This window comes from Pteropus medius, unplaced genomic scaffold (assembly GCF_902729225.1).
Source record: "Pteropus medius unplaced genomic scaffold, Ma_sr-lr_union100, whole genome shotgun sequence".
Taxonomy (NCBI): Eukaryota; Metazoa; Chordata; class Mammalia; order Chiroptera; family Pteropodidae; genus Pteropus; species Pteropus medius.
The window spans coordinates 18,049,194-18,176,891 of NW_024349801.1; the positions used below are offsets into that span (position 1 = coordinate 18,049,194).

Below are 127,698 nucleotides of genomic sequence, written 5' to 3' on the forward strand. Positions count from 1 at the left end.
TAGACTGTGGTGATGTTGCACAACTCTGTAAACTTACTAAAATTCACTGAATAGTACACTTAAAATTAGTAAATTTGACAGTATGTAAATTAAAATCAATAAAGCTGTTTTTTAAAAAAAGAACCCAGTTTAATTTCATTTAGCATTCAAAGAATTAAGACTCCTTATCCCCCAGATTCTCTCTCCCTTTCTCATACACACCCACAGTTAACATATCCCAACTTTCCCTTAACCAAACTGGCAATTTCTACAACATTAACAATTTGTAGTATTTCTTTTTTTCCTCTATGGACAGTTTATATAGTATTTCATTTGGATCATACTTTATTTTTATCCTTTTTTTCACTTCTTACATAATGAGTACCTTCCCAAGTCATTAAATATTTTTCAAAAACAGGATTTTGAATAGCTGAATAATATTCCATCATATAAAATAACCCATAGCCTCTGCGGTGGGAATCTGAGGCCCAGGGATGGAGGCAGACTTTTCTATCCCTGAAGAACTTTTTGTATATGTTTTTTACTAGGTGCATATATTCCCTCACTCCCCTCTTCAAAAAAAATAATAATAAATACACACACATTATCCTACACGGGATAGTACACATAAATGAGACTTACCACTAACTTTTTCTCTTTTTCATTTTCTTTATCTACAAAAAGAAAAAAAATCAATTTTTAAACTTTTAAATGATTCACTGTTATACTAATTTGCTAAACCACCACAAAGACAGTAATTTTTATGTTTGTTCCCTAACCAAAAAATGTTTTCCAATGATACCTGGAACCTTCGATGCGTAGAGGCAGACCCACTACAGCTGTCTACCTTTGTGGGACACTATACCACTGCTGCCTGGGTCCGTTTGGCACACCGGGGCCCCAAGTGTGCTCAGTTTTTTTTAACTTATTATCCTTTCCATTTTCCACACATTTTATATTTATGAGCCTCACAGATGGGTGTCGGGCAAGTTAAAACGCCTCCACTCACAACACCGGGGTAAGCAATGGGTTCCGCCCAGGACTGACATCTCAGCCCACCCACAGCACAGGTGATTCTGAGGTGCAACTTTACAGCCCAAGGCCAAAGAACGCCAGAACTTGGCTATAACAGCGGTTCCCATGTCTGAAGGGGAGGATCTCCACTCCCTGTGGGAAAGAGAGGGCACCGAGCCTCAAACACCCGCCACTCGCTGGGGGCTGGTTACTTGCAGCTCCCAGCCTGTCTCCCCCAAGGCCAAATGAATCAAACCAGGAGTGGAACAGGGTACTGAAGCAGCCCCCGCGCATGGGAAGTGGGGTTCTTTCAGCGTATCAGATTTCCGAGCTCCGAACAGACCTGGAGCCCCAGGGACCCACCCACTTGCTGCTGGCTCACTTCTGGGGTACCAGCCAATGGCCGTCCCCGCCCCTCCCCTCAGCCACTGGGAGGAAATCCTGGTGCCTTGGAGGAGTTTCAGGTGTAGGCGGGTCGCCGGAGCCGAGGGAGGGAAGTTGGATGGACTCCGCTGAGCGCTAAGACCCGGGCCTCATCCTGCAGCCAGTGAAGTGAGATGGAGAGATGCGTTACCCGGAGGCCAGGTCCGGCGCTGCGCCCCCCGCGGCCCTGGGCCTAAGGCAGGGATCCCGGGCCCCTGGCGGCGCAGCGTTCGGAGAGCCCAGCTCCGCAGCGGCCGCAGAAACATGGTCCAGCGGACGGATCCGGCGCGTGCAGACTTCCTTCCTGTGCGAGTCAAAATGAGTCGGCGCGAGAGCGGCGCGAGCGCAGCCCGGCGGCCCGGTAGCGTCAGCACGCCGCCTCCTTCACGGCGCCGGCCTAGCCCTGGCGCCTGCTGGGGCCGTGCTTTAAAGAGACCCCGTCACATTTCACGCTCCCATAGGGAAAACAAAGGCGAAGGGTTCGCGTTTGCGGCCAGGAAATCTTCCTGCTAACGGGATACAGGCAGAAGGAACCCATGATTTGGCAAGACTAGGGGGTGGATGGATGGCCAATAATACCAGCAACAGATTGGTATTATTGTAGATGACTTCATTGAGCACCTGTTCTATCTAGGCAGCTGATGTCATTTATATTCCCCACCAACCCTGTCAGTGGATATTGTCACTCCCAATCTCAGAGCTGAGCTGATCCTCAGAAATTTAGGTAACTTGTTTAAATAATCAGAAGCATTCATTACGGAACGGAGCTGGAATTCAAGCCCAGCTCTCTTACTTCACAGCCTGTGCTCTCTGTCCTCTGAACTTGGACATATCCAGAGTCTGGACTACTGAAATACTGGATCCCTTAAGAAAGTGTTTAAAAAAAAAAAAAAAGACAACAACAAAGAATCCTAAAATTTGTGTGGAACTATAAAAGACTGAATTAGCCAAAGCAATCCTGAGAAAGAAAAAATTTCCCTGATTGATTTCAAACTAATAATACAAAGCTATAGTAATCAAGACTGTATGGTACTGGCATGAAAACAGACACATAGATCAATGGAAAAGAACAGAGAACCCAGAAATAAACCCATGTATATATGGTGAATTAATTTATGACAAAGGTGGCAAGAATATGAAATGAGAAAAAGACAATAAATGAGTTAGGAAAACTGAACAGCTCCATGGACAAAAATGAAACTGGACCACTATTTTATACCATATAGAAAAATAAATTCGAAATGGATTAAAAACTTGAATGTTAGACCTGAAACCACAAAACTCCAAGAAGAAAACATAGGCAATAACCTCTTGGACATCTGTCTTGGTAGAATTTTCTTGGACCAGTCTCTTCAGGCAAAGACAACAAAAGCAAAAAAAAAACTTTAATGTGATTACATCAGACAATGTATTTGCACAGTGACGGAAACCATCAACAAAATGACAAGGCAACCTACTAAATGGAAAAATATATTTGCAAATAATACATCCAATAAGGAGTTATTATCCAAGAAATATAAAGAACTTAAACAACTTAACAACAAAAAACAAACAACCTAATTTAAAAATGGGCAGAGGACCTGAATACACATTTCCCAAAGAAGAGATACAGATGGCCAACAGGCACGTGAAAAGATGCTCAACATCACTGATCATCGGGGAAATGTAAATCAAAACCACAATGAAATATCACCTTGCACCTGTCAGAATGGCTATTATCAAAAAGACAAAAAAGTAACAAGTGTTGGTGAGGATGTAGTGAAAAGGAAACCCATGTACATTGCTGGTGGGAATGTAAAATGCTGCAGCCACTATGAAAAATAGTATGGAGACTTTCTCAAAAAATTAAAAATAGAACTAACATATGATCTAGCAATTCCACTTCTAAGTATTTATATGAAAAAGGAAACCAAAAACATTAATTTGAAAAGATATATGCACCCCTATGTTCATTGCAGCATCATTTACAATCACCAAAGTGTGGAAGCAACCTAAGTGTCCATTGATAGATGAATAGATAAAGAAGATATGGCATGTGTGTATATACATACATGTATACATATTAGAATATTACTAAGCCATGAAAAAGAATGAAATATTGCCATTTGCGACAACATGAAAGGACCTACAGGATATTATGATAAGTGAAGTAAACTGGACACAGAAAGACAAATACTATTTAATTTCACTTACATATGGAATCTAAAAAGCAAAACAAATGAACAAACAAAAGAAAATCGAAACAGGCTCAAGATACAGAAAACAAACTGGTAGTTACCAGAGGGTGGATAAAATAGGTGAAGAGTATTAAGAGGTAGAAACTTCCAGTTACAAAATAAATAAGTCATGAGGATGTAACGTACAGCATAGGGAATGTAGTCAATAATATTGTAATAATTTTAATGGTGACAGTTGGTTCTTAGACTTAGTATGGGGATCATTTCATAATGTATATAAATATTGAATCACTATGATGTATACCTGAAATTAATAGGATATTATATGTTGATTATATGTCAATAAAACAAAAACAAGACAACAGACACAAAACAGAGTTGCTTATGCTACTAAGTTCCACATCACCAACCACAACTTAGGTTATAGTTTTGGCTCTCTCAGAAATGGTTTCTTAAACTAGTCAATCAGGAATCGCATGATCAGCAAGGTAATCTGCCTGATAGATCCCTCCCAACCCCTAAAGGAAAGTAACCCTCGCAATAACCAGCCAACTTCTGCCTAGTATAACTTCCTTGTTCCTGCTCTCTTTTGCATATAAAAGTCTTTCATTTTGTACAGCTCCTCAGAGCTCTTTCTATCTGCTAGGCTGGATACTGCCAAATTCAAATCAATTTTTGCTCAAATAAACTCTTAAACTTTTTAATATGCCTAGTTTATTTTTTAACAAAGGCACAACCAATATTGTGCAGACAACTAGTGGGTAGGGAGTAAGCCTGTAAAACCCACCCATAGTCAGGTAGCAAAAGTTCAGCCCAGGTGTGAGGTAGATAGGGCCCAGGCCCTGCAACCTAAGCTGTCTCGGTAAGGAACAGTGACTGACTGTGTGTATGTGCCCGCTCCAGTGCTTGGATGGAGGGGTTTCCCCACTCTCCCAGGAGTGCAAGGTGCTAGAAGTCACTTCATGGACAGAGAAAAATAAGTCATCTGTGAGAGAGTTTACTCAGCCTCTAGATTTGTTACCAGCAAGTAGAAAGCCCACCTCGTGCTTCCTATAATATGTCAGACACCTAGCACAGGGCAAGTGTGTGCCCTCCATAAACACATTTCAAGATTAAGTTCAACATTTTTTGTGAGTGATTGGGAACGAGGCTGATGGAGGTACCTGCTGATCAGATTTGCCTGACATGGACTGAAGCTGAGTTGATCAGGATCCAAAGAGGACTGAATGGACTGGAGTTGTGGCCAAATTATCCAAGACAGAATTTAAAACCCCCAAAATGAGCCACACATACTTCACATCCCTAAAAAGAAAGGCTCCAAGATAGTGGAGCTGTGGTTTCATAAGAGCATTTGTGAAAAACACAGAACTGAATTTTCTGAAGGGCCATGGGCTGTTCTATGTTAGAACAAGCACTCATGGGAGGCCAAAATAAAAATATGCACAACAGGCTCACAAATCCAGACTGTGGTTCCCCTTTCCCCTGGGGAGTGGGAAGCGGGGAAGGGAGAGGAACACAGTATGAGGCCCAGACCATGAGTTCAGACTACACATATTCTACATCTGCTATGTGCCAGACTCCGAGGACCCTGCAGGGAAAGCAGAGTGGCAGGTCCCTGCTTTTGTGTAATTCAGAGTCTTAGATATGTACATATCAGCTAATGATAAATTCTATGAGAGTGACTGTGGCTGTTTCAGACAGAGTAACCAAGGAGGCGGCAGCCACCGCCCTTCCTTACCTCCTCCTCCCACCCTCAAAGAGCACTTCCTGACAGCAAAGCTCCTGTGGAGAGCAGGACAGCAGTTATCACTGGTGCCTGGCAAGGCGGGGAGGCGCTAACGGGGAGCTGGCGTGTGTAGCTCTCCTCAAGATCCGGGGAAACGCAGCTGGCGACCTCAAGCGGCCGGCTGAGGGCGAGCAGCCTGGGGCGAGCAGCCTGGGGCGCATGCGCGGGCCGCGGGGGTAGGCGCGTGCACGCGCGAGAATGGGAATCCTAGCAGGGCGGTGCGAGACAGCTGCAGCAGTTGCAGCAGGCGCGCGGGGCCGGGTGGAGCAGTGAGCTGAGAAGGTGGGGTCTGAAGGGCAAGTACTGTAACTAGGTCTGCGGCCGCGATGCCGACCCTGAAGCTGAAGCCGAAGCATCGCCCCTTCTGCTTCAGCGTGAAAGGCCACGTGAAGATGCTTCGACTGGTGAGGGTTGGCTGTGGGGTAGAGGGCAGTATGCAGCCATGGTCACAGGCAGTGAAATGGCTGTAAAGTAGTAAGTAGAATGTCTTCTCTTCTAACCTTGTTTTTAATCAAGGCTGCCCTAGAGGCAAGGCATTTTTCTCTAAGCAGCCGGTCAGGAGGAGAAAAATAAGGCACTGTCTTCCCCTTCAGGAGCTTTACACACACATTTATAAAGCAAAATCAGCATATCTACCTGAATGGCCTACACTTGAACCCAAAGCCAGGTACCCAGGTTACCAGGTGAGGCAGCTGCTATTGTACCACTCAGAAGCCAATAAGATAAGACTAAAGGGTTTCCGTGCATGCCATGTCTACTTACTATAAGTCAGAAGAAGTCTGATGTGACCAAACTTAAAGCTGATACAGCCCAGAGCCAGGACAATGGAACTGCCTGTTTCTGGGCATTGGACCTACCAGGAGTATTGCAGTCAGTTCTGAACAGAAGTTTGGAGAGAATGAATCATCATTTGGAGTAAGGTGACCTGGCTGGCTAGCTAGAGAAGTAGAAATTATCATAGGAGAATATGTTGAAAGAATTCAAGAAAAAGGGAGAAAGAAAAAATAATTTAAAAATATTAAAGAAGTGACATAAGAGAGGAGATGGAAATAAAAGTTAAAGGGAAACAGTTCTGCTTAATATGAGGAATAATGTTATTTTCAGAAAACTCCCAAAATTAAATGTCCAGTTAGTGAGGACATTGTAAATAGCTAAATAAACATGGCAGAAAACCATTTATTTAGCTATTTTAGAAATGATCATTTTTACAGCTTAAACTTGTATTCAGTAATCATTGAATAAATTATATTTGTTTGTTCTTTTCTTATAGGCACTAACTGTGACATCTATGACCTTTTTCATCATCTCACAAGCCCCCGAACCATACATTGTTATCGCTGGATTTGAAGTCACCGTTATTTTCTTTTTCATAATTTTATATATGTTCAGACTTGATCGAATAATTAACTGTATATTATGGCCTTTGCTTGTAAGTGTTCAGTTTCATCGTTAAAATTAACTACTTTTTCCTGCCATAGTGAGACATTTTAATAAACTCTATTCTTTAGTTTTCTTAAGCTTGTAAAGAATGTCTGATAGGCTTAGGAAGGAGGCACTCTACCCACTGCTAATGTGCTCTGTACTGTCCCTGGGGGATTCTCGGGGAACCAGGGAAGTCACAGAACATAAATTCTCTGAGCTCCGTCTAAAGCTGACCCTTCTGTTAGGAGAATTCACTTTAATGTAGATCTTCTAAAGAAGTTTAAATTTAAGATCATGATAGAACATTTTTAATCTTTACCTCCCTTTCAAATGGGTGTTGATATGGCCTCAAAATTGGGTAATAGAAATGGAGGCAGATAATATAAGTATCTATATCTTATACATCCCTGATCACTAAATGGAAAATCAAAATAATTAGGGAGGCTCAATAAAGCACAAAATTACCTTACTTAAAAATGTCTGCAATCATTAATGCTAAGTAATTTTAAACTCATCTTGTAGAGCCTCATTTAGTAGCATACGGATTTCACCTACCATACTCATAGCATTAGGAATAACTGCCCAGCAGAGTGTCTAAATGATTCTGTAAATCATCAGACAAGTTGACGATATTAGTTAAGCTGTTTGTGGTCCTTCAGCCTGGAATATTAGCTGGTTCTAGGAAAAACCAAGTGACTTCGCCTCCCTCTCCTCCTTCAAGTCTTATCCCCAGCATCCTATCTCCACAGGTCTCCCTCCTGTGACCCTCTGCTGCACTTTTGTCATCCTTTCAAAGTGCTGATATCTAAGCTGATAACCCCTACTAAAGAAAGAGGACTTCAGAGCTATTCTCAAACCATAAGCATGCCTTAAAGTGGTACCTTCTGGAACCACCTTTGAAGGGCAATGATGAGCATTTCAGGCTAATCACAAGATGAGAAAGTCTCAAAAGGGGAAAGCTGCCAATTAGATAGGATCTTCATAGCACCTTTGCAAGCCCCTACTTGATCTACACTTTAGAGCTGGACCTGATTGGAAGGAGGTCTAGGAAAAGAGATTACAATCCTTCCTCAGTTGGCTCTCAGAGTACATAACATCATTTAGTGGCAGAAAGGGCTAAGCTAAATTATTCCAAGGATTTCTTCAAATAAATGATGAACGTGTTTTGCATCTTCAAATTAACTGTAAATTAATTTTGTACTAACAATTCATAGTTGGTTAGTTGCTCTTCATGATCTGCTTTTCCAGGGTTAATAAAACTAACACATTTTATCATTTACTTTTCTCCAAACTAAGAATTCTCTGAAGTTTCTTCTTACATGTCCCAGTAATAAACTTGGAGCCCTAAATTTAGCAGAATACATTGAGAGAGAGAGTGGCCTATGTGTAGCATACTGAGTGTCTCTAAATCTCTCAGGATAAAACTTTGCCAATATTGAAATCTTTGAGAAATGGTGCTATATGGTCAACTAAGTTATTACTCTATTAAGAAACCCAAGTTCCTCTCTACTCTTGATCTAACTAAATCATTTATTCAACAATGTTAATAAGTATCTGCTAATCCCAGATTCTGTAATGAGTTCTCTGATAAGACAAAACACAAATCTCTACTGAGAAACTTTCAAGGTAGCCAGGAAGACAGATGAGTAATTCAGTGTAATAGGTGCTGTGACAGATGTATACCAGGATGGTGTGGAGGCACCCAGCCAGGGAAGGGGACCAAATCGTAACAGGCTTTCCTGAAGAAAAGTGCCTAAGCTGAGAGCTGAAAGATGAAAAATAGTTAGCTGACTGATATGGGGATGAAAGGGCTTTTCCCGTAGAGGGAGCAATGTATGTGAGGGTGTAGGAGGAGAAAGAGCATGCCCCTCAAAGACCTGCCGGTAGTTCTGAATGGCTGATATTGAGCTATAAAGAGAGGACCAAGAGCAGAGGCTTAAGAGGCAGAAGGAGGTCAGAGCATTCAAGGCTTTGTATGCCCTAAGTTTTAACACAAAAGCCACTGGAAATTTTTGGAAGTTTTTAAGTAGGAGAGTGACATGATCAGCTTACATTTTAGGAGATGGCACTGGTGGCAGTGTTACTAATGGCTTAAAGAGGAACAAAACTAGAGACAGGTCTCAGAAACCACTTAAAAGTCTGTTACCATAATCCAAGCATGAAAATGATAAAGGCCTGAACTAAGGTTATAACAGTAGCTGGAGAGAAAGAGGATGTTAATGAGGTGAATGGATAGGACTGGGTAACTAAGGAGAATCAAGGATACCTGCCATTTAAATAACTATCTTGAGAGAGAAATGAGGTAGGAAGTATAGGAGGAAGAATAGGTTTAAGGAAGGACCAGGGAGTCTGGTACATAATGAGTTCAGTTTGAGAAATACTAGGTTTTAGTTGCATGTGGGGTATTCAGACAGAAATGCTCAGAACAGGTCTGAAGCTTAGGAGAGAGGAGTTAGAGCTTCAGCTTTGGGAGTCATCACCTTGTGATGGAAATGAGCTCTGGGACTGGCCTAAATGGCTCAGAAAGAATATACAGCAAGCTAAAAAGTAAAATTGAGAGATATCAACGTACGGGGTAAAAAGGGGGGGTGGCCAGAGAAAGGCAGGAGAGGACCCAAGGGAGACCCATGTCACAGAAGCCAAGAGATGATAGCATTTCAAGAAGAAAGGAGTGAATAATATTACATGTAAAGGGAGAAAGTCCAGAAAAAAGATATATTCACTGACTATTAATAGAAGCCCCTGGAGACCAGTACCAGAGTGGTTTGTCTAGAATGGACAGGTGACAGTAAAGCTGTGGGAATAGTCAGACTGAACAGAGAAGGAGAGACGACTGTAACTAGAGGGACCCCCACACTGAGTTGAGGCAATCTGGTCAGGGACAAAGAAGGGTAATGAACAGAATGAGGTCCCTGCAGAGTGGCCATGGGAATGGGAGCCAGCGCACAGTTGGAGAAGTTGCCTGGGGTTCTTTTACTGTAACAAAAGTGAAGGACACAAAGATGGCTGAAGATCTCTATTAATCTGGTGGGGGTGGGGAGTGGATGGCGGAAAGGTAATTTGTAAGTACTTCTGCCTGATAGCCACTGTCTTCACTGATTAGGAAAGGAATTGGTCATGTAAAGCTGACCTTTCTATTCTATGTTTTCAGGATATTATCAACTCAGTGGTAACAGCAATATTCATGATGACTATATCTGTGTTGGCACTGATCCCAGAAACTACAACATTTATGATCCTTGGAGGGGTAAGTGGAGGCCTTTCCTATTTCTTCCTTTAGGTTTGATCAGAATTCAGATTTACTTGAAAAATAGATGTAAGAACAGAAAACTATACTATATTCATCCTTAGGGCTCCTAGGCCAGTATACAGTACCCAGTGGCTTAGTATTTTTTTGTATGAATACATGCCTTAATAATTAACATGAAGGAATGTGATTTCACACTAAAACTGAAGTTAACCAAATAAAGAGGTTCCTACATATCTCTCAAAGGTATGTGGTGCTAGACTAGACAGAGAAAACCTAGACTAAGAAAGGTTACTGGAATCAGTTACAGTACTTAGCTCTGAGAAACCCGATGTCAAGCAAAAATTAATAAGTTTCATAGCTCTTCCTTAAAAAAGAAAAAAAAAAACATACATACCACTCGTGAAGATGAGGGATTGTTTTGAGCTCAGTTATTTCTTGTCCACATCCTTCTTTAGGTGGACTATAATAGATGTCTCATAATAAGGCAATAGTGGTAGGAAGCCTTATAACTAAAGAATTATTTTGAACACTGCTTGAAGAGATACAAATCAGTTCAATTAGACTTTATGCTGGAAGGCAAGCCAAAATAAAAGTGTCGAGTAATACAGTTGAAATAGTAGCATCTAATATTCTTCTGAGATTTCTTATAAGAGGTTCAAAATCATTTGGCTTTTCTAGGTTCTGATCCAGAGAAGCGAATTAGAAAATTCTTCTTAAATAAATTCCCCTCTTCCTTCCTTGTCTTTTTAAAGTATGGGCCATTTAGGAGACCTGACTCGGATAGCCATGTATATCAGAATCCATGGTTTTTATCTCCCATTTAGGAGAACCAACTATTCTCAGATAGCCATGTATGTCAGAATCTATGGTTTTTCATCTTCCTTATTAGGTTTTTCATCTCCTTAGAGCCTAATGCTTAGGCCCTAATAGACTTCATGAGGTAAGGTAATTATTATAGAAATGAAATAATGCTGTAAGAGCAATTTCCCCCAGTTGTCTTTAAAGATAATCTTATCCTTCTACAATGGAGAAAGAGAGGCCAGGCAAAGGTCTTTCTTTGGAATTTACTTTCATCTACTTATTTACTCATTCATTCATTCTTTAAGTGCACTTTGATAGGTGCTGACAAAGTATAGAGCTGTGCTGTCCAGTGCGGTAGCCACTGGTCACATGTGGCTATTGAGCACTGGAAATGTGGCTGGTCTGTATTGAGATGAGCTGTATGTATAAAATACACACTGGATTTCAAAGACACCCCCCCCCAACAAAATATAGAGTATTTCATTAATAACTTTGTTATATTGATGACATGTCAAAATGATAATATTTTGGACATATAGGGCTAAATAAAATATCTTCCTAAGTGCAAGAAGTAAGTCAAATAGTTGAACATTGGATATATAAATGTTGACTGATGACTAAATATCAGTAGGGCTTTAAACAATATATCCAGGAGCATGTCAAGAGATCCAGAGAAGTATTTATTTCAGAGCCCATACCACTTCAATATTATTTCTGCTCACTTAAATTATCTTTTCCCTTTCTCTAGGCCATAACTGGGAAAACCTAGGAATGAGAATAAAATGATCTCAGAGGTCTCCTCTCATTTTAGTATTAGGTAGCAGTGTAGGGAGCAATCCCAGGGCCCTAGCAAGGAAAGGAAGCCAGTGGGCACACCACTTAAAACCTGTGAATGACACAAGTCCAGATCACAGCTCCAGCAGTGACGCAATGTCTTTGTTTCCAGGCGTTTGGACTCCTGGTAGTGGTGTGCAGCATTGCTGACGCGGCTCTTATTTACCGGAAGCTTCTATTTAATCCGAGTGGTCCTTATCGGAAAAGTGCTATTCATGACAAAATATAAGTTTTATGATTTTAAATATATATATATATAATATATATATATATTTTAAGGCAGTGCTAAGTATTAAACATATGTCTTTATTCTTGCACACAATTTCTGCAGTTGTTCTCATTTTAATCTCAATATGGGAGCTAGAACAACTTTAGGAACTCTGCACCCAGCATTCACCCTTACTATAACTTCCAAGAAAGTGCTGGAAACGCTTGGATGGGATTGGATGGGGTTTTCCCGCTCCTGGGCCTGGGTGGCAAAGAAGGCGCTGGAACCACCCTAAATAGTCTCCGGAGCCCTCTTCCTGGCTGGCTGGCAGCACGGAGGTGGTGAGGTTGAGACACTGAGCTCCCAGGCTAGGCAGGCGCGTTGTATCCAGGGTGGCGACGAGAGTGGCTAGAGGGCTTGGTTTGTCCTCGGGCAGTGAGAGCTGGGTGCGCGCGAGGAATAAGCAGCCGGCAGCCGTTGGGGCGCGACGCTGGTGACCAGGGAGAGCTGGCCACCGCCGCCGTGCAGGATCAGGGACGCAGAGCCAGCCTGACATAGCCAGGATCCCGGGTCCACCATGGATTCTGAAAACGCCAAGGAACCTCTGAGTGGCTTGCAATCCCAGGAAAAACCCCAGAAGGATACGATACACTCGGAGCATTCTGCTCCCAGGAGTCCTGAGCACTCAGCAAATGAAGCACCCTCGGCGCCGCCACCTACACGCTCACTGCAATCCACACAGCCTGGGCAGCCAGACCCCAGTAAGCGCACCAAACCCTCAAAGACGTCCGCGACACCCTCAAAAAGACAAAGCGCGACCGCGACACCTCAAAGACGTCTGCTTAACACCCCACAAGACGTCTCGACGCCCTCAAAGACTTCACGACACCTCAAGGCGTCCGGCACCCGCCTGAACACCAAGGGCCCGCTGAACACCATGGGCCCACTGAACACCAAATGCATTTGAGCAAATCAGAGACGGAAGCCATCCAAAAGCGTGCCGCGGGCCGAGCCCGAGTCCCGCCCCAGTTCAGGGACAGCTTCAAGCGTTTTTTCTTCTCACCCACGGGAGCGTCGAAGGTCGTGAGGCTGGTGAGTAGAGAGCGCTGGTGCCCGGGCTGAACAAATGCAGGGCGGATGCAGGCCTCAGCCCCGGGAAACCTTCCCTGGGCCTCTTTGCCAGTCCCCCCTGTTCTGCCTCACCTTTCCCCCGCAACCTCTCCTCTTGCTCCTCCACACACTCGAACCTTACTACTAAATTTGACTTCTTTTTTCCTGTCTCTGATATTTCTCAGGCTTCCTCTCACAAAGGGATTAATTAGGGAAGCAATGAAGATAATAGCAGAAACATGTAAATCAGCAAACACAAATAATAGAACTGACCAATAAAATTGATAAACCACTGGCCATGTAACAGGAAAAAAAGGGGGGAGGAGAGGACATACAGTCAAAGGTAGAAACCAGAAAGGGAAAATAATCACGAACACCAAAGAAACTGAAGGGATCCATGAGAGTACTTTGCAAAACAAAGAAATCTGAATAATTGGATGAAATAGTTGATTTTCATGGAAAATATAAATTACCAAAACTGATCCCAGAATAGAAAAACACCTAAACACACCAATATAAACACAGAAGAAAATAAGAAAGTATCAAATGAGTATCTTTCAAAAATGTGTCAGACTCAGGCTTTTTCACTGGTTAATGCTTTCAGACCTTCATGGAATAGAATTCTGATACTATTTAAAGTTTTTCAAAGCATGGAGAAAGAAACACTTCTGAACTATTTTTACAAAGTCAGTATAACACTGATATCAAAACCAGACCAAGGTCAGAAAAAGAAAACTAAATAGAAATCTCACTTGTATCAAAGCAATATGTTTTTTCTCATTTATTCCTTAGAAAAATAGGAGTGTATTGGACAATGACACTTTCAGTTTTTATGTATGCCACTCATAAATAAAAACAACTATCTATACTTCTCTATATCTATTTAGAGAAGTAGAGGCTATAATTTCAGCTCACATTACATAATATAAAAATATAAAAATAGGATGTCCCCAACTTTTTCAGAAACTTTTATGAATACAATATTATGTTTGTCCTTATCCTCTTTTATTTCTCCTTTTTAAGACTTATATATGATTTTACTATTTGGAATTTCTGATAAATCAGAATTTAAGATGATATTCACAGATTTTGTGACAAAACTACAATATTTACACATTCACATATAGTACAATGTAGTGGTCAAGTATTAGTAATGGTAATAAACTATTAAAGTAATAAGAAAATCATCATTTTAACAATTTAAATGTAAAGTAATAAGTATTAATATATTAGCAGAAAATATTCATCGATATTTTTAAAAATATACCATGAAGAACAGCATGATTCAATGTTAAAACTATTAAACTAATCCAACATATTATAAATAAAAGGAGAAAAAATTAGATTATATCAAGTAAGGTACAAAACACATTTGACAAAATTCAACATTCATATCTGATTGCAAAAGAGAGAGGAGACCAGTAAAATAGGAATACATAGATATTTCACCGACATTGTCAAAATAAACCCAAAAGTCAGCATCATGTATAATCAAACATCAGATGTATTCCCATTAAAATAAGGGACTAAGATGATGCCTGCTATCAACACTGTTACTCAATATTTTTCTGGAACCACTAGTAGTCACAGTTAGGAAAAAGAAATAAGAACATTTGAAAAGAAGAGGCAAAATATTTCTTTCAGCTGATGTGATCATATATCTAAAAAACTCAAAGTCAACTGGGAAACAATTTAGAACAAAATAATTTCTACTAATTCATTAGTAAAAATTAGCAAACAATCACTTAAAATAGGAAATTTTTCCTTTACAACAACGATCAAAATATATGATTAAATGAAATAAATTTGAATGGCCTATGTGTAGAAAATATTAAAACTCTACAAGATATTTAAAAGCCACTAAAATAATTGGAAAGTCATACTTCATTCTTGAATAGTAAGACTAAATTTTGTAATAAGTTTCCAGATTGTAAATTAAATGAAATCTAATTTAAGTACCAACAGGCTAAGTTTGGGGAACTTGACCAAGACAAGCATGGTAGGCATAAACAATTTGAGAATGATTACTGAAAGATGAACCAGCTCAGGGGTAATCTGATACAAAATGGATTTCCTATAATTTCAAAAGTACTAGAATAGAAATTGACTAATCAATGTAAGAGAACAGTCTCAAAAAAGACAGGAAAACATCTGATAAAGATTGGATCAGTAGGGAAAATACTGGCATTTCCTAATAAATATTGTTGGGATAATCAGAAGCTATTTGGAAAGCAAGGAAGCTGGAGCTCTCCCTCACTCTACCAAAATCAATATATATTTACTCTGTGTTACCGCGTATACATACTTCTTTCTGGTATAAAATACACACTGTTAACAGTAGTTACTTTTAAGGAGATTGATTAGGGTTAGGTTGAGCAAGGAGAAACTTGTTGTTGTTGTTGTTTTAGGCGAGGCAACACTTGGTTGACCTCACAGATTGCAAGGACCTTGTCAGCTTACAATTCCTTATTTTTTTTATTTTTTACACCTACAGCACCTGGTCTTCCTAGGTGGTCTCCCATCCAAGTACTAACCAGGCCCAACCCTGCTTAGCTTCCTGCTTAGCTTCTGAGATCAGACAGGATCGGGCTTGCTCAGGTAGCATGGCCATAGACTGATTTTTTTTTTTTTTACCTTTCTATACTATGTGCATTTTTATTTGCATGTATTATTTAATCTCTTAAAAATATTTTTAAAAATTAATAAAAGGTATGTGCAAAACAACACAGAAAATTTCAATGTAATCAGATTTGCATTCTGATTTGAATTCTGACAATTTATAGTTTTGTTTTGTTTTGTTTTGTTTTGTTTTTAAATAGCCTATGTACGTTAAAACAAATCCTGTTTCTTTTATTGCAGGGTCTTCTCATAGGAGCATTAACTTGTTTCATCGTCTCCGAAGCCCATGAGTCATACATAGCAATAACACTTGCGGAAGCCTTCATTGTTCTTTTTTTTATTGTAACATACATGCTAACCCTTCACCGCTTGATGACTTATTTACATTGGCCTTTACTTGTAAGTGTTCATTTTCATAATTCAAATATAAGCTTTGCCCCAGCCCCAGAGTAGAGGGAGGCTCTCCTCATGTGAAACCACCAGAGCTAGCTCTCTAGGCAAGGACATAGCCGAGCTGTGAAAGTTCAGGGGAGAAACTAGCCTAATACTCAGATTCTTTGGGCCCCTCTGTCTGCAGGACAACCAGCACACTCATCTGCTTCCATCTCCTTATGGTCCTGAACACATAGTATTTTTCAGCTTGTCCTAAAGAAAATTTTAATTTGTATATTCAGCAGGTAAATACATTTCTTACCTATTGCTTGTAAAACAGCACATGCTTCTACTTTTCAAACAGCACCCTCTCTAACAGATTATACACATCCCCGCCCCCCCTCAAAAGCAAAGATAGACATGGCAAAGCTGTAAAAAATTGTCACTTGTCCTCAAAGATTGCAAGAGTCAACCTTTTCACGTGTGTCAAGGGTCCCGAAGGGTGCCAGATGGTGAAGTATTCAGGAAAAGACATTGCAGAGCCTTCTTCAATAGCTTTTTTCCCCAGAATTTCACATTCTTTATCAACTGAAAAATTCCTCAAGCTAGTCCCACAGGTGTCAGATAAGTCCTATTTACTGTGGAGCCTGAGGCTCTGCATCCTCACAAATGAGAGAGGGACTACAGTTTTGTCCAGATACAGATATGGGCCCAGTTCCTGGCCCTGCACCTTACTAGCTGTGTGAATTTTAGCCTATTTCCCCATCTAGGAAATTCAAGGAAGGAAAAATGTGATAATAACTTCCCCATAGGGTTCCTGTAACATGTAAAAGTCTTTAAAGAAAATAACACAATAGTACAAAGTAAACATTCGCTATGAAGTGTCCGGCACACCCCATTAAGATCGTTGGTGGCTTTGACCATTTTACCTTGCACTGTGAACAATCCTAACTGTGAGCCCAGGCCTCTTCCACACCTCCTACTTCCTTATAGTACATTTTTTCTATCCTAAAGGTAGGATTGCTTGCTATTAAACTAAAACTCGAAATATTTTCTTCAAGTGTCTGAGAGATTTTCTAAAAAGGCTGCTGAGCTCTCTCTGTCCCACAGAGTGCCGAGCAACAGGAAGCAGACAAAGCAAAATCTGAGCAACTTTAATTGGACATATGGAAGACCCTCTTAGTTATGGAGAGCTATAACCATGGAGAGGTTTCATGGAGAGGGGAAACTAAAATCTCTGTCCATGGAAATTTTCAAGAAGGGAAGGTAAAGTAACTCTTTTTGAGCCCATACTATGTGCCAGATACTTTTTTCATATGTATTACCTTATTTAATCCTCACAACAACCGGTGAGGCTGTAGTCATCCCCCATCCCACATTTGACAGGTGAAGAAATTGGATTTAAAGAGATTAAGTTGCCTATGGTCATAGTAGGCACATGGAAACTCAGACATAGCCCAGGTCCGTCTGACTCTAAAGCCCCGACTTTATGCCCCATTGCTTTGTGATAGTTTCTCTAGCTTCACCAGCCCCCTACATCTTTGCTCTTCTTAGCTTCTATAAATTTTATGTTCTCTGTATCTTCTCCTATTTCCTCATGGTTTCCTTAAAAACTGGAGCCAAGGGTAAATTGATTATTTTGGGGGAGGGGGTTATAGGCTCTCGGGAGTAGGTGACCCACAGCACCAAAGTCAGCAGTTGTGGGCAGGGAGACCAGAGCCCTCTGAAGAAAGGTCCACTGCCATAAAGATGGAGAGCTGGAGAGAGCTTCAAGGCACCCGCTTTGCTGTCAGGTCCAGGGGCAGTGTCCAGGAAGTATCTGAGACAGAGGCAAGAGCTGGGGTCTCCTAAGCATGTACCATGAGGGTCCTGTGAGAGGAGCTGTCCTCACAGTGCTCACAGGCAGCTCAGGCCAGCTTGTGTAAAGTTGCAGGTTTTGGTCAATTCTAATAAAGCCAGGTTCCCTTTTACCACCTCTGTCCTTTGGTGAGAGCATTCTCTTTTCTCTGGGTGACCTTGGAATCCCAGAGTGTGCTTCAGAACGCCTGCCTTTTCCTTGCTACTGTCCTCCATGGTGTGGGCCAGGGCCTGGGACAGCACACAGATATACCTGATGAACTCCCAGGAGCTTCACAGTTGGGAAACTTTCATATCACAAAGATTACCCAGTTATTCTAATGCTCAACTAACTAGCAGTACACATACTAAGCAACCACATACTAACCAGCATAGTTGGTCAGGTGGCGAGTGATCTAATGGACTTGGAAAGTTTTTAAAAAGACCCATCAAAACAGGATGCAAAACTGAGTTCTCTCCTCCTATCCAGTCCCTTCCTTTCTAATCTGCCCTTTCAGATCCCATAAGATGAAGGTTGTATACATATAAGATTGCTCAGAAGGGTAAATTGCTACCACTGGATGGTAACAGGGAAGCCCTGGCATGGTAAGCAATGTGCTGGTTTGATGACAGTATTGGTGCCTACGAGGTAACTGAAACTTCAGAGAGTAGGTACACTTGGAGATGTGTTGACATCAAGCTGCAGGAGTCACTTGGGACTTTATCAAAAGGTTGGTGCAGCAAGCCAGAGAACATGACCTATTTCATACTGTAACTGTTTTCGGGCTCTGCACAGGATCAAAGTCCTGCCCACACACTAGATGTGTCCACCATCCAGAGCTGTCACTTCCTTTTAGCCCTTCTCTCCAGGCAAGATGGTTTGGCGCTCAGGAGGTATAGGATTAAAGGAGTACTGATTTTAAGAAGGCAATTTCCTTAAAGGCTCACATGAAGATAACTTTCTTTATTCCTCTATTCTCATTCTTGAGAAAGGGTTCAGTGCGAAAGTCGCTAGCCAGGAGGTAGAAAGTCTGATAAGTCAGGGCTTCAGACCCTCAGCAAGGCAGCATCAAGGAGTACTGGCCTCACAGAAGATGACCTCTTGAGAGGTCTTTAGACTCTGGGACAATATTTTGGCAGTCTCCTTCTCTGGAGAGATGATAGAGCCTGGGCTTGGGGACCCACTCCCCAGTCTCAATTGCGGCTTCTCGCTTCTGTCAAGGCTATGCCAAGGACCCTGACACCATGCGGAGGGTGCAGATCCAACTCTCAGGCAGCCCCTGACTTGTCAGCATGGCTCTGCATCAGAGCTAGTGAGAATACAGCTGTCCTCACCCCACCAGAGTAGAGTCACTTTCTTCATTTTTAGACTTCATCATCAATTTTACCCACCCTAGTCTAGTGTCATATATCAATGTACCCAAGAAAAGTATAAATTATAATTTATTGTCTTCTGAATAGCCCACATTTTTAACACTTCTACATTGTAAAAAATATTTTCAGTATCGTCAGAGAAACTGAGTCCTGGTCAAGCAGATGCTTTTGCCAATAGAAAGCAATTTTTTGAAAAGGACATAATATATATTTTAAACTAAAACTCTATAGATGTGATGATTCAAAAATTATTAGCAATATATTTACATGTATAAGTAAGAAGTATCAGCTTTAGAATGTCTTCTGCAAATAAGATTAATGAAAAACAACAGTTTTGGTGATTTCTGATCAGGCTCTGCCATGTGTTTGTAGAACCCAAGGCACAAATGGAACCAATGAAAGTTGCAGTTAGCTGACTACCAGCTAATATTTATTATATATAAATTCTTCTTACAAAGACTGCATTCTGTGAAGCCAATTTAAATGTTTAACTTCTTTTCTAATATTTGGTGTTTTTTTTTTTTAAAGCATTCATCATTAAAGCATCTTCTTCTTTCCCAGTTATAATTCTACACCATTTTGTTTATCTCAGAGAACAGTTTGAAAGCTTTATGGAAAAATAGCAGTCAAATAACAAACCCATCTCTCATTTTAGTCAGAGGAGGTTACTTGAGTCCATAGGGAAGTTAGTCAAGGGCAGGGAAAAAGATGATGAGTGAGGAAAGCATTTATAGGGTAACCAGAAGTCCCACTGCATGTGACAAGGCTCAGCTGCAATGTGACTCCATCAAGGAGAACACATATCTCTCTGTCAAAGATGAGGCCTACAAGAGAGTCTGTGTTTAAGGCAAAAGGAAGTGGGGTCAGTCAAGAGAAGGCCCTTGGGCACTCAAGTCAGACTGCTAAAGATCACGGCCACTTACTGGCTGAGCAACCCTGGGTAAGTTGCTTCCCCATCTGTAAATTGGGGATAATGAGAGTTTGTTGTGAGAATCAAATGAGATCACGTATTAACACCTTGGCACTGTATGTGACACACAGTAAGTGCTCAAGAAATGTGAGCTACAATAGAAATGTTAGGTTGAAGGTAAATATTAGCTCTGAAGGACAGTTCAGGAGAGCACTTTCTTTTGAGTATGGACCAAATTATAATATCCAGTAGTTCAAAGAGGAGATGGAATTACGACAGGGAGTCAATGATTGGCTAGGGAGGCTAAGTCTGCATCTGGTTTATTACTATTATCATTATTAATGTACTTTCATCCAAATTCTCTATGACCACAGCTGGTTAATTTTCATCTACACTTCGTTTCTTAGTTCTAAGAGTCCTGGTTCACATCTTTGAATATCTTGATTTACACAATCCTCAGGTGCTAAGCTTCCTACAAAGTTGTAGACCGAAGTACCTGCCCCGTGTGTGGCCATAACTCTCACTCAGCCTACAGAACCTAGCTGGAACTTATTTCCAACCCTTATCAACCCTGCTCTATGACCCTCTTCCAATGTTACCCACCAAGTGCCCAGATAATAGATATTGGTGCTTTTCCAAGATGTAAGTCACATTCTATGATAGGGCTCCTTGCTCACCAATCTCAATAGGAAGAATACCTGCAAGTTTACTATCTGTGCACATTTTGAGTACAGATATCATGAATCTACATTTTGATACGCTCTCACTACCTACTAGATGCCAGGCACCTAACCTGATGCTTTCAGACTCATTATGCCATGTAATCGTCAGATCAACCCAATCATTATCTCCATATTAAAAATTAGCATGTTAGGACAGAGGGTGATAAAACATGCCCGAGGTCACACATCTAGGATTGGCAGGCCAAATGAGTTCATCAACAAAAAACACTCTCACCTTATTTGTCCCATACCGTATTGGCCCTCCACAGAAAATGCCAAAGATGGGTGCTGCACCATCTTAGGAAGACAGTTTATTTCCTCCTTATTGGTTGTCCCCGATGGGAGGCAATAGGGAGTTGAGTTCTGACTCAGCTCCTTGGCAGATAATTAATGTTAGGCAATTTAATCAACCTTTCTAAGCCTCTTATAATGGAGATCATAACAATATTGACTTTGCAGGGTGTTTATGAGGGTTAAATGAGATAATGACTGGGAAACGCTTGCCACTGAAGAGTTCCATTAGAGCTGAAGTAATTTCATACACCCAATGGCAGAGCTCCCTGCTATGTTTGGGCAAGTGCACTAGACAGGCTGACACCACCAACTCAAGCCACCAAGACTTTAAGACCAAAAATGTTCACATTAGCTATTTGGACCATATTGTAATTATATCACACTGGGCTTTTGCTTCTCCCCGCAGACTGGTGCCGCTGACACATTGAGTACCCTCTCTTTCGTTATTGCTACACTACCAAACCCCAGCCTCCGCTTATTATACTCAGGAGCGCGCCCCTCCCACCCACCCACTTACCCTCACCTTTTATTTGGCACACAAAGCAGCAGATTGGGCTATCAGTTAAAGAGCCCAGTAATGAAATCCACAAGGAAGGACACAAATAGCCTATAGATGTCAGGGCAGACTCAATTCTGGCCATGTCTTAGGAAAAAACAAGCCAACAGCACAGGCATTCACTCCAGAATACCAGGCCTATTCCTAAGGTGGCTTCCTACCTTCTTGGGATGGGCAAACCTACAGAATAAATATGACCCCACTTCCAAAGGATCTATTCTACCTGAAGATTTAGGAGTGGAATTAAATCAGTAAGGTGCTAACCTAAAATTTTATTTTCATATTAAAGCGTATTGTGGAGTAAAATGAAGCATTTATATTAATTTAAAATTCAAGAACTCAAAAAATCCAATTACCGAAGACCAATTTGACTGCTCCAACCTCTAGATTTTTTCATGTTCACTTTCCTATGCCTTTTAAGAAAAGTCTAATGGAAAAGTTGTCAGCTTTTTTTTTTTTAATGGTGTTCTTTAATGAAATTAAACCCATTTCTGCTGACAAAGTCCTATCCAGGACCTTAAAAATCACAGAAACTCACGTCTCTGGAAGATATAAGAATTAGGCTGCTGGTAAAGTTTCAAAAAGGCATCCATCCTTAGATGAGTAATTGAACAATTTAAATATTTTATGAAGCTACGTTTTCATGTAAAGTTGACAATTTTCAATTCTGCATTACAGGATCTTATCAACAGTTTCATTACAGCTGTGTTCCTTTTAGTAGTTGCTATCTTGACAATGCAGGAAAAGGACAGAAGACATTTATTCTATGTTGGAGGGGTAAGTAGAGGCCATCGTGACTCCACTTAAGATCAGTATTTCAAGACTCTGAAAAGGGAACTGGCAGACCATCATTATTCCATACACACTATTTTTTGAACTATTGCAACAAGATGCTCTTGTCTGTAAATAGGATTTTGACCTTTCTGGACTAGAGAATGATATTTTTAAAGCACATGAAAAGAATGATTATAGCGGGGAGAAAAAAAAAATCACATTGTCAAACGTGAGTGACCCAGCCTATTCAGGAAGGAAGGAAGTTCCCAGCATGTGCTTCACACAAGGCTAGGCAGGTTCCGACTTAATCTTTACAACTTTCATTTTTATAGATATGGGAACTGAGGTTAAATACCTTGGCCTGAGTCATAAGACTAGGACTCAAATCCTCATCATATGAAGAGCACAAGATATTGCAGATTAAATGCTTGGGAAATAGTGAGTAGGAAGTGGGGAGGTGAGACTAGTTCAAGAAGTCAAGCAAAGGGAACAGAAGTTAATCCAGAAAAAAAATTTTAATTATTTGAATTCGTTCCATAATCAGTAAATATTCTGTCAATCTCATTGGAATGTGTCAGGCCTAAACTCAGTGTTGGGAATAGAGTCCCTTCCACCTGGGGGAGCTCACAGATTAGCTGGAGCAAGACCTACCTAGGAAAAGTTCATTTAAGCAACCAGGATTTAAGTGACCATAAAGAGAAACTTCCGAGGCAGACAGGAGCTGGGGAACACCAGGAATCTCAGGTGCTGTGGGCCAGCTGGTTCCTGTCTGCTACCTCAGCCACCAGGCCTTCCCCTACCTGCCAGGGCCTCCTACCCCCTGGTCTCCATCAACTCTTACCTGGATGGCAGGATCCCCTACCATCCCCCCACGCCCCCACTGGGCTCCCTGCCTCCAGCCTGGTTCACTCTCCATTCACCTCATGGCTACTGCAAGTGGGCTTTATGAGTCTGGCACTTGACCTCTTCTCTTGATAAAGTCCCAAATCCTGCATCTCCCCAACCTCAAGTGGGTCCCCTCCCTCACCAGTTCCAAAGGTCTCAGCCACACCAGTTTCCTTAGAGACCTCAGTCTAGTACCTGAAATCTAGTCCCCTTGGGAATTCCTTCTTGCCCTTTCAAACTTGGCCTGAGTCCATTCCAGTGAGGGACTATCTCAGGACCCCAACCCCACCTGGATCCTCCGAGGGTCAGTGCTCTTCTCTAGTCCTTTCCTGGTGCCTCCGGCATCAGGCAAGGTAATTACTGGCAGCAAAACCCACCATTTCCAAAATCTCTTTCTCTGGGAACGGCAGAAAGGGCCACAACAGATAGTGGAGGGTCAAAGCGGGACGAGAGGCCGCCCACATCCCGGGATGCGGATGGGGAAGGCAGGTTGCTGCTGAGCTGTAAAATAACCGGGCCTTTCCTTCCCACATATGGTCTAACAGACCCTGTGTCTCACGGCGGCAATCCTGTGTCTCGTCGATGCAACTCTGGTCACCAAGACGATGAGGAATAACATGAAAAGAGCCCTGGGAATGGAAAAGGAACCCGATTACTCCCTCGCCTCGGCGGAACCCCCGAAACCCGCCCAGTAATAATCTGTGAAGGCACAGGCAAAGGCACCCACCTCTGCACCCTCGCAGGCACCCTCTCGGACGTCCGCAGTGGCATCCTCGCAAACATCCTTGCGGGCAAAAGCAGCTGTGTCTCATACCTCCCGCTCCTCCCACCACTGAGCTCACATGCTGTCACCCATTTCCGCCCACGTGTGATCATAAAATCAGGGCTGCTAAGTTGGGAACACTTCTGCTTCCACGTGTTGCCTTGTGTAAAAGCGAGTTACATTTTCCTGCACAAGCCAGTGCACCCGTGGGGCGCTGGGCATGGCTGTCCCAGGAAGCCGCAGTGAGGACCTTGACCCCGCCCTGGTTCCAGCAGACCAGGCCTGAAGGCGGGAACCAGGACTAGAGACCTAGGGCCACCCTGTGAGGCCACACTAGACCATGAGGGGAGCTCCATGCAGAGGTGGGGCCAGGTGGTAGGCCTGGAGGTGGGGCAGGGCTCCTGCGTTGAGGGGTGGGGCTGACATAGGGGCTGCAGGGTCTTCACTGGGAGCGGGGCCGGCCCTGTGTGGAGGTGACATGCGCGGTAACAAAGGGCGCGTGGAGAGGGCACCAGGCGTTGGCTTTGCTGGTCTTGGCCGTTGGGTGAGTGCGGCCTCTGAGCAAGTCAGTTAGCACCAGGCTGGCTCAGAGGCCAGGCCTGTCCGAGGACAGCAGAAGAGATTGGGCAGGCCGCGAGAAGCTGAGAATATCCACGTAAAGATGGCAGACAAAGGCAAAAAGGACAAAGGAGGGGCGGCCGCACCGGCAGCGCCCCCTCCAGCCGCCAAACCCACAGAGGACGATGCTGAGGAAGAGAAAGAGAAGAAGCCATCAAAGTCCCAGCAGCCCAAGGATGAAGTGGGCACGAGGAAGGGGTGTCGCCGCTACCTGTGGGAATTCAAGGACAGCAATAGACAGTTCTGGGTTATGGGGCACGCCGTGGTCAAGCTCTTCAGCGTGGTAAGTTGGCCCGGTATCCCTGCGCAGGGCCCGAAGGACAAGGAGAGGGAGGAGTGACCTCAGAGGGGCTCCGGAGTCAGTGAGAGCCCTTTGCCATGGCTCAGGTGCATGTCTCCCTGCAGGGCTGCCTCATAGCTGCGATGATCATGTTCACGGGGACCGCCATACACCCCCTCCTGACACTCATCGTCACCATGGAGATATCCATCTTCTCCTTCTTCTTCACTGTCTACACCCTCGCCATTCAGAGATACATGCCTTTCATCCTGTGGCCCGTATCTGTAAGTGAGGGGCAGTGAGGAGTGCGGGAGGCCTGTGTGTGTTCAAGTCTGTAAACAGAGAGACACAACTCACCACTCATATTTGCACTATTGCATGGGCTCAGCACTTTCTGTGGGACTGGAGCAGGTAGAAAAGGCTCCAGAAAAGCCCAGCTGGGGGGCAGGGGCCTCTTACCCACCAGGTGGTCAAACTAAGTGGTCATTGCTTTCCTGAGGGTTTACTCTCCTTGTGGGGAGGGGAGATGTAGCAACGAGCTGTTTCTCCCAACCCCTGTGCCAGCTCATACCTGACTGGGGAGATCACCCCAGAAGGTACTCCACCCCCAGAATTTGAAGAATAAAAACAATCTTCCCATAAATCAGTAAGATAAAATGAGAATTATAAAAAAAAAAAAATCACTTCTAAAGCAGCCTTAGATCTCCAGTGACTATCCTAGTCAAGGATGTTCCTCCCAGAAAGATGTTCAGCCCAAAGCAGTTGTCTGTTGCGATGGGGCTGGGCAAATTATCCAATCACTCCTATCCTCTGTTTCTTTATCCCTAACGGGAGAACAGCAATATTCTCTCTTGGGATTGTTCCTGAGGAGTGAATATGTAAAGTGCTTGATGATGTCCTGAGGATACATGGACTTGAACCCCTGACCACTGCCTGTGTAATCACATAGCACACCAACCTAACTCCCATGCAACCCAAGGCCCCTTGTTCACTGCACATTCACAGCATGCCTCCAGTCTTATGCTCACTGGTTCACTCACTTTACACAAGAAATAGGCTCTAAATGGCCAAGTAACTTGCCCCCAGGTAACTCAGCTAATAAGTGTCAGAAAAAGGATTCAAACCCAGCTTTGTCAGTAGAGTCTGAGTCCTAAACTGAATTCTGTCTTGCCTCCTTGTTAAAAGCTATTAGCGTTCAGGGATCCACAGGTCTTGGTGGGGTATGTGAGGATCCCCAGTATAGGGAGAAAGAAGAGGGCCAAATAAGACTCTTGGGAAAGGGATAAGCAGAAAAAAAAGTAAAGAGACAGGCAGAGGACAAGTTCCCAGCCAAGGAGCTTGAGAGAAAATACTTTTAGTTCCAGCAAAATGAAAAATCAATGAATCCCGAAAATCCTCCTGCTGCACATACCTAAACTACCAGAGGAATTGTAAATACTATTGCTTTAACTAAATGGTTGAGCTGGCACAAAAGAGGGAAAAACACACATGTGCCAGAAATGGAAAACAGGAGCCGTGATCAAATAAACCTCTGAAGTGTGGGTAGGAATGGCCCATGAGGTGATGAGGCCTTGGTCCCAAGCAAAGTGGGGATTTAGAACTGAGAACCCTGCATAAAGCCAGCACCCTGCATAGTCTACATCCTTAGGAAAAAGAACAGAGGAGATACCTTTTCCCCACACAGAGGAACAAGAAAGCATGTTCACCTCCACCTGAGCTCTGAGTGGAAAAAGCAAAGACTGCCTTGAGAAAGAGGAAACTGGAGCTTGGACTTTAATGCAGATTTGGTTTGAATGTTTACTATCTTCAGCCTAGAAATCTTCATGCAGCCTAGAAAGTGTAATGCCTTGAAATTAGCATAAAAAATGGATTCCAATTTGATGATATTCTGATGATATCCATGAGATTCCTGACAGAAACAAATGCAAAATCACAATCAACGCATAAAATATTCTCACAGGGAGGATATGGTGCAGGGAGCCTTATCAAGATGAACTCACAGTTCAAAACTACAAAACACCTGCTTTTAAAATCCTTGTGACTAAGAATCAGCAGACATAACAAATGGGAGGATTAGAACCCTGAAAATATAAGATAATAGAAGAGCTGTCTGAAAATAGTAAGAAATATACTTAAAATTATTAAAGACAAAAATAAGAGCCCTGAGAAGAGAATAACGCATTATGAGGACAGAATAGATAGATCTTTCTTAAAGTACAAAATGTCTAAAATTAAACATATAGTTATTGAAATAAAAGTGTCAATAAATGGGTTAAAAAGCATGTCAGACAAAGGTGGGAAAATTACCCAGAACACAGCATTGAGAAATAAAGAGAGAAAATATGAAAGAAGTTGAGACAGAGACTATGGTATGAGAAAGTCCATCATAAACCGAATAGGAGTTCCAGAAGAAGAGACTCAAGAGAATGGAGGGGAGAAAATATCTGAAGTGATAATGACTGAGAATCCTCCAGATTTAATGAGTGACATCACTAAAAATGGCAGAGTAAGGAACTCCAAAACTCTGTCCCTCCATTAAAAGCAATGATTAGGTGTCAAAACTATCAGAATCAACTTTTTCAGAACTCTGGAATCTAATAAAAAAGAAACTTACAGTAACCAGGGGAATGCTTAATGAAGAAATAAGCTGTTGAATTTTGGTAAGAGAACATTGTGGCACTTTAACTTATGTGGCTGTCAACTCTCACTCCCCAGCTTCTCAGTGGCCATGAAGATGACAGCCCCCATTCTTTGCTGGTAGCAGAGGGAACAATACAGACCTTGTTCTCAAAGAATTGTGTGTATTGGCCGATCTGGTGGCCCCCTGAGGAGCTGGCCCATGGACTTGCCTTTGTTTCACCTGCTTCAGAGCTTTCTCAGGACTAAAGCAGCCTCATGGACAACGTTTGTCAAAAGCATTTAAAGGTAAATATACTAACCACAGCCTCCTGGGCCAAGAGAAAACGGATGAGGCAAGCAGTAGAAAGACCAGAAATTTAGGAAGGAAGAGGTTGGGGAAGGAAATACATGGGAGAATAAGAGTTCTGAAAAGGTTCCAGATATACCAGGGACTCTAGAGGGTCAAACACATGCCCAGGGCTGGACGAATGCTCAGAAAAGACCCTAAGCTTTCACGTCTGGCTGACCTTTAGGCTCCGCACAAGTAGCATGTGAAAACTAAGAGTTGCAAACAGCCTGGACATGTACTGAAGAAGTGCCCCAACACAGAGCCAATCTGCAAAGACCGGCGAAGTATTTCTGTTTGTTTGTTTGTTTGTTTCCATATATTTCAGGAAATCTCTGTCAAATCACTACCTGACCATTAAGCTAATGAAACAGAGACTTCAATGACCACAGGAGAGGAAGAATATAGTCTTTCAAAAAATAGTTTAGAAAGTCACTGAACAGTCTACGGCCATGCTACCCTGAACAAGCCCGATTCCATCTGATCTCGGAAGCTAAGCAGGATTGGGCCTGGTTAGTACTTGGATGGGAGACCACCTAGAAAGAGCAGGTGCTATAGGCATAAAAAATTTTTAAAAAAAGGGATTGTAAGCTGACAAGTTCCTTGCAATCTCTGAAGTCAACCAAGGGTTGCCTTGCCTGAAAAATAAAAAAATTAAAAAATTTAAAAAAGTTTAAAAAAAGAAAGTCACTAAACATACAAATGACTACAACTCACAACAAGCAGCAACAACAGACCTGGGGAGGAGGGAGAATCTGATTTTCAGAGTAACTACATTACTCAACATGCGGAGCCCCGAAAGGAGAAGAGAGAGAAAGGAGCAGAAAGAATATTTGAAGAAATAATAGCCAAATATTTTCCAAATTTGATAAAAGATATGACTCTACACATCCAAAAAGTACCAAAGCAATCCACAGAGACACATTATAATCAAACTGTCTAAAGACAAAGGGAAAGTCTCAAGAGAGAAGTAACTCTTCTTGTACAAGGGACCCTTAATAAGATTAACAGTCAATTTCTCATCAGAAACCACGGAAGCCTGAGGCAGTGCAATGATGTAAAGTCCTGAAAAAAAAAAACAAAAAACTTTTGACCAAGAATTCTATCCTTCAAATGTGCTGTTATGAATTGAATTGTGTTCCCCTAAGCTGTGTTGAGATCCTAGCTCCCAGTACCTGTGAATGTGATCTTATTTGGAAATAAGGTCGTTACAGATGATCAAGTTAAGATGAGGTGATTAGAGTGGGCCCTAATCTAATATGACTATGTCTGGACACAGACAGACATATACAAGAAGATGATGTAAAGAGATACAGGGAGAAGATAGGAAGGTGAGACAAGCCAAGGAATGCCCGAAGCTAGAAGAGAGGCCTGGAACATCTTTCACTACCAACTTCAGAGGGAGAATGGCCCTGCCAGCACCTTGATTTTGGACCTCTGGCCTCCAGAACTGTGAGACAATAAATTTACGTTGTTCTAAGCCACCCAGTTAGTGGTACTTTGTTATAGGAACTGCAGGAAATGGATATAATATCTTTCAAAATTGAAATTATCCTTCAAAAATTAAGGAGAAATGAAGACATTCTTGGATAAACAAAAGTTGAGAGAGTTTGTAGCTAGTAGACATGCTCTATGAGAAATGCTAAAGGGAGACCTCGTCAAAATGAGAGGCCTCTAGACAGTAACCTGAAGTCAAAAAAATAAAGACCACCAGTAAAGGTAACAACATAGGTAAATATAAAAACCAGTATTACTGCATTTTTGGTTTGTAACTCCTGTTTTCTAGCATGATTTAAAAGACAAAGGAATAAAACAATAATTACAAATCTATGTTAATGGGTCATAATGTATAAAAATATAATTTGTGACAATAACAGGAAGAGATATTGTATACTATTGGAGCTAACTTGGTATCAATTCAAACTAGATTGTTACACATTAGTAATTGCAACCCCAAGGTAACCATAAGAAATTAACATATATGTGGAAAACAGAACACAGTAAAATTGGTACAATACAAAAATTTAAACACAAAAGAAGGCAATAATGGAGGAACTGAGGAATGAAAAGATATGACACATAGAAAATAGCAAAATTACGGAAATAAGTCCTTAGCAGTAATTATTTTTAATGTGCACGGATTAAACTCTCCAATCAAAAGGCAAAGATTGTTACAATAGATTTTTTTTTAAAAAACTATGATCTTACTATATGAGGATCACAAGAGACTCACTTTAGATTCAAAGCTACAAATAGGTTGAAAGTGAAAATGTAGAAAGATACTCGATGCAAAAAGTTACCAAAAAAGAGCTGAGGAGGCAATATCAATACCAGATTTAATGAAAGATGAATTCTCAGAGGTACCAAGAAGAATATATAAAAACAAAAGTACAACTAGATATGTCATCGAGGCACTGCTGATCACCAAAGGAAAACTTAAAATCAAACCAAGAGATAAGACAATTGAAAAAATATATATTAGACTGAAAATCATAGTTTTCAACAGCAATGACAGTGGCCAAAAAGTAAAAGAACAACCTCTTTAAAGGGCTGAAGTGGAAAGAATAAAATAAAGACACTTTTAGAAATTAATCAGTAAACTTTAACTAAATCCCCGTGTGGAGGGCAGGGGGTAAATTTAATGTTTTCCTAAACATATGGGGATTTAGTCATATGCAATATTTGCAAATACTACCTGTAGAATGCAGCTAAAAAATTCAGATTCAAATCTAGGTAATTAGAAAAGACTGAAAATTAACAGTTTGAGTGTCTTATCTCAAAACAAAACAATGGGATTAAGAAGGCAATGCCAAAGACAAGAGCTAAATAAAATAGGAAACAAAGATCCAAAGTAAGGACTAATAAAACCTAATAAAACCAAATATCTAATTTTTTGAAAGGACTAATAGACAGACTTCAAGTGTTTTTCAAGTTCTTTTTGTTTTAAAGAAAGAAGAAACAGAATATTAGTATAAAGATCAAGAACTTTTAAAAATCACAGGGAAAATATAAACTTGTATACTAATAAACTGGGACGTTTAGATAGTTAATAACCTCGAAAAAAATAAATTACAAAAATTAACTCAAAAAGAAATAGAAAAACAGGTTATCGAATAACTCATCTACGTTTTCATCTGGCATTTGTTTAATTTTTATTCATTTGGCGTCATTTTGGTATACAGTGTGAACCATGGCTCCAGCTTTATTCTGATGGCCATCTCGTTATTTCACCTTATCACTTGATTTATTCATTTATTGAATAGTGTATCTTTTCCCCACTGATTTTAAATGGCATTTTTGTTAAACGCTAAATCTCATATGCAAGGTTCATTTCTGGACTTTATATTCAATTTCATTGGTCTGTCCCTTTTTTCCCCTTTTTTTTTTTTAAGGCTTTATAATATGTTGTACTATCTGGTGGGGCTTTGATCTTAAAACCGGACATTATAAGGAAAATAAACTATAGGCCTATTTCATTTGAATGTAGCCATAAAAATCCTCAATAAAATATTAGCAAACTGAATCCAGCACTATATAAGCAAGCAATACATCATGATCAAGCGGGGTATGTGCCAAGAATGTAAAGATGGTTTAGTTTTCAAAATTCAATTAATATACTTCACCATCTTCTATTTAAAGGAGAAAAGCATTTCATAAGCTGCTGAAAAACTATTTAGTATTCAATACTTTTTAGAAAACTCTTAGCAAACTAGGAAAAAGAGATCTTCCTTATCTTAATGATAGATATCTACCCAAATGTACAATAAATATTTCATTTCATGCTAAAACTTTAAAATCATTTCCTTACAGATGCTTACTATCCCCATTTGTATTCAACATTCTTCTGGAGATCTTAGCCCATACAATGTGACAAGAAAAATAAAAGGTATACATAGATTGGGAAGAGAAGAAAATTTAGCATTACTCACAGATAATATGATTCGCTACACAGAAAAGTCAAGAGAATCTACAGTAAAATTATTGGAACTGATTAGAGTTCCAAAAGGCTACTAGAGACCAAAACAATAGTTTTCCTGAATATCAGCAACAAATAAGAAAATGTGGCTTTTCAAAAACAAACATTTAAAACAATATCAAACTACAAGGTATCTGAGACAAAACCTGCTCAAAGATATGTATGACTTTATATAGAGGTTATATCATTTTATTAATGGATATAAAAGAAAAACCTAAACAAATGGAGAAATATACCACATTCACAGACGTAAAGAGTTACTGTCATAAAGATGGCACTTTAATTCCAAAGTAATCTATAAATTAAATGAAATTTCAACCTAACAGGTTGTTCATAGAACTTTTACTAAAATTCTTATGGAAGAATAAAAAGAATTACAAGAATGGATTCGCCTAACGATATATCAGAATTACTGCAAAGCTTTGGTACTAGCTCAGGGTTTGACGAAAAGACTAATGGAATTGTTATAGATTGAAAATGTACCCCCAAAATTTGTATGCTGAAAATCCTAACCCCCAGTATGGCTGTATTTGCAGATGTAGAGTAGTGATTAAGATAAAATGAGGTCATAAGGGTGGGGTCCTGATCCAACAGGATTAGTGTCCCTATAAGAAAAGACAACAGAGAGCTCTCTCTCCCTCTCTTCCTCTCTCTCCTTCCTCCCCTCATCTTGTACAGCATGGAAAGGCCATGTGAGGACATAGAGAGAAGGCAGCCATCCGCAAACCAGGAAGAGAGCCCTTATCAGAAATTGAATTCGATGGCACCTTGTTCATGGACTTCTAGCCTCCAGAACCGTGAGAAAATAAATGTCTGTTGTTTAAGCCACCCAATCTGTGGTATTTTGTTATGGCAGTCTGGGCAGACTAAGGAATAAAAAAAAGAACTCAGAAAAACATGCCTAAAACATGTTTTAAAAAATGCTTCATTAGTAAATTTTCAATGACCTGAAAATTTAAAACAACAGTGAGGTACCATTTTGACTCTTCAGATTGGCAAAAATAAATAAACCTGGTAATCCTGAGTGTTGGCAAGGACATGGGAATGGAAGCCCCTAAACACTGCTGGTGTGAGCAGAAAATGGCTCAGGCACTTTAGAGAGAAACTGGGCAATACCTAGCCAAGGAGAAGATGTACACAGGAAGCACAGACAAGAGTGTTCGCTGTAGCAGAGTCTGCAGTAATTTCCTAAAAAGTAGGCACAACCTAATGTCTCTAGTTTGGTTTATTCATACAGTGGAACACATCAGTTAAAATTAATGAATTCAATCTATGGCTTCTCAAAATGGATAAATCTCAAAAAACTTTATTGTTTAAAATGCAAGTGCTAGAAGATAGGATAGCTTTTCTTTAAAATGTTTGAAACACAAAATAGTATGTATTGTTTACGACTATATAATAATATGGAGGAAAAGACTCACACACGCTTGGGAAAACTGCCCGTCAACTTCCTATGTTATGGTCGTCTCGGGGAGAGGGACAGGAAGAGGGGTGGAATGGTGAGACTGTACCCACTCCACGGTTTTACTTCTGGGTTTTCGTTGTTGTTGTTGTTTTTTAAAAAAGACCACAAGCAAATATTACAAGACATTAACATCTGTTTAATCTCAGAGGTTCACGGCTGGTGGAGGTGGTCACGGGGATGGGATATTTTATTATTTCTGTATGTTTGAAATGTAATAAAATTCAAAACATTGAAAAGGCCTGAGACAAAGTGTTCCAGGAAGGACAATCTGCAGAAAATGGCAGGCTAGAAACCTAGGGGAAGGGTGGGCATCAACCAGGGCTGCAAGGTTGGCTACTGCCCACAGGATTAAGGGGTGCACAAGCTGGGGAAGCAGCTTGCTGTGGCCATGGTTTGGCCAACTCTGTGAAATTTGGCTGTGCCAGGGAGTGGTGGTGGGTGGTACCTGAGGAGAGGGCAGCACAGAAGGCAGCCCTTTTGTCCAGTCTAGGAATATGCGGACCTTGTCAGTAGGCTAATGGGAAACAAATATGGGGGAAGGGCGAGACTGAGCCACAGGGATGGGAAAGAGGTTAGATGATGGAGGAGATGGTGCTTCCTTGCAAAGAGGGGAGGAGGTTTAGGGGTTAAGGTAGGGGTTGGGGGACGGCAGGGGATGAAGGTGCAGCTTCCAGGCTCCCAGTGAGAGGGCCAGAGTCCAACAGAGCCTCCTGCCAGCTACAGCCTGCCTGGGACCCAGAGAGGAAGCTGGTCCTGAGAGGAGAAAGCTGATTGGGGTGGCACTCAGGAGGGGCGTCATTAAGTTGGATAGTTGTACATTTATTTCAATGAATATTGGAGGGGTAAAAAACCAACCAGCCATTAAATCACCTCTTTTGGAGAATCACAGACACGATGGTAGCGGAGAGAGCCAGAAAAGGCAGTTAAGTATCCTGGGCTTTGAGTCTCGACTCAAAAAGGCTCAGCTGAGGAGATAAAGGTATGTCCGCCTAACTCTGGTGTATATTTACCTTCAGGCAAAAGTTTGAAAGCCAGTCCCTCTGGAGGAAGCGATGCCAGGCCGGGTGTTGATTGTGGGGGGACGGGGCTCGGCGCCTTTTTAGGCTGACTCGTCTCTCCCATGCTTTCAGGATCTTCTCAATGACCTGTTCGCCACTGTTTTCCTGGTGGGGGCTGTGGTCTTTGCCGTGAAAAGTCGACAGACCATGCCAATGAACTACTTTATTGCTGTGGTGAGCCTTTCACGTTGGGCTGTTTATTTGCTCAGAAATCACCTCTTTTGGAGAATGGGTGTTTTCCCCAGGTTTGAAGGGCAGGACTTCTTTTCTTTTTCACAGAATCTTGGGATCCAAGCAACGTTTAAAAGTAAAGCTGATAAACGTTTCCAGTGGAGAAGCCATTTTAAAAAAGATGATGTCCAGAGAGCCAGCCAAGCTAATGGCTTCCTCCTCATAGCTACTGACCCTGAAGCAAAGCACCCACCCAGGCTAGGTTTAAAGAAAGAGGCAGTGGGATGACAGGATGGTGGGGGTGGGGAAGTTCAGAGCCTCTCAAGTCTAGCAGTTTGAGGGGGAAAGGGGCTATGTTTAACAGCATCCATTGACAAATTAGAAACCAGGGAGGAAATGTGCCAACTTCGGCATGAAAAGTTAAAGTAAGGAGGCTCCTTCTGTTTTCCAGATCCTTATTGGTGTGGCTGGATTTTTTGCTTTCATCGATATATTCCTTCAAAGAAAACACTTCAAAGGCAAGAGGATCAAAAAGAATGTGCTGGTTCCTCCTGTGAGAAAGGAACAAGTAAAGGAAAAGGAGGTTGAAAAGCCAAAAGAAGAGGGAAAACCACCAGCAGGAGAAAAGACAAAGGAAGGAGAAAAGACAAAAGAAGCAGAAAAGCCTAAGGACGCAGAAAAGCCTAAGGACGCAGAAAAACCTAAGGGGAAGAAGGGAGGCAAGAAATGAGGTGACGGAGATGTCTGTTGTCAGAAATGGCAGTGTATTTTACAACGAAACAGTTCCACTGTCTTCTTTGTCAATGGTTTTCTTTTCCATTTTAATAACAACCTTTGCTTGAAAAAGAAATGCCTCTTTAAATGGATTTTAAAGCTTAACGTTGACAGTTTGGGGGTAGAGAGCAAAGTCAGAGCTGGGCCTCTCCAGGCACTCACAGGCTCCAGCGCGCAGGCGGTTTGAGGCACCAGAAGTCTGAGTGACACTGGCTGTCAACACTGACCAGGCAAACGGGGCAGAGGAAAAGGAGAGTCCAGAAAACAAAAGGATTTTCCTCATGCTGATATTTTTATTTTAATGTGTATTTTAAGCATCCAAGTAATTGCTACAAGAAAAATCAGGTTGCTGGTCTTCCTTACTCTCAGTTTGCCGCTTCGCATTGGCCCTCATTTGAGGCACCCTCGGGAGGAGGGCAACAGGGGTGGCATCACCTCCTCAGCTGGAGTCAGGCTGGTGAGTGGGCCGAGCAGGATAGGCACAGAAGGGACCGAGAGGATGGTTGCTGCTGAGATGGCCACCCAGCTCCACGGATCCTGCCGTATCTCCATCCAGTGAAGACCTGAGCATAAGCCTTGAGCCAGTCTCAGCTGAGCCCTAGAGCCCCAGTTCCCACATGCAGGCCTCAGTCAGGGTCTCACTTTCACTCTGGACAGTCCAGCCACCCTGCCAGGAGAAGTCATCCCCGTGGATGGAAGGCGAGGTCCCAAACTGATGCCTGAGGAGCTGGAAGGGGTGTGTGGGGCAGGGGCGGGGTGTAGTGAGCCCAGCCAGGGACAACCTGAGAGACAGGCTGGGAGGGTCAGCTGGGCCTTGGCAGTCATGGTAAAGACTTGGGCCTCTGTCCTAAGTGCTAAGGGGGTCCCTGAAGGCGAGCAAGTGGCAGGGTCTGCTTCCACTGGGAGGAGAGCACATACTTGGCTGCTGCTGAGAAGGGAGGCAGTTGGAAGAAGGGTGGTTGCCGCAGTGTCCGCTGGAGCCCTGCCACCGGCCCCAGCGCCAGCCCCTCTACCCTTCAAGTCCACCTCTGTAGCCCCCACACCACCCCCTGCAGGCCATGCAGGGTAAGGCAACCCTACTAAAAACGGGAACAGAGAGACTTACATTCTACAGAAAAAATTTTAAATGCATACTATCCTGACATATGACCCAGAAAGTCCCATCTAGGGATTTAACCAAGAGGAATGATGTACTAGTATGTTCATAATAGCCAAAAAACTAGGACGGGCCCCCAAATTTTAAGGAGACAAACTGTGTTCCATTTGCACAATAAAATACTACTCAGCAATAAAAAGCTACTGATACAACATGATGAATAGTGATGAAGGTAAAAGATTTATAATGATGAATTTCATATAGTATTGAGGGAAAGAAGCCAGACACAAAAGGACATACCACATGATTCCATTTCTATAAAGTTCAAGAACAGGGGAAAATATAGTGAAAGAAATGGAAACAGCGGTTGCTTCAGGAGGTGGAGGATGGAGATTATGATTCAGGACGGGGCAAACTCCCCCAAATGGGGGTTGGGGGGGGCTCACGTCCTGCACTGAGAGAAGAGGGCTCTTGACGGAGCATTAGAAAGAATTCAAACACATGACAAAGTTAGAGTCAAAAGGAAAGTTTATTAGAGAAGTAACACTCCACAGAGTGTAGTCTCCTCTCAGAGGCAGAGACTGAGAGAGCCTAAGAGAGACTTTGAGGGAACAGAGACGGGGACAATGAGATAGTAAAGACACTGAGAGGGGCCATGAGTATTCAGGGAATTCAGTTTATATATCGTTCTTTAGTTCCTGTGAGTTACAGTTTAAAGACTTTGTTTACCCATTTTCCTTTGATATGGACATACAGTGAGGAACATAAGAGCATGTAGCCTGAAAAAGTAAGAATATGCAGTGTGGAGGGCCTGCTGGCAATTCCCAGCCTTTAATTCATAGGTTCCCCATGGTTTGAGCCACAGGGAATGAATGATCTTATTTTGTGTAGGGCTCTACTTAAAGGCTCTGTTTTTCCTGCTTTCCTTTCAGGGTATGGAGAAATGGGTTGTCAGCAATCCCAGCAAAAACCTTCCTTGGTTCTGCAGGTTTCCTCTGGTCTAACTGCAGGGCTGATCAGCATATTGCAGTCTCTGAATATAGCTTGATTTCACCTTTTAGTTCCCTTGCCTTCTCCCTACATTAATTACAAAAGAGCATGAGGGAATTTGGGGGTGAGGGAGCATGAGAGAGTTTTATGTCTTTATGGGGGGAACTAGCTACACATTTGTGTATACATTTCTCAGTGAACTGTATACGTAAGCTCTGTGTATTTCATTGCATGTAAATTTTATCTTAAAATGTAAGCTAAATATGACTGTGCTCAGAAACCAAGGGAAAAGGGTTGACCTTGCTGAACTCCTTTGTGTGGCCACTCCTCTCACCCCTGAGGGCGGCTCTCTAAAGCAGTTTTTCCACACCCAGACCCAGAAGGCATGAAGTGGGTCTGGGCTGTTGCTGAGCAGGGCCTGAGGCAGCCACCTGTCATGCTGAGAAGGCCACCAGGGACAGGGACAAGGTCACCAGACTGCAGGAAGATGCCCCTTCAGAACAAAACTATGTCAGCTGCCAGTAGAAGGGAATGCCCCCCGCCCCCGCTTGGGCCTATCACCTATGGATCTGGTTGAAATGCAGAATCCGAAAAATCCTAACTTCTACATCCTTAACAGAGAGTGTAAAATAAAGCAATAAGCTAACAATAGTTCTTGGAGGTGTGGGAGAACGACTATGTCAAGGATTTTTAAATTTAACAGAAAGGTTGAATAATAGAATGGACAAACAGTGACCTGGAAAATAAAGTCCAGGAAATCTCCCAGAAAGTAAAGCCTTAAGACAAGGAGACACTGAACAGAAGAAATTAAGAGAGACAGGGAAGGCAGAACCGGGAGACCGAACAATCATCTCAAAGGGATCCCAGCAGGCAGGCGAGAACAGAAAAGAGGGAGGGAACAATCAGCTAAAAGAACGCTTACGTCCTTAGGGAAAGAGTGTTAGACCAAGGTTACTGGAAAAGGATCCACGCATCCCCATTTCCTGGTGAAATATGAACCTCTAAAGATAAAGAGAAAATCCTAAAAGCGATGAGAGTGAGAGAAAGAGCACAGAGCCATTACAGACAAGAGAACAAAACCAAACACCAAAGGCCAGCCTGGAGATTAGAAAACCATGAAGCAGCAGTTCCAGAGTTCTGAGGGAACTAACAGTTGAGCAGGAATTAAAAAGACAACTTTCTTTTACAGGTAATGACTCCAAAATCCCCAATGACAAACTAAGTAATGACTCCAAAATCCCCAATGACAAACACTTGCTAAAAATAAATAAATAAATAGATAGATAGATAGATAGATAGATAGATTAAAAAAAAACATAGTGTAGCAAAAAAAAAAAAGTTTAATTCTAAGGGGACTTCCTTCTGTCAAATCTTACATGTGGCTATTTAAAAAGCAAAGAGAAGAAAATGAAGAAATTATACCTCGGTCTTGGGTTAGGCACATCAACTTAAAAACAATTTATTATGGTAAAATACACATAAAATTTACCATTAGTGATATCTAGTACATTCACAAGGTTGTGCAACCATTACCACTACCTAATTCCAGAATACTTCATCACTCCGAAAGGAAGTCCTGAACCCACTAAGGAATCATTCCCCAGCCTCCTGTCTGTCTATGGATTTGACTATTCTGGGTATTTCATTTAAATGGACTCACAATGGGTGGCCTTTTGTTTCTGGGTTCTATCACTTAGCATGTTTTCAAGTTTTGTTCGTGTACAGCATACATATATCAGCACTTTCTTGCTTTTTAAAAAAAAGGGCTAATTAAAATTTTTACTGAGGTGATATTCACAAAATATAAAATTAACCATTTTCAAGTGAACAATTTAGTAGCATTTAGTACATTCTCAAGGTATGCATCAACCACTTCTATCTACTTTCAAAACATTTTCATCACCTCATTCCTTTTTTTAGCTGAATAATATTCTACTGTGTGGCTATACCACATTCGGTTTACCTATTCATCCGTTATTAGACATTTGGGTTGTTTCTTGTCAGCTTTGAGCTATTGTAAATAATGTTGCTATGAAGTTTTGTGTACAAGTTTTTGTTTGAATACCTGGTTTCAGTTCTTTTGGGTATATACCCAGAAGAGGAATTGCTGGGTCATATGATAATTCTATGCTGCGTTTTTTGAGGAGCTGCCAAATTGTTTCCCAGTGTGGCTGTACCATCTTACATTCCTACCAGCAATGTACAAAGGTTCCAATCTCTCCACAGCCTCTCCAAAACTTGTTATTTTCCTTTTCAAAAAAATTAAAGCCATCCTAGCAGGTGTGAAGTGGTATCTCATTGCAGTTTTGATTTGGCTTTCCCTTAGGGCTCAATTACATTGAACATCTTTTCATATGCTTGTTGGCCAGTTGTATGTCTTCTCTGGGGAAATGTCTGTGTCTTTGCCCATTTTTAATAGGGTTGTTTGGTTGTTTTGTTAAGTTGTAAGAGTTCTCTTTATATATTCTGGATACAAAACCCTTATCCGATATATGATTTGTAAGTATTTTCTCATTCTGTGGGTTGTCTATTCACTTTCTTGACAATATCCCTTGATATACGAAAGTTTTTAATTTTGATGAAGTCCAGTTTACCTACTTTTTCTGTTGCTAAGGAAAAGGGATTTTAGAGTTCAAGAAACAGTGGTGAGTAAATAACTCATTAAAATTTAACTCTAAATGATTCATAATGCAAAATTTTTTAAAAAAGCAATAGAGACCAAAAAAAAAAAAAATCAGATAAAGGAGGAAGAAGAAAGGTATTCAGGGAGAAGGGAAGTGACAATGCACTAAGGTTTTTATCTTGTTGGGTGGAAGATATACATATTTGTTAATTAAGTATGTGTAAATTTAATCATGAAAAGCACAGAGAAAGGAAATATAACTTAAATCAATAGAGGAAATTAAATAGATAAAATGGAATAATCTAATGGAAAAGAGGTATGGCAGTGGGGAAATATGTAAAATCAAACTCTAAACATAAAAGTAATCAGAATAAATGTGAATTTGATTTTTCTATTAAATAAGACTATTGGAATAAGGTTTTTAAAATCCAACTTTCTAAAAGATACACCTAGAAGAAAATGACACAAAAAAAGTTGAAAATAAAGTGATTTTATAAAGCCAGTTCTGGGGAAGATGAAATAGGCATATTCTACCTTCTCTCTCCCACTGAATGCAATGAAACACTCTGGACAGAGTGCATGGACTAGCAGTCTGGGGTTTCTGAGAAGTAGTTAGTAGCAAGCAGTTTGTAGAAGACGGAATTTAAAGTAACACTGAACCAATAGAGTATTTCCCATTTTATTTTCCTCTAGTATCTCCTGGCCTGGACTCACAAGAAATACAAATTTGAAAACTATGAATTAGGTGTGACAGAAAGAGTTCCAAGAGCATTCCTCTACTCCTAGTTGCAATGGACTGAATGTTTGTGTCCCCTTCCCCAAAATTCATATGCTGAAACCCTAACCCCCAGTGTGGCTGTATTTGGAGATGGGGCCTCTAAGGACATCATTAAGGTTGAGTGAGGTCATAAGGGTGGGGCCCTCATCCAATAGGATTAATGTCCCTATGAGAAAAGACAACATGCTATCTCCCTACAAATGCAGATAGGAAACTTAATGCGAGGACACAATAAGAAAGTGGCTGTCTACAAGCTAGGAAGAGAGCCCTCACTAGAAACTAAATTTACTGACACCTCTCCTGGACTTCTAGTCTTCAGAACCATGAGAAAATAAATTTGTTGTTTAAGTCACCCTGTCTGTGGTGACATTTTGTTATGGCAGTCCGAGATGACTAACACACTAGTCCAAGGAACAAGAAACAGAGCCCCCGTGGATCAGGAAAAGTGGGATGAGCCCCTGGGGTTTCTGTTTGTCTTTACCATACTCTCCTGTCCGAGCCCCCAGACAACATCACAGTATCAATGGTAGTGATGGCAGTAGCTGAACAAGCAGGAACTCAAAATTCCAAGATAGGAAAGCTTTCTCTCTAACCAGAAGAACTGTGATCCCAACAGCGTGGGGAAAATCTCTTGTTTTTTTTACTCTCTGTATCAGAAGCAGTGGCAGAAAGTGTGAAACAGAGTGGAGAAACTAAAGCCCCAGCTCACTAGACAGAGGACCCTAAAGGAATTTGAAAGTGTCAGGGAGACCATGGAGAGGAGACACCTCAAGAAAGAGATACCATAAAGCTGTATATGAACTCTTGGAATCACCCCCAAGCATGGACTTGACCCTAGACAGTATAACAACAGCCTGGAGAAGTAAACTACAGGGTATGCCACGACCCAGGTCCCAAACTAGTCACTCAGGCACACACAAGGACAGATCAGAATAGCACTGCAATAATAATGGATAGGACATCTAGATAGACTATGAATTACAGAAGACTTGAACAACACTATAAACCATATAATCCTAACAGATGTATATAAAATATGCTACCCAACAACAGCAGAATACATGTTCCTCTCAAGTGCACATGGAATAATCTCTAGAATGGACCACAAGTTATGGTGCAAAACAAGTCTCAACAAATTTAAAAACACTGAAATTATGCAAAGTATATTCTCTGATCACAATGGAATGAAGCTAGAAATGAATAACAAAAGAAAAACTAGAAAATTGACAAATATGTGGGAAATAAATCACCAATGGGTCAAAGAAGAAATCACGAGAGAAGTTTAAAAATGCTTACAGATGAATGAAACTAAAACATAACATATACTAAAACCTATGGGATATAGCAAAGGCAGTGCTCAGAGGGAAATTTATAGCTGTAAATGCTTACATTAAAAAAGAAGAAAGATCTTAAATTAATAACCTAACTTTACAATTAAGTAACTAGAAAAAGAAGAGCAAACTAAACCCAAAGCTAGAAGAGAGGAAATAATAGAAACTGGAGCAGAGATAAACGAAAGAGAGAATAGAAAAAAAAAACAACACCAATATTTTGTTGAATAGAATCAACAAAACCAAAAGTTGGTTCTTCAAAATTAGCAACAAAAGCAACAATCTTTAACTAATGACATAGGAAAAAAAGAGAGAGGAGGCACGAATAACTACAATAAAAAGTGAAAGTGAGGACATTCCTAATTACCATCCAGAAATAAAAAGGATTATGAGGTAATTCTATGAACAATTATATGCCAACAAATTAGATGAAATGGACAAATTACTAGTAACACACAAATTACCTAAACTCACTCAAGAAGAAATAGAAAATCTCAACAGACCTACAAATTAGTAACCAAAAACTTCCCAACAAATAAAAGTCCAGGACCAGATGGCTTTATGGTGAATTCCACCAAATGTTTGAAGAATTAATACTAATCCTTCTCAAACTCTTCTAAAAAACAGAGGACAAAGGAAAACTTCCTAACATTCTATGAGGCCAGCATTACCCTGATACTAAAGCTAGATACAGACATCACAAGAAAATTATACAACAATATCTGTTACAAATGTAGATGCAAAAATCCTTAACAAAATAGTAGAAAACCAAATCTAACAGCATATTAAAAGGATTATACACCATGACCAAGTGGAATCTAGCCCAGAATAGCACTGCGAAACTTTTGAAAACTGAACTGACATTGGAACCACAGTCCAATGGTGGGTAGGAATTGTGGCCTAAATATAACCAGGCTAATCGCCTGCTTTAACAATAACAACAAAAGCATAATATTCTCTGCAGGAGTTAAGCAAAACCAGAATTCATAAAATAATATTCAAAATGTCCAGGATACAATCAATAATTACTTGATATATGAAGAACTAGAAAAATCTCAACATCTTATGAAGGAAAAGACAATCAACAGACAACAACCCCAAGAATGATGCAAATGTTAGAATTAGACAAGGACTGGAAAAAATTATTGTAACCATGCTCTAAGAATAAAAGCAACGGATAGAAAGAAAGTCTTAATGGAGAAATAAAAGATTGGAAAACTTAGAACCGAATATAATAACCAAAATAAAAAACTCACTGGATGGGCTTAATAGCAGAATGAAGATGACAGAAGAAAAGTTAATGAACTTGAAGATAGATCAATAGAAATTATCCACCCTCAACAAAAGAGAATAAAAAAATTGAAAGAAATGAACAAAGCCTCAAAGACTTTAGAGACAATACCAAAAGGTCTAATTATTTGTATCACTGGATTCCCAGATGGAAGGAGAAAGACTGGTACAAAAAAACTCTTAAAAAATGATGGCTGACAACTTCCCCAAAATGGCAAAAAGACATAAATTTACAGATATAAGAAGTTCAGTAAATTCCAAACAGAATTAAAAAAAAAAAAAAGAAATCCATGCCCAGATACATCATAATCAAAGTCATAAAACTAAAGATATAGAAAAAAATCTTGAAAGCGGCCAGAGAAAAACAATGCATTACTTATAGGGAAACAACAATTAGAATGATTGGGAATTTCTGTGCTTCAGAGAACATGAAGCACAGAAGGGAGTGGCACTGTTTTCAGGTGTTGAAAGAAAATAACCATCAAACACAGAATTCTATATCTAGTGAAAATACCCTTCATCAATGAAAGCAAAATGAAGAAATTTTCAAAACAAAGAAAACTAAGAGAATGCATTGCCAGCAGATCTGCTCTGAAAGAACTGCCAAAGGAAGTTCTTTAGACAGAAAGGAAATGATATCAGAGGGAAACATGAAACTTCAAAAATGAAGGCTGAGCAACAGAAATAGTAAATATCTGAAAAAATTAAAAACAGAACTACTACATGATCCAGCATTTTTACTTCTGGTTGTATCTCCAGAGGAAACGAAAACACTATGCTGAAGAGCTATCTGCACCCCTATGTTCACTGCAGCATTATTTACAAAAGCCAAGGCATGGAAACAACCTAAGTATTCTGTGGACAGATAAACGGATAAAGAAAATGTGGCATATACACAATGGAATGTTATTCAGTCATAAAATGAAAGGAAACCCTGCCATTAGCAGCACTACAGATGGACCTTGAGGACATTATGCTAAGTGATGTTAAGTCAGACAGAGACAAATACTGTATGCTCTTACTCATGTGTAAAATCTGAAAAAAAATCTCATAGTAAGAGAGATCAGGTTTGTGGTTGACAGAGATGGGGATGGGGGATTGAGAATTGGATAAAGGTGGTCGAAAGGTACAAATTTCCAGTTAGAAGATAATTAAGTACTAGGGACAAAATGTACAATATGATGACTACAGTTAATACTTCTGTATGGTATATTTGAAAGATGCTAAGAGAATAAATCCTAAAAGTTCTCATTACAAATTAACCCCCCCCTTTTTGTATCTATATGAGACAATGGATGTTGACTAAACTTATTATGGTAATCATTTCACAATACATGTAAGTCAACTCATTATGCTGTCACCTTAAACTTATACAGCATTGCATGTCAACTATATCTCAATAAAACCGAAAAAAATAGACAATGTAATTAACAAAATATATGATGCATAGATAAATTTTGTGCCCAACTAAGAGAGAATATTCAGCGTTTTTAAACACACATGAAACATTTACAAAAATTGACTAATAGGACACAAAGAAAATCTCAGCAAATTCCAAAAAGCAGAATATACAGACCTATTCTCTCTACGAAATAAATAATAAAATTAGAAATTAACCACAAAAGTATCATCAAAGCTTAATTAAAAAATTTTAAATACCCCTTTCAATTATTCATGAATTAAAGAGGAAATTAAACCTGAAACTACAAGCTAATTAGAAATGGATAAAAACTAGAGCAACAGTTTTCAGATGTGTCCGAGTGGTCCTCAGAGCAAAATTTATAGCTTTAAGTGCCTTCATTAGGAAAAAAGAAAGACTTAAATAAAGGATCCAAAATAATAAAATGAAACAAAAGCTACAGGTCAATTCTACTTATGAAAATAAAGGTAAAAATCCCAAATAAAAATACCAGCAAAATGAATCTAGAGGTTTATCAAAAGACCAAAAGCCATAACCAAGAAAGGCACATCCCACAAACATAAGGATGGTAAACCTTAGGAAAACCACTACTGTCATTCATGACGTTTATAGATTAAAAGAGAAAAACAGAAAGTTCTAAAAAAAAAACTTGTATGGCAAAAAAGCAAAGTAAAAGACAAATGACAAACCAGGAAAAAATATTTACAACTCACATTTCAGAAAAAGGACTAACTTCCTGAACATATGCATTTTATGTATCAATTTTTAACAACAATTAACAGAAAAATATACAAAGGATGTGAAAAGTCAGTTCTCAGAAAAGGAAATGCAAAAAGGTTAAAAAAAGTGCTTGATCCACTCATAACTAGAGAAATGCAAACTAAGAGATTTTGCATTTCTAAATGCCATTCTCCAATAAAAAGCAGCAGAGCTTCTTGGAGAAAAGGCTGATTCTAGGGCTGGGATGAGGAGAACACAAAATGAACCTGAAACATTTCACAGTGTTAAAAAATAAAGAAATGAAAGAAAAAGAAAAAGAAAAAAAAAAAGATAGGCATGTTAGGTACAAAGGAGCCCACCTAATGGCCAAAGATGGAACAACAACGAATAAAATGAAGCACAATAGTATTTAATTACAACTCAAAGAAATGAGTGGACAAGAAATGGAAAATATTCCTCGTACAAGAAATGTGAAATGTCTGCTATGGAGTGAAGGTATATTCACTCCATAGCGGACATTGCCTGGTGTCATCCTGTGTGATAGATTCTGGGCTGGGGCTGGTCCCCAGGGAGCTCACAGCCTATGGTGAGATGGACAGTGGTCTTGGGTATCCAGTCACCTCAATAAGGGTACCCCCTCCCAGTTCTTCTTGCCCTCTCCCTAAGTCCTTTCAGCCACTCTAGTCTGTCACTGTGTTATTTTTCTCAGCACTCTTTCAGTAAATTGAAATATAAATTTCATGAACTAAAAAGCACCCATGTTAGTGCACAGTTTGATGTGTTTTGACAAATGCATGTCCCTGTGTAAACACCACCCCAGTCAAAATAAAGAACATTTCCAGCACCCCAGAAAGTTTCCTCCTGCCCTGACGCCAGGTAACCACTGGCCTGGTTTCTGTCACCAGTTTATTTTTACCTGTTCTAGAATTTCATAAAAATGAAATCATAGAGTATATACCTTTTGAGACTGGCTTCTTTCATTCGAAATAATATCTGTAGAATGCATCCATATTGTTGTATTTATCGATGATTTATTCCTTTTTATTGCTGAGAAGTATTCCTCTGGGTGGATGTTCCACAGTGAGTTTATCCCTTGCACTGTCCATGAACCACGGAGCGGTTTCCACTTTAAGCTATTAAAAACGGAGCCGCTGTGAACATTCATGTACAAGCCTTTGTATAGACATGTGCTTCCATTTCTCTTGGGTAAATACCTACAAGTAAAATGGCTAGGTCATACGGTAGGCCTCCGTTTAACTTTTTAAGAAAACGGCCAAAGTAGTCGTAACAACTTCCACCTGGATCGACAGTGTATGAGAGTTCCAGCAGCTACACATTCTCACCAGCACTTAACTAGTAGAGTTCCTTTTTATTAAGCCATTTTAATAAATATATAGTATCTCATTGCGGCTTTAATTTGCATTTCTAGATGTCTACCGATGTTGAGCATCTTTTCATGTGCTTATTGGAAGTTCACACATCTTCGTTCAATTGTCTGTTCAAATCTTTGACCAGTTTTTAAAATTGGGTAGTTTTCTTATTACTGAGTCGCAGTTTTGAGCCACATTTTAATTAACACAGATCAGAACCAGGTGGTCCTCTGTTCTAACCCTCACCTGGTCTCCACCCAGTGAATTTGGGATAAATTCCAAACACCAGGGTCTGGGTATCCACAATCTCTCCTCCCATTGACCCCTAGCTCAGTCCTTTCTTCCACACAGGCTGCCTGGCTGCCCTCTGAACTTGCTAGACATCTATTTCCAGGAGTCAATTTATTCAGGATTCTCTGGACACATTTACTGTTTACCCATGCCCTCAAATAAGCTAGCGCTTCTCTGCATCTTGGGCTTCTAGCTCTGCTGTTGAATGAATAAATGAGTGAATAAATGCCTCTTACCTATCTGGAGAGGTCAGGAAAGGCGTTATGATCACAGAAGACTAAAGAGGAGACGATCAGATAATGAAGTGGAGAAAAAGCACTTCAGGCAGAGAGGTCAGCATGTGCAAAAAACCCACGGCAGGAGGGCGCCTGCCGTGGGTTTGTTCAAGAAACTGTGAGAAGGCAGATCAGTGGGGGAGACAGGGAGGAGAGGACAACAATGGGTGATGTTTTTAGTCCCTATACCAAGCCCCTGAGCAAGATGGGACGCTCCCAGGGCTTTTGGGTGAGAGAATGTGGGTGTCCATGACTGAGGGTTTAAGCATTCCTCTGGCTGCCGAGAGAGGAAGCAGAGGCCTGCTTCCTCACTGCAGTGCAAGGAGGAGGCGGGAGTGGTCTGGGATATAGTGGAGGGGTGCTAAGTGGACCCATGTGAAAGAAAGCTTAGGAGGTGCAGATATGTGGCTTTGATGGGTTGAAGTGAGGGTGAGGGGGAACGAGGACAACGACTCCCCTCCCCGCCACTCCCTCTCCTCCACCCCCGGGTCTTGCAGTGTAAAGACTGATGGCAGTGCCCCTCACAGAGACCCAGGAGCAGCAAGAATGTCATGGGCTGGGTCTTGGTCACACGAAACTCCAGATAGATGGAAGTAGGTAGGTGTGTGCGCGCGCGCGCGCGCTGTGTAGGGACTGTGAGGTGTATCTGGGAGTCCTCCAGGGATGAATGGAGGGGAGGGGAGTGAGGGCAGAATCCAGGCCTGGGGCAGCCAACAGAGACACCCTGGAGGCTGGGCTGGCCAAGAGTGGGCTCGAGGAGGGGTGGCCATAAAGAGAGGGAGAGTGGGGTAGGATCTGACAGCCTGGTCAAAGCCCCAGTAGGACCAGGTAGAGTCTTCTTTGGACGCTTAGGGCCCTGGGTCCCGTACCTGCGCACAGGCACGAAGCTAGACGGAAGCCAGCGAGTGTAGACAACCCTTCCGGGCAAGGAGAGATGGGTGGGAGCTCCGACGGGGTGTTCAGTGGTGGCAAAAAGTGTCGAGCCGCCAGGACACGGGTGAGAGGAAAATAAGAGGTGGTCTGAGGAGACTCCGAGCCCAAGTAGCCCAGGCAGCCGGGGTCCGATGGGAGGAAAGGAGGAAGAGAGAGAGGGGAAGGAGGAAGGGAGGGAGGAAGAGGGAGGGGAAGAAGGGGAGGGGGGCAGAAGAGGTGGGGAGGCGGGGCGGTGACGGGGCGGGGCGGCGAGGGGATGCGCCCCTGAGCCGAACTCGCCTGGCCTTTCTCTCCTTCCGCACAGCCTGGGTTTCCGCTTCCCTCCTGGGTGCTGGAGGAGCGGGAGCGAGGCCGAGCCTTGTCCGTGCCGCCGCCGCCATGTGGCCCCCTGACCCAGACCCCGACGCGGACCCGGAGCCCGTCGGCCGCTCCCCGCCCGGCGCGCCGGCCCCGCGGCTCCGCGCCCTGCTGCCGGCGCGCGCCTTCCTCTGCTCCCTCAAAGGCCGCCTCCTGCTGGCGGAGTCGGTGAGTGCGGCGCGGCCCGCACCGGCCGGACCCCTCGGCTGGGCGGGTGCCGCTGTCCGAATGGGTTCGGCCGACCCCTCTCGGAGCCCCGCTAAATGGAGCACGCTTGCCCACATTTCGGACAGACTCGCTGAAGTTCAGCGCTCCGAGTCAGGGGCGAGGCGGGGCCCGAACCCGGGCCTTCCTGGGTCTTTAACCTGCCGTTGGGGAGTCTGGGGAGGGGTCCTGCGACGCGGCGCCCGGGCCGCTGAAAGCTCAGCCAGGCGCTGTGTGACTTCGGGCGCCTCCACCCCTCTCTGGTCCCCGGAAGGATTCAGCCCGCTCGGCCCTTCACGCACGACTCCTGGGTCGGGGCGCCCTTGCCCGCTTTCCTGGGCGCAGGAAGCGTCGGCCGGGCCTCGAGCTGCTGGGCGGAGGCTAGAGTGGAGTCCAGCCAGCTGGGAGAGGGACAAGAGAGAGTGGGAAGGGGACCCCGGGGATTGGGTGAGGCCCGAGTAGCCCTGTGGGGGGCGCGCAGGCAGAGGGGCGGGCTCGGGAGACCAGCGGCGTGACCTCATCCACCTCCCCTCCCTCGGCGGGATCCTGCCGCCCCGCCCCCACTGAGCTTCTTCCTCCTTCCCACCCCCTACCTCTGCCAGTCTCGTCCTTTGTCCTCGGGACACTCCGAAAACTCCTTCATTGTCCACGTGTGGGTGGGGTGGGTGTTGGTGCTGGCCCTCCATTGAGGGAAGGGGACGAAGAGGCCAGGCAAAACGTGGAAGGGATGCGGGGGGAAGGGGAATTTATTGCTTAGATCCCCAGCAACTTGACAGCCCGTCTGTTTATTCCCACTTTCCTGACAGGAAAGCCGAGGCCCCAGCATCAAGGGGATTTGACAGGTGGATCAGGTGAGGGCCAGGTGACAGCGAACACAGGAGGATAGAAAGGAGAAAGGAGGATTGTACCCTAACCTCTCCTTTGTGATGGGAGTCAGAGGAAGGGCAGGGGTCAGAGGAAGGAAGATTCTGCTCCAAACTCTCCTTTGTACTAATCAAGGCAGGTGACAGGAGGTGGTCCTATCACCTCTTCTTTGCTTAGGGTCAGCCCAGAGGTCACCAGCCCAGCACCTGCCCAACTCCCAAGTGAGGCACCAGGACCCAGGACCCACAGCCCTCACTCCAGGGTGTCACCTCCTGGTTGGCCACCCCAGAGATTGGTGGGAGCTACTTTTGGAGAAAAGCTTTGAAATCACTGTCCACTGAGGAGACTCCCAACCCCATCCCAGTCAGGCCTGCCTCATAGGTCAAGGTAGAGAGGAGGCCTGGGACATAGCTGGGTATCAGGAATCTCCATCTAGGAGGATGAGGAGTGGGGAGGAAGGAAGATGAGCAGTGGGCACTGAAGATACAAGGGGAACCACTCCAAGTCACTCTCGCCTCCCCCCGCCTCGCCGGTCACCTCCTGTCTGCCCCCAGGCCTAAGATAGTGTGGGAGCTGGCATGGACAGAAAGGGGGAGGATGTAGCTACTAGGAATCAGAGAATGCAGAAACAGGAATCAAGAGATCTCCAGAATCAGGCTTTGTGGAGTGAAGTTCAGAAAGCAGAGGGACACAAGGAAGTACAGCAAGAGCTATGGACAGGCCAGGTCAAGGCCCATGGCAGCCCCTCAGCTGCCTCTGTGCCTAAGTTTCTCATCTCTTCTAGTTGGGCTCAGCTACCCTCACTGCCATGTTCAGGGCAGATGTGGGTGTCCTGGGAACTCTCTCGGATCTCTGCAACTCATTTGTCTGAAGCAGCCACAGTGCTTCCTCTGGGGCATCTGGGTGTCCCTACAGGCCCCCTGGGCCCCACTCCAGACTACTCAGCCATGGACATATTCAAACCCAACCACAGTGACAGAAACCAGGGCAGATAAAAGCCAGCACCCACGGGTAGGGTTGCTTAAAAACTATATCTATGGGGTCAGCCAGCTCTGGGTTCAAATCTTGTTGGCTTATTAGCTGTATAACACTGAGCAATCACTTAACTTCGGTATTCTCATCTGTAAAGTGGGCTGTGAGCAGCACCTGGCATGTGAGTGTGTGGTTGTGAGGATCCCAGGAGATCCTACAAGCCTCAGTGGGCACTGGCCCAGTGAACAGCCCCATCTCTTTGGCCTGACCTGCACTGCACAGTCTGCGGAACTAACTGGGGCCCTCAGCATCCACCAGCATCAGTTTCCACCCACAGTGTGTTGACAGGGCTGCAGAAAACATTTTGATTCTTAACAGTTCCTCGGTGCAGCTTGCCCAAAGATCAGCAGGCCCTGAGGTGTCACTGTCAACACCTTTCTCTTGGATGTTTCTTATTATGAACATTTGCAAATATGTTAAAAAGCCTAAAGAGTTATACTGTTAACACCTATATTCCACCACCTAGATAGTAAACACATTGCTATATTTACCAGACATACTTCATCTGTCAATCCATTTTATTTTTTGATGTATTTAGAATATATTGCAGACATCAGTACATTTCATCTCTAAACACTTCAGCATGTATATCTTAACTAAAATTTAAGATTCATTTTTCAGGTAAAATTTACATTCAGTGAAAAGCAAAAATCTTGTGTTGGGAGTGATTTTTTAAATCTGTGGGCTGCCTAGTGGGCTGCCTTTGCGACTGCTCCGGTTTGATTAGCCCCTGTGGGGCACCATCTGAGTTGGGTGGGTTCTGCTAAGAGCCTGCTGGTGTGAGGGGGAGACGAGCAACCACAGAGGGTGGCCTCCTGGCGTGCTGGACACACATGGGAGGCTGAGGCTTCCTGACTGGGTCCTGGCAGGGAGCTGGCATGGGGTTAGGACCCAGGGCCATGCCCAGAAGCACTGGGAGCAGCAAGAGTGTGGGCCTAGGCCCCGTGACTGGGTTCTAATCCTGGCAGCTGCGGAAATGAGGGCAGGTTGCTTCTTATACTGGATCCTCCTCTATTCCTGACAGCAGGGCTGCCAAGAGGGGTACTGGGCAAGTGCAAAGGCTCTGACTTCTTCTCCCTATCCCCCAGGGTCTCTCATTTATCACCTTTGTCTGCTATGTGGCATCTTCAGCATCCGCCTTCCTCACAGCACCCCTGCTGGAGTTCCTGCTGGCCCTCTTCTTCCTCTTTGCTGATGCCATGCAGCTGAATGACAAGTGGCAGGGCTTGTGCTGGCCCATGATGGTGAGGGCTGGGGCCCCAGGAGGAAGGGGTTGGCTGGCCGTCACAGGGAGTTGTGCATTTCAGCCTTTGCCCTTTCTTCAGTGTGCTGGAGGGGCTGTTTGCCATTTGCTGGAGCCAGGCAGGTAGACTTGTCTTCAGATGATCCGGACCCCACCTCTCAGCAGCTAAGTCACCTAGATCAGGTTGCCCCACCTCCAGGGACTCCTGTGTCCCTCCGTGAAACAGGGAACTCCAGACAGCATCCTTGCTCCTTCCCACCAGGTGGCAGTGGTGCTCCCAGCTGAGCCTGCCGGAATGAGCTTCAGCCGCAGGAATTCAAGCCATTTCCACTTGGGCAGGGCAGGTTAATTGAGGACTTGGAGGGCTTACCCAGACCCCAGCCCTCTGGCAAGTCGTTTTATCATCTGGGAGGGCCCAGAACCCCACCTCAGACTTTTTGCTGTATGAAATGGGTTGGAGAGAAGGGACAGCAAAGGTTGCATTTGACCCTGGTCTCTTGACTTCATATCCAGCATTTTGCCTGATGGGCTATATCCTCTGTGTCCTCATTTTAGGGACAAGTGAGCAGAAACCATAATACATAAAGGGATCTGCCAAAAGTATGTGGCAAAGTGAGGCCCAGGGCCAGATCTCCCCATTGGAGAACCAGAAGGGAGCAGGTGACAAGGTTTCCAACTTCTCCCACCCGATGATGGGGCAGTCTCCCTCCTGATGATGGGGCAGCCTGCATCTGGGCCAAGCCACAGGGTGAGCTGCAGCCTGGTCCATACCCTGATGTCGTCCACTGGGCAGAGGGCAGCTGTACAGCCGGACCAGGGACAGGACAGTCTCAGCTGCTGGCAGCCTGCGGCAGGCACCTGAGCAGGGGCAGGAGTGGGGCAGGGAGAAGGGCACACCATGGACGCTGGACCCGGGGGCCAGTCCTGTGTCCAGGCTGCCAGGCACGTCCTCCTCTGGGAATAGTGGGATTCCAGCCCTGTTTCTGCCACCCCGTGCCCTTCTGTGCCCCACTCCAGGGAGTTCAAGTCAGTGTGGCCATATCCCTCTCTCCCCAGGATTTCCTACGCTGTGTCACAGCTGCCCTCATCTACTTTGCCATCTCCATCACAGCTGTCGCCAAATACTCAGACGGGGCTTCCAAAGCAGCTGGGGTGAGTAGCTGCCTTACCCCTGGGATGGGGGTGCCCAGCGATGCATCTCAGGACACCCACTTAGCCTCTGGGCTACGATCTGTCCCTGCTTAGGCCTCTTGGGCTTTCATGTGGATCTCAGTGATTCCAAAATCCCCTTATTGGAGATCTGCTCTGCCCCAAGCTTTGAAAGAGTATTTGCAGACCAAGTTCTCAGTTCATTTTCCTATTTGTCATTAGTGGGAGAGGCCTGTGCCTGCCAATCCAAGCTGTTTATCTGAGTAGATAAAAACAGGTGATGAGGCTAAGGTGGCCTCTTCTCAGGCTCCTGGGCCAGGGACCCCCAGCTCCTGATGATGCGTCGCATCCACCCTGTCCCCTGTATCCCACAGGTGTTTGGCTTCTTTGCCACCATTGTGTTTGCAATTGACTTCTACCTGATCTTTAACGATGTGGCCAAATTCCTCAAACAAGGGGACTCCACAGATGAGACCACAGCCAACAAGGCGGAAGGTGGGTGGTCATCCTGCGGGTTTCCACCCAGGAACCTGACTGATCACTTGGGATGATTGGGGCAGGGACCCTGCTCTCCCCTAGGGACACTTGGCCGGTTTGAGGCTAAAGTAGGAGCATTTCCTCTCCATGGACAAGAAGTGTTTTCACAACTTGGTTATCACATCCCTTCATGTGGCACTAATCATAAAGTCGGTCCCCTCAGAGAAGCACTGGGGTCCCCATAGCCACAGCTTTTCCAGGAAGGGCAAGCTAAGGGCGTGCCTGGTACCTCCTCCTCAGTGAAGCCATTCCCAGCAAGCTCCCAGTGCAGCCAGTCACTCTGCTTTCACTCCCGGGCACTGTCCACTGGGCTGCAGAGTGGCCACCTGCCCTGCGACAGCCCCCCTGCAGTCTCGCCTGCCTGTGGCTTAAGGGTCAGGAAACCAAGCTCTCATCCTTACCCGCAGCACACAGGCGAACCCAGGCAAGCTCAGGCTTGTTCTGCTTTTATATCCATGAGGCTGTAACATGTTCTGCCCACCCTGCCCCCTCAGCCATGCTTCAGCTCAGAATGGCTGTTGTGCTATTACCTGATTTTAAAAAAAAAAAAAAAAAAAGCTGCAAGTTGGATGGCTGGTTTTTCCATCTGTGACAACACAGCCATACCATATTTCTGATCACAAGATAAAATAAGGGTTGGGGCAGGGGGAATGGAAACTATAAAATGGCCAAAAAGAGGCTTCCTGATTTTCCAATATATTTGAGTTTCTTGGGCAAGAAAATACCTGTCCCCTCATTGTCCTAAATTGTGGGGTAGAGTTAAGAGTGCAGATGTATAGCCCTGAGGCTGCCAGGTGAGACCAACTCAGGGAGACTTGGGGGGACCTGGAACCCCAGAGGAAAGGGCATCTGGGCTCCCACCTTCATTTGACTGCACCCTGCAGGTAATAGCAGTTACCTGTGGAGGATCACAGGCCCTCGTGCCAAGCAGGCCCCACCCACCAATGGCACGGTCAGTTGCGGGAAGGGACTGGTGTCCAGGATCCAGCCAGTAGCCTGGCTGTGCCTCTCCAGAGACTGTTCCCAGGTACCACTGGCCAGGAAACTCCTGCTGAATCTCATCTTTGTTTTCCTTTCAGAAGAGAATTCTGACTCAGACTCCGATTGAAGGCCTGCCCTGCCCTGGCAACCTGAGCCACGCGGGCCTTCACTCCTATACTTCAGATCCGCTGGCCGGAGCGTGTGGCCGGGGGACTGGGTGTGTTGGGATGGAGGTTGTGACTTCTCAAGCAGCAGCAGGAGTTGCTGGTGGAGTGGGCCTCCTCATAGCCCCATGGTGACATTTCCAAGCCCAGCATACTAGACGGTGCCCCTTGGCTTAGCATATCTAACCACTCTGCATGGGAGGGCATCGTGAATATTTTGCTACTCCTTCTCCTTTCTGTCCCACAGACCTTAAAGCCCAGTAACCTCTCTGCCAAAAATAAGCACAAAAGGACAAAGCACATACAGCCTTGTGACCCCCACTGCAGGAAGCATTTCATGCTGGCGGTGGGGGGCAGTGGGACAGGACACAGGACAACAGACAAGTAAGACAGAAACCACCATGGGGCCAAGTGCCAAGCCGCCACGCCCCAGTGGCTTTTGTCTGCTTTGGTGCCCCTGCTTATGCCAGGCACTTTGTCGAGAATGATCCTTCCAAGATTCTTTGGTTCAAGGAGCACCAGTTCCCTTTTCATTCTTGAAGCAGAGAGAAAACTGACCTTTGCCCTATCATCTAGGAGAGAGTGGGTCTTGGTGCCCATATCTGACACCTCACATCCTTGGAGAGCATATCTTCTTCAGGTGACATGACTATTCAGGGTCTAAGACTTTCAAAGAGAAGTTCGTAGACTAGCTTACCACGTCCAACAGATTGAGGGTACCAAAAGATGCAATAGCAGTGCCCGCATCCTAGGTAGCTGGGCAGGCCCAGCCACACCCTGTGTCCCTGGGGGCCCACTGGCAGGCAGCAGGCTCCTGGGAGCTCAGGACAATGTGCTTCTAGACACCAGAGCAGGTCTCCTGACCACCTCGTTGAGAGGTGAAACGTGCCTTCTGTGTTCACCTGGGGACCTATGCTGTATATATCTGCAGTGGGATTTTTTAACTTTATATAAGTTTTTTTTTATATAAAAGCTGCTTCTTAAATAGCATTTCCTGTGACCCAAGAGGCCTTATGAATGAGCCAGAGATCTGGACCCCTTTTGGGGCATTTGTAACTTTTATTCTTTTGCATGTGAATCTCCTACCCTGAAAATAGCCATAATGGATTAAACCAGACTGACTACCTACTTGGAGTGTGTGTGTTTGAGTAAAACCTTACACCACCCAGAGCAATGCTGTTGGTTTCATGCTTCAGCGTAGACTGGTCACATATGTGGTATGAATCCTGACAGCTCCATGCTGCGGCAGCAGTGCACATGCACTTCCATGCCAGGCACCCCACTAAGCGTCTCGCACCTGTGCTTATTTACTCCTCACACAGCCCTGTTTTACAGTCCGGGGAACTGACAGAAGGTTCGGTAACTTGCCCAGGTCCCCACAGCCCCTTGTAGGAGGCCCAGAGCCCTCTGACATATCCGGATAACGTGCCACAGCACCTTTCAGGCAGCCAGACCCTGGACTGTGGATGCCAGAGCTATCATGGTTGGAAACTGGTTACCTCAGGGGCCTCAGAGGGAGAGCTTGGGTCAGTGTTTCAGCTCAGGCCAATGGGAAGAGACAAGGCCTGCCCCAACTTTGACACACGTTCTGAAAATACGTATGAAAGTTGGATGTGCAGGAGCTGAGGGGCATATGGTGGGTGCTCCACCTTACCAGCCAAGCCAGCAGAGCTGCCTGTCGACACCTACGCCATGGACGGTGGCTGCGCTAAACCTCAACCTAACAGGCCTGTCTCAGGAACTGGGTCCACAACTTTCAAAGGGGTAGGAGGTGAGTCAGAGCAGAGAAAGACAGTACCATTTTTACATATCCATTTATTAAACAACTCCTTCATGACAATTTAATACAATATTAGTGATTAGTGTTGAGAAAATTATTTCCCTCTACATACAAAAATACAGATTTGAACACTATGAAAACAATCAAGACAAGTACCATGAAAAATTGGTCCTTTAAAAGAAATAGGGGGAAAATTGAGGGCATTGTGAGGCTTTGTTTGCCAAATCACTCCAAATGGATCGTCAAACCTAAGCCAGTCAGAGCTGGTGATGCCCACACCAGGGCACCCATGTCAGTTTGAGAAGCCAGGGTAGGAGCTCTGACTGGCCGACACCATAAACCAAAGTTTACCAAATAGGTATGACCTCAGAATACCCCACAGCTGTGTCTAAACTGTCAAAATTTTACGAAGCAAAGTGTAATCGTTATGAAATTAACATTGCCCCCCAAAAGTACCACTGGACCAAGTACCAATCGGTAATCATATTAGAGTTAATAGCCACCTGACTTGACTTCCTTTGTTAGAAAATAATTACATATTCTGACCCTCAAAAAGGACAAAGAAAGCTACAATTTTATGTTTCAATAAATCCATTCCTTCATTTTGCAATGGCTCAGCTAGTTTCCTCAAGGTTTTTCTTGACTAGACAGAACTCGTATCCCACAGGGGTCAGAAAGCAAAAGGAGCAGATAAGAGTGTTATCTGTGTCTTAATTTCATCAAACTCCTCACAGCAGGAAATCTATTTTGTTCAGGCCTAAAACAAAAAAAAGGCCCCCCAGCCTACCCAGGGCGTCCATGACCCAATCTTGAGATCTGAGTGGAACCTGAGAACAAGCAGAAAGTGAGCCTGGGACTAGGGAAGCCGCCCCCTCCCCCGTCTTCCAGGACGCAGGCAGCAAAGCTCCTGGAAGACAGCAAGCCAGAGAACACCCTAGGGTTCAACAGCCCACGACAATGGGCCTTTTCACTGTTTTAGACCCAGAGAATAGAAGTCAGAGCACCAAGGATGTTCTGTTCTGTTCCTTTTTTATGGAACCACTTTCCTTTTACTGTCTGAGGTGAGCAGTGGCTCTCCAAACTGAACAAGTGGTTAAGAAATGCCAAATGCAGTTATACTGATTAAGAATTATTTCACAGAAATATACTCTTACTCTCAGACTGTTTAAATAAGCAGAAACAAGATGTGGGGGAGAAAGCAGCAGAGAGGGGATAGGAACAGCCAGGGGTGGTTTTGTTTTCTTTTTTAAACGACATATGAAATTTAAAGGGAAAATGGCCAACCTCAAAACTAGCATTGCTGAAAGCAATATTAAAAGGACACAATCTAAAATCATGCTACAAAAATAGTGTTATCTGGTTTAACTAAATGTACAACTTTTTTTCAGTTCCATGATTGACAAGAGTATTTATGTGACTGACACACAGAAGGCACCAAAGGTGAAGTGATTATTATCTGTCTTAAAATATACAGAAACAGAATTATCTACGCTGGGCGGGAAAAAATAGTCATACCTGTAATAAATAGTTAAGTGTTTTGCCACGGGTTCCTGAACCCCTACAAATTACAACATATACAAATAGTTTCAATCCCTAGCATTCTCTTAGAGGGAACCACATCAAAATCAAGTTATGAAAAACACTGGTTTTATCCACATATGTCATCTCAATATTAGGTAGGATTTGAAAACACATGTTTAAATGGGTTACAGAGTAAGAGCTGGAAGCAGGTGGCCCCTCTGTGGGCCTAGGCCAGCCTGGAGGGCTGTCCAGCCATCCGGCCCTCGCCTTCCCCCAGGAGCCAGCCTTCCCCCAGCCCTTGGACCAGCCAGTTCTCCCTTCAAGCCCCAAATATTTGCCTTCCTCACTTCTGCAGAGAGGGAAACAGAGTACTGAAACTTGCAAACTGATTCTGGAAAAGGCAGGAAAGCCTAACCGCCCATGGAGAGAAGCAGCCATCAATCGGACCTAGCCCTGCCTGGCATGGGTGGCACATCCCCACACCGTCCTCATTTCCTGACCTTCTCTTCAAGTGGCTTTCCTGATGAAAGGATATGCTTCCAGCAGGGTCCTCCAAAGAGGACTCAGATTTGACAATTTCAGATTATTACTGAATCCCATATAAGCCATTATCTGAAGCAACTGTGTCATCCCTTCTCTCCTCTGAGGCACAATTATGAAGAGAAACTTTGGATTGGACCTCACCCTCATCCCATCAACAAAGCTGATGAAGATCATAGGAGACAAGATTCTCCCCTTAATGAGAAGAATAAAAGTTCTGAAAGCTCACTAAAGTCCAGGCTATTAACCCCTTAATGAAGGCTCTCAGCCTTTCTGTGTAATGCATCCCCAACCACTCCAGGGTGTAGAGATAGCAAGTCACCTGAATTAAGGTCTTGGCATTAAAAATGTAGACAACAAACTAACCTGAAGAAAAAGATATACTAATCAAAGATCCATAATCTTAACTTAATTCTAGGCAAGTCATCATTGATTCAAACAGTGGGCTTGTGGGTAACATTTTCTTTACTGTTATGTTTATGGAATAAGAAAAACTAGAAAAAAAATCCCCAAGGTTGACATATTTTAACCAAATGAATGAGAACGTAATCTAGACCAAAGACGAGAAAATATACCAGGACCCACTCCTCTGTTTCAAACCTAAGAGTATATAAATGCCGTTTACTTGTATGAAGAAAAGTTAAACAGAACATTCACTTTCAGAAAATAATCATTCTAGTTCTAACAGTTGTTAAAGGTATTTTCTTTCTGAGACAGTTTCAAAATAAAAGAAATGTAAAGGGTCAAATATTTCAAATTACCTTCTCAGACAGCTTTTATGATTTCAACAATATCTGCTGAGAAAAGAAGAAACAAGGGTTTTGTAAAGAGCTGGGAAGTTTACAAAGGTCAAGGCAGGTGGCGCTAGGCCTGCATCCTCTCTCAGGTGGCACTCAAACCAGAACCTGAGTCACCTGTCCAGACCCGCAAGTTCTCAAACGCAACACCAAGAACCGCTCTGGAGTGCCAAGGCACACTGGTCCCAACATTCATGAGTTCTTGCTCCCAACCTGATTCCAGACCATAAGACCTCACTTTTCCCAAGATAAAAGGACAGGAAGGTAGTTAACCAAGCACATTTTTTCAAGACTGCCTGGGTCAGTAACCAGTCTGGTGTTATCGACGGTCCCACAGCAGATGGTGTCTGGGGCATGGGGCCTCCTCCTTCCTCCTCTCACCTCCAAGACCTGTCCTTGTTCCCGCTCAACAGCCTGTCATCTCCCTGGTCCTACAAGTGAGTGCTGATAAAGATGCAAGACCTGGGGAAGAGAGAACTCCTGGGTTCTACAGACTTCACTAGGAACTAAAAAGTGTCTGGAGACCTCATGAGCTAATGGCAGTCTCTGGAGCAGGAAGCAACTTTTTATTCTGCTTGAAAGACAGCAGCAGCAGCAGCAGCCGCGCCGTAGGAAGTGTTTTTACCTTTTGCTACCTATTTAACATCATTATTTTCCTATAAACAAGATATGGAAAAAATGACAACCAGACAGCGGCCCAATACGATGACCTCATGGTTGCTTTGCTTTGAACAGGGATGGCAAGGTGGGAACCACTTATATCATCCCTGCCTTCCAGAATCATGTTGTCTCTATACTCATCTGTTAGGACAAGATCTAAAAGCAACCCGCAGAAAATCTTGCACAGCCAGAGATCAGAACTTGGTCCGCTTCTTAAACACATGGAGTGGTGAGGGGTTTCCCAAACAGCATATGAGTGTCTACAAGAAAAGGTGAGGCTGGGCCACACATAGGACATGACACATGGAGGGGTCAATCAAGGCTCATTCCTTGCAAGTAAGAATTCAGACACGTGCAGACAAAGCATGTGTGCTTCCTCTCCTCAGAAACCACCTTAACCCAAGTTTGAATCATGAGGAAATCTTCGAAGAAAGGTAATTGAAGATACAAACTTTAAAAGAGTAGGAATGTTTTCAACTGAGTCACAAAGCTCTCGCCAGAAGCATCCAACCCAAGGTGGAGGTCAGATACTCCCTGCCTACCTATGGGCATGAGCCTTCCTGCCAGGGAGGTAATGGCGACAAAGGGCTGGAGGTGTCATCCATCTCCCAGAGCCAGGCCCGGTCCTCACTGGCTTCCTTGTGGCCAGGCTGAGCTCTGCTCATGCTGGCCCTTAAGTTTAAGCTGCCAAAGAAAAGAAAACATGGGTATTGGGACTGAGCAGGCGCCTACATTCTTGCCTTTTTGTAGGCAAAGGTAATCTCTCTTGGATGACTATGGCTGCACCAAGTAAAAATCTAAAATAAAATACTTTAAATCAAACTTATGAGATTTTAAACTGTAAATGCCTTGGTCTTTCCCTGGCTTTATATGGGGCCAACAAGTGTCTTTAGGCTTTCGTGATTGTAATCTCTCTGTATAAAAGGGAGAAGGTATTCCCTCCCCTGCCCCCATTCCTTCAAGCAATGTGAAGGGAGGATAAAGAAGAATCAAAGAAAAATTTACCACATCAACCAAATCAGTGCCAAGATAAACTTTCTCCTAAGACGTCAATGTTTGCATCCATATAAAACCACCAAATGCTTGAGGGTTTCAACTATACGGTCTCCAGGAACAAATTCAAATGCACACAGCAACTTCAGCTCTCTTCAAGTTTGGCACAAACTATGAAAGCCATTATGCCACCAGAAAATTGAGAAACACTAAGATTGACTCAGCCTGAAAATACCACAAACCAAACTGACATAGGTCCATATTGGAACTGTTAAAAATGCAAAAATATGCTTCTTTCAATTTGCAAAAAAAAAGTCCTTTTAAGCTTCCCAAATCTAGATTGTCTTGTTTGTACACAGAGGCAGCATAAGAAAAACGCAGGTGAATTTACATTCACCTAAATACTCATATACCCTTCATAACTTACCCACCACCACACTGCTGTAGGTGACGAAATATATGACTGTATCATACCAATCAGAGAGCCTACCTGGCCACTTCCGGTTATAGTGGGAGCTAATTAAATAGGAAGACACATATTTACAAAAGCCATGGGAGAGCCTCATGGCAAAGATATTAAATAGTTACAAGGACATAAATAATTTCAAAAGTTCTAACACTAAGATGCAAATGAACTCATAAGTTGCTCTGTGGCACAAGGTGTCATCACTTTTTATCATCTACCAGCATTTACGGTTTCCACGGGCTTCAGAACCCTTTCTTGCAGCTGACGATACGTCCTCAGGAGGCCAATAGGCTCTTTTCCACCAGATGATAAACTGGTTTTACTGAAGTGACTTGGGAAAACTTGGGCAGCAATCCTGCCCGAATGGTATTTCTTTTCTTCAATCTCACTTCAAAGGCGGCTTTTTATTGAGGCCAAGTAACATGATTCCCAGCAGATTTCCGATAAAGTTCAGGGTGGTCCTTCCAAGTGGGCCCCATTTAATGCAAGCCTGAGTCTTTGTGACTCTTTTTTAAAATGGAACTCACAGAGAGAGATAAGTCTAATTTTGACTATGTGTATACACTCAACAAATGCAAAATAAATATATAAAATGAACAGATAAAATCCAGATGTCAGAATCTCCTCAAAAATCACTACATGTAATAGGTTCGAAGTTTGTGAAGCACAATTTGTCCTGCCTCCCCATAGACGTGCGAAGAGGGCTCAATCAGACCTTCTGGGCGATGCGCCCGGCTGTGACCAGGCTTGGCTGCCCTCTAGGGGAGCAGAGGGAGGTGAGTTACCACCAGACCAGCTGGGTCCGCACCACAGCCATGGGCCCTGAAGCAGACAAGGGGCTTGGACATGTGACCTGGGCCACTGCCTCAGAAAGGAACTGCAGCAGAACTGAGTGTACTGGACGTTCAGTTCAGGGAGCTAACCCCGAACCCCAAGCCTTCAGAGACAGCAGAGTAGCATTTCCTATAGAGTCCCCAGCCTAGCAGTGTCACCTGACCTATTTCTCAGCACTGCTCTTTTACGAAGAAAGCAATGCCACCATGCATAGATGGATACTTTCTCACACGTGCTCTCCTCCTGCCACCTTCAAAGATATATTCATAATCACATTCTCTCTCTCTACACAGTACCCTGCTAAAACTGTGATCATTCACTAGCACAAGATCCTAGGGATTGTCCACGTTACTGCAAAATCTTCCCACCAGCAGTGTTTTTTCCTTGGTGAGGGCTAATCGCAAAATATTAGAGCTAGAATGAGGTTTGTAAACATTAAAAACAGTTCAAAGAGTGAAAACCTGACAAGTTAAAACAATTTTTCCATAAAAGAGACAATGTCTCTAACAGGAAAAAAACAAAAAAATTACAGCATCATAGGGGCTCGTTTAACTCATTCACCACAATAATCTTCACTTTATCAAGAATCAATCAAAACCTAACATAACTAGAATTTTCCCCAACAACTTCCAAGATTGATGTTCATAGTTTTGATCCTGAGGCACAAAAAGCTTCAATTCGTGCCTTCTGAAATATCAGTGAAAGGATGTGTCATGGTACAAATTCAAGTATTTTCAAATCCTAGACAAGTCTACTCAGAATCACTTTAGAACTCTTCTCAGGCATTTGAAAATTAGCACGCATTTCTAAAACAGAGGTGTACCCCTACCTGTGGTCCACAAGACAGCAAATTGGCAAGCGTTCTGGCTGGTGGAATGGACTGTATTTCTTTCCTGGCTTTTACCTGAGAAGGTAAAATTACAGAAAATCTGCAATTCAGCCTCAAAGTATTAAGGGTACATAGGAAAGTGGAAAGCAAGACGGTCTCCATATTCCTGGAGAATCTGGGATTCAGGGAGGTGATTCATTTGAGGAAGAATCAAGTGATTTCTCAGTAGGGTGGAAAACGAAAGGTGACCCCTCCTGCATGTCAGCAGTCCTGTGGAGCTGTCTCAAGAGGACACCAGCTTTTCCCATCCCCACAAAGTCCAGACCCAGCAAAGAGATCCACCAGCATCGCCAAGACCCTCAGTGCCACACGTGGCTTCCCAGGCCCGTGCTGGCTGTCTCGAGGCCCTGGACATGGAAGACGAGCAGCAGGGAAGGATCCCAGCAGCAAGACCAAGCGCTCACCTGGAGCACACGCTGAGGGCTGCCAGGGGTCACTGTGGGCTGACCGTTCCAAACCTGGACCTCCATTTCTTGATTTTTTTTTCCTTCTTCTAGCAGCCCTCATTTAATCCAAAGTCTTGACTTGTTACAAATACATATCACAGGGTGACTCTGAGTCAGATGGGAAGCCTGTACTCAAGGACAATGAAGACCTAAAGTGGACACGGCAGCCTGGGAGGCCAGCTGCTTCCATGGCCACCAAATGCTGGAGAATCCGTAGGCCTCTCCCACCCACCTCTGTCTGAATGGCTGGGTATGGGGGCTCCCTGCCTCCCATACCTGCCAACAAGGCCACTCTGAAAACCCTTTCCCAAAATGAACTTTTACCAAAGAGGACAAAATTCAGCTTAATCACATGAAAATCTGACGTGATGAGGGAAAGAAAACTTGATTGAAAGGATGGGCACGAGGACGAGAGGGAGAAGGACTCTGGCAGGTCCTCATGTGTCCAGACGCTGGATCTCTGGGCGACCGTCCACGTCTCTGGACTCCGTGCGGGCTCGGATGTAGTCATTGGCGCTCTGCTGGTGGATGCTGACTCTCCATTTCTGCACTGCCAGGAATGTGTTCACTGCATACACTGCAGTTGCCAGGAAGCCAAATATCTATAAGAAACAGGCACGGTCTTCAGGCACTTCGGCAGTCTATAGGGTGTCTAACAGCTGCCCTGTCAGTGCCATAGCCAAGTCTTTAGTCATATGACCCACACAAGTCCTGCCTGACCTGAAGACAGCCTGAGGTTTCCTTCAAAGTATTTTGGATCTATTTTTTTTTTTAACCACAAAAATGTCTCTTTTACAGCACCGGAATGGGCACCGGTCTCAAATGAGAAAATACATGTAGACAAATACCATGTAGACAGAAAACCAGGGTCCCATATGTGAGCCCAACTCAAGCCATAAGACCTGATGTTCCAAATCACAGCCCCCGAGCCCTACTTGCTGTCCAACTGCTCTTACCTGGACGGCTCCAAGTGGGCAGCTCCAGGATGAGAAGCAGCAGAGTTTGACTTATTTTTAATAACTGATAAATCTACTGAGTGACTCTGGGAGAGCAGCTACTTTAATATATTTTTCATAAACCTTTTAATCCCCCCAATTACAAAAGTGCTACACACTCTTTATAATCGCAGAACAACACAGAGATGCAGAGTGCAGAGAGAGAAGGTCTCACATCATCTGGTTCCCACCACACCCTCCACAGCATTCCACCTTAAAGAGCAAGAGTGTCATCTGACTGCTAAATGGTGCCAAGGCTGTGTTCATCTTCATTAAGACCCCCACACCTCACTGACAGACGGACATCCAGGGCTCTCTTGGAAACAGACTGAAACAGGGGTTCTCAAACCCAATCGTGCAACTTAATCAGCTGGAGGGCTTGTTAAAATACATTTCTGATTCGGTGGCTCTGGGGAGCCTGGGAATGGCATTTCTAACAGGTTCCTGAGTGATGCTGAGGGGGCTGTTCCAGGAACCATACTTTTGAGAACCATAGCACTGAAGGAACTGGGATTTCCATTGGTCCCAATATCATTGGCAAAGAAGTAGGACATATGCTCTGAACACAGCAACAGAGGAGAGCAAGTCACAAAAAGTATACAAATCAGCCCATGTTTTAACCATTTGCGTTCACTTACCACGGCAGCAATTTCTGCTCCAGATTTGTGGTTTAAAGCAGCCAGGACGATCGAAGCAATAAAGAAAAAGAAAGTGCTGAGTCCAGTGTTGACCAAATCCTGATGAAAAAAGATAAAATAAAATCACTTGAAAAGAATCATTTCATGCTTTGCCTTAAAAGCCATTGAAGAACTTTCGAAATGAGAAGCACAATACCCAGCCTCTCTGATGGCTCCATATTTTAGTCTCGATGGCCCCAGGGGTGTTGGTCATACAAAAGAAGGCAAAGATGGCAACAGTTTATGATGATACTTGATAAATTACCACAGCCAAATCTACATTTTAAGCAACCATGCTACCATTTCTTAATGACATTCTTTGAGAACCCCAAACTGCTAACACATCAAGGACATGCACACTAATTACTATTTAGAGGTTCTATTGTCATCTTTCAAAAACTCATTCAAATCATCCTGGCATGGACAAAGCTCTCCAAGAGCCCAGAATGTACTGAAACTGGTGAAATCCCCTCCAACATCCCCTCATTCGTGACATTTCCAGAGCAATTTTCAGACCTAGGGAACAAACTTCACCAGACCTCACACTCTTTTTTATGTAGTCTTTCAAGCCTCTGTCGTTAAAGCCTAAAGGATTTGCTCCTAAGCTTCTTGCAAAGCAAATCAGGTTACATATCCAATGCTTCAAAGATTTAACTCCTGTATTACTTGTCAAGAGGAACACAGCACAGTGATTAAAAGTCACAGCCAGACTTGGGTCCTGACCAACCATGACCTTGGACAAGGCACTTCGCTTCTCTACATCTTATGTGAAAATACACCCCCTTCTCCTAGAGTTTCTTAAGAATTAAGTGACAACACATGTAAAGAGCCGATCATTGTGCCTGGCCTGTAGTTAGCGTTTCCTGTACATTTATGGTTACTTCTGTTATTACTACTTTGGCATCAGGCCCCACCAGCCTGGGTTATACCTGAGTGCCTCTGTGATCTTCCAGGGGAAGAAAATGCAGGCAAAATCCTAAACTGCTTCAGTACCCTGTTGACTGGACCATCAACACCAGGTAGGACCCCCAGCTGGTCTGGCTTCGAGGTCCATTTCTGATTTTTAAAGATGCAAAAAAGGCAATGTTCGCATCATAACAGTACTGAGCCTGTGCAGCAGGAACCCCAACACACTAGCCAGTGCTCTGTACGGGCTCATGGGAGCAGCAAAGTCCTGACTTCGAAACTGTTCAGAGATGTCTGCCAGCAGGAATAGCTTTCAGCTATGACCAAGGTGTGAGGCCTGGGCAAATCTTTCACAAATGCAAACCAAGAAGTGTTTAGTTACACTCAGCTCTGGGTAAGGTGCTACAAGGATAAAGAAGAATATAAAATGTACTTTCCAAACCAGACTGTTCACAAATAGGGAAAATGTCTTATCATACAATGCTGAAGCCAAAAGTCAAACAAAATAGTATGTATATTAATGGTGATTATGTAAAAATATATATGTGGTAAAGTGCTGATAAGTAGCAGAAGTTTTGAAGAGGTTCATGTTATTTGTCTATAAATTCCACATCTGGAAATTTATCTTAATATATTATCCTAGTGCAAAAAGGTCTAAGTATAAGGATGTTCACCGTTATATTATTTTAAATAGCAAAAAACTGGAAGCAAACAAAAATGCTCAAGAATAGGGGCTCTGTTAAATAAAATGGCATTTCCATAAAAGAACACTATAAGGTCATTAAAAGTAATGATACAATTGTGTAACACAGAAGATAATCAAGGTAATTTAAATCAAAAAGCATGACTTTAATGGTTCCACTTTTTTCTACTCACACAACACACATTGCATATGTGAAAGACAGTCTAGAGAAAATGAGTTTTTACTTAAGTGTTACAAGTGGTGACCCTGGATGGGTTCAGTTACATATGAATTTTTAACAGCTTTATTGAGATGTAATTCATATACCATATAATACATCTAATTAAAGCATACAATTAAATTATCACAATCTAATTTTAGGACATTTTCAGCACCTCAAAAAGAAACCTCATACTCATTAGCAGTTAATTCTTCATCCATCCCCTACTCCCAGGCAACCACCAGTTTGCTTTCTGTCTCTATGGAAACCTATTGTGACTGGCTTCTCCCACTTGGTATAATAGTCCTAAGGTTCATTCATATTGTAGCATATAACAATCTTCGTTCCTTCTTAACACTGAATAATATTTCATGTACGGATACAACACATTTTTTTTATTCATCGGTTTATGGACATTTCAATTGTTTCTACTTTTTCATTTATAAATAATGCTACTATGACCTTACAAGCTTTTCTGTAGACATACATTTTCATCTCTTGAATCATCATATGATTTTTTCCTATTTCATTATCTATATCTTCCAGTTTTTCTATAATAAACACTTACTAGTTGCACAGTTTAAAAAGCTTAAAACTGAAAATGAATGAATGAATGAATGAATGAATGGCTTGAAGCTGGAGTGCTGTAAAAGTTAATCAGCATCGACTACTTGGGTTCCACGGCCATGAAATAAAATCAAGGCTAGAGATTCACCCTTCGTGTTAAGCGGCACACACAGGCATGCCCTCAGACGTGGATTTTGGGGTGGCGGTTAGTCAACATTGGTGCTTCATTGTTTTTTAATACTTTTAATAGACATGTACTCTATCACCACATGCTTTCCAGTTTGCCACGGTCGTCCCCACTTCCTGCAGTCTCACGCCCAGCCACCTTACGTTTCCTGTCTGGCCCCTAACGCACCCAAGGCTGCAGCCCTCCTTACACTGGGAGATGAAGAGGAAGGCTGCCCTCACATACACAATGCTTTCAGGTCTCTCCTTCAGTAACACACCAGCAAGTACAGGTGTGAGCCCAAGAGACTCTGACAACAGATCAAGGGGATCTGGCCTAGAGGGCAATAACTCGAGGCCTATGGGCCATATCTGGCCCACAGATATGTTTGACTTGTACAGTGTTCAAAACAAATTTGAATAAGCCAACATTTAAACACCAGAAGCCTGCACATAAAAACTAACTTCTAAGAAAAGTAAAACAAAACAAAACCCAACTTCCAGCTGCTCTTGAAAATGTGTTCTAGGGGGTCTCACGACACGATACCACAATTGGCTGGGGCCAAGTAGGAGGACCACCTTCTCCGCCTCCCCATCCCGGGTCCATCTTCTCACTCGCCCATTTACACCACGTGCCCAGACCCCAGCAGGCCCTGCGTCTGTAACCCTGCTCCAGGCCCAGAGAATGGCCACCGACGGCATGCCCCATGCTTCCGTTCTCTGTGCCCGGCAACCACCCGTTCATCCCTCAAGGCCAAACTGGAATCTGGCCTTTTCTCTGACCCACTCCAGGCCCCCTGCCTGAGGAATCCACTCCCTCCTCGCCTGTGTTCTCCCAGGCCTTACACTAAACTGGATCATAAGAGCACACATACCACAGTAGAGCAGCGTGCACCTACCAACCCTGTACTTTCAGTTCCCAAAACCTGGCACAAAGCAGGTGTTTGAGCAATGCTTGTGGAAACGATCACAGACGAGGCATTTATAAACAGGTCCAGTCCTGGGCTGTCACAGCAACTGCTCCCAAACCCCTGGGTACTGTGGCTGGCTCTAGTCTTAGCTCTACACACAGCTGAAAGGAAGTTTACAACACTGTGCACTGACTTGTGCCCAAATGGTCCCAGTATCAAAGGGACAATCATAATACTGATGACAGTGGTGGCTACCATCTATGGAGAGCCTACTGCGCCAACCATATAACTCCAGCAACTCAGTGAATCCTAATCAAATTTTTATCCAAAATACCTATAAGGCGGAACACATTATTTTCGTCCACTTTTAAAAATATGGAAACTGAATCCCAGAGAAGATGAGTGTTGTATAACGAAAAATATATAATTGGTCCCTGTCCCTGTTCCTTAGAACTTCTGGAGTGATAAGACTTCTTTTGTCATTCATATCAAGGCCCTTTCCACCCACCCAGAGTTTATGCTAATGAGGCGACTCTCTGGAGTCCCCAGATAGTTTCAGGATCCGGGCTGGTTACCAGAAAAACCAACCAGGTGATTAGAGGGTTGGAACTTTTAGCTCTACCACCTCCAACTTCTAGGGACTAGGGAGAGGGGCTGAGGATTGAGCTCAGTCTCCAAATGGCTAATGATTGAATCAATCATGCCTACATAGTGAAATCTCCATAAAAACCCTGAATTACGGGGTCTAGGGAGTTTCTGAGTTGGTGACTACATCCACGTGCTAGGAGGGTGTTTGCACCTCAACTACATGGGATAGTGGCTCCAGCACTTGAGACTTTGGGACCCTGCCCTGTGCATCTCCGCTTCCATTTGGCTGTTTCATGGTTGTATCCTTTATAACAAACCCATAATCGTAAGTAAAGCACTTTCCTGAGTTCTCTGAGTTGTTCTAGAGAATTATCGAACCTCAGGAGGCGGGGTGTGGGAACTCCACATCTGCAGCTGGCCAGACAGAAGTGCAGGTCACCTGGGAACCCCATCTGTGGCTGATGTCTGAACTGAACTGTTAGACACCCACTTGGTGTTAGAAAATTAGGAAATTTCTTGGTATGAAAAACTTATGCATATTCAGTGTCACAAAAAAAACCCCAGCACATTTGGTCTCAAAAGTGGTGTCAGAAAACACCACACAATGAATCATGGCCAAAGCCTCAGGGCTCTGCAAGTGACTGTTCTGGGTGACTTCAGACTGTTCTCAATGCGCCACAGCACCGGCCTGGGTTCTCAGATAGGAAGGGATCTGTGGGGGGAGTAAGGGCCACCGAGGCCACTGAAAAGAAATACCAAGGAAGAAAAAGAAAAACCAGGAGAATGTGGTGTCACAGGAGGCAAGAGCATAGAGGATGGCAGAAGGACTGAGCGTTCTGCAGCAGATTCCCCCTGAAATGTTTAGTGGGGGAGGAATGAAGAATAATCAGAGGATCCAGGAACATGGAGACCCCCAGTGTTCCTGACCAGAGGATTTTCAAAGATATAAAGTCATAGACTAGGGAGAAGGGCAGTAGCTGTGTTTGGGAAGGGGTATTGACACTATCCTATCTCTGGCCCCAGGTGGTAGCTACACAGTCTTTATCATTCTTCATTAAATTATACATTAACTTTTACAAAATTTTCTGAATATGCTGTATTTGACGATAAACAGTGAGAAAAGAGGGATTAGGAGGTAGGGAAATAGAGAAGGCATGTGTAGATCCCCCTTCCTCTTTACAGATGTTTGGATGAGCAGGCCTTGATGGGCTCTGAGTGCCAGCCAAGGAAGGCTTTCAGTGGTCTGAAGGGGATGGAAGAGAGGCATGAGGTGGGGGAGGAGGCAGGTGGTACTGATCAAGGTAAACACAGGTGGAACACATGGGTGTGTGAGCTCCTATTATACAGAGAAAAACAAATATTGCAGAATAAGTTCCATAGACTCATCAAAAAAAAAATTACATTACCATAATCTTTCTGAGTGCTTCAAATTATGCTTGTACAAAATATATACTTTGTATCAACCTCCTTATTTACCATTTTTCATGCATATTTGTGTCAACCTAAGCTCCTGAAATAACCCATTTTTTCTAAATCCATACCAATCACATCCTGTTTCACTCATCGGCAGGCTCTGTTGGGGACAAAAATACTCTAACCACCTTGTTAGAGAAACAATACATCGAAAGCCAACCCTCTGTAGTGACTTGATGAGCTGGGATCAACCCTGAAGAACTCACTTTTGCTGCTCTCCCAGAGAACAGATGATCTGAGCACTCTTCAATAAATACCATCTCTTCAAGTTCATGTAACTCACATACACTTTTGCTGGATAAGTGTACACCTTCATCTGCTCTAAAGGGTAGAAATTCTGGAAAGGATCCCAAGGGACAGGAAAGTATTCTCAAGTGACACAGTACCACCTAACCATTTGCCCTAGCCAACACCAGCCAGAAGACAAGGATGGACACTCATTGACCAGTAAAAAAGATGCACTTTGATATGACCAGGTGGTGTGGTAGCCAACAACCGAAAAGTCTTTCACGATTAAATAGAAAAATCAGAATTCCAGAAAGATCACTAAATAGGTATTTTGGAGGATAAAGGCCAGGATGGATTAGTAAGAAATATGAAGTATAAAGTCTTTTAACAGATTTATGGCTGTCAAATAAGCAGATAAGACAGAATTAAGGGAGTTGAATCAAACCTGGTAGAAGTCTACAAGAGAATGATACAGTTGGTAGACAACAGGGGCCTTTTACTTATGCTAAAATTACTACTTATCAGACTGGAACCAGTGCCCACTGGTGTGAGGTACCTTTATACATATTATCTCATTTCATTTTTAAAACTGCCCTATAAGAAAATATTATCATCTCCATTTTACCAGTGGTGGGTCTTTACCAACATGAGGCTCTAAGTGGCTTTCCCAAGGATCACCACACAGCCCCTAAGAGCCACCTTGGACTTGAAGCCAGACAGGTCTGTCCGACTCAAAGGCCCTGGTCTTAACCTTCCCAGAAGCTGCTTTTTTGTCAAATAAGTCTTCTGATAGGATTCACTCACAACCCAGCCCCACTCTTCCCTCAACAACTATTGATCGAGAAGGCCTTAGAAACAGGAATCTGGGATACCAGTGAACCTTGACCCTGTGGAGCCTACATATTGGTTGGGGGAGGTTGGTAAGGTTCTCTTATACGATCTACCACACTATCAATTTAGATCACAACTCTGTAAACATTTTCTTATACTTTATCTTAAAAATGGTTGAGATATTAAAGCCTTTCACAAAATCTTGACAAAATGCCTCCAATATCTTGAGGTTTTAAAGTTTAAATTTAAATTTAAATCACGTTTTTCTCAGTTTTCAATGCTGACATCAAACCAGCTGAGTTTTCAACAGACATCAATTTTTCTAGTTCAGTTCTCCTCTTGTTTTTCCTCCTAAAAGAGTTCAAATAACAGAGAGAGAGCATCCTGCCAGAAAGACCCTCTCTCCGTGGCACCCCACAGGGTCACCGTGAGAGTGGCCCTGCCAGGCAAGGCGACAAGCTCCGGCCTCCTCCCTGGCTCCCTCACATGGGCCACTGTTTCTGCAGCGCTGCACACACCCAGCACCTGCCAAAGAGAGAGGAGCTCCCCCGAAGGTAGGTGGTCTCAGCCCTGCCCCCTCCCCTCCTCCTATGGCCCTCTTAGCAGCTGTGGGGCCCACAGGGTTCTCCTCCCACTGGCACAGAAGGGTGAGGCAGCTGACTGCTTTCCTGTGTCTCTCTGATTCCCTTTGAGCTCTTGCACGTGCTTATTTGCAAAGAAATATCAAGAAAACCAAGCACTATTAAGTTTCCTCTCTTGTTTAGCACAGTAAGGACAAGTAACATAAGTCCAGGGAAAGGGGCCTGGGAGTAACCTGCCCTGAGTTTCCCCTGCCAATCAGAGGGCAAGGCTGTCAAATAGGGTTAAGAACCCAAACCACAGAGAGAAGAGGACACATGTCCACTTAAGACTCTGATCAAACTACTAAACCTCCTGGGTCTTCCCAGTTGCTTTGAATTTAATAATATTCCTAGACTTTGCAAGGTACTGGCATTTTTATCCATATTTTCTATTCTTCCTGAATCAACACTTTTTTTGTAAATGGCTTTTGGGTCCAGTGCGAAAAATATGCAAAAATGTATTAACTCTATTTTCTCTTTCACATATTCTGTAAATATCAACATTACCAATCATCTCAGAGGATCATGAAGTTGAAATGACATCTTTAAAGAGGTCAAAATAATTATTATGATGTTTCTACTATTAGTGAAGATTCCATTTATTTTATAGTTTTAGTCAACCCGGTAAAGAAATTTAAAATTTCACAGTTGAATTACAATGGACTAGTTAAGTAGCATAATAAACTGGAACCAAACACAAAATGGAGAGATTCCAACTTTCCCTTGGAGCCGAGTAGCACCCGATCCTTTCGCAGTCAGAGAGTGGCAACTTGTACTCACTGTCAGGTTCCAGTTGATCTGGGGGATCCTCATGTGAAGGTTGAGACTGAACAGAATCAGCAAAACTCCAGTCACCACAAATGCGCTACAGCTCACAAACTCAAAAAAGTAGAGGCCTTCACACGGGGAGCACTCCATGATGGTCTCTATGCAGATGAATGCAATCAGGGCCAAAATCTAGGAAGAAAATGGGACACACACATGTATGTGTATATTCAGTACACATCGGTGCACATATGTGCCTGCCACATTTAAAAAAAACTCAACCACCACCATCACATGCAGCCACAGAGTTTTCCTCTGAGGACAGCAGTATCATTATCGAGAATATGACCTGATCCAATTCTTCCGAAAGAACAGGTATGGGGCCTTCGGGAAAGGATCAAATTCCCTATGTACCTAACTAAGCCCCAGCACAGTGCGCTAAAGCCAGTCTGGTGCGGTGTGGCCCTTGAGAGGGAGCAGAAAGGAACATCTCTGCGATGTTTTTAGTTTTACCTCTGCCTACGCACGCTTCTGATTTAGTCTCTACCACAACTATGTCAAACATTGAGAAGGCGAGATCCTCGTGGTGTCCATTTTATGCCATCTGCAACTACCTTTGCAGTTCATGCTGAGGTCACACAGGCTGGCTTTAAGGATAGAATAATCTCTTCCCCCAATTAGAAGTCCCTAAAAACGAGGTCTATTTATCTAATTTATAAGCTATGCTTTTTAAAAGTTTATCATTGAGCTTGATCACAAAAAGGCAGACTGGCAGCTGATAAAAACATTTTTAAATCTACCAATTATAGAATCAATTTCTTCCTGAAGGACCAAAGGAACATTTTAACAATATATCCCAAGAGCTTGGAGATCATAAAGTAAAATAAGTGTTAACAGAAAATTACCAGGTGAGCTTTCAAAGGAAGATTTCAGGAGGAAGAAGAGGCCCAAAGGCTGATTTAACGGCCCTGTGATCACGGAAATATGAGGTGCTCTCACACCTAAAACTGGATCGGTCTTGGGCTCCCGGCCTCCACTTCACTTCTTTAACAGAGCACCTCACAATCGACCGCATGTCAAGCCTATGCCAGAGCTTCCAGGCCAGACCCCACCTCAAAGGTCAAGGAAGTACAGGCAGGCATCCCCACTGTCTCAGATTTGTCCTTAGAGCTAGTGACATCAGCATCACCAGGGAGCCTGTTAGAAATGCAGAATCTCTGTCTCCCCTCCTTGACCTACAGAGTCAGAATCTGCATTTTTGACATGGTCTCCAGATGATTAAAGTGTGGGAAGTATGCAAGGCATGGGCAGTTCTGGGCTCTTCTCTGCCTATCGTGCTTTTCAATGTTCCACTCAATGCCACCTCCGCCCCATGCCTTCCCTGACTGTGGCGCTCTCTGCCAGGCATTATCTGATTCCACCCTCTCTTAGGAAAGCCGCTTGTCTGTGACTGCGTTCTACCCTTTTTTATACTTACCATTATGCATTTCTCCACCTTCTGAGCTTTATGAAGGTCAGGGCCGGTCCATCGCTCTCTATGCCCAAGACACTAAGCACAGTAACTCGCATGCAGCCAGCAATCCAGGGCTCATGGAGCCACTGAAAACCCACACCAACAATTCCTGATGTACTTATTAGCATCTCCACAGGAAATGAAGGGTGGCTCTGCTTTTCCCACTGTCAATACTTCCACACAAAAACACGCGTTTCACGTTTCTATTATAAGTCATTAAAGACATGGGTCTTAAAGCACACACTCTGTGCTTCTCTCAATGGCTCTCCTAATTCCCTACAGAACCATAGACTTTAATTCTCCATCTGAATTACATGCCTGACTTGCAATCGATTCACAAAGAAATAGTTCATATAAGGGAAACTCCTAAACTTTTTTTTTTTTTACTCCTGTAATTGGATCTAGCAATCTTGGGCAAGAAATAACACACTGTACTGATGAGTTACAAATGTTTCTGGTATGCTAATTTCAACCATATTTGTGTAGGAAGGTAACACCTACATTCTTAAATATTAAAATAAGCATCGGTTCAAGAATATGCAAATCTAATAGGCCATTCAATACAGCAGTGAACAACACAAAAAAATTTCCTGCTCTCTAGCTCATATGCTAATGAAAAAGTTTTAGAAAAATGAAAAATACAGTATGTTAGGCAGTGATAAAAGACGAGAAATCAAAGCAGGGAAGGAGAATGAAATGTCACTAGGACAAGAGTGTTTGAGATTTTAGGCAGGGTGACCACGGAAGGCCTCGTTGAGAAGGTTCCAGATTTATGACACAGTTTATTAATGGTTTATCATAAAGGGTATGAAAGGATACGATTGAACAGCTCGATAAAGAGATACAAAGGGCAAGGTCCAGGAGGGTCTCAAACACAGGAGCTTCTGTCCCTGCGGAGTTTGGAATGTACCTGCCACCCTCCTGCACGGGAATGCATTCTGGTTCACCCACCTGGAAGGTTCACCGACATGGAAGCTCATCAACTCTCCTGTTCAAGAGTTTTTATAGAACTTCATCTGTAGTCCCCTGCCCTTCCCCTATGCCAGTGTCGGTGGGTGGGGTTGAAAATTCCAACCCTCTAATCACCAGGTTGGTTCCCCTGACAACCAGCCTCCATCCTTAGGTGCTTTCCAAAAGTCATCTCGTTAACAAAAACTCAGGTATAGTTGAAAGGGGTTTGTTGTGACTATCAAGAGACACCTTTTTCACTTAGGAAATTCTAAGGGTTTTAAGAGCTCTGTGCCAGAAACGGAATGAAGACAAAATATATATTTCTTATTACAAATCACAATAATTCATATATAGAGATGTAGAGATAAGATTCATAAATATATTCACAACTATACACATACAATAATTTAATTAATCTCCTATTGATGGGTATTTAGGTGGTTTCTAATACTTTTTCTAATAGGCAGTACACTTTTTTTTGCCTGCTTTTGGCCCAGCAAATGTCAAATTTTCTTCCAGCACAATCTACTGCTGAAGTAAAACCTACTCATCAACCAATGAGAAGAAAATAAGGACTCATTGTTATACTGGGAGTCAACGATTCAAGACAACCAGAGTAAAACGTCATTCCATACATAAGAACTTTGAAGTAGACAAATGTCACATGTAAAATTGCACAGAGACATTCAAGATGTAAATGAGGAACAGCTATTGTATTTGCTAAGCAGGAGATCCTGGGTGCCCTTGGAGAGAGGCCCTCCTACGTAGCACCTACCAATTGACCAGGAGTCAATATTTACATAGTTGATAAGTAAATTGATATTAAAAGGTTGTCAGGTTTCCACAACTGGAGCTAATTATGATTGCCGGCATCAAAAAGTAGAGAGAGAGAAAGGGCTGGCTGATTAAGTTACTCTAAAACTTTAAAACTTCCTGAGAGCCCATGTTACTATTGGTGGCAGTGTGAACTGCCCAGATCTTTCTGGAGGGCTGTGGCAATCAGAAGTACTGCTCACCAAGAGGCACATGGTGGGGTTGGAGATTTGTGCTTGAGACTTTCCCAGGGCAGATTTATTCTCAAAATGATGACGCTTCAGAACTCCACACTCACCTCTCCAACTTCCTATCTATCACAATTCTTTTTGCTAGGTGGTGATAAATAGCAATGGGCATTTTGGGGCTTTGGCAAATTGGACATTGAACGAGAGAGGCGTTAAAATGGGTTTAGCTGTCACTTCCATGTGCAATTATTGTAGCCTTCCCACAGTACGAATGGCTTCCAGATATGCTTTGATCTGACATCATGATGAAGAAACAGGCCCCACAATCCATAAGATCAATGGGTCCTACAATGCCATAGGAGTGTATGGGTGGTGAAGGAGAGATGGGGTTTAAAACATACAGAGCCAGAAGCTCATCTGTGGAGAATCCTTCAGATCATCAAATGCATAACACTGTGAGTGGACGATTCTGTTTTCATCAGTGCCTAAATGGAAGTTGTGCCCTATCAGGAATATATCCAATAATGCAGAATATGCAATTATAAACACACTCTACATTTCCTTCCTTTTTGGTGGGAATCACGTAAAATAGAATTTATCAGAATTCCAGGGTTCATAGGGCAGAAACCTGCAGTGGTACTATAAAGACCAAGTACATATGTGTGAGAGATTACAGCCCAAGCACCCCAATGTATGAGATCTGGCATATTTGACAAATCTTGAACTGACGAAGTCCAACACTCCTGAATAAAATGGCACACAAAACTGCCTCCAACGCATTGAAACAGCCTGAAGAAACAAATGTTCCTGTGACAGTCTCCTACACACATTCATTAGGAAGTCAATGTATGTAGTATAAAAGTGTACTGATTGTATAATGCAATGCAGTGCAGTGGCGATCTAAAATTTGAATTGTTCTGCTGTCCATCTACATTTCAGATTGGTTTTGTCTACTTTTTCAGAGTTAACTGATTATACTAAAATTCAAATGTGATCTATCTTAATAGAGGCAAAAACAGAAAGAAAACACTTTTTACATTTGTGATTGAATGTGTTTCTCATTCTAAATACTCACTATTGCATCTAATTTCATATTTTTAATTTTATATCATTTTCCTTACAGCGGGCCTCCAAAACCGTGTGAGCCTCAAGTCCCTCAAAACCTGGATCTACTTCTGAGTTTGGGCAAAGAAAGGTGAGTGGATGAGACACATCCGTAACTTCTGGCAGCAGCTTTTGGAGACCGTGAGCAATTTCATCATGCTCTCTCCCCTGCCACAGCAGCCAGCAATATTCCAGGTGGGGGTGGCCTCTGAGTAAAGGCTGATGCGCAGCCAGCTTCCAGATGACCTGAGATGAGTGTGTAACATAAGAGAGAAGGAGACCTCCCTTGTGTTAATCCAAAGAGATTTTAGGTTTGTTACTACAGCACAATCCAGCCCATGCTGACAAGAAAGGGCACTTTGACAAAATGCTAAATTAGCACATGTCCTGGATATCCAGTACAAAACTGCAAATTTAGGATGAATATGTTACCACCTTATTCACTCTAAAGTCACCAGATCCAAATGGTTTTACAGACAAACTCTTACCAGATTGTCAGATAAAGATACTGACTAAGTTATTTAGACTCTTTTATAATAAAGTATTCAGAATTTCAGGAATCTATCTATGTGGTTAGATGGTGGGCAGATTTTTTTATTTTATTTTAGGCTTCTTTTATTTTCCAAAATTTCTACAATGAGTATGTGTGTTTTTATTTTAATGACTCAAGATTCTATGTATAGACACTTTTTCAAACATCCAGATTTATTGTAAGTCAAATGTTGCAAAGAATCGATCCTTATTTGTTTTGAAACCATTCAAGAATATTTTGAAATGACATTAAAAATGTTAATGGAAAATGAAAGTCCCTCTCAAGTCCATGTGGTCCCATTTCTTTATTAGAAAGTTCATCATCTCTAAAGCCTCCTTGATAGCATGGAATCCTATTTCCTGGCCACTGCTACACCGTAAGTGTAGGAAGTGGGCACAGAGCAGCCTCATGGCCAGCACATAATGAAAAGTCAGCCTTTCACTAATGTGATGGCAAGGACCCCCCAGGAAGAAACGGTGTCCCTAATATCTATGAAGATCTCTTTGGAGGTTAGACAAAATCCAAATCTAACTTGGTCACCTCTTTATCAAAGGACCTAATAAAGCTCATTCTAAACTATACATACAAACAAAAATCACAGCATTTCAAAACAAATTTAAGGGGCCTTAAAAACCACCAGCTACAGAAATGACTATCCATTTGAAGATGTCTATGATAATGTGAACCTGTAGTGCCTCTTATGTAGCCAGACAACTTCAGTGACCCTGATTGCTCAGTGGTACCTGGAGGCTGCTGTGCTTTCAAGCCTCGATTCCAACCCAGCTAACACCCCCCATTATACACACAAAGAAATAACTAACCAGTGCCCAGAGAGGTATTGAAGTTTAGAAGACTTTAGAAGACTCCGGGATAGCCCTGGGCTCAGGTGGTCTCAGCAGAAAAGCAGGAGAGGAAAGTTGGTTTGAGGTAGTGTCTCACTTTGAAACTGAGTTCCTTGGATGGGGATAAGATGGAGGGTAGGGACAGAACCTAGTTCCTCACCAAAGTACTTCTGTTTTCATATTTCCATTAGCGATGGTCTCTAAACTTTTCTGACCAAAGAACAAAACACTTAATAGCCTCTTGAACTAATGCGTCGTTTGTAAATTATTAATCTGGTTTATACACTGGGAAAATATTTCTGTTGTGCTTTTACATTTTTTTCTTTTAAGTTTGAAAACTACTAATGCAGTCTGACCTTTTCAGTTACAGAAGAGAAGTCATGAATTCACAGTGTGCTTGGCTTTGGCCCCTGTGGCCCCACAGCTTTGGCCTGAGCTATTTCCATCATAACTATATCCCCAGTCTTGGGGTACTCAGAGCACATCAGCATATTAACAGTCCTGAAAAGCCTCACAATGAAAAACCTGTTTACCTTTATTTGATGCATGGATTATGTTACCCAAACACAGAAGTCCCTTCCCCTTTACCACACCTATTAACATTACATCACAGTGTTTGGAGGGAAACCAGTTTGAGAAACACAAGAAGTATGTGCTGGTCAGTACTCAACTCAGATCATGCACAGTGTAAATGCACAAAGTAAAACACAGAAGCTCATTTACCCGGCAGGATAGCAACTACTGAGGATCCTAATAACTTAGTGATGAACGCACACGTGTGTGTGCACTCACACACTCACACGCACACAGCAGGGTCCAAAGTACCTTCAGAATCAAACCAAGCTCTAATCAACCCTAGCACACTCATAATTAAAGTGTCCCTCTTCCCACAAATACTGAAAAAATATTTGAAAGAAGAGACATGGTTTGTATTGAGCCACAAAGACCCGACAGGCAAGTTGTTAAAACGCTGCTTCTGCTGGAAGACCTCATGATGTACAGAACAGAGAACCCGGAGAGAGCAGCAGAGGAACGAGGAAGTGACTGTGCTTCAGAAACCAACTCCATTCTCAGCTCACAGCTGATGCTAAAATGGGGTCCCAGAGCCAGAAACACAGAAGAGGCATGAGGCCTTTCCCCACCATCTTTCTGTGTCCTGAAGCCAGGGGTTTTAAGCTGCTCTTTAAATGTACGTGTTTGTTAAATGACAGATCACCTTAAAACATAAGCTCCCAGGCCAGAAGCCACGTTGTATGGTCTGCCAAAGGGGCTCAAACAGGCAAGTGCATTGCCAGGCATCACAAAATAACAATGGTTTGCATTTAGGGAGCATCACTAATATAAGGATGCTCTCAGGCCCTGCGCTGCGCAGTCCATCCGTTATCTCTGATACTCACGCACACTCAGGGAGCAGGTGGCATCTCTATCGTGTGGACCAGAAGGTTTGCCAAAGGCCCTAAAGCAAGTTCCTCCCCATACCTCATTTTCATATACCAGGTGCCTAACGTATGACTTATCCAGGGTCTTGTCTCTCCCAACCCACCTGACCATGGGAAAAAGTATCCTTGCATGATTTCTCTTCAAGGAACACAGTATGAGACCCAGGGAGCCAGAGCTATGAAGGTCTCTGACAAAGCACACAACTCGATTACTCATTCTCTAAGAGATCTAACTACAGTACCGCCTTACTTTTTCTGAAAAAATAATACCTGAGTTGCTCCTCTCTAGGGAGGCCATCCCATGAGGAGGGTAGATTTAAAATATTACCCTCCTCTCCCCTGAGATAACAGAGCAATGAACAAATATTTTTTGGTTCCGAAACAAAGGAGCTAAACGCAGGTGTAAATCATTTCACCTGTGACCAGTGTCTCTGAATACGATCTTTGGTTCCACTGGTTTTCTCTGGCTAAATAAAGTGTCCAAACTATGCATCTGAGAGATGCAGAGAATGAAAAGAAAACTGCTCTGGAAGGGCAGGGATGGCCCCAGGAGCTACAGCCACCCAGGCTGGCAGGGAGCACTAATTAGGCAGTAGGATTAATATTCTTAACAAAGGAGCCAGGAGGTGGAGGCAAGTAACTTCCTTATTGCTAAGAAGAAAAGGAGAGCTGAGGACAAAGGTGGAGGCTGCCAAGGGCTCAAGGCGGTCAGCAGGAAAGAGGGAGCAGAGAGCACCAGGGCGGTGGCGGCTCTGCCAGGTATGCCCACTGGGCAGCCCGGCCAGCCACACTCCAGGCTACACTCACTTCACATCCCTGAAAGCTTTGTTTTCAGCCGAGGACAGAAAAGTCTGGGCCGTTACCGCTCCAGGCAGCAGCCGGCTTGATCTGGTCTGAGCTTGGCCCTCATCACAAGGCCTGCTCAACCAATGCTCCCGACACATTTTCCAAACTGGGTTCTACTGTGTAAACAATTTTGCTATTTTGGACTCCTAAAGCCATACATAAGGACTAAACTCAAAAGACTGCATTTCATTTTCTTTTTTTGTCAGGACTCTCACTTTTAACATAAATTATTATACTTACAGCATAAATGCGCTCTAATGCACACATTAAGCCCACGGGTTACTTGTCGACAATGGCTGGCCACAACATATCTCAGACAAACTAAAATCAGTTTGACCGGCCAACTACCTACAGCATACAGACAGCATTACCCGATGAAGTACAAAATATTTTCTTGTCTTTAAGAAAGTCTAGAAAACCTCATTATGTGGTTTGATGATATAACTGCGCATGATTTCAGAAAACCATAGGATGGTCAGCATCTTTCTTGCCAAAAGAATGCCCACCACATTTTACTGCAGATGCCGCCCTGCCCCAAAAGCTACATATTCAGACCATTTAAATTACTAATGAAGTACATGTAGAGGACACAGGAAACGAGCTGCTTTCAAACCATAAACATCTGAAGATGTTTAACTGCGGCTGGCGCTCGCATCCTCTTTTCCCCCTTTTCTCACATCCAAGCCTCATGGATGAGGCTGAAATCCCAGGGAGCAGTGTCACATCCCCACATGATTCTAAAGCAAACCCACTCCCTTCCCTTCTTCTCCCTGCTTTAATTCTTGGGCTCCTCCCAACCCTAACATCTCTGACAAACCATCTTAAAGGAATTCAAGGAAGGACACTTTTCTCATCGGATGAGAAACCAGCAGGCCAAGAGTAGCTTTTTGCTAGATTAATTCGGGCCAAAATCGTGAACGACGTGGTCTAAGAGGCCAGGAGGAGGTCCACCTGGAAAAGCCAGCTCAGCCGGGAGACTCCCAGCGCTAACAGCCCCCAGCACCACCACGCCATCCAACTGAGGGAGCATCCGGGCGGAGAGGAGCCTCCTTAAGAGGCCTAACTCTCAACTTCCTTTCTTTCCACACAAATTCAGGGCCAGTCTTGGGTGTCCCCTAGCTCCTGAGACAATAAGAACAGTGGCTCCTAGATGTGTGGTGACGCTGTGGCCTTCCTAAGAAACTCAACATTTGCTGAGCCCTTCTACTGTGGTCAAATGCTGTAACGCACACTGCCACAAGCATTCTCTCATTGTATTTGATCTTCATTCCATCCCATGAGGAACATGGTTGGTTTGCTTGTTGTTAATTAAGATATAATTCACATACCATAAAATTTACCCATTTAAAGTGTACAATTCAGTGGTTTTTAGTATATTCAAAGTTATGCAACCATCACCATTATGTAATTCCAAAACATTTTCATCACCCCCAGGAGGAACATGGTTTTTAATCCCCATCCTAAAGAGGAGAAAAATGAGGGAAAGAGGTTAAGCAACCCATCCAAGATGATAAAGTCCCTGAACCCTTTACAGCAGCAATCCCCAGCCTTTTTGGCACCAGGGGCTGGTACTCCTACGAGACTCTAATGCCTGATGATCTGAGGTGGAGCTGAGGCGGTGATGCTAGCACTAGGGAGCATATGCAATAGAGACAAAGCTTCACTCCCTCACCAGCCACAGACAGGTACCAGCCCTTAGCCTAGGGGCTGGAGACCCCTGCTTTATAACACTGGGCACTACTGATCACCCTTCCACTCACCCTTGGCTTCTACTGCTCCCTTCTCATCCTTTCTCTCCTCAGAGGGTGGTTGCTCCACGGGCTTTGTCTTGCTGTTTACTCAGCAGACACACAACCATCAGATTCCCCTGATCCGCATTCCCACTCCCAAATCTACTCTAGTCTGAACTTCTATCTAAACTAATCCCCAGACCCTGGCTGCAGCACTCCCCACACTGGGCATCTCCACCTAAATGTATACGTTCTCAGGCACCCACAAATGTGAGCGCAAAAATCCCCTTCCCAGACTCAACTAATGGCATCACCAGCCATTAGCACAGTAACTTAGCGTAGCACTTAAGGAGTGGGACGCTGAACTTCTTAAATTATATAAATGTCTAACCGCTAAGCCGTACATCCGGAACTAATATGAAATGCCATTAAATGTTAACTGTAATTGAAAACAAACAAACAAACAAAAAATAAATCTAATAAGGCTTATAAATGTCACAAAAAAAGAGTTGGGACTCTGGGGTCTCAGGGTCTTGAGTTCCAATTTCAGCTCTGCCACTTATCAGTTCTGTGATGCTGGGCACATTACCTCTCTTTTCTGGACCTCTATGTATTCATCCATACAATGAATGGGGAAAATTCTTACCTTATAGGGTTGCTGCAAGGATTAAATGTAAAATACTTAGCACCATGCCTGGCCATTGTCATTACTCTGTGAAAATCCAACAGAACTCAGACACACAGCCTGCTTTCACGTCCAACAGAACTCAGACACACAGCCTGTTTTCATGAAGCTGAGTCTGGTATGGGAGTATGTACATGTTGTAGCATGTATCAGAACTTCCTTCCTTTTTAAGGCCAAATAATATTCCGTTGTATCTATAGCCCACATTTTGTTTACCCATTCATCTGTCAATGGGCACCTGGGTTACTTCCACCTTTTGGCTATTCTGACTAGTGCTGCTATGAACATGGATGTACAAATATCTGTTTGAGTCTTTGCTTTCAATTCCTTTGAATATATACCCAGAAATGGAATTGCTGGATCATTTGATAATTCTATCTTTAATTCTTAGGAATCAAAATTTTAAGTATAAAAGAGATGAAAATATAAAAATCAAAGCAATTAAGTGAAAACCCTTAAATCTAAAATTTGAACAGAAAATGTTACTATAAACTTATTTTTTCTTTTTTAAGAAAAAAATAGCTGTATCCACTACAAAGGCCTAGAAATAACTCAATGACAACGAGCACCCTTAGTGCCCAGATTAACATCTCTAAATATTACTTCCCATTCTAAAGGAACAAGAACTTCCAGGAGAAGGAACTAATGCTGCGTCTGGGACAGGACACACACAAGATCGGTGTATCGGAAAACAAGGACGCTCTCAAGGATTACTGAGGTTGCATCATCAAAAGGACACAGGAATCCACTCAGAGGGGCTCACACGGCCACAACAGGACAATATAAATATATATGAAAATAACAATATCCAAATCTTGGTTTCTAAATATTATCATTTTTCACTGAATGGAAGCAGGGCTCCTTGGAGAATTGCAAGGCTGAAGCAAAAGAGTCAATGATGAGCCTGGAAATCCTGTGTCAGAGAATAAAGGGAATATTTCTAAAGGACATTGGAGCCAGTTCCAAGGAACTCCCATTGGCCAAATCTGGGACAATTTGAGCATCAAAATAAATAATGGTAGTTAAGTATTAAAATCCATGAATAAAGTGGTGACAGAAAGAAATCTAACTATGGGAGTTGAACACACAGTGTAAATATATATATGCCTTACTGTTATTAAAGTGTACAGCTGAAACTTACCGGATTTCGTTAACCAATGTCACCATAAAAAATTAATAGACAAATTTAAAAAATAACAAATAAAACAAAATAAATTCCATGAATAAAATATGAACCCATGAGTCCATATTGATATAAATAAAGAGGGGGAAAGAAAAAAATCTTCCTTTACTGTTAAAATGCAGCTAATAAATATAAGAAGAATGATAGATCTCTAAAATCACCATTAGGCAACCAGCATAACAATACTTAATCCAAGCAAGAATCATCAATAGATATTAAAACTAATAAGTACAAGTTTGAGAAGTTACAGAATATTTCCATAGTCTAAAAGTATCTCCTCACAAAAACAATGATGACATCGGGGCCGGGCGGAAGGGGGGAGGGAGGTAATCCTGACAGTGGAGAAGCCTGGCAGACATCACTTTAACCAAGTTAAGATCACCAGAGATGGAACAAATCTACATCGTAGCATATGCTTATGATACGATGCACTGAAAAGAATACATCATCGTTTCTGTGGTATCTATGACAATATTACAAAACAAGCAGAATCTAAATAGAAGAAAACATCAGACAAACCCAAATTGAGGGATATTCTACAAAATAACTGGCCTGCTATCTTCCAAAATGTCAATGTCATAAAACACAAAGCCTGAGGAACTATTCCAGACTCGAGGAGATGAATGAGACATGACAACTGAATGCAACACACGATCCAGGATGTTTTTGTATAATAAAGAATAGTTTTGAGACAACCAGAGGAATATGAATAAAGCCTATAGTTTAGCTATAGTATTATATCAGTCTTAGTTTCCTGACTTCGAACACTGTACTATGGTTATGGAAGGACACTGAAGTTCTTTGGAATAAAGAAGCATGAGTCTGCGATACACCCTCAAAAGACTTAAAACATTCTGTAAAGATACATATACACATACACACATTCGCATATGCACACAAAAACAGAAAGGAAGGATAAAGCAAATATGGTAAAAAGTTAATATTTGGAGAATCTAGGTAAAAGTATATATTATTTTGTACTACTCTGCAACCTTTCTGTAAATTTGAAATTATTTCAAAATAAGAACTCTTTTTAAAATGAGCACAAAACACTGAACTACATTACATACATAGACATTCACAAGCTTGTATTGACATTACAAGGGGGTAAAGCCCCATTGTTCGCCTTTGGAGGTTGCTAAACCATCAGCTTGCAATTAGGAAAACTGACAAAGGGAAAGTATCAAGCATGTACCTTGCCTTTCCTGTACAAACTGTACGTCAGGGTAGTCAAATGGATGATGAGAAGTTCCTTGCAGAATTCTAACTAATAAATGCAGAAGGAATGACAGAATTAGAAAGTCACTCTTTAGTAATGGGCCTAGGCCAGAGTTTCTCAATTCACCTGAAAAGTAGAAGATGTTAACTTTGCTGGACTCAACCAAACAATATTTTTTCTGTCTGTTCACTTATCAAAATCATCCTAACTCCCATTCATGTCATCCCCCACTAAAGCTTTCTCTGGCTTTTTTTTTTTCAGCCCAAATCCCTCTCATCTCTCTCGGATCTCCTATAGTTCTTGGTCTATACTAGTGGTTCACACACTGGGGTTCATATGGGGATCTTTTCATAATTCTGATACCAACACTGTACTCCACAGGAAGGTTCTCAAACCTGGCACAATTGACATTTTGGACTGGATAGTTCTTTGTGGTGGGGGCTGTCTTGTACATTGTAGGTTTAGCAGCATCCCTGGCCTCGATCTACTAGGTGCCAGTACTTAACCCAACCCCTGTGGTGGCAACCAAAAATGTCTCCAGATATTGTCAAATGTCTCCTAGAGGGGTGCAAAATATCCTCCCATCTTCAGTGAGAACCACTGATCTAGGCCATGATCATCAGTGGCTATTAAGTTATTAGGTAAAAGGCTAATGAGGAATTTTAAAGAGATGAATCAGGCTCAAAACACTTGTATCCACCAATCAATCTTAGCCTCACTAAAAGTGAGACAATCAGGCACCACTGCCTTCTGGTGTGAATGGATGTACACAGTAGGATGTACACAGCAGCACCCATAAAGCTTTCTTGCCCTCCCTCAAAATCAAGCCTCTAGAGTTAACCAGCTTATAAGAAATAGAAGATTTAGAAAGACAGTAAAATTGCACTGAGAGCCATCAGCCAAATCTAAAATGTGGGAAATTCTACATGATAGATTACCTCATTTCATCAACAAATAAATAGCACACAACTCAGAGAGGGGACCGTTACAGATTAAGAGATACTTAAGAAACATACCAAGCAGAAGCGATGTGTGGAATATGTTTAGATCTTAATTCAAACAAACCAAAAAGGCATTTTTGAGATCCCTGGAGAAAAATGAACACATACTGGATATTAAATGATGTTAAGGAATTATTAAATACTGTGGATGTGGCATTTGAAAAATAAGTTTTTAACTGTTAGAGATGCATACTAAATATTTAGAGTTGAAATGCTGTAATATCTGAGACCTTTTTAAAACACCACAGCAAAAAAATTAAAAAAAAAAAAACCGGGGACAGGAATTGCTAAAACACAAATGCAAAATGTTGATAACCACTGAAAATTGGTGAATGGTTACATTATATTATTCTCTTTACTAATATGATGGTTAATTTTATGTGTCAACTTGAGTGGACTACAGGAGCGCTCAGATTAAACACTTTCTGGGTGTGTCCGTGAGGGTGTTTCTGAGTGAGATTATCATTTGAATTAGTAAACTCTGTATAGTAGATTGCCCTCCCCAAAGTGGATGAGGGTCAACAATCCCCTGAGGGCCTGAGTAGAACAAAAGGCAGAGAAAGGAAGAATTTGCCCCGTTTTCCTGCTTGAGCTGGGATATCTCATCTTCTCCTGTGCTAGGATTTACATCATCAGCTCCCCTGGTTCTCGGGCCGGCAGACTCAGACTGAATTATACCACTGGCTTTCCTGGGTCTCCAGTTTGCAGACAGCAGATCATGAGATTTCTCAGCCTCCATAATCCCGTGAGCCAATTCCTCATAATAAATCTCCTTCTGTATCCTATTGGTTCTGCTTCTCCGGAGAACCCTGATTAATACAACTAGTAAATGTTTGAAAGTTTCTAAAATAGAAAGCTAAATTTAAAAAGACTTGAAAGACTTATAGACAGAAAACACAAAGAACACTCAAATCTCAACAAGAAGAAAACAACTCAATTAAAAAGTGGGTAAAAGATATGAACAGACACTTCTTGAAAGAAAACATAGATGGCAAATAAGCACATCGAAAGATCCTTTAACATCATTAGCCATCAGGGAAACACAAATTAAAATCACAGTGATATAACACTTCACACCCACTAGAATGGCTATCATTTTGAAAACAAAAGAGAATATCCAGTGTTGGCAAGCATGCAAAGCAACTAGAACTCTCATACACTACTGGTGAAAGTGCGAAATGGTACAGCTACTCTGAAAATGGTTTGGCAGCTTCTTATAGAGGTAAACATACACTTACCATATGGTCTGGTAATTCTTTCCTAGATATTTGCCCTAGAGAAATGAAAAATTATGGCACGGAAACACTTTTATGTAAATGCTTATAGCAGCTCTATTTATAACCGCCTAAAACTAGAAACAATCCAAATGTCCTTCAATGGGTGAGTGGATAAGCAAACAGTGGTATATCTATAAAATGGAATACCAGTCAGTAATAAAAAGATCAAATTATTGAGACACATGACAACATGGAAGAATATCTTAAATGCATCATGCTAAGTGAAAAACGCCAGACTAACAAGACTACATGCTCTATGACGAGCGGCAGTACAGGGAGGGGTTGACCAAAAGAGAGGAAGCATGAGACAACTTTGAGGGTTGATGACACTATTCTGTACTTTGTGGTGGTAAACACATGACTCTACATATATGTCAAAACTCACAGAACTGTACACTATAAAAAGTAAAATTTATTGTATGTAAATTTAAAATAAAAAATAGAAAAATATAACAAATGCTGTGAGGGCTACTGATAGAGGCATACATAAAAGTCGTTATACAGCAATTTGTATCGTGTGTATATGTACACACTCATAGACACACGTTAATAAATACACATACAGACAAACATGTTTTGAACAATGTGAATGGTGCTCATCTCTGTTTTAGCAAGATTCCAGGAAAATTGTTTTAACTTACTGGTATTTTCGGATATTTTCCCTCAAATGATTTAGTATTACTTGAGTGGTTTCTTTAAGAAGTAATTTTAAAATAAGCAGATAAAGATACATGCAAGCTCCTCTGGGAAGCCTTCCCCGATCCCTCCACAATTAGCCTCTCCCACTCTAAGCTTCATCTCCATCTCCTCCAAGCACTTAACACAGGCTGCCTTGGCTGCCTTGTAGCCTCATTGTCTCTGTAGCCTTAGCCTCTCCTGCCAACGGAGCCGAACGAGGAAGTACCTCCACCGTGGCTTGTTCCTGTGTTTACTCCAGGTACTGAATGGTGGCACTTGCCTCGGGAATCTTGTCTGTGTGGTTCCCCGCTCTATCACCCTCTCCCCAAACAGGCACTCAGTAAAGAGCTGGTCAATAACTGACCAACCAACTGAGAATGAAAAGGCATCTAATAAATGACCATTAAACCATTCCCACAGGTAACTGGACACTATCCAAAAGGTGATAATTAATGTTTCATGTCAGCCTAGGATAAAGGTTCAAGTGAAGGACCTTTGAGATGCCTCCTGCCTACTTAAGTTTCTAGCAATTATTTAGAAGAAAATATACAAAGCTGGCTTATAACTTGCCATATTTGTGGGTAGAAGATTTGGAATTATTAATATGTAAGAGGATAAGCTTCAAAATTATCCCAACAGGATGGAAAGCCAGGCTGATGCCATAAAGTTGACTCTAACTGGCATACATTTAAGGTTCAAAGATTTAGTTGGAGGAATACAGAATAGAGGGGAGCAGACTTGCTAAAAATAGTCAAGTGAAAACAGACCTGGTGATTTTAGGTGACATCGGTCACGCTGAAGCTAAATGTTTGTCAGTAAAGAATGAAGTAAAAAAGAAACAAACAAACAAAAGGATGAAGTAAAAGACTTAAATTTTGGTGGCAGGGGTTGAGCTGAATGGTCACAAACCTTTTCTCGTCTAGGATGCTCCACTTTCATATCTGCAGGCAGAAGTCTGTTCACTAGTTTAAAATATATTAAAATCTGCACAGGAAAAGAAACCATCAATGAGGTAGAAACAACCAACCAAATGGGAAAATATCTTTGCAAGGAATGCTTCTGATAAGGGCCTAATATCCAAAATATACGAAGAACTCATACAACGCAATACAACAAAAAACAATCCAATTTAAAAATGGGCAGAGGACCTGAACAGACACTTCTCCCAAGAAGACGTACAAATGGCCAACAAACGTATGAAAGGATGCTCAACATCACTAGCTATTAAGGAAATGCAAATCAAAACCACAGTGAGATACTACCCCACACCCGTAAGAATAGCTACCATCAACAGGACAAGTAATAATAACAAATGTTGGAGAGGATGCGGAGAAAAAGGAACCCTCATACACTGCTGGCAGGACTGCAAACTGGTACAGCCACTATGGAAAATAGTATGGAGGTTCCTCAAAAAACTAAGAATTGATCTACCATATGATCCAGCAATCCCTCTAGTGGGTATTTACCCCAAAGACTTGAAAACATATATCCGAAAAGATATTTGCACACCGATGTTCATAGCAGTGGCCAGGACATGGAAGCAACCAAAGTATCCTACAATAGATGATTGGATAAAGAAGATGTGGTACATATATACAATGGAATATTACTCAGCCATAAGAAGAGATGAAATATTGCCATTGCAACAACATGGATGGACCTTAAGATAATCATGCTAAGTGAAATAAGCCAGACAGAAAAGTTGAAAACCACATGATAACACTTATATGTGGGATATAAACCTAAAAGCAACGAATGAACTGGACAAACAAACAGACACTCACGGACATGGACAATGGACCAGGGCTCCAACGGCCTTCAAGCCAACAGCTTATTTGCTACAGTCAATAAAAACAAATCAGAAAGCTTCCAAATATCATAATTTTGGAATCCCAGTTCCAGTTAATAAGTACATTCTACCCCATTTGTCCCACTAAATGCTTCTATAAAGCTGGAAACAATGCATAGAGCAACTATTTCAGGACTCTGAAAAATAAACAGTAGTAGGCAGATAGGGGAAGAAGACCAGAATTCAAAAGTACCACTGAACCAGTAGTCAGTTTCCTATTTTCCTAGTCCTCCAAAATTCTCCAGCTTAGACTCTGGGACTTATGGGATAATACCAAAAAAGTCTACTATTCATGTGATTGGAATCCCAAAAATAGAGACGAGCATGCAACGAAAAGTATTTGAAGAAATAATAACAGACAACTTCCCATATTTGGTAAAAGATATAAATTTAAAGATTCAAGAAGCTCAGCAAATCCCAGACAGAAGAAACTCAAAGAAATCTAAGCCCAGATTCATCATAATCAAACTGCTGAAAACTAACAAAGTCCTAAAACCAGCCAGAGAGAAATGATGTATTATACATAGTAAAACAATGATTCGAATGATGCAGATTTAACATCAGAAACCACGGAGGCCAGAAAGTGGAATGGCAGTATTAATGCACTGAGAAACAAACTGACAGCCCGAAATTCTATATCCAGCAAAACTAACCTTAGGGAATAAATGTGAAATAAAGATATTCTCAGATAAAAGAAAATTAAAGAGAATTCATAGCCAATAGACCTGATCTAAATGAATGATAAAATTTCAAATCTTCAGACGGAATGGAAATAATACCAAAGGGAAAACTGGAACATTAGAAATGAAAGAAGAGCAATGGAAATGGTAAAAAATCTGGGTAAATATAATAGACAATTCTTTTCCTCTTAAGTTCTTTAAAATATGCATGATGGTTGAAAGCAAAATTTATAACACAATCTAATGAGGTTTCAATGCATATAATAACTAAAACAGAGGAAGAGGTAAATGGAATTATGTGGTGGTAATGTTTCTATATTTTACTTAGTAAAATAGTAATTATAATTAGAGTAATAGTAATTATAATAGCAGTAAAATAGTAATTATAATTAGAGTGTAAAGTATTAATGTTATGTTAATTATGTATCAAGTAATTCCTAGAGCAAACACCTAAAAAACCTATGTAAAGAGATATAGTCAAAACTCAGTGGATCAATCACAATGGAAGACTAGCGAATATTCAAATAATCTAAAAGAAGAGAGGAAAAGGAAAACAGAGGAACAAAACATAGAACACGATATCAAAAGCACAGGAAACAAAAGTGAAAACTGATAATATGAACTACACAAAAATTTAAAACTTCTGTATATCAAAGGACACAAGGGAATAAAAAGACAATCTACAGAATGGAAGAAGATATTCCCAAATCATATATTTGATAAAGGGTTAATATCCAGAATATATAAAGAACTCCCACAAGTCAACAACAACAATAAAAAAATTAAATTATGGGCAACAGACTTGAATAGACATATTTCCCCAAATATATACAAATGTTCAACAAGAACATGAAAAGATACTTGACATTACTAATCACTAAAGAAATGCAAATCAAATCCACAAGAAGATATCACTTCACACCTATTAAGATGGTTACTATCCTCCCCCCAAAAATATCCCATGGTATTGTCTACACAGATAATCATGCCACCTGCAACTCGGAACAGTTGTTCTTTCTTTCCAATTTGTATGCTTTCTATTTATTTTTCTTGCACTGGTTAGCGCTCCCAGTAGGACAGTGAATATCAGTGGTGAGAAGAGACGTCGTTGCCTTGTTCCCCATCTTTTTTTTCATTTCTTGATTTCTTGAATTTAAAAAAGTTAAGACATTTATACAATCCATGAAGTGATCCCCCCAATTACTCTAGCATCCATCTGGTACTATTACACAACCATTACAATAATACTGCCTATGTACCCTAAGCTATACTCTAAAATCACTGTGACTATTTTGTAACTACTAATTTGTATTTTTTCATCCCTTCACCTTTTTCACCCAGCCCTCCAACCTGCCCCCCCACCTCAAGACCCATCCCCGCTGGTAGTCACCAGTGTGTTCTCTGTATCTGTGAGTCCGTTTTCATTGTGTTTTCATTTCTTTTGTTCTTCAGATTCCATATATAAGTGAAATCATATGGTATTTATCTTTCTCTGACTTATTTCACTCAGCATAATACCTTCTAGGTCCATCCACATCATTGCACATGGTAAGATTTCTTTTTTTTAATAGTTGAGTAATAGTCCATTATATAAATGTACCATTACTTCTTTATCCAATTGTCTATTAATGGGCACTTAGGTTGCTTCCATATCTTGGCTGTTGTGAAGAGCCAAGCTGCTGTGAATATAAGGGTGCATAGATCTTTACGAATTAGTGTTTTGGTTTTCTTTGGATAAATATCCAGAAGTGCAATTGTTGGGTCAAAAGAGAGTTCTATTTTTAATTTTTTTGAGGAACCACAAAACTGTTTTCCATAGTGACTACACAAATTTGCAATCTTACCACCAATAGTGTACAAGGGTTCCCTTTTCTCCACATCCTCGCCAACATTTGTTGTTTTTTGATTTATTGATGATAGCCAATCTGGCAGGTGTGAGGTGATATCTCATTGTGGTTTTAATTTACATTACTCTGATGGTTAGTGACCTTGCACATCTTTTCATATGTCCATTGGCCATCTGTATGTCCTCTTTAGAGAAATACCTATTCAGGTCTTCTGCCCATTTTTTAATTGGAATTTTTTTGTTGTTGTTGCTGTTGTTATTGATTTGTATGAGGTTTTTTTAAAAATAAATTTTGGATATTAACCCCTTGTAGGATGTATTATAGGCAGATATCTTCTCCCATTCAGTGGGTTGTCTTTTCGTTTTGTTTATGGTTTCCTTTGCTGTGCAAAAACTTTTTAGTTTGATGTAGTCCCATTTATTTTTTCTTTTGTTTCCCTTGAGGAGATATATCATAAAAAAATTACTAATAGCAATATAGAGAGCTTACTGCCCGTGTTTTCTCCTAAAAGTTTATGGTTTCGGGTCTTACATATAAGTCTTTAATCCATTTTGAATTTATTCTTGTATAAAGTGGAAAAAGGTGGTCCAGTTTCTTTTTCTTTTTCTTTTATTTTTGCATGTATCTGCCCAGTTTTCTCAACACCATTTGCTGAAGAGACTATCTTTACCCCATTGCATATTCTTGCCTCCTTTGTCATAGATTAAATGACCATATAGGCGTGGATTTATTTCTGGGCTCTCTAGTCTGTTCCATTGATCTATGTGTCTGTTTTTATTCCAGTACCATGCTGTTCTGATTACTATAGCATTGTAGTATAGTTTGATATCAGGTATTGTGATACCTTCTCAAGATTGCCGTGGCTATTCGGGATCATTTATAGTTCCACATAAGTTTCCGGATTATTTGTTCTAGTCCTCTGAAAAATGCCATTGGTATTTTGATAGAGATTGCACTGAATCTATAGTTTGCTTTGGGTCGTACGGACATTTTAACGATGTTAATTCTTCCTACCGATCGGCACAGCATATGCTTCCATTTATTTGTATCTTCTTCAATTTCTTTTTTCAATAACATAATTTCTCAAGAACAGGTCTCTTACCTCCTTGGTTAGTTTGATTCCTAGGTATTTTATTGTTTTTGATGCAACTGTAAATGGATTGTTTTCTCAATTTCTCTGACAGTTCATTATTAGAGTATAGATGTCATTGCCTTGTTCCCCATCTTAAAGGGAAAGCAGATATACATTAATATGACCAATTGGTTTTGACAAAGGTAGAAAGGCAATTCAATGGAGAAAGGATAGTCTTTTCAACAAATAGTATTGGAATAGCTAGAATCAATGGGCAAATATATGAACCTCAACCTAAAGTTTTCACCTTATATAAAGATTAACTCAAAAGGGATTACAGATCTAAAGTAAGACATGAAACTACAATTCTTAGAAGAAATCATGAGAAAAAAATCTTCATGATCTGAGATTAGTTCTTCCATATGACACTAAAAGCATAATACATTAGAAAAAACTTGGTAAATGGAATTTCATAGAAAAACAAAAACCTGTTCTGCAAAAGACATGGTGAAGAGAATGAAAAGACAAGACAGATTCAGTTAAAAATGTTTGCAAGTCATATATTGGACCAAGGTCTTATATCCAAAGTATATAAAGGATTCCCAAAATTCAGTAGTAAGAAAGTAAACCGTCCAATAAAAAATGGGCAAAAGACTCGAACAGATTCTTCACCAAAGAGAATATATAGCTGGCAAATAAGCACAAGATGCCAGATATCACTAGGCATTTAGGAAAATGCAAATAAAAACCATTATTGGATGTCACTACACACCTATTACATTCACTAAGGGGAAAAAAAAAAAAGGAAAAGGAAAAGAAAACAATACAATGCCAAGTGCTGGCCAGGATGCAGAGCAAATAACACGCTTGCATACTGCTGTGAGAAGGCAAAACGGTAGAGCCATTCTGAAAAACTGTCCCGCAGTTTCTTATATAGTTAAACAAATACTTGCCATATGATCTGGCAATTACATTCCTAGATATTAACCCTAGTGAAATAAATACCTATGTTCACACAAAAACTGTATATGAATGTTTATGGCATAATCATTCATAATCACCAAAAATTGTAAACAACCCCAATGTCCTTCAACGGGTAAATGAATCAAGAAACTGTGATACATACTTACAATGGAAAACTAGTCAGCAATAAAAAGGAATGAACTATTGATAAAACAACAAGAATGAATCTCAAATGCATGACACTGAGTAAAAGACAGTCTCACAAGGTTATATACTCTATGATTCCATTCATATGACATTCGGGAAAAGACAAAACTATAGTAATGGGGAATAAGTGAGTAGTCGTCAAGGGTTGGGTGTGACTACAAAGGAGGAGAATGAGGATGTTTAATGGGTTGAGACTGTTTGGTATCCTAACTGTAGTGGCTACATGAACGTATATAGGTGTTAAAACTCATAGAACTGTACACCAAAAAAGTCAATTTTACTATATTTTAATCTAAAAAATAGAACATTTGGAGACCACCAACATCCCTGGCATGTGCCCAAACCTCTATAGCTCAAACTTCCAGAGGTTTTCTCACGCTCTCAGAAAGAGAATGGTGTGTATTCCCCTTATTAGATTTTTCCCTTATTGGTTTAATTCAAAACCATAATATGACTTTCTAAATTAGCTTTTAAATGCTGTTTTTCCAGATTCAAAATATAGAATAAAACCCTTCATTTTGCCATTCAGTCACAAAACAAAACAAAAATAATCTAAAGAAAGAAACGGATCAATTTCCAAAATGGCAACCAAAACAAAAGCAAGACAGGGGCCAAGTAGAGAGCATCTGAACATAATGAGGTATGACGTTCAGACATTAGCTGTATACTCACGATTTGTGCACTTTTTTTGTGTGTACACTGTATTTCCATAAAAAGTTTTTAAAAGCAATAATGTAAATCTAAATTTATAACAAAAAAAAAAAAAACTTTGTGCTATAGCCAAAAACAATTTCTAGAACAGCATGTATAATACACCATTTTTACAAGTATGCGCTTTCAGGAAAAAAATCTAAAACAAAGTATACCTGTTAACAGAAGTACTCTCTAGATATGAGAATACTGGTGATTTTTACTTTTTTCTTCATTTTCCTATAGTGGTATTTTGTTTAAACAACAGACATAAATACTCTTATAATCAGAAAATAAGTGTTTCTCCATTTTGAAAAAGAGCATTCTAGTTAAAAATGTGATATTTCTATTACAGATCAATTTATGTACACCTTAAACTGTGCTCCTTGACATAAAGGAGTTTTGTAAGCCTCATATAGTACCAGAGTTCCAAGGCACTTTACCAGATGTATGGCTGGAGCACGAAGAACAGAAACAAGGCTTCTCAAGAGAAGTGTTAACTTCTCTGGCAACTCTGAATAAAGTGGGGAAGGAGAATCAGGCAAGTGCAAAGGTATTCAGATGGAAGGAGTCCTGTGAGTGATGAAGAGGCAGAATTGATCCTAACATGGAACAAGGCAGGGGAATGGACCTAGGGAGAGACGCGGAAATTCAGAAGAGGTGTGAAGGGAAGGGTAGAGCTGAAGTAAAGGCTTGTGATGGAAAGTGTAAAGTTATTTCATAAGAAAAGACCAGTGTGCTCGTCGATGCTTCCGACAGCTAACTAACTATTCTATCCCTCTCTCTTCCCCTCCCCTGCCTTCCTTGCCCCTAAAAGAAGTGACCCCAGGGTGTTTCCTGCACAGGGGTGTCATGCTCAGGACCCTGAGTGCACAAGGGAGGTGGGCACCTGACCCAAGGGCAGCCCACCCACAGGCTGGCCAGGCACCTCTAATTTGCCCTGGCTGGGAAAACTTCATCCCAATAGAGGCATTGGTAACAGGCCAGTCGGACATGCTCTCTGGAATTCAATCGCAGTCAGCAAGTTATCTTCAGAGCAGACAGACCTGGAATGAATATTTTAAATAGATAATCTATCAGAATAGATTTGTAATATGTATAAATGTATCTCTATCAGAAAATATAATGCTTGCAACTTTGCCTAAGCATTCTTTTATGATTCCTCTGACCTTCAAGAGGTGCTTTTGGATTATGCTATCACACTTACAGAAAATATCTAAGGGTACATACAGCAGAGTCTGAATGTTCTGTGCAGCTACTTAACAGTGAAATGTGGCTTGTTCCTTAGGGCCTCTTAATATGGCATTCCTTACAGCAAGAGATTGTGTTTCCCACTGCAAACAAGTCAGGCAGCAATACTTTTCACATACTCCTACACAGTCTACTTACTTTAAAATGTTATTTTCCTCAGCCGGTCTCCTTTTCTTGGAAGCAACCAAGCATCACATTTTATTAAGAAAACTACCTTCCTTGGCCATGGTTTTCACCTTCCACTCAGGTCCTTGATCAGACCTCCTCCTGGGACTCTTTCAGGTGGATGGCAGCCAGTCCTTGGCTACTTGAGACAGAAGTAGTGCCATATGCTGCCCTCCACAGTGCCAGCCAGTTTTTGCCCCCAAGTTCTCAGACTAAGGCAGTCAGTGCTCATAAGACCCGGCCAGATAAGCCTGATGGACAGATGCCCCTACATAAGCAGGCCCAGATGGCAAAGGATGAAGCACTTGGCTGGCCTCAGGCTACAGTGGGGCCAGCATGGAGCTGGGCAGCCTGGTCCTCTCTCATATGTGACTAGGTCACGGTCCAGACTGTGAAGGGAGGACATGGGCCCTTTGTGGCCCAGGAACCACAGGCTATCCTTGACTGGACAGATAGAAAGAAATGCTGAACCCCCCTGAGTGAAGCACTAACTCAAGTAAAACCCCAAGATTCGTGAAGCCCAGCTGCTTGGCCCTCCCAGGGTTCCCTCCAAGGCTTGGTTTTCCTGGTCCCGAGTAAAGCCAAAAGGAACTCATGTATCTTCCTTGCAACTCAGAGCTGACCAACACTGCAGGGATGAGCGTGGCCTTGGAAGCAGCTCGCCCAGTCACAAAACTCCCGCAGTGCACGTACCCAGATAGGACCTCCTAGAGTGGAAGCTGTATTGGGTTATCTGCATCAACCTCTACTTCCCATCAGACATCAATTATTTGACAACCGTTCTAATGATAATTCAGGTTTTGAGCAGGACTGAAAGGTTTTCATTTCAACAATATAGGAGCTCTTGTTGAAATGTCACCAAGTTACCTTTTTATCTGTATTCATTCCTTCAGTTATGTAGTACTGAATAGATCATCATCTACCTCACAGAAGACCACACAGAATGCTGGAAGGCCCTGCATATGCTTATTAATTCAAAATAAATCTGTTTAAAATACTATACTTAGAAAATTAAAATTAAAGTTTATATCTTTGCTTTATTTAGTCTTATTTACTCTCCTATCTAGCTTAATATCACAGCTAAGCCATGTCTCTAGAATAAGTTTCCCAATTAAATGAGACAGAAGCTGCTCCACACAGCACCTCTGTGTCAGTTACAACAGATCCCAGTCTGGGTGGGAGCTTGGATTGGCAAGGAGATAGCACACTAAAAATGGCATCCCCTCTGGGCTGATGAACTGGGAATAAGCAACCCTACCTCCCAATGGACCGTGCCCAGGGCAAGTGCCTTTGCAAGTAGAACATGCAGGCTGGTTCTCAGCCTGCCTCTCCCTCTCAGCTAGACTCACTGTGCAGTGCACAACCTGCCCAACTGTACATAGTAAACTTGGATAAGAGAGATTTAGAGCAGGATGGCTGGGACTTTCTTTGTTCCTCTATGATAATAGTATTGCTGAACTAATCTGGCTAAATCCTGTATTCAGTAGGTCTTCATCCTCTGTGTGTTAAGTATTAAGAGATTTCCTTAAAAAAAAAAAAAAAAAAAAAAGAAAGAAAAGAAAGAAAGAAGAGGTTTCCTGTTGACAATAGGTAGAATATTTTTAAAATTTTTTTAAACTTTGTTTTCATTTATACTGATCCAGTCTGAGACACAATGGTAGATGCCGGTCTCCTATAGAATTCTATGGAGCTAGACACAGAGGAGACTCCACACACTACTGGCCCTGCTGGGCTCCCCCAGGCTTCCCTCTACCTGGCAATTTGTCATCTTTATGGATTTCATTCATCTAACTCTACTGGTAGCCTGTGGGACCCCAAAGTTCCAGACCAACAACTGAAGCTCTTCTAAAGCACATAGTGAAGGTGAGGCATATGCAGCCTCTCCGCAACTACCTCACCAAAACCACCTTGAGTACCATGCCAGCAACGTCCTCATCAACACCTCCATCAGCATCACACATTTCAGGACCATGCAAAGAGCCATGTGGATGTATTCACCTGTGACAAAGTAAGGGGTCTGTTTCCTCAGTTTCGGCTCCAAAACCAATTTGCTGGCAAATTACCCTGACCTCAATATATTAGCAGAGAAATTAAGGAACTAAAAGGCAATTTTACACCCGCTAATAACAGGGTTTTGTTACAATCCAAACTTTGGGGCTCCCAAGTCAGCTGCTTGTCCCAGGGCATTCTCTTGGGCAATTTGCCTCGGTTGGTTTAAAACCTGCCCTTTAAACAGACGATCACAGGCAAAGACTTGATTTGCCATATGTAGTCTTTTATCTAAAACTATTATCCCAAAACACGTCTGAGGATATTTACCATTCATTTCTCCACAAAATCACATAAAGAAAGATTATCGAAATTCAAAGAGCTGTCTCACATCTGGCTTCATAGGAAGAAATCAAACTATCACCCCTCCAGCAGCAGCTTTCACAGGGGAAAGACCAGCCTGAGACTCTAGTTCCAGAGCCACCAACAAACTGAGTCACCACAGGTAAGTTACAACCTCATTAGGGGTTAGATTCCTCAGCTGTAAAACAAAGCAGGGGGCACATGTGGATGGCTTCAAGATTCCTTCTCGTATAAAACTGAGTTTCTGAGTTTCAAGATGTTTTGAGCCATCTTGAACCTCCATTATTGATTTATACTATGCTCCTACTACCTTGCTATGGACTGAATTATTTCTCCCCACCCGGGCCCAAATTCACATGCTGAAGCCCTAACTTCCAATATAATGATATTTGGAGATGGGGGCTTTGGGGAGGTAATTAGAGTTGGATGAAGTAATGTGGATGGGGCACTCGTGATGGGATTAGAGTCCTTGTAAAATGAGGAAGAGAGATCTTTCCCTCTCTCTCCTTGTACCCACAAAGAAGTCATGTGAGGACGTGGCAAGATGGTAGTCACTTACGAGCCAAGAGAAACTTCAGAACGAAAGCTACCTTGCAGGTACCTTGATCTTGGACCAGCTTCTAGAACTGTGAGAAATAAATTTCTGTTGGTTAAACTACCCGATTTACAGTATTTGGTTATGACAGACTAAGACACACCCTCAATATGAATTACTTGTTTTTTCTTTTCTTCCTGGATTTGAAATTTGTTCCAAACACACTAATATATCAAACTGAACTTGGATGAGTTGGGAAGTGATTACCAAGCAGCCAAGTATTCACCAAACACTCAACAGGAGAAAACTGGGTTTCAGACTTGCAGGTGTTTATAAATTTGTTACGAGAGACTGTAAGTACATCCAAATATATTTTTAAAAAAAATAGAGTCCAGAGAGTAAGGGACATATGTAATGTCAGGTACTCTATAATAAAGCTAGTGCTCCATCATAGGACATCACAGGACATAGGACATCAATCAGAACAATAACAAAAAATGTATGATGGGCATGGCAGGGCCAGCAAGAAGAAGGTAGGGAAAAGGGATAGAGGACCTTGCCTCACCCCAGCCCACTCACTCCTGGGGTATCTTCTGACTGAACAAAGGGCTGGAGTGGCCTTGCAGCTGCAACATGTTGCTATGGGAACAAGAAGCATTCAGCCAGGTTGAGGAGGAAGATTTATATGAAAAGAAAATGAATGAGAGAGTGACTGGACCAAAACCTGCCTGGATGAGGCAGGACCCATCGGCATTAAGGTAACAGCTAGCATTCCCCAAGTGCCTCTCTTGGCCATGTTCCATAGCAGGCACTCTCCATCCACCCTCACCCCAATCCCACGGAGGCAGGTAATCCTCTTACCTGTACTTCTCGCCACTCTGGCCTCACTCAGGCCCCTAAATGGCATGGTTCTGCGTGTAGGTGATCAAGATCTGTTTTTGTGAGGAAAAGTGACGGGGGAAAAACAAGAAAAACAACAAGGAAATCTAGCGTGGGGTGTAGGTGGCCATAAAGGATGATCCTGCAGCAACCCAACAGGGCAGGGGTCACCTGTCAGGCTAGAGGAACAGAGGAAACAGGGAGAAAGGGACGAACGAAACTGGGAAGTTCTAACATGCAGGGGTTGGACAGTCCCCATACATTCCCCACCTCAGGATAAACTGTGAAGGCTTTAGAAATGGACCGCAAAACTTATTGCTTACTGTCAATGGAAAAAACAGGCCTCGTTAGAATATAACTTTCCCAGTTACCTGATGCTATCTATTTGAAATTCATTTTGTGGTGTGTATGTGTGTCTGCTCTTTGAATTTCCCTTTGAACAAGTTGTAACAACTTACTGGCTCCTCATTAATTAATAAAATCTTTTATATTTGTATGAGTCATATGTTTTTAATCTTTTTTAAATGATCCTTTAATACCCACGAACAAGCTGAAGTCCAAAACAGTGCCAATACTCTGTATTAGCTTCTCTAAGAAAGGAAAAAAAAGGTTCCAGAGGTCAATAATTCTTCCAACCACAAATACTTGGAAGTCTGCTGGCTCGAGCACAGAGGAAGATAATCAAGTCTCAATTTTTACCTCTCTACCCTCCCTCCACCAGCAAACACTGTGTCCAGCTTCCTCGTGACTTCCATTGACTGATCTCAGCAATTCTTAAATTGCACTGATAATTCAAGGAGCTAGAAGAGAACGGCTGAATGGTCTCCCTTTATAATGAAACCATCACCTCTCCCCCTGACTCTGACCCATGCACTGTGCAAGAACTGGGACACAGGAGGGCTCTCAAGGCTGGCAGACCCACCAGGAGAGGTGCCAGAAGAGGGGAAACAGAATGGGAAAGACAAGCGATGCTGGAACGGTGCTCATGACCTGCCTCGTGGTTGCAAAAAAAGATACACACAGGGGTTTCAGGTGTGGTCTCTGAAGCTAGTTTGCATAGCTCCTCACCTATTAGCTGTGGGGACCTAGAACAAGTTACTGATGTCAATAAAGCATCAGTTTCCTCATCTGCAAAGTATCGGCCTCACAGGATTGCTGTAAGCATTAAATGAGATAACACATGTAAAACATTTAGCAATCTGACACATAGTAAATGCACAATAAGTGTCAGCTTCAATATTTTTTGATTGAGAAATAAATTTAATGTAATACAAAATAAAAACCAGAAATATAATAAAACCGCCTGCTACCTCTTAACTCCCATTTGTCATGTCCTATCCACCCTCATTGCCAAAAGGCCAGTTGACTTTCGTTTCTCACCTGAATCCCTCAGTCTCTTCCTGGGCCTTGCTGTCATCATCTCATCCTTCTCAAAGCCATTCCTCACACCCTCTAACTCAGCAATATCCAATAAAAATACGTCAGTCACATGTGTAATTTTAAATAACTAAATTTAAGATTAAGTTTTCTAATAGCCACATTTTAAAAAGTAAAAACAGGTAAAATTATTTAGTAGTATATTTTATTTATCCCAAGATATCCAAAATATTATCATTTCAACATGTACTCAATACAAAAAATTATTGAATTATCTTACATTTTTTCCTATTACATCTTTGAACTCTAACATGTATTTTATACTTACTTATTCACATCTCAATTCATGCTAGCCACTTTTCAAATGCTCAACAGACCCAGGTCTAACTGTTCCCCATCTCTTTCTGAAAATCCAAATTCATTAGCCTAATAAATCAGATCTTCTCCACCTGGGTCCCCCTCATCCCTCCCCAAGTCTCCCCCTTCCACACTTTTGCCTGATGAACCATACCTGGTTTATCTCCTTACCACCCACTTCCGGGGCTTGCCCTCAGCTCCCAGCACCAAGTATCTTCCTTCTTCACAAGACACAGCACGCCTTAATGCCAGACACTGGACATATCATCATTCAACATGAGAATGTGCCCACTTCCCACAAGGCCACAAGGGCTTCCTTGCCAAGCCTATTGTCCCCAGCATCTATTAGAACTCTTGGCTATGGTAAGTGGAACAGTTTGTGTACTTTATCTGCCCCAAACTAAACCCTCACTCCCAAGTACAGTGGGAGCCCCTCGTAAGCAGGACTTTTGTCCTATTTATGTATGTCTAACAGTACCTGGCCCAGTCTAGGCTTTCAAACATATGCAAAGTATAATTTTTTTTTGTACGCCTACAGCATCTGGTCTTCCTAGGTGGTCTCCCATCCAAGTACTAACCCTGCTTAGCTTCCAAGTACAGACAAAAGCTAAGGGTGACATGGCCGTAGACAAGTATAAATTTTTTTGAAGGAGTAGACTACGTTAGAATTTTTACCAGCATTTAGCTACTGATCTTGATCTAACTGTAAAGTTATTCAGCCGACTCGCAATCTCAAATTATCCACATGTATAGGGTTTGGACTAAAAATGGTTGAGAGAAAGTAGACAAGCGAAAGAAGCAACTACCGCTGGAAGAGCCACTGTTTCTGGGTTGCTTTTTATCCCCATTGGCACAAAAATCTTTTAGCCTTAAACTGTTTTTCATAGCTGTGCTGGAATAAACGGGAAACCACAAGAATAAAGGCTTCCACTATGCCAGTCATCAAACGTAATGGCAAGAAAGAAACCATCCAGAATCACCCGCATTTGATTAAACTCTGAACCTTTTCAGTGTTTATGAACAGATTTAATTCCCAAATTTAACCAACCATATGAAATGTTCCGAGACAAAATTCTGTATTAAGTATTTCCTATGGCGCTCTCCAGCCTCTCGAAGACTGAAGCCTCATTTCTCAGGCCACACGGAACTGCTGCTGTTCTTTTATTTTAATCAGAGACTTTTGTAAAAACAACCACTAGGACCCTCAGCCTATGCTCTTGTTAAATATCTAAGGGTTCTCAAAACACTGGCCTGGCAGATCCTGAGCCACCCTCTTTCCCAATACATTAAGCAGAAAGCAGACAACTTCAATAATTATTAGAGAAGCCCCGGTTTTCATTTCGCACTTTCCTAGGCAAAAGACTTGGCAAAGCCTCTTATGGTTCTCTCTCTTTTACAAAAATCTGTCTCCTAAGCAAAAGTTTGTTTCATAGTAGCAGTAGATACACTTCTACAGTTAAAAACAGAAAAAAATAATTACACTGGCATGTTATTTCCATACGTCCTTCACAATATTTCCCACCTAGAACAGAGTCCAGAAGTTTATTTATTTGTAAATAAATCAATGTTATATTTCCTCTATGGATCCCATGTTTTCTAATAAGTTAACCTTACAAACTACATTAAGTAATAATCCATTTTCTTTCTTTTATTAAACATATACGCCTATGCAATTGATTATTCATGCCTTACTATGTGCCAGGCACTGTTTTAGACACTGAGGATAAAGCAGGGAACTTAAAACACACCGCCTCTGCTCTCATGGACTGATCTTCTAGTCAGGTGGGAAATAAAGCAGGGTGACAGAGACAGAGTGGGGACTGGGGAGTGTCCTACTTTAGACAGGGTGGTCATGGAAGGTCTCTTTTGAGCAGAACAGAGCCAAGTGGACATTTTTGGAAAAAGGGTGGGGCACAGGGGGTAAAAAAATAAACCTCAAATGCAAAGACTCGGAGGCAGGAGTAAGTTAATCAAAAGAGTAATCAAAACTTCTGATCAACATGAAACGATCAGTCCCATAAAACTCCAGTCAAAAAAGAAAATGGCATTTTTCTGTTTAATGCAGTTTATGTCAGACTTTTTGAAATACAGTTAGTACCCAGCACTTCAGTCTGATTCTCAATCCCCCATTTTATAAATTCTGGGCTCTCCGGGGATGCCCCCCTGAAAACAGGTGACAAACTCCCACCATTTTATGTGAGGAGGCAAGACCCCACACGGAGAGGCACTGAAATGAGGGCTAGCCCCACTCACTCTAAAGTGAGAATTTTTCACACAAAAATCCTCCCCATCAAGAAGTTAAACCGCTTAAAAAATAAGGTGGTTTCCAAATACTAACAAAACAAGATCTTTTCCCAAAGGAGGTGTCGCTTTCTGAATTCTGTACCCTTCCACTCATCTGTCCCCTCTTCAGCCAGCCGCAGGCCCACCCCCAGCTCTGGACCATTTTGAACTGAGCCTTTGGAAGTTTAAATTGGCTCTTCACCACCACGCGAGATGCTGAGGCCATCCCCTTGGCCGAGGTGCCTTGCTTTCTTACTTTCTACCTCTCCCAGTCTATCCTTCCTCCTTCTGGGCCCTCTGAGTCCCACCCTGCTAATGAATTCAAACCCCAGCTCACCTCACCCTACTTCTTAATTCTGCACACACACAGCCTGTCTCCCAGGAATAATCTTATTTTCCAAACAAAAACCTCAGGACATGCTGTCAAAACATGGATACTTGCTATGTGAATTGCTCTAATTTCAGGGCTTGGAATATTTCACAATTTAAAGCAAAATAATTTTTTAAAACTTAAGATGTACTTACACGTGGTGTGATGAGACAACACAGGAAATTGGGGCTGTCTGGGAAAATTCAGACGCTGCGATCAAAGTCACAGGCCTTTGACTCCTGCTCTATTCTCTAACGAACGACTTTATTTTCCAAAGAAATTTGACATCATTGTACAAAAGGATTTGAAGATACTTCCAGGAATAAGAATAAAGAGGCAGTGGCAGTAGCTGTGAGGTAAAGGCCAGAACGCTGTTATTTCCAGGTTATTTCAACAGCTCTGTGAGCTAACAGAACCACCATGAAAAGTAATCAGCTTTGGCTGCAACAAAGACCTCAGCCCTTGATGGGGTAGATCACATGGGGCTGCAGCTCAGGTAAATCCAGAACTACTTCTAAGCTAGAAACACGACCCTCTCCAGTACCCAGGTAGGCATCCATTCTACTGAGAGAGAAGCATCTTGAATTTGGCAGGGTACAGAGCCTCTCATTTTCCCCTCCTCTAAGCATCCTCTGAAGTGGCATGACTGCTTTCTAATTAAGAACAAAGGTCCTCCAGGGCTGTCAAGAGCGAACTAATCTGCCCTGTGACCCAGGAGGAGCCCGGTCTTTTTGAACTCTTTCCTTATGTAAGTACTTATGGATAAATAAGACCTTTCGGGTATGTTGTAGGGAGAGATGCTTGACCAAATCCATGTTTGTTTAGATGTTCAGAAAAGGAATGGTACAGAGAGGCTCCATAGTGTAGTGGTTAGCACATCTACTTTATAGGCAGAAGGTCCTGGGTTCGCGCGCCCCAAGCGGAGCCACAGATCATACCCCAGGATCACCACACCCTGGGTGCACCAGGCCCCAGGACTCAGGTGTGCCCCGTGAGTGCATGGGAGGAGACGCCCCGCCTTCAGAGATCCAGTTCTTTAAAGGGACAACATCCATAGGTCAGCAGTGGAAGGGGTGGGGTGGGTGGGGGCAGAGGCGAGGGTGGCAATAGTATTTTTAATTTTTGGTGAGGCAACCCTTGGTTGACTCTAGATACAAGAACCTTGTTAACACAATTCCTCTGTTTTTTTTTTTTACACCTACAGCACCCGGTCTTCCTAGGTGGTCTCCCATCCAAGTACTAACCAGGCCCGACCGTGCTTTACCTTCTAAGATCAGATGGGATTGGACTGTTCAGGGTAACATGGCCGTAGACTGTGTCGCTCTTTGACCTAGTAAAAGCACTCCTTGAAATGTAAAAATAATAATAATAATAATGATTCAAAGAAGAATGCAGGCCATTTAATGAAGCATTCTTCCTAATAACAAAACACTGGAAACCATGATCAGGGAATCTTATGCAGTCTTTAAAAGAAAAAATTCCAAAGTTCTTTTCATTTGAGTCTGTCATACTAAGTTTTTTTCCTAATTTCCTTTAACATTGCAATGTTTTTTAAATTGAGATATAATTGACATATAACATTATATTAGTTTCAGTTGTATAACATGTTTTGATATCTGTATATATATATGGGGAAACGATCACCACAATAAGTCTAGTTAACATCTGTCACCACACAGTTACAAAATATTTTTCTTATTATGAGAACTTTTAAGATCAACTCAGCAATTCTCAAACATGCAATACAGATTATTAAGTATTATTAACTATGCTGTTAATTATGTCCCCAATGTTTTAACTAATAAATAAAATGAGGGTAAATTCCTTTCAAATGGAAGAAATTTTGCCATTAGCAACAACAATGTATTAAGCACCTGCTATTATGCAGAATGCTTGATTTTTTTAAATAGAAAAACATATTGAAAAAAAAATGTTAAGCTTTGAGTTTGGAGGCCCTCCTCAAGGGCCTCCAAATTACAAAGTAATAAATAAAAGGAAAGTAACAAAAGGTTAATTAAAGATTATGGTTACTATATTAGTTTTAAAACTAATCTACACTAAAGTAGAGTTAATAACAGCTAACATTTTAGTAATTTTTGAATAGGAGATATCTGCATGTGGTATACAATTCAAAAAAGTATGAAAAGTCATACAGTGAAAAACAGATCTCCCTTCCACTCTGGCCTTCTGCCTCCCAGTTTCTCAATTTGTATCGTTCCAGAGATATTCTACAGTGCCAGCAGGTTTAAGTGACTTGGTATGTGAGAGACACTTTGCTAAAGACTCTGCATGAAAGGCTCACTGATGCAGATTGTACTATCATTGGCCCCAATTTCCAAGTGAGGCGACCTGCTTATGGCCTGAAATGAAAGGCCACTGGCCAAAAGTCTCATGGTGATAAGAGGCATAAAGTCCATATTCTTGGAACTCATCCCTGCCCCAAACCTCCAACACACACATATACACACAGAGCCCTAAACAAAGGTTACTTCATACTATATTATTCCCTCTGCTCTGAACACTCTCCCACCAACCTTCACCATCCCTTCGCCTAGCTAATTTGACTTTCCATAAACATTTTATAATCGGTTTGTCTCTAAACAAAATCTTGCTGGATTGTGGGATTGTGTTAAACCTGTAGATCAATTTGTGGCAAGTTGGTATTTTAACTATATTGAGTCTTCCAATCTATGAACACAGTGTGTCTGTACACTTATATTGAGTTGTCTTTGATTTCTTTCTTCAGTGTTTTGCAGTTTTCAGTGTGAGGATCCTGTATGTTTTGTTAGATTTATACCTAAATATTTCATTCTTTTCAGAGCCACTGTAACTGATAAGGGTTAATTTCGGTGTCCAATGATTTGTTGCTAGGATATAGAAACAATTGATTTCTGTGTGTTGACCTTGTATCCTGCAACCTTACCCTCTTATTAGTCCTAGGAGCTATTTTATAAACTCTCATGGAATTGCCTACACAGGCAATCATGTATGTCATATTCAAATAGGGATAGTTGTTCTTTCCAATCTATATTTATTTTTCTTGCACTGGATGGTGAATATCAGTGGTGAGGCAGACATCATTTCCTTGTTCGCCATCTTAGGGGGAAAGCATCCTTTTTTTCACCGCTACAGCTGTATGCATGTATGTTGGCTATACATTTTTAGTAAATGCCCTTTTACAGGATGAGGGAATTCCCTTCTCTTACTAGTTTGCTAGCAGCAGTTATCATGAATGAATATTGAATTGTGTCAAATGTTTTTCTGCATCCACTACTATAACCATTTTTTTTTTGGTCATTGTTATTCTTTAAACTGTTCATATAGTGGAATTCATCTATTGATTTTGGAAAAGTGAACCAGCCTTTTGTTCCTGGGATAAATCACAGTTGGTTGTGGTGTACTATTCTTATATTGCTGGATTTGATTTCCTAGTATTTTATTGAGGATGTCTGTGTCTGTGTTCATTTGGAACGACTGGTCTGTAGTGTTCTTTTCTTGAACTGTCTTTGTCTGCTTTTATAAAACAGATGTGTACTATACACTTTTCTGAGGTCTTGGATGATAGTTTTACTATCTTTAATCATCATTAAAACTTAAGAGTGGTTTTATCTTTGCTGTTCCGCTAGACTTTGACTCCAAGTCCTTGACCAGGAAGACAATTTCCAATGATAACAACAATCTTCCTAAGGGAAAATGAGGCTGTTTTACAAGAAGCCACTTTACAGTAGATCTCAGAAAGCAATGCCATGAAGCCACTACTTCACCACCATAATCTGCACGCCCCTGCCCACCTCAGCAAATCCCAGGGAGAGCCGGATCCCTGGAGGGACTGCGCAGACTGGTTTTGGACACTGGTTTTGGACGAAAAACAGACCAGGCCTTCATCAAATAAAAGATATATTATAACCCCACCCTGAAATGCAAATAGCACGTTTATCTTTGAGTTATCTAGGAAAGCACCTATCAAACACAAACCTCTTAAATTCCTACAATTCCTAAAATGCTCAATCAAGTCATTATCTCCCACAAGCTCCAGGGCCCAATAGGGTTAAGAGATTTCAAGATCAGCAGAGCTAAAATTTGAATTTAAACCTGTTTATTACCCAACTTTGTTATAAAAAGTCCTACGCAGATGTGATCCAATGTCAGAAGGTCAATCAGGCATGGAGAGGCTCAAGAAAGGTATCTGAAGCAAGAGCTCCTTGATGGGCCTTTTCACAACTGGAAATGCTGATTCTGCTTTTGGCACTTTAGAGAAGGCCCATCCCCCCATTGCGGGAAGTCCCAGGTCTGTTGGGTGAGGAGCAGGGAGAGCACAAAGGAGCTGCACACCGGGGAACAGCTCACCTACAAATCAAAACCCTTGTGAGTCTATTGCGTCAGCATGTAAAAGTCACCCACCCAAAAGGTCACCGGGCTGCCCAGAGACCACAGAAATGTCCTTAGACTCAAGGTCTCCTGCTCTGCTATGTTAATCAACTCAAATGATGTGTTCAGGAGGCGGTAAAAAGCACACTCCAAAACCAAACAGCCTGGGTTCAAAATCAAGCTCCGTCACACACTCGCCATGTGACCTTGAAAGACTCACAACCTTTGCGCCTCAATTTCCTCATCCATAAAATGGGGATGACAACAGTAGAGGAAACACACACTAAATGACGTCTGCTGTTATTATTTTTCGGAGAGTCTTGTCCAATCCAGGGCCTATCCTCTTCTGACATGGTCCTTACGTCACAGTGAAGGTGACAGCCTTTTCTCCCAACTCCATCCGAAGAGCAAATCCCTGATTTCAACAAAGTTGATAGTGGGAGATGGGGACAATTAGCAAAAGGCTTATATTAACTATTTCATTAAATAATGTCTGGGAGCTAAAAATCAGTCAGCAGTCACAGAATTCACACTCATAAGAAAGGTAATTTAAATCAATAGTTAAACCAACTCTTTTTCCACAAAAGTACAATTTTATTGTTTCATATAATAGCCACAGGAGACAATCTCCCCAACTAAGAGATAGGTATGAGTGGAATTTTTAAAAGATATAATTTATGAAAATGCACTGATTCATTTTCACATTTCAGATTACTTTTACTATCAAATAACATTCCACTTAAAATAGCAATTTAACTTTTAAATCGCTAGGAAGTGACCTATCTTTAATTCAAATATATAATTATAATTTTGGGTTGGCATTTTCACTGTTTCTTTAGAGACAGGAAATATCAATTAGCAATAATGATAGCTAATGTTTCTTACACACTAACTAAGCGCCTAATAAGCTAGGTGTTAATTTCTACATAACACCTCATTCTCTTAATCCTTTGAGGGAGATATAGGCTCATTTCACAGAAAAACCTCAGCCTTGAGGTTGATGAGTAATGGTTCTGACAGAGAACTGATTCCTAGCACCTGTGTGAGTATTTAATACTAAAATGATACAGAAAAGACTCAAACTTTTAATGTGCATGCGAATCACCAGGGGAATCTTGTGAAAATGCAGATTATGGTTCAGAAGGTCAAGGGGGAGGCCTCTCTGATGCTGCATTTCTAACAAGCTCCCTGGTGCTTGTGATGCTGCCGACCACACTTGGAGTAGCAAGGATCTACAGGTTGCAATAGGCCACAGAGCATAAAAAAAAAAATCTATAAAAACTAAAATTAAAAAAAGTCAAAATTTTCTCTAAAACCAGAATTAGAATATACTTATATTTCTTGACGGAATTCTGAGCTTTGTAACATCTTAGAAATATCTTCACGACTTCCTTACCAGTTTAAATTGAGATTCCAATTTCTTAAGAGTTTTGTGAGGAGGTTTTCCCCTGAAAAACCCTGATTTTTATCAAGGCTGAGAGGCCAAGTACATGAAGAATATTTCAAGTTGCCATACCCTTCAAACAGATCCCCAACATTCATTCATCCACATATAACCTCTCGCCATTTAAATTTTAGAGATTAGACAAATGCAGAGTTAGGTGAGATTTTAGGGGCTGGACCCTAAAGTTCTTCCAGATGAAGAGGAAAGCTCTACAACAAAGTAACACCTTACCATATCACTCATTTCTATTTCTGGCCTTAGGTGATAAAGTTCCAGCAATGAGGTGATAACTGCTGGATAACATTTTATACAAACTACTGGGTTTCAATTCTTTTACCAGATCCTTTGAGTAGCAAGTTCTATTTTCTTTCAAAAGTCCACAGAGTAGTAAACAAAGCATGGTGCTTTAAATTCTACCTGGGTCCAAATTCCTGCCCCACTCTCTTTTATGCATTTTTGATTATCTGTGCTATACTCGAACATTGGCTAGCTGCCTCTTTTAAAAGAGGGTTATACACCGTGCCCCACCCCACACACTCCATTCTCTTTGCTAATAGCAATTCCTAACTACAGAACCAACATATCTCTGAGAACATCCTGGTTTACCAGATAAGGTCAGTTTAAAATTCTAGAGAGGGAAACCAACTCCATTGGTCTTTCCTTAGAGCCTTTCAAAAATACCCTCCAGCAATCCGCAGAAGCCTTTCGGTGAGGAGATAAATAAAACAGTCCGTGATTCTGCAATCTACAAACAGTGAGACCCTTATTTAAAGGGTGTCCCCATAGTATATTATTCCCAAGGAACATTTATCTATGTACTCAAGTCAGAACAAGAAGTCCAAAGCTTAGAAGAAAAAAAACATAAACATACTTATAGCTCTATGCAAATGGCATCTCTGGCTGAGAACTCTATAAAGTTTTGCTGTCTGGCCTCAAAAGGAGGCCTACCTGTGACCTGGAATATCTGGACAGTTTTTTCGGAACTGGAGCATGTCTGTCCACAACAGAGCTCAACAACTTCCCAGAGAGGCCTGTTACAAAACCATAAAAGAGGGGCAGAGCAGGACAGGCCCCTGCCCTGAACACCCTGGAAACTAAAAATAAGAATTCTGAGAAATGAACTCTACTATAGACAAGTCCAACAGAAAGTTCTCTGTTTCTGTTACCTCCCAAACTGGCTGCCCTCCCAGAGTGGTTTAACTCTGGGTACCAATTGGGCAATGCCAGTCACGGTGCTGGGGCGGAGGACTCAGGGATGCAGGTTCTGTCTTCTACGTTAATTAAGAGGAATTAAACCCGGCAGTATAAGCTGGAGAGTTTTGTGGGCACATCTAGGCTCCCCCACGGCATCTAGGTTACATACTTTCATTCAACAAACATTTATTGAGCGTCTACCTTATGCTGGGCATGGGCGAGGATACCAAGCCACAGTCCCGCGTGGTGGAAGCTGACAGAGAAGAGCCATCGGGAAGGGTGTTGGTTGTGTGGGCCCGAAATCCTACCACAAGTTGCTATGACCAGTAGTACCCAGGACAGCACGATCCCTAAGCCGGCTCCTCGGACCACCAAGCCCCAAAATGAAACAGGCTCGCGACAACGAAGGCAGGAGTGGACAGGTAGGCCCGGGGGCAGGTGTTCAGGTGGGAGGAGCATACCCGAGGTGGCAGGGCTGGAGAGAGCAGAGTCCCCAAGGGAAGGGGGAGGGCGGCCCGGGGACCCAGAGAGGACGAAGGGGTGCAAAGAGCTAGAGTCTGGCCCCGGGAAGCGGGTGCGCGGCAGAGGCCGGCCGGGCCTGCGCCCCCCGAGCGGCGCGGGGAGAGCAGGCGCGCGGCTAGGCCGCCCGCCGGCACCTGGGGCCCCGCCCGGCACCTACCACTTGGGCGACCTTGAGGCAGCCGAGCGCACCGCGCAGGTAGTCGGGGTCGCAGCGCAGGCCGGCCAGCCCGCGGCGCTGGCTCACCGGCTCGGTGGTGGGCTGGTACGGGCTGCTGGCGCCCGAGATCATGGAGGTGCTCGAGGCCTCGCCCTCGAAGCCGTCCAGCTCCTCGCCGCTCCGCATGCTGCCGCCCAGCCCGGGCCGCCTCGCGCGGCCGGCCCCCGGCGCCCGGAGCTGGCGGGCTCAGCGGGGCCGCCGCATCGCCGCCGCCGCCTGAATGACCGCCCGCAGCCGCCCCTGCCGCCGCCTCCTCTGCTCCCGCCGCCGGCTGCGGCCGCGGCTCGGTCCGCTCGGGCTCGGCTCCCGCCGCCTCGGCAGCGGAAAGGGAGGGAGGCGGGAGCGGGTGGAGAGGGAAGGAGGCGGGAGCCGGCGCGGCGGGCCGGGAGGGGGCGGAGCGAGTGCCCGCCTGCCGGCCGCTCGGCGGCGCTCCGCGGCTCGGGCGAGGCGGAGGTGGCGGCCGGAGCCGCTGGGCCTCGGGGGGCGGGGTGGGATGTCCTGGCGCCCCGCCCTCACCTGCCAGGGCGCGGGGTGGGGGCCGCGGCTCCGTGCCAGGCGATGCCCGCGTGCGAGGGCGGGGATCCGGGAAAGGGGGTTACAGGGGCGGGGAGGAACCGGGGCTGAGGGGGAGGGTCGAAGTGAACCTAGCGGGCACGGAGTTGCTGTCCCAGGACGCTGCCTCAATTTCTCCTATGGAGGAAGTGGAGGTCCTCTGCAGATAGGCTGGGGAACTAACCGGCGAAAACCAAGATGCGCTGCGCCATCCTGGTGGTGGGAACAGTGCGTGGCCCAGGGTGGGCCTGACTCGGACTGTTTGGCTGACAAGGCGGGGCCAAGTGGGCTCCCCACGCTGGGCGCCTTGCAACACCTGGTTCTGAGGCCAGGGCCGAACTGGGCAGGAGTGAGGAGTCGAGTTAGTGGGGGTTGCTTAGTACGGGTCTGCAGGACAGACATACGGTAAATATTTGTGAATAACTAACTCCCAATTTAAGTTCTAGATCCACCAACCTGACCGAAGTGGGGCGCTAGCACACAGTAGACCCTCGGTGACTAACGTTGGTTTCCTCTCTTAGGCTGAAAAGATTTTGCGATCTCTGTCTAATCGAGTCAGGTTAAACACACACTTTGGCGCTGGAGGGCATTAATTAGGGACCAATTTGCAATTCAAGTGTGAAGGCGAATTGTAAGCTTAAGTAAAACACGGACTTTCTAAGAATTGTCGCTTTGGTATTGAACTCTAACACACCACAAATGTGAGGAGAACTTCCCATGCTCTAGGCATTTAGCAAGGCACTCAAGGAAGGTATTATCGTTCCCATTTTACAGAAAAGAGGACTAAGGCTCCAGAGCGTAAGTAGCTTATCCCAGGCCACACAGTTAGTTGGTGGGCAGAGCCCAGGTTCCAACTTTTTTCACTACACAATGTTACCTAATGTACAACTCGGATGGGCTTGTGAACTCAAAGCTGAGAAGCAGTAAATACTATGAGGCTGCAATTTAAAGGGTTCTTACCTTTTGGTTACCAAACAGGGGAAACACAGTAACTTTAATTCTCTACTAAACCAACAAATATTTATTGGGTACTTATTACATGCTAAGCGATATGCTAGGGACTGGACAGTTAAAGATGACAAGTTGAATGGTTGGATGTAGACTTAGACCTCTGCTCTCTCTCAAAATTCCAGTGAAATGACAGTTACAGGGATTTATTTTTTATGGGGATAAAATCACTGGGACAAAGAATGGGAAAGGAGACAACAGCAACAAAATGTTGGAAGCAGAAAAGCAAATGGGCAAGTGGTAACTGACTTAGCAGATCCAAGAAAGCTAAACCCTAAGCTGACAGAGGGAAAGGCAGAAATGCAACCTAGCACAGAACAAAAACTCTGAGGCAGCAGCAAGCACATCTAGAAGTGGCTGTGGAGGCAGGAATTTAAAAAAAAAAAAAATCAATTTAAAGTTTTTTTAAGAAGCAGTTAGTTCCCTGGATTCCCCTTTCACGTCCATCGCCAAAGATGAGATTTATTCTCTGGAGAAGGTAAAACAGAGTCTCTTAGCTAGGGATCATTAGGCACAGTTGATTGAGGGTAGGAACCATACTTAAAATGTGTGTGTGTGTGTGTGTGTGTGTGTGTGTGTGTGTGTGTGTGTGTGTGTATCTCTGGATATTAATATAAAAGCAAAAAAAATTTCGATAGAAGAGTTAAAGAAAAAAATCTCACAGGAAATAGAGTCAAAAGACAAAGAAATGGAAAATGAAAGAAAAGAAAATTAGAGAATAGTCCAAGAGACTAATAGAATAAGACTTCCATAAAATTAAGAGAATGGAGGGAAGAAAACATAAAATAATAATTTAATAACATTTCCCAGAACCAATGGACATGAGTTTCAGATTTAAAGGACCCACCAGTACCCAGAATAGTGAGTGGACATGGACTGGCACCCAGCCACATCAGACCACTGGGGCAAAGAGATGATACTCAAGGTTCTAGGAAGAACAGAGCAAGTTTATTTGTAAAAGAACCAGAAAGGCATCAGAATTTCCATAGCAACTGTAGGAGCTACAAGGGAATGGAGCAAATCCTTCTATATTCTGAGGAAAGATGATCCCCATCTAGAAGTCTGGTTCCAGCTGGAGTGTCAATCAGGTATAAGAATTGATGAAAGACTCTTTCAGACATGCAAAGACTCCCTCTGTCTCTTTTTCAGGAGGCTGCTAGAGGAGGATACACCACAACAAAGATTTAAACCAAGGAAGCGGAGGACAGGGGTTCCAGGAAAGGGTGGATGCAACCTAGAGAGAGGTGCTAAGGACCTCTTGGGTGAAGAGGGCAGACACTGCCCTGTGTAGCAGGGCTGGGAGTCAACCAGCCCAGATTGGAACAGCCAGAAGCTTTGAGAGACTCTTCAAGATGAAATTAAGAATACATTTAGAAATAAAAATACATTTGAATATACAGAAAAGAAAAATACATAGTTTAGGGAAAGTTTCGAGATAATTCATGATAAAGGCATAGGAAACTAAGCAAATATTCATAGGAATTAACTGCAGGGAAAATAAAATGATGTATAGTATAGGAGAACTATGGTAAATCACATGGCTCAGCTGTGAATATTTGCATAATTATAATAATGTAAACAATGAATGCTGACCTAACCAAAAGTATGTGACCATATTTGGAGGAGAGGATGGGAGGCCAGGTTGTCTTCTGTGTGATAGGGAGAAGGAGAGGGTGTACAAGAGACCTAACTACTCATCATCTATCACAGGAGAGCAGCAGATGCTTAAAACTGAAAAACCAAGAGGCAGCAGTATATGTATGTTACTTAACAATATAAAGGTAAATAACAAAAATAGTTAAAAGTTTAAAAGCGTTGCCTTTAGGTGCAAGAAATGTAGTAGGGTTTTAGGCCTTGTAGAACTATTTGATTCTCTCAACTTTGTGTACATATAACTTTAATAAAAATAAAAGCCAAATTAAAAACGATTTTTTAAAAAAAGGAACTTGAGAGTCGCTGGTGAACAGGACAGATAAGAGCCCCTGCCAGCATGGATGTGAAGAGCAAGTATTGAACCCAGTAAATACAACAGCATGTGCTGAGTATTGTTCATGGTGGTATGAAAGTTCCAGCCAGGATCTGAGTCCATGAGTCAGAAGTTCAGCTGAGATTTGAAACATAAACAGCAGTTAGCTAAGCAAAGGGATGGTAAGGGTGGGTGGAACGGTGTTCTGGGCAGAGGGAACGACATGTGCAAAGACCCAGACATAAGCAAAAGGAAGGCACAAAGAAGAAACTCAAGTGCAGAATTCAAAAGAAGGAGGACTGGAAGACAAGACCTGAACCTGGAATGTAGCTTTGGGCCAGTCCCTGCAGGGCCTCGTGGGCCATGTGAGAGGGTGGACTCTGAATGAAAGTAACTAAGCAGGAGAGTAGCCTTTTTAAGCAGTGAGACCTTTTAGAATGTTCTCTCAGGCTTCAAGAGGGAGATGGATTGTGTGGAAGCAAGATTGGAGGCTCCCCTCCAGTACTTATTAACTCTTTCCTGTCCCTGGATACCAGCTTAAGTTTTAATTCCAAGGACAGACTCAAATTTTTTACTTCTGCTTTTTAATAGAAGTTCAGACCTCCAAAAAGCATTCCTGGGAATCTCACATAGTAACAGTAGATAAAACTTGGTATTATGGCGCCTTCCTCAGTGTTAAATTGCAATACACCATGAGTCTGTCGGCTATAACTGTGCCTCCAGGCGTCTATGAGTGCTGAAGTCAAAATGAGGATAATAAATGATAGAGAGGCAGGCAGCCCTTGGACAGGTTGCTGGGTTTCAGGGTCTGGTCCACATGTTGAGGGCTGATTCAAGGCAACCAGACTCAGAAGAGACTGATGAATAAAGCAGATGGTACTTTATTGCTGCCCGTGGATAGACTCAGCCAGCAACCATAATGCTGTTTATCTCAATCCCAGAACTCATCCTGAAAGAGCTGTTCAGAGTATAGCATCCTTATAAATGGGTTATCCCCCAGGATACCATGGTTCACCTGGATCAGCCCTGGCCTTTTCCCAAGTCCCTCAGCCTCTCCTTTTAGCCCTGGGCTTGGCTCCCTCCAAGAACAACCACTTCCAAGTCTGGGGGATCCTCACTCTAGCCCCGCTCTGCAAACACACTGATTCTATGGACTCATGGAGAGTCCTAACGTCAAAAGCCAATGGTCTTACAAGAACCAAGGAATTTAGATTCTAAATTCCATGAAGGGCTGGGAGCAAAACACCTTCCCAAACTGTAGAACCTGCATGTTCGGCCCCTGGAGGCAGTGCCTGATAATGGTGAAGAGAGAGGAGGATCTCATTTCACTTTGCTTCTCAGGCCTCTTCCCAGTGCATCCTTGTGAGTGCTGGGGGTTGGGGTAGCTTTTCCCATAACTTCAATTAAGCAACAGATCTAATCTACTACTTTTAAGAAGGTGAGTAATTAGCAGGAGCCCTAGAGACTTAGAAAAAAATAAACAGTGATAGTGAAGTAGAACATTTCAAGCATAAAGTATATAGTGGGAAGACTAAGTTTATCATTAACAATTATCAACATTAAGCATGAACCAAACACCCAAGAAAATCTTATGTTTTGTGTTACATGACGAACAACTTGATTTGATATAATTCTACTTCTGAAAGGTCTTTCAAAGTACCCAAGTAAATTCCTTATGTCTGAAGGATTAGACTCAAAGATATAAAAATAAACAACCCATTTTGGTGTTTGGAAGCAACAGAGGCCCCCCGTCTTCCACAGGGGGAACGACAGGATTCCTCCAGCAGTGTTCCCACATGCTTGGAGGGAGGGACCCGGCCCGGGCCTGGGCGAATTCCAGGCAGAGAGGTTCAGGGGTTAGAGTTAACTGCTTCTTCCGAAAAAACTTGTCCCTTCGGCCAGAAAAATGCTCTCCAATTCTCTAAAAATAGTGCTTGCTGGGATTTTCCAGTTTGACATTCCTTTGGTTCCTATGACCAAGGACAACCCGAGCCAATCCATCTGCAACTCTAACTGGAGCCTCCAGTGAAATCCCACCCTTTGTAAGACCCCAGTTTACTGTTCCTGCTGCCTCCAGACCCAGCTGGCACTTGACATTCAGGGGAAGATTTATCTGCTCAGCAGCTGCCTCACTTCTCCCTGGATGCCCTCTACCTTCTCTTCTCATTGCAAATAAAGGAAGATGATTTTCTGGGGAAGAAGGGGGAAAGTGTGGCTATATTCGGGAAATGTGGGCACTGCCTTCCCTTACCTCCAGCACCCTGTGAAGCTCGGGGAGCTGCTAAGGTAGCCAGGAGGCAGCATACACCAAACATTTGCCTGTGGCCTGCCCCTATGTGCTAGGTAGGCACTGGGCCACATGTTGGGGCCTTAAGAACTGTGGGGGTAGTAACTGTAGAACCAGAGTAGACATGCTTGCTTCTGTCTGCCAAGCATCCAACCCTCTGCTTCTAATGACAGCGTCCACACCCTGTTCTGGGGCTACTCTTCTTCTACTTCCACCTCCTAGGTGATGCTCACTCAGGAAGAATGGGCACCTGACCCAAGAATGACCAGTCATGGTTCCTTTCCATCCTCTCCCTGAGCAGAGCCAATGAGACTCCCACCCTGAGATTCTTCTCTATAGAATGCAGGGGTTCACAAACTTCCATGTGCATGCAGAAGCGCAGATTCTCAAAACTTCCTCCAAGAATCTAATGCTAAGGCCTAAGGTGGGGGGACAGGAATCTGCTGCTGTAAGTATCTATAGGACTACAAGGCCAGTACAATTACCTGGGGAGGGAAAAAGCAGGGAAAGCTTCAAGAAGCTAACCTGGGGCTTAAACACTAAGTAGTTCATTCAGCGGCATGTCATCCTATGAACTGTGTCTGCCTTCTTGATGGAAATAGTCTCCTTGCTTGGCATATATGGCCTCAGGCACTCCTGATTGTCCTCCTACCTCTCTGGTTGCTCTTTTCAGTCATCTTTCTAGGCCTGGCCTCTAGAGTTCGGTGTTTCTCAGGGTACCGTCATTCCCCTTTATCTGCTGTGGAATGTTCCAAGACCCCCAATGGGTGCCTGAAACTAAGGATAGTACTGAAACCTATATATGTGATGCTTTTTCCTATACATACCTATGATAAAGCTTAAATTACAAAATCAGGCACAGTAAGAGGTTAACAACAATAAAATAGAACTGTAACGACATGCTATAATAAAAGTTATGTGAATGCTGTCTCTTTCTCAAAATATCTTGTAACCATCCCTTACTTGCAGTGAATGGCTTGGTATCACTCATTTCAGGGGAATGCTTGCTGAAGTCTTCCTGTAGGCTCGATGCTTTCTGGCACAACACATTTCTGTTCATGTTCTCCACCCACAAATTTAATGCCTTTCCATCTTAACTAAGCACTTATCGTGCACTGTGGTTGTAACTTCTGCAGTTTGAGGTGCGACAGGAAAACTAGCAAGAATTTCTTTTCCTTCACAATTTCATGGCTAGATTTTTTACTGTAGATATTAGCAACTTCAGCATACAATTTTTTTCTTATTGTCAAGGACTTTCACCTTTTAACTTAAGAGGAGCACTTTACTGCTTCTCTTTGCCATATCCGAATTATCAGCATCACCACTCTTACGCTTTGGGGCCATTATTAAGTAAAATAACGGTGACTTGAACACAACCACTGTGATACCTCAACAGTCGTTCTGATAACCAATCTGACTACTAAGCGGCTGACAGGGGCTGTACACAGCATGGAGACACTGGACAAAGGGACAATTCACATATTGGGCAGGAGGGAGCAAGAGGTGCGAGATTTCACCATGCTACCCAGAACGGCGCACAATTTAAAACTTATAAATTGTTTATTTCTGAAATTTTTCATTTAGAGACTGATGTTGACCATGGGTAACTGAAACTGGAGAAAATGAAACTGTAGATAAGGTGGGACTACTGTAATAGCTTCATCTCCTTTCCTATGAATACGGCCCTTTCTTCTGGGCTCCAGTCACTTAGATCCAACTGCCCACTAGGTATTACCCTTGGGTGTCCTGAATTCCATAAGGCCAAAATACAATTCATAATCTCACCTGATGCCCTCCCCCCAATAAAACATCCATTCCTTTATGAGGCCAGTAGGAGGAAGAGGTGGAAGAGATACTTTTTTAGTGCATTCCATGTGCAAGACACTGCTCTACTTAGTTTTCATATATTAACTCATTTAATCTTCAAAAGAGCTCAATGAGGAGGGCTAACTCCTGGACATCTTGTATCAGGGGTCCCCAACCTCTGGCCCATGGACTAGTACCAGTCTGTGGCCTGTTAGGAACTGGGTCACACAGCAAGAGGCAAGCAGCAGGCGAGCGAGCAAAGCTTCATCTGTATTGGCAGCCACTGCCCAGCACTAGCATCACCACCTTAGTTCCACCTTAGATCATCAGGCATTAATTAGATTCTCATAGGAGCACTGATCCCTGGTGCCAGAAAGGTTGGGGACCGCTGCTGTTAGGTTCAGGCTAGATGTCAACTTATCGAGGAGTTCCCAGGCTGGATCAGGAGCTCCTACTTTGGCTTCCACAGCCCTTGACGCCAAAGTATTTATTACACTGTGTTATGATTCACTGTTTACTCGTCCATCTGCAGCCCTTCCAGACCATGAGCTGCCAGAGGGTAAAGGCCTCATTTATCTCTGCTGTGTCCTCAGGACCACATGCAGGATAGGCATGCAAAGAACGATTTGGATAACACAGGGTTATATTCATTGGCTGTGTAACCTCAGACAAGACATTAACCCTTGTGGGCCTGTTTCCATATTTGTAAACTATGTAGAGTTTAGAATTGTGTCTGAGACACTGCAGACATTCAGCAAATGTTTACTCATTATTTTTGTCATTATTCTGAACAAGTAAGGCAGGGCAAGGCATTTTGGAAAGAATAGCTATTTTAAGCTAAGGCCCTGATGGAAAGGCCTGAGAGGTTCAGAAACAGGTGAGCAGTCTGAGTTCCTGTTCAGACAAGATGTTTAAGGGTATTTAAAGGGCAGGGGCAGGGGCAGGGGCAGGGGCAAATGGGTAGGGTATGCTAGGAACAGATTCTGAAGGCCCCAGAAGTCAAGGGAACCATCAGAGCCACATTTTACTCTTTAAGCAAGGGACTGACATGATCAGATTTGGGTGAAAACGAAAAGCACAGATGAATAATTTAAAGTCTTATCTTCTGTATCAAATGGGTAGTAGAGACAATGTTACTTTGAATAATGTACAGAGCCCTTTAAAAAAGTCTCAGAGCCTCCAAAAGTGTATCTGTGGATCCCTAGGGGTCCCCAGATCCATTCGGGAAAACCCTAGGGCAGCCAGAAATGTCCCCCAAGAGTTCAGGGTGCCTAATTCTTAGAGTGGGGACAGCTGAAGGTCCTCCTAATCCACGGGCACCTGAGCTAAGCCTGAAGGATGGACAAGCCTTAGTTAGGTGATCAGAGTGGGCAGGAAAGCATGATGCTAGGACATACCAAGGGCTGACCCCGGGAGACCAAGAGATTAGGAAAGGAGAATGAAATAGTGGCTGAGGAACATACTTATTAAAGAAGTCATGGGGGTAGAGGTTTTAAGAGCTATTGCCAAAGGCCTGAATATCACATCGCTTTCACTTTTTAGCTTGTACAAATGGGCAGACTTGAAGGTTCTTTTAATTAAGGTATTTATTTGGAAACAATCTTAAAATTACCAAAAAAAGAAAAAAAAAAAAAAGAAGAAGAAGAAGAAAATGCTGTAAGTACAGTACAGAGACCTTTTTCCCCAGAACTATTTGAAAGTAAGTTGCCGACCTAATAACTCCTTCACCCTCAAATACTTTAGTAGTGGCATGTCCTACAAACAGGGACATCTTCCTCCTTCACCAGAATACAACCATCAAAGCCGGGAAATCATTATTGATACATTCCTACCACCTAACTCTCAGATCTCATTCAAGTTTTGCCAAATGTCCCTGTCTCTGCAGCAAAATGATCCCATTCAGAATCATGGGTTCCTTCAGTTGTCATGTCTCTTTAGTCTCCTGCAGATTGGAAGTGTTCCTCGGCCGTGTCTTTCATGATCTTCCCACTTCTGAAGACTACAGCCAATTTTTTTTGCAGAATGTCCCTCAATTTGGGTTTGTCTGGCATTTCTTCAGGATTAGATTCAGGTTAAAATTTTTGGCAGAAATACTCTAAAAGTGAGGTGTCCTCAGTGCAGCCTATCAGGAGGCATGCGACTGCTCTTTGTCCCATTACTAATGATGTTCACTTTGATCAGTCGATTCGGCTTGTGTGCACCAGGCTTCTTCACTGTAAGTTACTTTTTTCCCCTTGTAATGAAAAAACCTGGGATAATTTGAGCATCCAAATGAAAATAATGGATAACTCATTAAATAAATCATATAAATTTAAATTTCGATGAAGAAATAGAATGCTGTTTCTTATTACACTCTCAATTTATATCAATATAGACTCATGGCTTCCTGTTTGATTCAATAGGTTATAATCCATTACGATTTTTTTTTTTTTTGATGTTCCAATTGTCATTGATTTGGGTAGTGGGCTCTTTTTGTTTTGTTTGACATGTTTCCATCATTCTTTGAGCCCTTTCTTTCTTTTTCTTTCTCTCTCTCTCTTTCTTTCGGGCACAGATGTTCCAAGCTCACTCATGCTTTCCTTGTCCTAGCCCTGGAATCAGCCCTTTCTCCAAGGAGCCCTGATTTATTTTATTAAAGAATGGTATTTAGAATCTGACATCTACGCACAAGATGTGTTCACTGCTATTAGGCTGTTGTTGCTCCCGGGCCCTCTCACTCCAAACAGCTAGGGGATATAAGTATGTATATAAACATACACATATACTCACATATATTTCCATATATATATTTTTTATATTTATGTGTGTGTGTATTGAAAACCATGAGTTCACAACTGATGGTTGCCAGATGCGAGTAGGGTTAGAAGGATGAAAAAGGGGAAGGGATTAAGATGCACAAATTGCCAGTTATAAAAACAGTCACAGGGACATACAATACAGCATAAGGAACAGTCAATAATATTGTAATAACTATGTATGGTACTGTATTAGACTTATTAGTGTGATCATTTCCTAAGTTATAAAAATGTCTAATCGCTACATTGTATATTTGAAACTAATACAATATTATATGTCAACTGTAACTGCAAAGCTTTAAAAGTTTTTAAATAATTAAATAAAAGAAAACCATGATTTCACACTGCTATCTCTAGCTCCAATCCAACATTCTAGTATTCTTTCTGTTACTTGTAACTATTTCTCTCTGGCAGTGAGAAACTTGGCTATTATCTTTCATACATTAACTTATCTGATCCACGTACCTGTAAGTAACCATTCTCCCATTCCCACATCACCCCCATCTCTGCAGATACCCTACCACATGACCCCACATTGGACCCCCTCTCAGGTGGAGGCTCACTTCACCCCACTCAGGTTCTGACACCCCATGTGGATGTCCTCCTCTCCCCACCTAGGCTGACACCTTGAGTCAGGCCAGCCCCACAAGGTTTGCTCACTTGACCCTACTTGGGCTGACACCCTGTGCCCCTCTCCACCACATCCTCACCCTGCTGGGGCTAATGCTTCATACCAGGCCATTTCTCCATCTACAGAGACACTCTTTTCACCCTGCCCAGGTTCCTGCCCAAAAATCAGCACTGGGTCACCACACTCCCCACCCCAGCTCGAGGCCCAGCCACCTACCATACTCTGCCCACCTAAAGCCTTTACGGCCAAATCAATGAGGAAAAAGAGGATTGCCACAGACTTTGGTTTTTATTTAGAGCAGAGAAGCTGACTGTGGTGTTAGCTGACATCAGTTGGCTTGTCTGTTGTTCCCAGAAGACTACTACCCCTATAAGGGCAGAGCTCACCTTGTTCACTTCCCTATCACTGGCATCTTGAATGTCACCCAGTCATGTTCACGGTTCCTTGGATGATGGCAATTGCTGAGAAGCACCAGAGAGGCAGCCCCAGGGGGCCACATTCACATACTTTAACCATGTGTTCAGAAGCCCACGCATGCAGATGGTGGAGAGCTGCTTTGCCCAAGAAATCAGGCAGTTGCCCAGGTGATGGAATTTATGGTGTGCTGAACACTTGTCTGCCCTAAAATAGCTCTCTTGCTCATAGTCTAAACTAGCAGTTTATTTCTTCAAATTTAAGACCTGGTGTTTAGCACTGTCCGGGCTGGGGGAAAGTGTGCAGATTGGATAGAGGAAATCAGCAATGATTCCAGGATTTTCAGTCCCAAGTCTGCTTCCTTCTGCGTATGACCTTGACAAGTCATTTCCTTCCCTGGCCTATTTTCCCATCTCAAAAATGGTGATTTCTAAGGCCTTTTCAAGAACTAAGGTCTTTGTCTCTCACACAAGTAGTTCAGGACTAATTGTTTTAGGACCATCTGTATGCATGGGACTGCACTAAGCATCCAGCCTCCCTCTGAGGTAGGTGAGATTTTTCTCACCACTTTCCAGAAGAGGATACTAAGATTCAGAGAGGTTAAGTGACTTATTTGTCTATTTTTGCCCAACTGTTAACTTCTAGAATCAACACTCCAACCCCAGTCTACCTGACTCGGGGATCTCAGCTGAGACAGTCCACGTGTCAGGGTTGGAGCTGTGGGCTACAGTTTTCCTTTGATGTCAGAGCAGCTCCAATTCAGCTCAATGCCAGAAATACTTATAGTTACGAGTGTGGGCGACAACCATCTGGCAGAATGACTGGTTTGAGGCTGTGTTTGGTGATGCCTTGCTTGAGGACTCAAAGCCAGCAGCAGGGAGGTGTTGGCTGCATTCCCCTTTGTACTCAGGACCATGGAGAAATCTGCTCCCAGGGACAAAACCTCACACAGGTGTCCTAGTTATGACAGATGCTGATTTCCCCTGGGGCAGGGAAAGTGAGAGGGAAGAGAAGGTGGGGCAGGACAGAAAAAACTGAGAGGCCACACGGAAAGATCACCGAGGTCCAAATTCCAAGACAACATACCTTGACCAAGCCTTTAGAAGCCGTGTGTGTGAACATTCTCAAAGGGCATTCTGTGGTGCCTGGAGGATGTCCAGTCACAGGCAGCTGGGAAAGCCCATGGTTGAGCCCTTTTGAAGAGTCACACCTACTCAGTCACTCGTAAAACAAATCAAAAGAAGAATCTATTTAGATTAACTTGAGTCTTCCAACCCTATTTGACTACCTATAACATATGCCCAGAAAATACTTTGGGAAACCTAGATTTTGGCTTTGACAAATGGGAAGAGAACTGTCAAGAATGACGCTGCCAGTGAGGGGCAGAGCCTGCCCCAGGACAGGGGACATTCTCGAGCAGTCGCTACAGTGCAAAGCAAATCCTTGTTGTCTGCTCACCTCCTGTGGGCCTGCTATGAGAGAGAACATATCCTCTCAGATGGGTATTCAGGATGCAAAACCACCTAACAGTAATTGGAACCTCTGAAATACCTTCTCTACATGCACATATTATCTGTATACAAAGTTTAAACAAGCAGTGTTTAGTTTCCTACATACTCCAAAGTTTAATTCCAGGCTAACATTTGTTAGATGATTCCGAGTAGGTCAAAAATGGATTCACGGTAAAATGGTGCCAAATATTTTAAATATCAAGGACAGATGTAACATGCCACAGGCTGCTGACCAAGGCACTCCCACTCTTTAGAAGAAATTACTCCTTTAAAAAGGAACATAGTTTTAAATTGTTGAATTCTTCTCCACACAAAAAATTAAGATGCTTATAATCTGAAGTTCATATCTTGTTTTTTTCTAGAACTTTAAATAGTTCTTTAAAGAAGCTGACCGGGTAAGGTAGGTTTATGGGGAGGCTGGGCAGGGAAGATGGAGGAGACTGATGATCATTTAGGAATGTTGATTTAGTTCTACACAAGAAATAAG

The 127,698-nt window shown here is 42.5% G+C and overlaps 6 protein-coding genes, 1 long non-coding RNA gene and 3 pseudogenes across 14 annotated transcripts in view; 5 read left to right on the top strand and 5 right to left on the bottom strand.

The window, feature by feature from the left end:
• TK2 (thymidine kinase 2) overlaps positions 1-1,760 on the bottom strand; it is a 24,894-nt gene extending 23,134 nt beyond the window's left edge. Inside the window, exons 1-2 of the mRNA XM_039888878.1 lie at positions 1,568-1,760; positions 622-653 (exon numbers count right to left, since the gene is read on the bottom strand). Of these exons, the coding sequence (XP_039744812.1) occupies positions 622-653; positions 1,568-1,682 (147 nt within the window). The 5' untranslated portion in view covers positions 1,683-1,760. The remainder of the gene's footprint in view (positions 1-621; positions 654-1,567) is intronic.
• A 3,505-nt stretch (positions 1,761-5,265) lies between these two features.
• LOC120623027 (chemokine-like factor) lies at positions 5,266-12,674 on the top strand. 4 transcript variants are annotated; one of them, XM_039888884.1, is made up of 4 exons: positions 5,266-5,783; positions 6,650-6,808; positions 9,953-10,048; positions 11,799-12,674. In XM_039888884.1, the coding sequence occupies exons 1-4, from the start codon at positions 5,706-5,708 to the stop codon at positions 11,913-11,915; spliced, it is 450 nt and encodes a 149-aa protein (XP_039744818.1). In that variant the 5' UTR covers positions 5,266-5,705; the 3' UTR covers positions 11,916-12,674. The 4 variants fall into 4 exon arrangements, with proteins under 4 accessions (XP_039744818.1, XP_039744819.1, XP_039744820.1 ...); XM_039888885.1 differs by having other exon boundaries at positions 11,601-11,909; XM_039888886.1 differs by having other exon boundaries at positions 5,744-5,853.
• A 136-nt stretch (positions 12,675-12,810) lies between these two features.
• LOC120622810 (CKLF-like MARVEL transmembrane domain-containing protein 1) lies at positions 12,811-24,041 on the top strand. Its single transcript, XM_039888524.1, has 4 exons — positions 12,811-12,986; positions 15,864-17,261; positions 22,366-22,464; positions 23,892-24,041. The coding sequence occupies exons 2-4, from the start codon at positions 17,181-17,183 to the stop codon at positions 24,039-24,041; spliced, it is 330 nt and encodes a 109-aa protein (XP_039744458.1). The 5' UTR covers positions 12,811-12,986; positions 15,864-17,180.
• Positions 15,490-15,619, bottom strand: LOC120581083 (uncharacterized; annotated as a pseudogene).
• A 491-nt stretch (positions 24,042-24,532) lies between the features above and the next one.
• Positions 24,533-35,454, top strand: CMTM2 (CKLF like MARVEL transmembrane domain containing 2). The gene is made up of 4 exons (XM_039888888.1): positions 24,533-25,010; positions 25,133-25,291; positions 34,544-34,645; positions 35,094-35,454. The coding sequence occupies exons 1-4, from the start codon at positions 24,771-24,773 to the stop codon at positions 35,370-35,372; spliced, it is 780 nt and encodes a 259-aa protein (XP_039744822.1). The 5' UTR covers positions 24,533-24,770; the 3' UTR covers positions 35,373-35,454.
• Positions 28,415-28,533, top strand: LOC120623173 (uncharacterized; annotated as a pseudogene).
• Positions 35,455-35,689: 235 nt separating the features above from the next.
• LOC120623030 (uncharacterized) lies at positions 35,690-48,784 on the bottom strand. Of its 2 annotated transcripts, none has more exons than XR_005658648.1 (3): positions 47,562-48,784; positions 46,623-46,878; positions 35,690-36,083 (listed from the first exon to the last, which is right to left on the bottom strand). It is a non-coding gene; the product is annotated as an uncharacterized LOC120623030 (long non-coding RNA). The 2 variants fall into 2 exon arrangements; XR_005658649.1 differs by having other exon boundaries at positions 46,623-46,797; positions 47,562-48,739.
• CMTM3 (CKLF like MARVEL transmembrane domain containing 3) lies at positions 48,769-56,192 on the top strand. Of its 3 annotated transcripts, XM_039888882.1 has the most exons (5): positions 48,775-49,058; positions 52,079-52,234; positions 53,290-53,385; positions 53,757-53,877; positions 54,999-56,192. In XM_039888882.1, exons 1-5 carry the CDS (start codon positions 48,912-48,914, stop codon positions 55,025-55,027), a joined length of 549 nt encoding a protein of 182 aa, XP_039744816.1. In that variant the 5' UTR covers positions 48,775-48,911; the 3' UTR covers positions 55,028-56,192. The 3 variants fall into 3 exon arrangements, with proteins under 3 accessions (XP_039744817.1, XP_039744815.1, XP_039744816.1); XM_039888881.1 differs by lacking the exon at positions 53,757-53,877 and having other exon boundaries at positions 48,774-49,058; XM_039888883.1 differs by lacking the exons at positions 52,079-52,234; positions 53,757-53,877 and having other exon boundaries at positions 48,769-49,058.
• A 667-nt stretch (positions 56,193-56,859) lies between these two features.
• On the bottom strand, positions 56,860-114,530 carry CMTM4 (CKLF like MARVEL transmembrane domain containing 4). Of its 2 annotated transcripts, none has more exons than XM_039888880.1 (4): positions 114,182-114,530; positions 73,634-73,810; positions 65,624-65,722; positions 56,860-64,592 (listed from the first exon to the last, which is right to left on the bottom strand). In XM_039888880.1, the coding sequence occupies exons 1-4, from the start codon at positions 114,365-114,367 to the stop codon at positions 64,428-64,430; spliced, it is 627 nt and encodes a 208-aa protein (XP_039744814.1). In that variant the 5' UTR covers positions 114,368-114,530; the 3' UTR covers positions 56,860-64,427. The 2 variants fall into 2 exon arrangements, with proteins under 2 accessions (XP_039744814.1, XP_039744813.1); XM_039888879.1 differs by lacking the exon at positions 114,182-114,530 and adding an exon at positions 113,704-114,138.
• LOC120581046 (uncharacterized) lies at positions 107,692-107,810 on the bottom strand (annotated as a pseudogene).
• Positions 114,531-127,698: the final 13,168 nt, after the last annotated feature.

Bases quoted from the DNA above. Each gene is read 5' to 3' on its own strand.
- LOC120623027 (XM_039888884.1), top strand. From the start codon at position 5,706: ATGCCGACCCTGAAGCTGAAGCCGAAGCATCGCCCCTTCTGCTTCAGC. The intron at 5,784-6,649 runs GTGAGGGTTGGC...CTTTTCTTATAG, and splicing joins ACGTGAAGATGCTTCGACTG to GCACTAACTGTGACATCTAT. The intron at 10,049-11,798 runs GTAAGTGGAGGC...CTTTGTTTCCAG, and splicing joins CATTTATGATCCTTGGAGGG to GCGTTTGGACTCCTGGTAGT.
- LOC120622810 (XM_039888524.1), top strand. From the start codon at position 17,181: ATGGAGAGCTATAACCATGGAGAGGTTTCATGGAGAGGGGAAACTAAA. The intron at 17,262-22,365 runs GTAAAGTAACTC...TCTGCATTACAG, and splicing joins GAAATTTTCAAGAAGGGAAG to GATCTTATCAACAGTTTCAT. The intron at 22,465-23,891 runs GTAAGTAGAGGC...ATGGTCTAACAG, and splicing joins ATTTATTCTATGTTGGAGGG to ACCCTGTGTCTCACGGCGGC.
- CMTM2 (XM_039888888.1), top strand. From the start codon at position 24,771: ATGGCAGACAAAGGCAAAAAGGACAAAGGAGGGGCGGCCGCACCGGCA. The intron at 25,011-25,132 runs GTAAGTTGGCCC...GTCTCCCTGCAG, and splicing joins TGGTCAAGCTCTTCAGCGTG to GGCTGCCTCATAGCTGCGAT. The intron at 25,292-34,543 runs GTAAGTGAGGGG...CCATGCTTTCAG, and splicing joins TCATCCTGTGGCCCGTATCT to GATCTTCTCAATGACCTGTT.
- CMTM3 (XM_039888881.1), top strand. From the start codon at position 48,912: ATGTGGCCCCCTGACCCAGACCCCGACGCGGACCCGGAGCCCGTCGGC. The intron at 52,235-53,289 runs GTGAGGGCTGGG...CTCTCTCCCCAG, and splicing joins GCTTGTGCTGGCCCATGATG to GATTTCCTACGCTGTGTCAC. The intron at 53,386-54,998 runs GTGAGTAGCTGC...TTTTCCTTTCAG, and splicing joins GGGCTTCCAAAGCAGCTGGG to AAGAGAATTCTGACTCAGAC.
- CMTM4 (XM_039888879.1), bottom strand. From the start codon at position 113,961: ATGCTCCTCCCACCTGAACACCTGCCCCCGGGCCTACCTGTCCACTCC. The intron at 65,723-73,633 runs GTGAGTACAAGT...TTTTTTCATCAG, and splicing joins AGATCAACTGGAACCTGACA to GATTTGGTCAACACTGGACT. The intron at 64,593-65,623 runs GTAAGTGAACGC...TGTTTCTTATAG, and splicing joins GAGCAGAAATTGCTGCCGTG to ATATTTGGCTTCCTGGCAAC.